Here is a 131,601-nt window from a genome sequence, read left to right on the forward strand (position 1 = left end):
TGAGCAACAATCGGGGTTTGAAGGAGATTTCTTTAAAAAAAGAAAGTGAAAGTTTAGAGAGAAAAAAGGGAGAACGTAACTTGAGTTGAAAAATGAAAGTTTCAATGCTGAAAATCTCTTAAATACCCCTCAGCTTATGCGTTTTCACGTAAGTAAGGAAATTTTTGCTTGAGCGAGGTGACTCTTGCCTAAACAAGACATATCTTGCTTGGGCAAGAATACCATACAGTAGTCATTCTAGACTTTTTCTGATTTTTTACTTGAGCAAGGGTCATTTTCACCTGAGCAAAAAGGTGTCCAGAGAGTTACTCAATTTTCTTGTGAGACCGCTTGAGTAAGCTCCATCTCGCCTAGGTGAGATCTCTTCTCGTCTGAGCGAGATCATTTCTTGCCTAAGTGAGAATACAGTTGGACCTAGTCTATCCTATCTCACCTGAGTGAGACTCATCTCACTTGAACGAAATTGCTATGAAATCATGTAGTTTTAAGCATTCAGTTTTGCGTGAGCGATACCCTCTACACCTGACCTCCATCAAACACTTGACAATTCAAATTAAAACATGTTCTAACATTACTTAATATTAAACCATTTATCAAATAGTAAATAATAATATAAAAAAAGGCGTTACATCTCTCACCCAAGATTCTAAGATATATTTATTGAGTGATAATTTCTTACCTGAATAACAAATAATACAATGTTACTAGCAAGAGTTATATAACATATAATAAATTAAAATATATTTCTATAGTCCTAACCTATTGTGTGTATTTACCCCAATTGATTTCTGAGGTAGCTTCCTAACTCACCTTGGATTCCTAGATCATGAATCATATCTTGTAAGGTAAAAACAAGCATTAGTATCAAGATAAACACACCCAACTTATGGAAAATAAACAAACATATATTAAAAAATCAAAATATTCAGTGTATGAAGATTACATTCAATTCATGGAGTTCTAACCTTTCATGGCATACATTGCAATTAAAAATGCAAGGAAAAGAGATATAAATTAGTCCCCCTAATGGTTCTTGATCACTTTCTCAAGTTCCTCCACTATTCTGCAATGTCAAATTAGGTCATTGTTACTGAAGCTTCAAAGCCTGCTCCAGCTCTCCCTTTTCAAGCTAAATCTTCTATCTTTGTATGGAGATAAGTGAATTCTACTCAAGCGAGTCAATTCTCGGTCAAGCAAAAAACAACCAGAGAGCAAGGTTTGCTACAGGATTTCTCGCTCAAATTCTTGCTTAGATGCCATTTCTTGCCTAAATTCTCGCTCAAGTGAGCTAGTTCTCGCTCAAGCAAAAAACAACCAAAGAGCAAAGTCTGTTAAAAGATTTCTCACTCAAATTCTTGCTTAGGCAGGCCAATTCTTGTTCGAGCGAAGGCCATTCTTGCTCAAGTGAAAAAACTAACAAAAAAATCTTGTATGAACTATGCTTCTCTCACTCAAGTGAGGTAATTCTCACTTAACCGAGACTTGAAAATATGGGCGACTTCAGCAAATCTGCCTCATCTTAAAAAAAAAATAGAAAACAACTTCAAATCTTGCAAACTATATATGCATTTTGAAGCCTCCGATGTGTAAAATCCAATACAACTAGAATCAGTCAAAAATAATATCTATATAAAAAGTTATGGCCAAAAGAGTTGACCGAAATCAGATTGGCTGAAAATATGAAATTATAATATTCATGCAAAACAAGCTCAAATAATTAACTTATTTTAAAAATGATATATCAATTTAGATTTTAGTTATAAGGTTTCATTACATTAATTTTTCTTTGTCCAATTTAGTGACAATGTATGCAAGAGAGTCCAAATATATAGACTAATTTATCAAATTGACATAAAATATTTTCTACTTTAAAAAATGATTTTTTCCACATAGTTAAAGAACAACATTAATGGAAAAAAAAGATTACATAACAAATGTGTTGGAAATTTGTTTGTATTGTTTAAGAACTAAATTAATGATTATTTAAGCATGTATATATATATATATATATATATATATATATATACACGTGGGAGAGGATCTTTTTACATTAGTATAAGTCTAAAAATTCTTACATTCAATCTGAGTCTTTCATTTAATATACATCTAACAATTTATAATTTATTACTTTCCTGAACCTTAAATGTAAGTTAAATGAAAAATTTAGATTGAGTAAAAGAGTTTAGACTTATAATAGTGTGAGAAGATCATTTCTCATATATATATATATATATATATATATATATATATATATATATATATATATATATATTACAATTTTATTTTTAAAGGAAAAAATTGAAGCTTATTTAAGATTTTTTATATATACAAATTTAAAACTTTAGGTTTGAATTTTTAAAAAGAGTTTACTATGGCACATTTTTTTCGTACTTCTTGAATAATGTATGGAGTTATCTTGATATATAAATTTTACTTTGCTATACGTTTCTTTGTCACAAGAGAAAAGGAAAAAGGCATTGGCCTCTGTTGTGGTTCACGTTTGTCTTCACCTCGTCCTTATAACATTGAAACAATTTTACTCTAGCACATAAAAATGTAAAAATGTTATAGAACAAGTTTTTAAATTATAAATTACAGAAACTTTGAGAATTGTTGAAAAGCATTCACAAGATATTATTAATTTGAAAAAATAAATATTATTTCAAGAATTATGCAAAATAAATTAGTTGTTATATATCAGAGGGGATGGGTGAAATTGTTTCCGGAGTGGGCAACATATTATTGGAGAAGCTTGCAACCAAAGCTTATAATGAGATTATCTCGGCATGGGGTCTCAAAGATGATGCAGAGAGGCTTCAAGAGTCTGTGAAACTCGTCAATGCCCTCCTTTTAGACGCTGAAGACAAGCAATTCAAAGACCAAAGCATCACCGCATGGTTGCAACTGCTTAAACGTGCATTCTATGATGCAAATATCATATTGGATGAAATTGAGTGTCAGGCAAATATAAGTAAAGTGATGAAAATGCATGGATGTGTTTCTCAAAAGGTGCGTCAATTTTTCTCAAGTTCTAATCCACTTGTATTTCGCGTCAAAATGGCTCACAAAATTAAGGACATAAGAGAAAAGATTGATGAGATTGCACTCAATGGAAACAAGTTCGGTCTCATTCAACGTTCTACAAATGACATGGCTCTCCATAAAATGTTACCATGGAGGGAGACCCATTCTTCTCTACCTTCACGTGTAACAGGTAGAGATGAAGAGAAGGAACATATCATAAGTTTATTGATGAGAGAACCGTCACAATCACAAAGCAAAAGTGTTGATGTCATCCCAATTGTTGCAATGGGAGGGTGCGGGAAGACCACGCTTGCCCAATTGGTGTTCAACGATTCAAGAATAGCTGATCATTATGATTTAATATTGTGGGTGCATGTGTCACAAGATTTTGATGTTAAAAGAATAATATCAAAAATTGTTACACAAGTAGATGATACAAAAGGCAGAGGCGGTGACGACGTAATCTTAGGAAGGTTGAGAACTCTTCTTCATGAGAAACTATATGAAGACATGGCCTTAGAAAGGTTGAAGACTCTTCTTCGTGAGAAACTATATGAGAAGAAATTTTTACTTGTCCTTGATGACATGTGGAATGAAAATGCTAAAAGATGGCATGACCTACGGGATCTCCTGTTGGATACAATTAGTGAAAGGAACAAAAATGATTGCAAAATCATAGTGACTACTCGTAGCGAGGGAGTTGCTGATATTGTGAAGACTGTTACTAAAATCAGCTTACAAGAACTTCCAGAAGAGGAATGTTTGCAGTTATTTTTTAAGTGTGCCTTTCAAGAAGAGGGGAAAGCAAATCAATGCCCTAGACTTCAAGAAATTGGGAAGGAAATTGTTGCAAAGTGCAAAGGGTTGCCACTAGCCATAGTGACTTTAGGGTGCATTCTTAGGTCACAAGACGATGAAAATGAGTGGAAAAGAATACGAGACAGCGAGATATGGGAAATAGATCATCAAAAAGGTGAAATCTTACCAGCATTAAGGCTAAGCTATTCTCAATTGCCATCTCCTCTGAAGCAATGTTTTTCTTACTGTGCTCTTTTCCCTAAAGGTCATGAATATAGGCCAATAGAATTGATTCCAATTTGGATGGCACAGGGACTCCTCCAACCCACGAATGAAAATGAAGATCCAGTGTGTCTTGGAGAGTTATATTTCAGGCAATTAATTTCATTGTCCTTCTTTCAATCTGAAGATTTTGAAGATGAATTCGGCTCACCTTTTAAGTACGAAGTAGGGAAAGTCTTGGGCGTTGGTCGTTACAAAATGCATGCTCTGATCCATGATCTTGCTATGTCGACGATGCATGGTGAGACTACAGTGATGAGTAGTGCATCTACACATGTCAATGAAAAAGTGCGACATATATCATTTTCAACCATCCCAGACCAATTGCTTTCGCTATCCCTCAAGAGAAACAAGGTTCAATCATTTGGAAATTGGCACACACAAGGATCTATCACCACGACAGAACCATTTGTAAAGTGGATGTTTAAGGAATTCAAGTACTTGAGGGTGTTGGATTTGCAATCTTTGGCATTTCTGTTCCTGCCTGATTGCTTCGACAAGATGAAGCATCTGAGATATCTTAATCTGAGTGAATGCTCTGAGTTGAAAAAACTCCCCAACTCCATTTCGAAGCTCTATAATCTCCAGACTTTAATTCTTGTCGGCTGTAACGCACTTGAAGAGTTACCCAAAAACTTGAGGAACCTTTTCAACCTTCGAATTTTGATGATTACTGCACAAATCACAAATCTCTGCTTTGTAGATATAAGGTTCTTCAGTTATCTTCAGATTTTAACAATTTTCAGTTGTTATAATTTAGAAGTCATGCCGTGTGATTTATCACATTTGGTTTCTTTGAAGAAGCTGGTAATCATGGATTGTGAAAAGCTAGTTCGTTTTGAAGACGAAGTTGAAAATGAAGGAAGAGGAAAGCAAAATGAAGTTGCCAAGGAAATGAATCTTCAAATATTTGCTATTGCTGGATCGCCCATGTTGATAAACTTACCCAACTGGCTTCAAAGATCTGCCAAGACTTTACAACAAATTTGTATTTGGGATACAAGTTTAACAGCATTGCCAGAATGGCTTCCAAATGCAACATCACTTAACAGTCTATACATTTTAGATTGTGAAGAGTTGTTGTCACTGCCTGAGAATATGGATCACTGTGGAAGCCTTCAAAAGTTAGGAATAAGTGGTTGCCCAAATCTGCGTGAAAGGTACAAATGGGATGTAGGCCCAGAATGGAGCAAAATAGCTCATGTCCCAAATGTCTATGTAAGTTTCTGTTAATTTTCTTCATCCATTTTATATCTTTGTTGTTTGCATATATATCTCGCTTTATTTGCTTTCTATGTAATTAAATATGTATTCTATAATTATGTTTTTTTATTTTGATAAAAAAATAATTATATTTTTCTAACCTATTTAGTGTTTGAGACATCTTAGTAGATAGCTTTTAATATGTATTGTGTTTGCATAATTGCTAAAAAGTCGTTATATTTTTTTTGTTGTTACTAGTTTCTAATAAGTAAGAATTATTGAATTTTGTATACCATGTAAGATGGACAGAGACGAGGAGTCAACAACAGAAGAAGAATTTGGTGGAAGTTCCGTTTAGTTTGTAACCTTCTTTATTTTCTTTCATATGTAAATATAAGTGTGTGCAAAATTACTTTCTTAATTATGTATTGATTAAGTCTTTATATTTAAACTTATAATTGACTCATGTTGTAAGATTTAAATGAAAATGAGTGTATTTATATTCAAAAAGTTTGTCACTAGTTACTTTTTATCAAATATCTAATAAAAAATTGAGACCATAAAATCTAAACTCTTAATGTTTATATATCTAATCGTTCTTTTTATTTAAAAAAATTATTCAATTTTTATATTAAAAATATTATAAATAAATAAATAAACAAAAACAAAGATAGATTCTTTCTTAAACATTATTGTTATTGTAATATGTTATGTTAAGAAGAAAATTTATTAAATAAAAATTGTAGATAGAAAAGCAAGAAATTTAATATATATAAACAAAATTGTCAACTAATTTCACATGTATCTGTATATAATATAGATAAAACTCATAAATAAAAGGTTCATATATTAAATTCAATTAAAAATAACTCATAAGTAATCTATACATCACAGTTTTTTTTTTTAAAAAAAAATCATAGATTAATTCAAAAGCTTTCCAATTTAATTTCAGAATTTTTAATATTAATGAAAAAATATAATTTAAATGTTACATATATTGTAAAAATATTTAAAACTAGCACTAATTTATATATATTGACCTGATTGTTACATTTTTTCTCTTAAAATACTATAACTATATATTAGTAAATACATTTTTATGGATCAAACATGATATACAAATTTGTTATACCAACTTTTCATTCTTCATAATTATTATTTTCTTCAAAAATTATATAATATATATATATATATATATAATGGTAATATTTTAACTGTTATTTCACATGAGACTCAAGTTAATAAAATTACAAGATATATATAAATTCAACTTAAAAAGTTACTCACTAAATATCTTATACATAAAATATAATTTCAACTTTAATATTTATTACATAATAGAGAGGAATTAGTATTGTAAACAATTTTTTTAACATACATCTAAAAACATATAATAAAAATTTATATATAATATATTTTTATTTAAAAAATGGATACACTGAATACTAGATTATTTAGGATTATATATCTTAAATACTAGACAAATAAAAAGAGATAACAACAAACCTTCTTATATAATTCAATCTTAAAATTACAACAAAAATAGTAATATAAGATTATGATAACAGTAGATATAAAATTATTTATTCTCTTTCCACTTTATGATTAATTATCTATTTAGTATGTATATTCACACAAATAACCGATCAATGTAGTCCATTAGTCCAGATGAATTGAACAAGTAGTTTTCTTAGCTCAAATTTAAACACAATTGTCAAAATTCATACTTCACTTACTTAAATGTGGTGTGATGTTGTCTTGCCTCAAAAGATATTCTAATTTTTAACTGTCAGTTTTTTTTTGTTGGATTCAAAATTATTGTAACGTAGAACTGTTGATTTGAGAGTTAATCACTATTAAACATATCATAACTTTGAATTTATAATTAAGGATGAATAACATACACATGTAAAAATAAAGTTTTATCTATACATTTTTACTCTATACTTGTTGCTCTTAATTATAACATATAAATAAGTTTCATTTCCTCTATCACTATCACTTCTATAGTCATACTTAGACTTATCATCCTTCAAAAATTTCCTTTCTTCTCCCCTTTTCAACTCTCTTTCTTTAATTTACAATCTAAAACTATTGATTATCTTTTTATTGGTGACTCTCTTTAGAAATTTCATTTTCCTTAAACTTGATCAGCTCCGACAAATCAAGTACAATCATAGTAAATTTATCACTACAATCACGTATAATCTAATCCACTGCAACTGTAGTGCAAATTTCACTTTTAGTTGTTGTTCCTAATCTCCACAGATTCTTTTCCTAAACTCATTTTTTGAGTCGTTGCCACTGTTGATGGAAGAACAAACAAAATCACAATTGAAGAAATCATAGAAAAGTGTTATAGCTCTCCACATTCTTACGTTGGTGAAAGCTTCGTCCTTTATTTTACTGTTTGAAAGACAATATAAAACTCTAACTCTTAACGAAGGAGCATACATAATTATAATTTCCTTTTTTAATAATTTTTTAAATAAAAAAGTCTAAGTTAAACTATTTAACACCGTTTAGACTATTTCAGTGTCACATAGATATTTCTGTTAACTAATATAACATGTTTAATAGAATGGCAGCGTAGAAATAAAATTAAACTTTAAAGATAAAAATAAATAAATAAGTTAGAGAACTAAATCAAAATATTCCCTAAAATTAGAGGAAAAAAAGATTGAATTTACCTATATTATACTGCATTTTATATAAACAAAAAAGTTAACTGTTAATTTTCATTATAAAATAGCACATAAGTAATTGGCACGTCATTTGTATATCACGATTTTAAAAAAATGCTTAGATTAATTCAAACAATGTTTCTAATTTAATATCAGAATAATTAATATTATTGAAAAACGAGTTAAATTGTTATATAATAAATTTTTATTAAAAAAATGGATATACTGAACACTAAATTGTTTAGGGTTATATATCCTAAACCCTAAACAAATGAAAAGAATAACAACAACCATTCTTGTATAATTCAATCTAACAATTAGAAGAAAAAAAAATTCAGATTATCATTACCATAAATGCAAATTTCTTTATGGTTGATTTCTAATTACTATGTATTAATTCACGCAATCAATTTACCGTGTCTTTATAATTCAGAATAAAATATCAAACATGAATGAAATTATTTGCTTCTTTCAAGATTTTGTGCTCTAGCTCCTTTGCTTTTCTCATTCATTCATCATTCAACTTAATATCTTCATTGTTATTGCAAAATGTTATGTTAAGAAGAATATTTAACAAAAAAAGAAAAAAGGTTGACTAATTTAATATCATAATTATTAATAATAATAGAAAAATATGACTAAAATTGTTACTTACATCGTAAAAATATTTAAAACCAGCACTAATTTTATATATACTGAACTGGTTGTAACACTTTTTCTTAAAATTCTATTTAACTAAACATTAGTTAATTAATACATTTTTATGAATTAAACATAAAATACAAATTGTTTATATGAATTAACTTTCAATTTTAGAGAAGAATTGTTTTCTTATAAAAAAATAAAATATTAAATAATGAAAAGAATTCATTTTGGTTTGCAACGTTTGTTTGTATATAATAATAATAATAATAATAATAATAATAATAAGTAGTAGTGTTAATATTTTAAAAAAGTAAGTTATAAAAAATTTCTAAGATTGTATGATGTAATAAAGAAACAAATGAAAAGAGATAAAAACAACCTTCCAAAGTTTCTGTCAAGCTTGATTCTTTTTTCGGCAATTTCAAATTTTCCTATATTTAGCAAGGAGACAAAGCACTCATTAGAAGGACTCTGCGCATAGCTGATCCGAATTGAACTGCAGATGCAAACCATAATGGTCTAATCCAGTTATATTCCTTGAGAATCTGATGTTGATAGTTGGGTTATGAGATTTTGGCTTTGCAATCTTGTATATGCTGATTTCACAGTGAAATTACCATGGATTGTGTGAGAGCATATAACCTGCTCTTCAGTTGGTATATTCTTGATTTTTGTCTTTCTCTGCTTGATGAAAAACACCGTTAGCTCCAAATTCCACTGCTTTTGATCTTGCAGAAGTAGATCTGCTGCTTTGGCATTTGTAGGGAGCTCATTTTGAAGTGTTAATATGTTGCCTCTTCCTACGAGCCAATTATCCATTTTGTACCTTCAACAATAATTATGAAGACAGACTGTTGCTAAAGTCAACTTACAAGTACTCCCAGAAGAGGAATGTTTGCAGTTATTTTTTAAGTGTGCCTTCCAAGAAGAGGGGGAAGCAAATCAACGCCCCAGGCATCAAGAAACTGGGAAGGAAATTGTTGCAAAGTGCAAAGGGTTGCCACTAGCCATAGTGACTTCAGGGTGCATTCTTAGGTCACAAGAAGATGAAAATGAGTGGAAAAGAATACGAGACAGCGAGATATATATAAGGTTCTTTAGATCTCTTAAAGTTTTAATAATTTCCCGTTGTGATAACTTAGTAGTCATACCGCGTGATTTATCACATTTGGTTTCTTTGAAGAAGCTGGTAATTATGGATTGTGAAAAGCTAGTTGGTTTTGAAGACGAAGTTGAAAATGAAGGAAGAGGAAAGCAAAATGAAGTTGCCAAGAACATGAATCTTCAAATATTTTTTATTGGTGGATCGCCCATGTTGATCAACTTACCCAACTGGCTTCGAAGATCTGCCAAGACTTTACAACAAATTTATATTTGTGATACAAGTTTAACAGCAATGCCAGAATGGATCACTGTCGTAGCCTTCAAAAGTTAGGAATAATTGGTTGCCCAAATCTGAGTGAAAGGTACAAAAGGGATGTAGGCCCAGAATGGAGCAAAATATCTCATGTCCCAAATGTCTATGTAAGTTTCTGTTAATTTTCTTCATCCATTTTATATCTTTGTTGTTTGCATATATATCTCTCTTTAATTGCTTTCTATGTAATTATATATATTCTATAATTATATTTTTCTATTTTGATAAAAAGAAATAATCTTATTTTTCTAACCTATTTAATGTTTGAGACATCATAGTTCATAACTTTCAATATGCATTATGTTCGGATAATTGCTAAAAAGTCTTTTATCTTTTTCTCATTGTTACTTAGTTTCTAATAAGTAAGAGTTATTGAATTTTTTATACCATGTAGGATGGACGGAAACTGGGAGTCAATGGTAGAAGATTCTATGGAAGTCCATTTTAGCTTGTGACCAGAAATTTTCTTCCGTGCGTAAATATCGGTGGTGCCAAATGACTTTTTTAATTATGCATTGATTAAGTCTTTATTTTTAAACTTATAATTGACTTATTTTATAAGATTTAAATGAGAATGTTGTGCTTATATTCCAAAAGTTTGTTACTAATTATCTTTTATTAAATATCTAATAAAAAATCGAGATCATAAATTATAAATTCTTCATGTTTATATATCTAATTGATATTTTTGTTTTTAAATTATGAAATAAGTATTTAATTAAGTTATTTATTTAATAGAATTATAAAATTAGTTTTTTGAGAGTTTTCTAATTTAAAGAATAGAGTTATTAAGAAAGTTTTGAAAACATATTCTGAAGAAAAGTATAAAAGAAATGGGCTTGTGATGTATTCCAGAATGATCTCTTTCTCAATAATGGAATTCTTCTTTTCTTCGCTGATACTTTATTCTGCTTAATTCATTTCTTTATAATTGCTTATGTTATATGTATATGAGTGGATAAAATCTTTGGTTTTGCTTTCTCTCTTCGGTATATCTTCTTGTGATCGGCTACAAAGTATAAACATATTAATCATATATTCAGGTACGTTACGTTTACATTTAGGTAAATGTTTTTCTTTTCAACTCTAAAAGAAAATAATAAGTATTAAAATAAATAATATTGTGAAAATTTGTATGTTATATATATAAACTTATAAGATCGTACACGTAGAGGGATGGGTGGAGTGTTTACTCTCTAACTGTTTTCAATTTCTTTTTCCTTATGAGTTTTTAGAGGAATTACAGTGTGAGCAGTTAGAAAGCATATATTAATTGAGTGGTTATCAAATGATAAGAAATTGTTAAATATATATTATTTGATCCTATGCGCATCTCTATACCAAATATTTTAAAAAATTATTACATAGTTTTTAAAAACATTTGAGTGTTTATTTGGTAATTATAAAAATATTTTATATAAATATAGATATTATAAAATTATTATATTAAATAGGTTTTCAAATAACACTAAAATGATTAATTTTTCAACTAATACATTAAAATAAGAATTATTATTTTATCTTTTAATATTTAAAGGACTTCATATAATAAATATAAATAAAATAAACGAATTGATATTTTAGAATACATTTAGTATATTTTAATTCTTTTTTATATATTCAAATAGGCATCGTAATAAGTTTTGTTTGGAATTTTATACTTTATAATATTATAATATCCATCGTATTATAATTTGGATTATACAAATTTTGATAATTTTTTTTAGAGTAAATCAAATTATAAAACTTTATCCATTAATAGAAATATGTGAATAAAGAATGACAGAAATAACTTCAGTTAATAAATTATTTTGTTGAATGAAATATTTGCTTTGTTTTTTTTGCAACAACTTAAAGGTGAAGATGGAATATTTGTAAATTAACTACTTCTATATATACACACACACAGAGGAATTCCGAGATCAAATTGGGGACCTAATACTATGGGTGTTATTTTAGAGTAATTTTTTTATTTAAGAATATATATCAAATTAGATTTTGACTATAAGGTTTCATTGAATTTGCTATTATTTAAAATAAATTTATTATATATAATTATTTATAAAAATATAAATTTATTTAACTTACATTTAACGATTATTATAATAAATTATAACTTGTTAGGTGTAAGTTAAATGAAAGTCTCATATCAAATATAAAAGTTTTTATACTTACAGATCTTGTCCCTATATATATATATATAATTTTATTTTTTATTTTATTTTTTTTAAAAGGAAAAAATTGAGACTTATTCAAGAATTTTTTACATATACAAATTTATAGCTTTACTCTTCCCCTTTCAAGTCTTTACTACGGCACATTTTTTTCATACTTCTTGAATAATGAATGGTGTTATCTTTAAATATAAATTTTATTTTGCTATACTTTTCTTTGTCACAAGAGAAAAGGCAAAAGGCATTGGCCTCTGTTGTGATTCACGTTTGTCTTCACCTCATCCTTATAATATTGAAACAATTTTACTTTAGCACATAGAAATGTAAAAAAGTTATAGAACAAGTTTTTAAATAAAATTTTTGACATATTTTACTGCATTTCTTTGGAACATCTTTGAAAATAATGATGTTTTTCAGTAAAATATTAATTACAATAATATGACGCATTTTTTTTTATTACTTCGTTAATACAAATTATAGAAACTTTGAGAACTGTTAAAAAGCATTCATAATATTTTATTAATTTAGAAGAAATAAATAGTATTTCAAGAATTATACAAAATAAATTAGTTGTTATTTCTCACAGGGATGGGTGACATTGCTTCTGGAGTGGGCACCATATTATTGGAGAAGCTTGCAACCAAAGCTTATAATGAGATTGTTTTGGCATGGGGTCTCAAAGATGATGTAGAAAGGCTTCAAGAGTCTCTGAAACTCGTCAATGCCCTTCTTTTAGATGCTGAAGACAAGCAATTCAAAGACCAAAGAGTCACCCCATGGTTGCAACCACTTAAACGTGCATTCTATGATGCAAATATTATATTGGATGAAATTGAGTGCGAAGCAAATACAAATAAAGCAATCAAAATGCATGGATGTGTTGCTCAAAAGGTGCGTCAATTTTTCTCATGCTCTAATCCACTTGTATTTCGTGTCAAAATGGCTCGCAAAATTAAGGACATAAGAGAAAAGATTGATGAGATTGCACTCAATGGAAAGAAGTTCGATCTCATTCCACGTTCTACAAATGACATGGCTCTCAATAAAATGTTACCAAGGAGGGAAACCCATTCTTCTCTGCCTTCACGTATGACAGGTAGATATGAAGAGAAGTCACATATCATAAGTTTATTGATGAGAGAACCATCACAATCACAAAGCAAAAATGTTGATGTCATCCCAATTGTTGCAATGGGAGGGTGTGGGAAGACCACACTTGCCCAATTGGTGTTCAACGATTCAAGAATAGCTGATCATTATGATTTAAAATTGTGGGTGCATGTGTCGCAAGATTTTGATGTTAAAAGAATAATATCAAAAATTGTTACACAAGTAGATGATACAAAAGGCAGAGGCGGTGAAGACGTGACCTTAGAAATGTTGAAAACTCTTCTTCATGACAAATTATATGAGAAGAAATTTTTACTTGTCCTTGATGACATGTGGAATGAAAATGCTAAAATATGGCATGATCTACGGGATCTCCTGTTGGATACAATTGGTGAAAGGAACAAAAATGATTGCAAAATCATAGTGACTACTCGTAGTGACAGAGTTGCTGATATTGTGAAGACTGTTACTAAAATCAACTTACAAGTACTCCCAGAAGAGGAATGTTTGCAGTTATTTTTTAAGTGTGCCTTTCAAGAAGAGGGGGAAGCAAATAAACGCCCCAGGCTTCAAGAAATTGGGAAGGAAATTGTTGCAAAGTGCAAAGGGTTGCCACTAGCCATAGTGACTTTAGGGTGCATTCTTAGGTCACAAGAAGATGAAAATGAGTGGAAAAGAATCCGAGATAGCAAGATATGGGAAATAGATAATAAAAAAGATGATGAAATATTACCAGCATTAAGGCTAAGCTATTCTCAATTGCCATCTCCTCTGAAGCAATGTTTTTCTTATTGTGCTATTTTCCCTAAAGGTCATGAATATTGTCCAATAGAATTGATTCCAATTTGGATGGCCCACGGACTCCTCCAACCCACGAATGAAAATGAAGATCCAGAGTGTCTTGGAGAGTTATATTTCAGGCAATTAATTTCAATGTCCTTCTTTCAATTTGAAGATGAATTCGGTTCACCTTTTCAGGACGAAGTACTGAAAGTTTTGGGCTATGAAGGTTACAAAATGCATGATCTGATCCATGATCTTGCTATGTCGACGATGAATGGTGAGACTACAGTGATGAGTAGTGCATCTACACATGTCAATGAAAAAGTGCGACATATATCAATTTCAATCAATTCAGATCAATTGCCTTTGTTACCCCTCAAGAAAAACAAGGTTCAATCATTTGGAAGATGGCACACACAAGGATCTATCACCACGACAGAACCATTTGTAAAGTGGATCTTTAAAGAATTCAAGTACTTAAGGGTGTTGGATTTGCAAGATTTGGAATTTCAGTTCCTGCCTGATTGCTTCGACAAGATGAAGCATTTGAGATATCTTAATCTGAGTCTTTGCTCTGAGTTGAAAAAACTCCCCAAGTCCATTTCCAAGCTCTATAATCTCCAGACTTTAATTCTTGACGGCTGTGACACACTTGAAGAGTTACCCAAAAACTTGAGGAACCTTATCAACCTTCGAATTTTTTTTATTACTGCACAAATTAGAAATCTCTGCTTTGTAGATATAAGGTTCTTTAGATCTCTTCAGATTTTAATGATTTCCAGTTGTGATAACTTAGAAGTCATACCGTGTGATTTATCACATTTAGTTTCTTTGAAGAAGCTGATAATTATGGGATGTGAAAAGCTAGTTCGTTTTGAAGACGAAGGTGAAAATGAAGGAAGAGGAAAGCAAAATGAAGTTGCCAAGGATATGAATCTTCAAACATTTGTTATTCTTGAATCGCCCGAGTTGATCAACTTACCCAACTGGCTCCGAAGATCTACCAAGACTTTACAACAAATTTGTATTTCTGAAACAAGTTTAACAGCATTGCCAGAATGGCTTCCAAATGCAACATCACTTAACAGTCTTTACATTAGAGATTGTGAAAAGTTGTTGTCACTGCCTGAGAATATGGATCACTGTCGTAGCCTTCAAAAGTTAGTAATAATTGGTTGCCGAAATCTGAGTGAAAGGTACGGAAAGTATGTAGGCCCAGAACGGAGCAAAATAGCTCATGTCCCAAACGTCTATGTAAGTTTCTGCTAATTTTCTTCATCCATTTTATATCTTTGTTGTTTGCATATATATCTCTCTTTAATTGCTTTCTATGTAATTATATATATTCTATAATTATGTTTTTCTATTTTGATAAAAAGAAATAAATATATTTTTCTAACCTATTTAGTGTTGAGACATCTTAGTTGATAGCTTTCAATATACATTATGTTTGCATAATTGCTAAAAAGTCTTCTATCATTTTTTTTCATTGTTACTTTGTTTCTAATAAGTAAGAGTTATTGAATTTTTTATACCATGCAAGATGGACGGAGTATGGGAGTGGGAGTCAGAAGAAGAATCTGATGAGAGTCCATTTTAGCTTGTGACCAGAAGTTTCCTTCTGTATGTAAATATAAGTGGTGCAAAATGACTTTCTTAATTATGTATTGATTCAGTCTTTATATTTAAACTTATAATTGACTCATTTTATAAGATTTAAATAAGAATGTTGTGCTTATACTCAAAAAGTTTGACACTAATTATCTTTCACTAAATATCTAATAAAAAAATTGAAATCATAAAATATAAATTCTTTATGTTTATATATCTAATTGTTATTTTTGTTTTTAAAAAATTATCTATTTTTATATCAAAAATATTGGAAATAAATAAATAAAAACAAAAATAAATTTTCTTTCCTAAACAAAAATAAATAAAATTTTATTTTTATTTTTATTTTTATTTTTATTTTTATTTTATATTTTATACTTTATTTTTCTCTTTCAACAATTATAACTAATAACTATAATTGTGTGATGCATGATTTTTTTTTATTAAATATGTTATAGAAAAAATTAGTTTATTCGTCTCAAGTTTTAATTCAATTTTCTAACTTTTTGTATTTATATATTTTTAAAATTTTTTTGCGTAGATTATTTTTGTGTATTCTATTATATAACTTAATAAAGGTATCTTGTATAAATTGAAAGTGACGTAAATGTTGCTAACCAGTTCTACTTAAATCGTTAAATTATAAAGTCATTGGGCATCCATTTTTTCAAATAATTTCACATGTACCTGTATATGATACAGACAAAACTCATAAATAAAAGGTTCATATATTAAATTTATTAAAATTAACTCATAAGTAATCTATATATCACAACTTGTTAAAAAAATTGTGGATTAATTAAAAAAAAAATTCTAATTTAATTTCATAATTTTTAATATTAATGAAAAAAATATAATTTAAATTGTTACACATCATAAAAATATTTAAAACTAGCACTAATTTATATATATTGACTTTATTGTTACATTTTTTTTTCTTAAAATACTATAATTGTATATTAGTAACTTAATACATTTTTATGGATCAAACATGATATATAAATTTGTTATACCAATTTTTCATTTTTGATAATTATTATTTTCTTATAAATGTCCACTTGTATGACCCCAATAAACCTGTTTTTCATTGATTTCTTCTAGTAACACTACTCCCCAATAATGATTACTAGCATGTGTTTGAAGAATAATCAAGATGTTTCGATTTCTAAATAATCCTCACAACGAGTCTTCACTCTTAGGGAAGTTCTTAACTTGGTATCAACCTATACTAGTATGGAAGAAAGATATACAAGGTGAAATGGAGCAAATTGAGATTTGGAAAGAAATAGAAGAATCAACATCCCTTTCATACTATGATCACGATAAATCTATACAACCTTCTTTAATATTTTGAGCATCTTATATGCATTTTTTTTAAAGATAGGATCAATAAACTTATCACAACCATAATAGAAAGGACCGTAGCAATTGGATCAATGGTCAGAAGTGTTCTGATACACAGGATCATCATGAAGAGGCAAGTATAGAGCATACTTGCTTCTAGTTAGAGACTAGTGAATAGGTATCACAAATAAAACTTTCAGAAGAGAGTTTTAGCAAGAACTCATATTTTATAAACACTCAGTTTATTTCAAACTCTAATGATCCATACAAACTAGGATCCCCATATATATAAGGGAAGGAAAGAGTAAAAGGTAGACAATCATTATTACATTCAGATAAGCACTTAGTACAAAGATATTTTATCTAAAGACACTTTAAACTATCAGATAAGTCTAAAGAAACTTTAAGTATATTGAGAAACAGAAGCACTTTGACACAAAAATTATTTAATCCTTAAAAAGATCGATTTATGACTACGAGAGAGATTGAGGTCTTCATCAGATTTCCATCCAAGTTTGTCTAGAATGGATTAATTCGAATCTTGAGAATCTTGCATCATATTTTGTTTGGATGACTCATCTTGTTGGCACATGAGGATTTGTTCTTTTATGTTAGTTAGGATCACTGTTCTTTCTTTTGATGCACTGACGGATGGAAGTACTTGTTCAATAGTATTCCACATATGATCTTCATCAGGAAGAGGTGGGCATATGACATCTAAAGGCTTAAGATTGTTATAGGTGAATTTTATCTTTTTTCATATCTCTATCTGTACCATTAATGGTGTGAAGAATAATCATATCAGCTTGATGAAAAGGTGGATGACCATCTTGAGTAAAGGCTCTGAGATTAGGAAATATTGAGGAAGCATATCAAGATATTGTCTTTGCCACACATGATTCTTTAGATGAAGTTTCTGAAACTACAGATGATGAAAACAATATTATTCATCTTTATTCTACACAAGAGATACAAAATATCTTTTCTACTTCTTCATAACCATGTGTATAAGTTAAAATCTTATCCACAAAATTCTCAACTTCGGTTAAAGCCATAACTTACATGGACACTAGATCTCAAAGGACTATGATGAATCTAGATATTCTTTCCAAAGATGTCTGGGAAAAAGATTCTTCTTTCTTTGTGACAGCAGATGAAAAAAAATCTTTAAGACTAATCTAGTCTTAAAAGAACAAATTGGGATCAGATTTTTCTCAAATTGTATTATATGGATGAAAGTCATAGGAAGTTATCTTTCTAACAAAGATATTCTGATTGACATAGATGTCTATTGCCTTGCTGAAAAACTCCAGGTACTTCCCAAAGGGATTAAGTTCATAAGGGATTCTAAGCCATATATTGATATCATAAAGCTTTATTCTCTAGACCAATGTCCAAAAGAATACTCTGATGTAAAAAGAAAAGCTACAACAACTTCGTGCAGAAGGACATGAAACTCTTATACATCCAAATCCCTTGTGGAAAAATTCAGAAATTTTTTATTCAATTTACTTTCAAGCTAAATGAAGATATCAATCCAACAAAAGCTACTCATCTAAGAATGAGTCACAGTGATCTTCAATTAGCCAGAGAAGAATGCACACAGCTGCTTAAATAAAAATTAATTGAGCCAACAAGATCTAAATAGGCTTGTCAAGCATTCTATGTTGAGAAGAGATTTTGAAAAATTAAAGGGAAGAAAAGGTTAGTAATTGATTTACAAACCTTTAAATCATTTTATAAAGAATGACGAGTTTCCAAACCCCAAAACTTTCACTTTTCACACTCTCATTAAAGAAGTTGTTATCTTCTCCAAGTTTGATTTAAAATCAAGATTTTGGCAACTTGGTATCAATCTGTCTGATAGATATAAAATGACATTTTGCATTCCTAATGTTCAGTACCAATGGAAAGTACTTCTTTTTAGTCTCAAAGTAGCACCTTCTTTGTTCCAAAAAGCCATGACCTGAATTTTTGAACCTATCTTAGGGAGTATTCTCATCTACATAGATGACGTTTTATTATTCTACAAAGATAAAAAATCTCACAAGATTCTCGTGAATGATTTCTTTAATCTTGCAAATAAGCATGAAATCATGTTATTAGAAAGAAAAAAAAATTAGCTAGCATAATCTTAAATAGACTTTTTGGGTATGCATTTTTCTCAAGGAAGTTATCAGCCTCAACCATACATTGTAGAAGAATTATTAAATTTTCATGTTGAAAATCTCACTGTCATACAAACTCAAGAGTTCTTAGGAATTTGGAACTACATTAGGGACTTTATTCCTAATGTTGGCAAATATACCAACCCATTCTTAAAACTCCTAAGAAAAAATGCATCACCATAGGGATCAAAACAGACAAAAGCAGTTAAGCAACTAAAGAGGATAGCTCAAAATTCACAGAGAAGAGAAAAGAATTCTTCAAACAAATGATAGTGATCATTATTGGGTAGTAGTGTTACTAGAAGAAATCAATGGAAAGAAAGCTTATTGTGGTCATGCAAGTGGATAATTTAAGGATTCTGAAAAACACTATTATACCACCTACAAAAAAGCTCTGGTGGTTAAAAATGGAAAATAAAAATTTGATTTCCATTTAAGAAGACATACTTTTGAAGTTCAAATGGATAATTCATCTTTTCTCACTTTTCAGGAATTCAAAAACAAAATGTCACGTAATCCTCAAATTCTTAAGTTAAAAAATTGATTTTTCAGGTATGATTTTATTGTAAAACACATTGAAGGAGAAAAAGATATTGTCCCTGACCTCTTGTCCAAACCAAAAAAACTCATCTCCATAATTACTTCTGTTCACACATCCACTAATTTTTCCTTTAAATCAAACACAAGTCAGTACCAGCAATCCAAATTCATATCATCATATTTTTCCACCATAATTATGTAAAGAAGAACCAATTTATCCCGGTTATCTCAAAGATTTTACCAACAATCATATGTTTCATTACTTAGCCCTATCTCTCCATAAGCATAACATCAGACCAAAACCTACTTGATTTCACCTTGATGCTCCTTTTCTGAACATCTATGCATAACTGATGGGGATGCCTTTTTATGAAGAAGATTTATGGTACTTATGGTGTGTATCATCACTCCATTATTATTCGATCCTATTTCCCACATTTAAGATGTTTGAATTTCTAAGTAATCCTCGTAATGACTCTTCACTCTTGTGAAAGTTCCTAATCTGATATCAACCTATACCAGTATAAAAGAAAAATATACAAGCTGAAATGGAGAAAATTAAGATCTGAAAAGAAATAGAAGAATCAACTAATCAATGTCCAAAGAATATTATAGTGGTAATAATTCATAGGCTATATTTCCAACATCCTCAATCAAGATTACTCTATACTCAAAATCAAGTCATAATTTAGGGAACATTTCCTAATCTTAGAACCTTTACTCAAGATGATCATCCACCTTTTCATCAAGCTGATATGATTATTTATTTTCACATTATTAATAGTACAGATAGACATAGGAAAAAGATAAAATCCACCTATAACAATCTTAAGACTTTAGATGTGATATGCCCACCTCTTCCTAATGAAGATCATATATGGAATACTATTAAACAAGTACTTCCACCTGTCAATGTATCAAAAGAAAGAACAGTGATCCTAATTGACATAGAAGGACAAATCCTCATATGCCAACAACATGAGACATTCAGACAAAATATGTTCCAAGATTCTCAAGATCCGGATGAATCCATTCTAGACAAATTCAGATTGAAATCCGATGAAGACTCCAATCTCTCTCCTAGTCATGAATCCATATTTAAGGACTAAATAATTTATGTGTTAGAGTGCTTTTGTCTTCTCAATGTACTTAAAAATTTTTTATAGTTTAAAGTATCTTTAGATAAAAACATCTTTATACTAGGTGTATATCCAAATGTAATAATCTTTTACTCTTTCCTTCCCCTTACTATATAATTTCAACTTTAATATTTATTATATAATAAAGAAGAATTAGTATTGTAAACAATTGTTTTTAATATATATCTAAAAACATATAATAAAATTTATATATATATTAAAAAAAACTAGATACACTAAATACTAGATTATTTAGGATTATATATCTTAAATACTAGACAAATAAGAAGAGATAACAACAACCCTTCTTATATAATTCAATCTTATAATTACAAAAAAATAGTAATATAAGATTACGATTATAGTAGATATAAAATTATTTATTCTGTTCCACTTTATGATTAATTATCTATTTAGTATGTATAGTCACATAGTTAACCGATCATGTAGATCCGCTAAAGCTCACTTCTCACAACGAATTAGCCCAGATGAATTCGATAAGTAGTTTTCCTAGTCTAAATTTAAATTACATAATTTTTTTATTTGATTAATTCTTTTATGTATTTCAATGAAACTAAAATCTAAATCAACAAAATAAATATTTTAACAAAAATAGAATGAAAGTCACTTAGCAATAGATAAATATCAACTTACACAAAAAATAAATTTAAAATGTATATTTTTATTTTTACTTATTTTTTATTTTTGCTTGTAAATATTTTTAATTTAAGAATGTTTAGGGTTTAGAATTTAAAATTGAGGATAATATTAATTTTCTAAAATCTGAATACATTTTAGCAGTAAGATTAGACCAAGATTGACCCAAGTAAATAAACCTCTTGCTTTTTGCTTTTTTAGAAAATAAATTTACTTATTAATATTATATTTTTAAAATAAATAATAATAAAAATAATTTATTAATAGTATTTAAATGTTTTTAAATTAAAAAACACTTCTTATTTTCTAATTTAATTTTTTAAAAAGAAAAAATATTTATTAGTTAAAAATTTAGTAGTTAAAATTATAATTAAATAATATCCATGTATGATAAATTACGTAATTATATAAGTTATAACTGTTAATTTGTTAATTGATAACTAGAACTTTACACTTTAAATAACAGATAATTTTTAATATTTTAATTTTTTTTTAAAGAAGCTAAAAAGGCATTTCTTCATTCTATAAGATTATAATAATAAATTCTTAAGTTAAATCCATTTTTAAGGTTTATATGAAATTGTATATTCTTTTAAAGTGATGATTTTATTTTATTACTTCTATGTATAATTGTTGTTCTTTAATTTATTATAATATTTATTAAAAAAGTTTAAATTATTTTTAAAGTGTTTGTTTTATTACTTTTAAAGTGTTAAATTATATTAAAAAGAGTTTATTGATAAACTTAAAGAAATTATAACTTATTTCTATAAAATTTATAAGAATGCAATAGAAAGACTCTTTAAATGAATTAATTTTATTAATCAATAAAAAATGATTATGTTTTTTCAATAAATAAATTTTCATTCTAAAAATTTTAAATAAAATTTTAATAAAAAATTATTTACTTAAAAAATTTGAATGTTAAAATTCGTTCTAAATTTTAGTTGAAGATAAGTCTGTTTTAGTTTAGAGTGTAAAATATGACTAACCATTTCAATATACTCAATCTCATATATATATATATATATATATATATATATATATATATATATATATATATATGACCATTCATAATATTTTTATTAAACAAAAAAAAATTAATATGAATTTATTTATTTATTTTTTAATTATTTTATATTATAAAAAATTAAATATTTAATTATAATTTAATAACATTTAATGACAAAAATGATTTTGAAAAGATAAATATAAAAAAAGTAGAGCAGTAAGGTTTTAAAAGTTGAAAGATTAAAACAATAAATTATTTAAAAAATGAAGACAAGAATAAAAAAAAATATTTTTAGTAATTGAAAAGTAGTGTATACTTTAAAGCCACACAAGTAATACTATAAAATTAACTAAAAAAAATATGACACTAAATTTGTGTGAGAATAAATTCTTACAGTTAATTTCAAAGTTAATAAGTGGATGCACTGTATAATACCCTAATAAATTCAAAATCATTAATTTTTTACCAATTTAACCCGATAATACATATCTTTAAGATTTTATTTCTATATATATGCACTAATTTTGACCTGATTTCGAGTACTTCCCAATTAAAAAAATCTGGTCCGTTAGATGGGTTGACTTAGTATGCAAAACGAAGGGGGAAACATTGTCACTTCGTGGACCCAAAAACGTGGCCTACCAATTTGAATTCAAAATGAGAGGTAACGTTACGATTCCGTGGCTGAGGTTCGGAGCCCGAAGGGAACCCATTCACTGTTATCCGAACCAAAGCTAAAGACCGTACCAACACTGTCTCATTGTAACTCCAGAGAACCACTGCTCCTCTCCTCTCTCAGTTTCTTCGACTCCTTTGCAGAAGACCCACATAACAAAAGACACTTTTTTTGTTCTCTTCTCTTTTTCTTCAACTTGGGTATGTGAAGAAAACCCACATAAAAATTTTTTGCTTTTTTCTTGGGTATGTACTTCGTTTTCTTGATCAAAGATCCTTCTTGGGTTTTTTCTTGTCTTGTTTTGTGTGATCATTTTCCTTTTCACTCTCATTTCTGACAACTCTGCAGGAACCAAGTCTTGGGTTTGTTTCGTTAATCATGGATCATTGTTCAAGAGGTGGGGTTCATGAATTCAACTTGGCTTCGAGAAAAGCAGAAGAAGCGGGTCAGTTTCTGTTGTTTTTTGTGTTCATAAGATGCATGCTTGTTAATTGTTATGCATAATGATGATAAATAAGTATTTTTAAAAAATAAAAAATCTACAATTAGATGTTCCTTTACTAATAGTATTGATGTTTTGTCTGAGAGAATGTTACATAAATTGTGTAGCTTGGAGACGCTATGAGGCAACTCAGTGGCTGGAAAGCCAAGTGGGTCCTCTTGGTATATCTAATCACCCTTCAGAGAGAGAACTTATTTCTTGCTTGAGAAATGGTCTCATTCTTTGCAATGCCATTAACAAGATTCATCCAGGAGCAGTGCCTAAGGTATATCTGATTCATCGTTCATGTCTACTTGACCATCAAAGAGAAGTTCATGGTTCAAATTTTGCATTTTTATTCTCCTACTCGACCATAAATGCTTATACCTTTTTTTGATGATAACATTTAAAGGTTGTGGATAGTCAAATAGCTTCACAGTCACTTACTTGGGATTCCCAGCCTTTGCCTGCCTATCAGTATTTTGAAAATGTCCGCAACTTTCTTGTTGCAGTGGAAGAATTAAAGCTTCCAGCTTTCGAAGCCTCTGATCTTGAAAGGGTATGTTATTTATAGTTTCCACATCTTCCAAATGCTTTGCCCAACGTTGCTTGTTTCGATGTATGTGCACTTGATGTAATCTAAGAAAGTGGTGTTTCCATCAGTAAATTTGCATAGTGCTCGAGCCTGTGATTATAGATGAGCATGTGCGAATAAGTATGTTGGTTGTTTATTTTCAGGATACACTAGAGATTGGATCAGCAGCAAAAGTGGTTGACTGCATTCTAGCGCTCAAGTCATTTCAAGAGTTGAAGCAGATGAACAATCAGAATGGATCCAATTACAAACACATAAAATCTCCTTTACTTATGCTGTCGGCCAGTAGAATGCATTCAAGAGCTGCAGCTGCATTACCCTCTGATGCCTGTAGGCGCTTGGATTTGTCTGCCACACTGGAAAAAATGCCTCCCGTAGAGAGTGATTTTCCGAAACGAGAAGGTTTAATCCCTCAATCTTGCTAATATATTTGTATGATATGGTTTCCGAAACAGGATAATGTGAGTACCGGAGTTTGAAATGATGAGAATCTTAATATGGTCTTTTCTCAAAATTGTAAATTTTCACTCTAACTGTTATAAATTATTCATATTGTAACAGTACATAACAACTGTTGGAAAAAGAAACTGATTATGTGAAAGAGTGAATTGTTTTTGCTTGTGTGCATCTTTTGCGATAATTTACTTTAAATCTTGAGTAAGAGCACTGTAAAACTCCAGCATATCATCATTCATATATTACTATTGGCAAAGAAAGAAAATGTCATTCTACTTGATGACTAAAGAACATATATTTTGGTTTGATTGCATGTGATCAATCAATTGTTGTTAGTAATTCATTTAGACCTTGATAAACTGTCCCAATATTCTCATATGCGCTTAAATAATTGTATTTTTTCTTGCTTCTACCTTTTTTGGATACAGCAGAAATTGTGGAATCACTTGTCAAGCTACTGGTTGACCGTATGTTTGATGCCAAAGAAAATATTGATGGAAACATTATTGCTTCTCTTCGAAATGAACACCTGGTAGCGGTAAGTTTGTAATCATACAATAAGTTTAGTTCTAAATGAGTTCCTAATGACCCTCATCAAGAAATAAAAAATGAAAAGTATTAAAAGTATGACATTTAATACATTAAAATTTTCAAGGGTTTTACTTTTTCAATTAATATTTTCTATTTTTGAATCCTTAGCAAGTGAACTGGTTAGTATTTTCCTTAAAACTAACATGTTTAAATATATTGTTTGACAATTGAGTTATATCTCCCACCTAACTATTTTGTCTTTACAGCAGGATCCAATAAAGGTATTTAATCAGATAATGGCATGTTGTAATGCGGAGCAGACTCCTACAAGGTTCCACGAGGTTAGTTTGAGATGATCAAATATATGCTAATTTTTAACAAGTTATATTGTCATAAATAATCGCAAAAAGTCATTCTTGGTTTTTATTTTTTTGATGAACAATACTATTGACAATTGAAGTGATAAACTCTTGAACTTGATGTATGTTGAGTCATCTTAAACCCAAGAGCTAATATTTTGGTCCGATAAAATTGATACTACACAAGGTTATTAGCTTATTTCATTATTCATATTTGTCTTGATAGCTTGCTTATTCTGTTATGATGAAACTTTTAAAGATTTTGAAAAGGATGATTTCATGTATTATGTGTCTATATTTTCTTTCTTTGCCTAAGCTTTTGCTATGATATTTAACATAAGACTTATTGACCTAACACAGTTGCTGTTGATGCCAAAGGATTTTGTGAAAGAAAAGAGTAGCTTACCACCTCATCCCACTTTCACATCTACACAATTCGATGCTTTATCTGCACCTGAAAGTTCCAAGGTACCTTTTTTTTCTCTGTAATATTACTTTTTAGGATGGTTAAAATATAGAGAATTGCGAATAACTTTTTTGTTTACAAAAAAGAATTAAACTGATCTTCGTAATTTGACTTGTGCTTTCCTTAATACTTCCTCACCCTAAAAATTTATTATATTTTTGTATCTCCAATGTAATAAATGTCTTATTTTCCAATAAAAATTTACTACTTTTGGATGTTTAAACTTAGTCTTAAGGGCTAAAGGTTTACAAAACAGTTATTATTACTGTTATGGTTTTGATATAATTTATCTCAGATTTGGGTTTTAATTTTCTCAATGTGCATCTATTCAGTGTTTGCGAGCTTGTCCTGCAAAATGCAAGTGCAATCAAGAGCATCTTTTAGACATGCAGGAAAAAGAGCTTATGGTAGGCATTTGTGCAACTTTGTATGCTTTACTGCTTTTAACCAATGCATTACACATGGTTTAATTAGAAATTAGAAGTTAGAACTTATGTTCAACTTGAGATGCTACAGAGGTCTACTGCATTTATTGAGATATTTTTGTAAAATTGTATTTTATTTTTTTAGGATCTCAAGGCTTTGAAGTTGAAAGTTAAGAAAGAGTTTGAAGAGATGCAGTCAGAGTTTCAGAGGTTTTTTAATGATATTGGTATGAATGACTCTTAATACTGCAAGTTTCTTGATTTTTAGTATATCATTGTTTAAGTTAATGAGACACGCATTCAATTCATCCACTATATATCCCAACGATTTTAAATTTCATGTTTCTTTTATTGATCTTTTGATGTGGGTGGATGTCTCTTTAGAAGATAAAAATTAATAACATAATGATAAAGAAATGTACTGTTGTTTTGAAGGGATGAATTTCTTTTGCTGAACTGTTAATATAAAATGACATTTGCCTCTAAAAACACGGTTGAATGTTGATAATCTGGTGTTGTGTTGCTTCATGACTTCAGGAAGTCAAATACAGGAGATGTCAACTAAATCTCTCGGATATCACAGAGTGGTAGAAGAGAATAGGAAACTGTACAACATGGTCCAAGATTTGAAAGGTTGATGTACTTCTAGTTTTGATTACATTTATATTTAAATGTTCACTTGCTTTCTGTTTATTCTTGACCATAAGTTAATTTTGTCAACCTTTTCAAATTCAAAACTCAGGTAATATTCGAGTTTACTGCAGAATCAGGCCCTCATTCAAGGCTGAATCCAAGAATGTTGTTGATTTCATTGGGGAAGATGGTTCTCTATTCATTTTAGATCCAACGAAAACACTAAAAGATGGAAGGAAACTTTTCCAGTTTAATCGGGTTTTTGGTCTAACAGCTGGTCAAGGTAGAGTTCCCTGAGCTAATAGTTCAGACTTTGTGCACCAATTTGACTGACTTCTTCTCTTTCTTTCCATCTCTTTGTTGAAATTTTCTATTTTGGACTCAGATGAGGTTTATAGGGATACTCAACCATTAATTAGATCTGTGATGGATGGGTACAATGTTTGTATTTTCGCTTACGGTCAAACTGGATCAGGGAAGACTCACACTATGGTAAGATACTTGATATCATTCTGCTTCAGTTGCACAATGATTGTTTTATTTAAATTGATTCTGAAAGAAGAATAGTTAAGATGAAAATCGCAATTCTGATAGGAAAGATACTACTATTCATTGTTATCTTGGCTACTGGCCAATGCAAGAACCAACAATGACTGTTTATTATATTTGCAAACAGAAAGCCAGGATGTTTTCATTTAATATTTCTTCCTTGCTGCAGAGTGGTCCTTCAGGTGGTAGTGGAACATCTAAGGATATGGGAATCAATTATCTGGCTCTTAATGATCTGTTTCAAATGTCTAATGAAAGGAGGGACATCATAAACTATGAGATTTATGTTCAAATGGTTGAGATTTACAATGAACAAGTTAGAGACCTACTTGCAGAGGACAAAACAGACAACAAATATCCTTTTCATTTTCATTATTCCATTGAGTTGGAAACATTTTCACACTGTTCTAAATAGATAAGGAAGAGAAAGCTTTATTTCTAGCCTTTTGATGCTATTATTTGGAAGTAATCTGCTACTTAACTAACCTCAAATTAGAAATCCGGAGCTGCAATGATGATGGGTTGAGCCTTCCTGATGCTAGATTGCGTTCAGTGAATTCCACAATTGACGTCATCACCCTCATGAAACTTGGTGAGGTTAATCGTGCTGTCAGTTCAACTGCAATCAACAATAGGAGTAGTCGCTCCCACAGGTGAGTTTTCACTTTTCAGGAGTTTTGGTAAATGGTAACTGCATTTTCTTATATAAAAGTAGTTGAGTTTATTTTTGGCACTGATAAGGTTGTTCAACATGTCTCAGTGTACTTACTGTACATGTTCATGGCAAAGATACATCTGGGAGCTCCATTCGGAGTTGCCTGCACTTAGTTGACCTTGCTGGAAGTGAACGAGTAGACAAGTCTGAAGTTACAGGGGAAAGACTAAAGGAAGCACAATTTATTAACAAATCTCTTTCCTGTTTAGGAGATGTGATCACAGCCTTGGCTCAAAAGAATTCTCACATCCCTTACAGGAACAGCAAGCTCACACTTCTTTTGCAGGACTCGTTAGGTGGACATGCTAAAACGTTGATGTTTGCTCATGTAAGTCCAGAAGCAGATTCATTTGGTGAAACAGTGAGTACTTTGAAGTTTGCTCAGCGGGTTTCCACTGTTGAACTGGGGGCAGCCCGTTTGAACAAAGAAGGCAGTGAGGTTATGCAGCTTAAAGAACAGGTAAAAGAATGTCTACTTTAAGTCACAACATTTGGCTACTTGCATTCATGCTGAGTTAACTTTTTCTTGAGCCATAGAATTGGACAATCACTCAGTATCATAGCCATATGTAAGAATTCACCTCTAATCAAGTTAAAGTGATTCGGTTTTCCTCTATTTTATATGAATATTAGGTTGAGAACCTTAAGCTTGCATTGGCAAACAAGGAAGCTCAGAGAGCAATGTTCAATAGAATCAAGGAACCACACACTCCATTAGAGAAACCAACACTGGTGTCTGAGAAAACTCCATTGCCCCCTCGAAGACTTAGCATTGAGAATTGCAGCGCTGTAAAGACTGACAAATCTGTGAATCCTGAGGATAAAAGTGGAGTCAAATCACCTTTGTTACCTCGTTCAAGAAGATTAAGCTTGGAAGGTTCAAAAAATATCAAGAAAGACAGTCTACAAACAAAAGCATCAGCTGATATAAACAAAGCTTTACAGTATGAGTCAGCATATCTGCAGAAACATCGTTCACTGCAAGATCCAGAAGCCGTGTCAAAGCTAAATAGCCATTTCAGCAATGGCAACTCCAGGTCAGAGTTGCATGCCAAAACTCCTCGAAGTCCTATAAGCATTTCCAATCAGAAGAGATTGATAAAAGATGGTGGAATGCAAATTCACCCTCTTAAACTACCTCAGACACCTGAACCACCAATGCTGGATAGAAATGATGCACATTTTGCTGATTCCCAGACAACTAAGGCAATCAGTGGAACAAATGGAAAGGGATCTCAGATAAGAAGATCATTGAGAACAATTAGCAAACTTATCAATGGTCCTGATAAGAGGTGTGTTTTTTAACCATAGTGTTTTATGCTTGACTTTGATGGTGACACAATGTGTCTTACTCGTTAGTCCACTACGAAAACTTTGCAGGAGCCAACCAATTTTGGTTGAAGTGAAGTCACCCATCAAGGGATCTGGCCATAAAAATCATGTAAAATCCCCACTAACAGCTGTTGAGAAGACTAAAAGAAGGCAATCTCTAACGGGAATTCAAGCACCAGGGCCAAACAACTCTCGTAGATCTTCTCTTGGAGGGAAGCCAATAGTATCATGTAAGTTAAACCTGTAGAACTTCCATTCCCATTTCTCAAATGATATATGAAAGATAGGTATATCCATCATGCTGTTATAATGCAATATATACCAAGTCCATAGTTTTGTGTTGTTATTCAACATACTAAGTCCATAGTTTTGTGTCACATATCTGTAGATGACAAGGACAAAAATGCTAGAACTCCTCCAATTCATTCAGAGACTGCAAAAAGGTGGCTATAGATCAGTGCCAGTGGTGCTTTGACTCGAAGCACGCCCATGACTTGACTTCAGTTTAGTACAAAGCTCCATTTTAGTGGGAGTTTTTTGTTTTATCAAGGAACATTGCATTATATAAAAATGGCCACAAAAGCACATGTAGATACTAGATATTTATTATATTTCAATGAGGCTATATCTCTTTTTTTCCAAAGGGGTATTCTTGTAATTATGAAATCAAGATCATAGAACAAAAGTTAAAATTTTCAAGTTCTTGCATGTAGCTTCAAGTTCATCCTTTTATCCTCTTGCAACTTCCAAGATTTTTTAACGACCAGAGACTCAAACAATGCTTATCAATTGTAAGGGATGGCTAAATTCACAAATTCATAGATTTGTATAGAATTTGAACCACATTGCATGGTGGGCAAGTTTTGTACAAAATTCGGAGCCCAGTTCCAGTTGCCCACATGCTTGGGTTTTGGCCTAATGGTTTTTCCCTGAACTAAGAACCAAATCACATGATTGTTGCAGTTGAGTCATTTTCCCTCTGGAATTTGTCAAAGTCTATAGTAAAATAAAGACCGGAAGATTATCAATTATTTTCAAAATTGATTTTATTTATCATACATCATTAGTCATCACAATAATTCAATAATTTGCATTGATAAATACCACATATAGTAAAACATAAGGGAAATGTCCTGAGCTATAAATATTTGTTAGTAAATTAATTTTCTTCTTTCATAAATATTGAGAAAAAAAATACAAAATTCATTTGTATTGTACCTAATCATTCAATTTAAAAGATAAGATATCGAAATGAACATTCAAACACAAGATAATGAGTAGATAAACGTGCGATTTTGGTAAACGTATAATGCTTACAGTTTGTTGAGAAGCACCTAATAATCAACGATACTTAAGAAAGTAGTGAATCTCAAAAATTGTTTATTTTAAGCAAATGTTAAATAGTGCTTAAGAATTGAAAAAGAAAATGTTATAAAGAATGCTAACATATTTTAAGCAAAAGTTGTCAAGAATGTTCAATATTTGTTTGTGTCACGCAAAAGCTAACTAGCACCTAAGAATTACCATGATTTTTAATAAATAATATTTTTTTTATTTTTCAATTAAAAAACCTAAAACAACATGAGTCCCTTCATAAGACCCGTTGTTTTAATATCAACTATAAATAACATACCGTAAAAAAAAACCCTTAAGAATAGACTTTAAAATCGCAGGAAAGGTGCATTTTAATTCCTTAGATTTAAAAATTTCCTGTTAGTTATTGATTTTATATAAAATTATTTATTTCGTTTTTTACTGTCAATTTACATTAAAAATAAAATAAATATAAATTTATAAAACTAGAAATTAATAAAAAAATTAAAATTTAAGGAACAAATACTCAACATACACGATCTCGATAGTACTGGATTTTTATGGTAATGTAGTTTGGCAACACTACATGTATCATACCATCCCTTCATAGTTGATGACCGTTAGTGGTCCCCATTAAATCTGCCTAACATGTCACATGTTCACAATGGACTCGCCATACTGAGTTCCAATAATGTCTGCACTGAACACTGAAGTATCATCACATGCACAACACAAGTACACGACCCTCGAGGATAACGTTGCCACAAGACAGAAATGTTATATATGTTGTTGCATCTAGGTTAAATTATTATTAGGTGTTTTTAAAATATGTTGAAAACATAATTTTAATGTAAAAAATTACATTATGCAGTTGTTAAATACATGAGCAAAGCACTATAATAAATCTTCAACTTCGTATAATTAGACAGAAATTGTTGTATATTCTCCACGTAAATGAACATGTTAATTAGATAATTTGGGAGAATTTTAAAATTTTTGCCAGTTCATCTCTAATGTAAATGATGAACCAAAGCAGCCTTTTCATTTTGTTTTTGGGTCGACCCACTTTAGCAAACATGGCAGGGTAAGTTTTTAGGTGCATATCAAATTGGAGGCAGCTTTGCACTGCTGTGATGTGCTTTTTCTGGATTTCCCTATGCCCTTTTATTTATTTTAATTTAGAAAATGGAAATAACTTAATATGCATATATAAATCACTCTAAATCTTCAACATTATTTGGCCAGAGCCTAGTAGCATATCTGAATCTGAAAGAAACTTGCTGGTCACGGCGTTAATAGCATATTTAAGTCCAAAAGGAACATGCATAGGCTTACCCAAATACACCTCCAAGAATAAATTTTAAATAAGTACCTTGACTTTGTTCAAAAACATTGTTAAGTAGATATAGCTCACATTAATTGATTGAATTCAAAACGAAAAGGAAAGATTTGCTCTTTTCAATCAACACCACACTAGTAGTTTAGCAAACTTCAACTTTAACCTCTCAAAATTTTCGAAACCGCCAACATTGGAGGATTGAATCAAAAGTGAACAATGTAACACAAACTGTTTTTCACAACAAAAATGAGGGAATAAGTAAATTACAAGTTGCTGCTTTTACTTACACATCCTAGTATATATTTCTAAATGTTTGCTGTACACAACATATCGCACTAAGAACTTTCCACATTATCTTGATATATGCATAAGTATGATTAAGACTTGAAATATACTTTATTCACAATAAAGAATGAAACCATTGAAATTCACATTGGTTGGTGTTGAAGATTCAGCTTTGATTTGGAGACTGTGTACTCATAAGCTCGATGCAACCTTTTTCTGAATCTTCTAAGGTCTAGATTGACATTTTGGCTGTCAAGATAGATCTTCTTTGTGTATTCCCACCCTTTCTTGTTAATGCTTGCAGGGTCTCTTAGAATAGGATCATTTTTATCATATTTCCCATATAAAGTGCTCTCTCTAGGATGAATGTCATAGCCAATGTACTTCAAGCCAAGCTTCCTCGCAGGTTCTCCATAATAAGTTTGTGCTGCCCATGTAGTACCGAGAGGAACCACTTGAATAAACACAGAACCAGGTCTCAAGAAAAGAAAATGTGTCATAGCTGCTCCATGAACCCCTATCATGACATCACTTGCATTAAGTGCCTTGTAAATTTTTGCCAATTCTGTGGTTCTGTCAGGTTTTAACACTTGCACCAAAAACCCAATGTCTTTTGCCATCTTCACCAGCAAATTCTCATTAGTAATAGCTCTTGACCCACTTCTAGAGAGAATAACCAACATTGGTTTCTTCCATGGATTCTCTTGCACATGTTGCTTAATAATATAACCTTCTTGTGAGGTTTCTGATGATGGAGATGAAGAGGCTTGTTCTCTCAGTTTCTCTTGTGCTTTCCTTTCCTCATCTTGAATCAGACCCTTAATCCTAGGCCTATAAGCTTGATCCAAGAGGTTTCTAAAATCAACAATACCCTTGTTACCCTTCATCAATGAAGAATCCACAGTGAGTTCATCATGGATTCTAAGACCAACAATGGCTTCTGGGAAGCAATGTGTTCTGTTGTCTTCTTTAAAATCAATTGCTGGAAAATCTGATAGATGAGAGAGGATGTCTGCATACTTCATCATCCACCACTTATGATATTCAAGAATTACAAATACAACCCTCTTGTTGAAATGCTGGGAAGTGATGTATAAGGGTATGATTCCATCATTGAATTCATGATAAACATTCCCAGTGTAGCCCCCATTAGAGAAGAACACTGCAGGAACATCATGTTGGACATCACAACCACCAACATCACCCAAATTCACTTTCTTTGAGATGAGATTTAATTCATCAATAGTGTCCATAACACTTGTCTCCCATTTTCGAGTATAAGGTTTGATCTTTTCATGTTTGGAAACATTATTAATGCTCCCTGAATTGTAAAGAAAGACTGAAGAGGAAGCTGAATGAGTTCTTATATCACCTTTCATCACACAAACATCAGAACGGTAACCACTTCTATCACAACATATAGTTCCTGCATTACCAACAAAGCAAAAAAGATTATTTGGAGAAAATAAGGAACCAAAAAAAAAAAACTTAATTTCTGAAAAAAAAAAAAAATCAACACACGAGAATTATTTTGGTAAAAGATAATTTTTTGTTAGCTATAAACTGAAGCAGTGAAAATCCATTGAATCTACCCCTTTTGAATCATTATGTTGATTAATCATGTAAAATAACACCACACATGCAGACCAAAGACAAGAACAACTAGCTAGAAGGTAAAAAAAGGAATAGGAATATAAATATTAGTTACCAGTAGAAACTGAAGAGCATGTAGAAGCATTTGCATCAACCCCATCTTGGTTCCCATCATTTTCAGTTCCGGGAGAGTCTGAAATGATAGAAATGAACATCAACACAAAGTGGAATATAGAAAAATAGAAGGGTAAGAAAAACAAGGACTTTAGTCGTTAGATGCTTACATAATAGAGATAAAGTGAAAGAAGGGGGAAAGAAAAAGGGTGCGAAAACATAGCAACAAGAGAGGAAGGTGATGAGGAAGAGAAAAGACAACAACTTGGGTCTAGTTCTCTTGTAGTAACTAGAGCTTGAGCAATCCAAGACAAGGTTTTGTGACTCTTCATCTTTGGTGGACTCTGTTGCAGCTTTTCTGGGTTGATGGGAGCGGTGATAGTGGACCATTTTCTCGTCCAAAAGTAACAATATTTGTCACGTTTCACGATGTCAGGTTCAAAGAGAGAGGAAGAAGAAAATGAAAAAAGTGCAAATGGGGGTGTGTTAAGATGTTGTTTGTGAAAGCAAAACTCTGTTTAGTGGCTCAAGAGATAAAGGGTTTTTCTTTGCTTGTTGGGTTGAGAGAGAAGCATGAAAAGGAGGTAGAAAAATGTGATGGTTTTAATTGGTTTATTTGATGGAGGGAGAGAGAGAGAGAACTAAAGGAAGGAATAAAGGAAGAGAAGGGAGGGAACAAAAGAAGGCGTCAAAAGGAGGCTTTCATTTGATTGTATTGAAGTTAAGGTGGCGAGGTATTTGATTTTGTTGGGAAACTTTGATTTGTTTTCTCTGTTTTGATGTGTGCCATCTGCCACAGTCAACAACACCAGCCGCGTGTGAATCAAATTTGACAGAGAATGTTACATTCTGGATTCTGGTTGGCTATAAGCTCTTACGCGCACTGAGTAAAAATTAATATATCTTCTTTTATTTTAGGAATCTTATATTTTCACATCCAATAAATATGTATGAATTTGGTATATATATGTATATAAAAATATGTGATACAAGCATATATTGTTGAACAAGTAATAAAAGGTAAAAAGAGCATTATTTCATGAGAATTTAAAGTCTTAAGTATTATTTCATTATTTTACTTTTATTTGAATGATTGTAAAATATAGAATTAAAAAAAATCTACTAAAATATTAAAAAAATAATAAATATTTAACAATCACAAGCACCTTGAGCTGTAATGATGGATGAGAGAAATGGAATATAAGTTCACATAAGACTTTCTTTGTAACATAGTGTTAGTTCACTGTCATGATATTTATGGTTGAGTTTCTTAATCAACGAGTGATTAATTACTTAGTTTGCTAGTCTACTTGAAATCTTAACAAAATGTCAATTTCTTGATGAAATGATGCGAAATCCACTAACTCAAATAAATCCACAAAACCTATCGCACTATTCTTAAGGCAATAGAATCAACGAATCTATGTTTAGATCAAATTCATACATCAATTTTTTTAAGCAATATACGAACCACAAATTCAATCAAAATGTGACCGATTCAAAAAAACATAAAGACAAGATATATAAAACTATAAATAATAAAAATAAAAAACTATATTATATTCATTCATACAAGTTTAGACCCAAACTACATCAACATCTTCCATCTCATTTTATGTAATACTTATACTAATATATTCATCTTTAAAAAAATGTAACTTTTACTAATTATTATAATAAAATAAAATTATTTTACTAAAATGTCCATTTTAAAAGTGGTGAAACTATTGGAGCAGTTGATAAGATTTATTACTAAAGTAATACTCCCTCCTCCATTTCATTTTTAATGCCGCATAGTATTAATACATATTTTAAATAATAATTAATTTTACTAATTGCATTAATTAAATACTGCTGAACATTGGATGATTTCGATTTCTAATGAATACAATTTTACTATAAATACTTTAAAAGATTATCAAAGAAAAAATGTATTTCTATGTATCTATTCAAATGATTGTTTAAAATAAAATTAAAGTAGTATTAGAATTTTATATTAGTTAATTGGAAAAAATTTATCTCTAATAAATAAATATATTAATAAAAAATAGTAAATTTTTTAATATTTTAAAGTGGCAAATATTCGAGATATATAAAAAAATTTACAAGTAACACTTAGAATTTGATAGTAGTTAATTGGAAAAAAATCATTTCTAATAAAAAAATATATTAATAAGAAATAATTAAATCTTTCTTAATATTTTAAAGTGACAAACACTTTAAAATAAATAAAAAAATATACAAGTAACATATAATACGAGGTGGAAAAAGTATTAACATTATTATAATGGTTAGTTAGTCAAAACTATCTCTAATAAATAAGAGTATTATTAAAATATGATTAATATTTTTATTTTTAAAGTCAAAAATAATTTAAGATTAAGGAATTAAATTTTTTTAAAAAATACTATTAAACTCATCGTAATTTTAATATATTTTTACTTTAGTTGTTAATAGAAATTTTTATTTTTTTCACTCTTTAATCAAGCTACTTGTTAACAAGATTTCCATAAAAAATATTTAAATGATACTTAATATAAAATAGAAAGTGCATAATTATGGTAAATTTCTGTGGGAGAACATTTCGAACTTTCCATAATGGGATCCCCAAATTCCTTTCTTCTTGAAAATGATTTCTCTGCGTGCGCGTCGCATAGATGTGTAGAACCAAAATAGACTCACGCGCCTTCGGGGCGTGAGAAGCAAATCAATATCCGCGTGATTTTTCATTTGTTTTTTCAAATTTAAGATAGGTGAAATTTATAATCAATATTTTCTTTTCTATCTTAATTATTTATCGTCAATCCAATCATTATTATCGATTGCTTTGCTTGCATAGCAAATTCAACCATATTCAAAGGTTTACATATTAAAGAATTGCATTGAATATCCATTAAAAATACAATAAAAAAGATAAATATATTTGGTATAACGAAAATAACACGCACACGTAAACAGCTAACAATGAAATTGAAAGAAGCATTAAATTGTGCTAAGAATAAAAAGAGTAAGAAAGACGATAAAATAATGGCAATAAGAAAGTTAGGGGCGGCACCAGAAAGAACAACGTTAGGCTGATAGCAACTGAGGGATTGTTTCCAAAGCCACCATCTTTGAAGGATAACACTCATTTTGGTCTAAACAATTCATTACAGATTCACTTCAATACGTGTATTTTTAGGATTAATATTAATTTTTATATTTGATATTTATTAAAAATTAATTTAATTAAAAGTAATAATAAGTATTAAAGAAATATATTTTTTATAAGAAGATCACGTGCTTTGTGGGCTCATAAATAGTTGGCGAGAAACTTGGAAAGTGATGTAAATGACGCGCAAATTGAGGTATGGAGGACTGCATTAGCATTTAGCGTTGAAATGCGGTGACTACGAGACAATTGTATCATCCTTTTCTTGCAAACTTTATCTTCTAATTAATTAACTAATAAATGAAAATTAATATTAATTAATAAATTTTAATCTTTTTTATTAACTGTATCTATTTTTTTAATATGTATTTTATTTTAATTTATAGAATAAACGGTGAAGTTAAGTAATTAAGTAAATGAATAAACTTCCATTCATAGATAATTTCCTGTTATTATAAAAGAAAAATGGAAAACAAATTGTGTCTGATGGGAACGATATTTTATTAGAGCGGATAAACTTTATTTTGACAATTACTACGCTTTTAAAAAGAATTATTCGTTTTTTAATTACTTAAGAAATATTATTGGCCCATATCAATGTTATGTTTAAAAGTAAAATTCTGAAAAAATATATATATGGAAGAAATATATTTATTTTGAAAATAATTTGTAAAAATTGTTTTATTTAATAAATTTTTATAAATGTTGAATTTTATTAATTTAATCATTAAACTAAAACTTCATATTAAATACATGAAAATAAAATTTGTAAATTTTATTCAATATAGACATTATTTAATATTTTACTAATAATTTTTTTAACATGTAATATATTATTCAAAATATATAATTATTATTAAGTTTAAATTATTTAAATTGAACATACATAATTACTAAGATAATATTAAATTATTTAATTGCTATATTCTTCGAATTTAAAATTTAAAATTCAACATTAGATTAAAAAAATATCAAGATCGAATAAATTCAAATTGATATTTTGCAGTTTAAATTGGTTTTTTTTTTTTTTTATTAATTTTTTATTTTTAAAAACATAGATTTATTTTCAGTTAAAAATAAATAAAATGTTACTAATTAGAATATAAATATAGTTTTAATTGGATAAATTATTTAAGGAATTAATTTTTTATTTGAAAAAACACTTATTAAATTAAAAATAGATGCATAGTAATTTTAAAAAAATCAATTAAAAGTATAGGATTTCATAATAATTCATAACTTAATTTAAATAATAAACTATAAGTCCTAATAATTTTAAAATAGAGATAAAAATGAAAGATAAAATATAAAAAATGTTACAATAAATTTTCTGTAAAACAATTTTTTAAAGTATTAGTTAGATGATCAATAGCTAAATATTTTACTTTCTTAAGCTGAGAATAGTTTGACCGATTATTCGCCACCGCTCACAGAGGCAAGATCAGGCGATGATGGCGGCGAGCGTTGGCCTGCTTCTCTTTCTTCCATTGTTTTGTCTTTTTGACCATTTTTGAAAGTTGATATACTAATGCCACATTTCTTTTGACCCCATATGCTCATGTTTCAATAAATTAATCCAAAAAATATAAGATATCAAGATCTATTCTTCAAAGTTTATCATTATATTAATTGAACTCTTTACAAATATGTGCAAGATGTCCCCACTATCCTAAACATTTAAAACTAATTTGTGATCACTCAATCAATTGTTGATCCTTAGCAAGGCTAGCCAAAATGTTGGTATAGCCTCTCAAACCAAAAAAATAAACAAGTATAAACTATAATTTTATGATATAAATCTTGTGCCATATTTAAAACTTAATGAAAAACAAATGAATTACTAGTTTTTTTAAAGAAACTAAACAAATATTTTATTTGAAATATGTCTATTTTGATCAAATAAGTTATAGGTCAATCAATCTAAAAGACATGAACTAAAAAAATAAGACCATGGAGTAAAATAAAATAATTCCACACACGATTTATATAAAAACAGTTTCAAAGAACATGCAAAATAATTTTAGGAGAATTTCATTGTATTTGGAGTAAAGGTTAGCATTAGACATATTTCTTTTAAACCTCTTATCATTTGTAAATGATTCACCATAAGCTACTTTTAAGAGAGAGTTTGATTTTAAATTGCACTTTCTATTTCTAAAACAGGTTGAAAATAGTTGTATTAAGAGAGAATTTAAAAAAATTATCAATTAAATCATACATAAGTTTAATAGAAAAAAACAGCATTGTTTGATAGATTCTAGAATGCAACATCTTGGACATGTGAAGTATATGAGGGCTTCATGCTAGCAATCAAATTACATATCTTTTTCAAGTTCAAGCAATCATAAGAAACAAACACAGCCACAAACATATATTTGTCAATATCAAGGATAGGTTAGAGAGAATAATTACAAAGAAAAATAACCTTTGAAACTCAATTATAAACCCGAAACCTCATAAATAGACTATCTCCAATAGATTAGTCCAGCTCTTGAGTTAAAATGGTCAAACTGAAACAAGACCTCTCCAAATAAGAGAAATGTGTAGGAAATTTCTAGTAATAGAGTTTTAACTCACTCTAAATTTATACTTAAATATGAGAACTTAAGCCTATATATTATTAGGAGAATTAATAAGCTCTAATCAAACTTTAACATAAATATCAAGTTTAACTTACAAAGGTATCTAAAACTTAATCTTCGTTTCTGACTTAAGTCTACAAATTATCTACCTTCTAATCATATGTTTTTTAGTTTCAAGAGACTTCCAAATAAAGTGCTAACATATAATATTTATTTCATTGTGAACATTAATATTAATTAACTGAGTTTGCATTATATAATTAAGAATACTTATAAAATAAGACTAAAGGTAACTCTATCAACTAAAGAAAGAGAATTCATTTTTCAAAAAAACAACTTTCTTTTCTAATCTTACCAATAATGAAGGAAAAATTTCCTAGAAAAATTCAGATGCTGAATAAAAATATCATACCAAAAGATTAGACAAGCTTAATCCCCAATGACTCATTACCAAAACTCTTGAAAGCATTATTAGTATTCCTAGAAAAAAACAATAAAGAAGACTTGTCTTTGTATTTGTCCCAAAGCAACACAAAGTTAATGGAATACTTTTTTAACAACATCAACTTTGTATAAACTAGCTTGGGTCACTAAAATAATGTTATCAACTAAGAATAAATGGAAATTTTAGGTCCAAGGGAACAAAAAAAAAAGTATTCAGTTACTAATCGAAACCCGGTCTCTATAAGTGGGTTAACCTTTCTATACACATGATAAAAAGAAGGCCTAAAAGGTTTAGTGAACTTGTTCTGAGTAAATGAAAAAAAAAATACATTTATAAATAATATTAACAAAATCATATTTGAGACTATTTTTAAAGAGTATCAATAATAAATTTTATCTTAAATTATCGTAAGTTTATTAAAATTTAGTTTCATTTTTGTATAACAATATTTTTTTATTAAACGAATTAACTAATTCTTAAAAAATAATAGTACTAATGAAACTTGCTATAGATAAAACTACATTAGTTTTTTTAAATAAAAAATAATTAGTTTTTATTTTTATCAGTCAAAATTTTTGTAACCACTTTATAACTAACATTATACAAACAATAAGTGAAATTATTAACAGTTTTAGAATTTTCTAATTTAAAAATAAGAATAATTCCTATTTCATTACCTATGATACTTCTTTAATAATAATTAAATATTTTCATAAAATTAAACAAAAAGGAGAATAAAAGTTTCCAATGAAATTTAAAAAAAGCGTGCATAAAAAGACTTTGACAGCCTCTAAAGTAGTACGCCTATCTTATTTAAATAAAAAATAATTTTTAATATTTTAATTATAAAAAATAAGCTTATTTTAAATATATTTATAATTAATTTTTAAAATTTTCATTTAATGTAAGCGATGTATGAACCAGATAGTTTACTTATTATTCATATAAGTGAAAATACTCAATCATTCAATATAATAAATAACATATGTATCTTCAATATATATTTTGTGTATATTTATAAAAACTTTTATGTATAAAAACTTCAATAATTATATATCCTTTTGAGTTTGTCTCAAAATATTTGTCCATTTAGACATAGCAATTTTTTTTTATAATACCCTCGTTATTGGTATTTCACCTAAATACTCTTAAATGCATTTAACTGTAAATTTTAACTCTTTTAATAAGTGTATTCTTGTAAAAAAAATTCATTTTATCGTAGTAATTTGTATAATTAGTATTTTTTTTTTCAAAACATACATTACCTTAAAAGATAAATAATATAAAAATAAAGGTAGTAAAAAAATTTATAAAAAAAAAAAAGATTTAGCAAAATTCTGGAGCTAACAATGAAGGTGTTTAAAACTTTATTTCATTTTCTAAAATCTTAAAATAAATATTGAAGTATCTAAAATTAGTTCTCAATGACACTTAAAATTACGATGAAAAGAAAGCAAATATCTTATAATATTTCCAATTCATTCATTTATAATGAAATGGATTTAAGTATTCGCAGAGAGGCAAAGACATATCTTTCTCCATTTCTTGTATTTTAACTCTTTAATTAAACCACTATAATGGCCTTTTGATCCAATACACATTTATCTTGTTTATTCTCCATTATGGAAATTTTCTTTTCACGCCCCTTATTTTTTTCTATTTACGTTCCCTTAGGCATTTTATTTTTTTATTTTAAACATTAAATTCTAACAAATTTGAATACATTCTAAAAAGTTTAATTCTAAAGAGATAGTTTATAAATCCCTTATAGAAATTATTTTCGTAATCGTACGAGTTTATAAAAATCTAATGCTTTATTTTTATATTATTAACTTTTTAAAATATATTTGTAATATTACTAAATAATTGCTTTGTTTTTATTTTACTTTATTTTACCATAAATTATTATATCTTCCTTATAAAACATATATTGAGATATTTATTTAGTATTTTAAATCATGCCGAGGACTGTATTTATTTAGTATGTATTTAATATTGATCCATGTACCAAAGCAAAAGTCCGCAACCGCTTTGACCCAAAAAAAAAAAAATGGTCCACAACTCCCTTCCTTCATTGAGTTAGAACTCTCTCTCTCTTTTTAGTGTTATTCCTTAATTAAAATTAAATCTTTATGTCAACAGTTGACACAATAAAAGTTAACAATTAAGGTTATTAATTATTATCAAAATAAAACTTTAATACTGATTAAATAATACCATTAAAAATCACCTAAAACAACTATACTTAAAATATATCCTAATTACAACTAAGAACCTATCAACCATATCCCCTTTTCATTAGAAGACGATAAGCCTTCCTTTACTTAGAAGTTGAGTAATTTGACAACTCACCTATTGCTTCAATGTTAAAAAAAACAAATTATAGGCTTAAAAAAGATTTGAACTTTCTAAAAATTCACAAATTTTCTATTTAGTCTCTTTTAATTTCTTTAAATTTAATCTCTCAAACATTATTTTTATTTTTTATTTAATTCTTCTAAATAATTTGTCAACTTGTTTACTTATTTTTTTACATAATGCTTGAATTATCTCATATTATTTGACTAAAACTTAATATGAATATGATTGTCATTTATGTCACATCTTTCATATTTTCAAATGATATTTAAAATTATAAAATTATGATTTAAAAATATGAAGAAAAACAAAGTGTAAATATCATGTTACCATCTACATTAATTTTAAGTTATATTATATAAGTAAAGTAAAATGTTGACTGAAAAAATAAAATTATTAAGAGAAAGATCGTAGGAAAAATAGTAATAATTTTTGGAAGGCTAATTAGGAAAAAATTAAAAAAAAAATGAGGAATCAAATAATAGAATCGTGAATTTTTAAGAAGACCAAAATTGTATTTACAACGGCTGATTAGCCATCCTACAACCTGTATTTTAAAGGATAATTGGCATATAATGTATGTTCTTTATATCAGCAAAATCATCAAACTTTATTTATAACAGTTTATTGGTATAATAGAGAAGAAATTCATTTTTATCAACGATGAATTGACATGCGATCAACCTTTGAAGGTTAGGAATGTGAATAAAAGTGGCCATACAAATAATTACTTTTGCATCTATAAAGTTATCAAGGAAACACACAACATATTCCAGAGTCCAAAAGACAAAAATGCGTTTAGAAAATCCTCAACTAAACCATATATCTCTTTCTAACTTATGTGGACAAGCAGTTGTTAGCTGTGTAGCACAAGAAGCATAGCTCAAAAATAAAAATGCATCACCATTTCATTCACTGTGAATTTTGATGACATTAACAGATTTATATTTACATACTCAAGTCTGTAGCAGGCAAAATAGTTCACAATCCCAAACAAGCACTAAACTCTGAAAAATAAGAGTATATCTATGAAAAAGTAGCTCACAATCACATGCAAAAGTGGGTCACTGATAAGTGTCAGGTGGAAATCCTAGGTTGCTTGCATCCGTGCTCTGGTAAAAGGTTATCAGATGCAGCTCTTTTTGGTTTCAACTGCAATGAAAATGGACATGTGCAGCTATTAGATCCCTGTGTGGTAATTGTGCACAAGCATGTGCAGACCTAACTGTACCAAAACATAGGAGTTTCAATCTTTCAAGAGTCACTAACCTTCTCCTCAGCATGCTGATAAATATGTCTCAGGAGGATATTTTTGGCTTCAGTGCTTATCACTGTGAGAACAATTTTCCACTGGTTAGCAAACCATCATTACAAAACACCAGTGAGTCTACCCTAAGTCCCTAATAAAAGAACACAAGAGTGAGCCTGACAACAAATGATGTACATCTATGTAACAAAAACAAGAATAAGAAAGTAACTGCAATAAATGTTTCATGTTTCCTCAATTTTTGTCACAAACAAAATAAATATCTTAAGTACTATGTTCAATGCATCCAGTTTGGACCCTCCTCCAAAAATATGATTAAGGAAATAATCCAAAGATACTTTTTCAAACAGATTATCGATCAAATAAAAATGTTGCAAAGTATTACTACAGAAGTAGAAGAAAGTTCTCCAGAGTCCAGACTACCTTGATCAGGTGGTGGAAGGGTCCTGCTATGAGTAGGATGGTAAGTGGCTGGTGTCATTTTCTGCATGAAAATAGAAATCTCTTCAGAAAGCAAATGAAAATATACCATCAGGTGATCCATAATACACTTTAGAACAAAAAGAGTAGCACTGCATAAAAAAAAAGTTGGCCCTAAAAATGCTCGACCACATACTTGGTTTACCCATGGCTTGGCCACGAAAAAGGTAAGGAATAAAAGTGGAACATTTAGTATGTTTATCTTCAGATCACATCTGTCATACTCATATTTAATGTAATTTGATTAGAGGAGCATCTTCCTCATTGATAACATTATACAAGAATTATGTAGAACCGTTTAAGCATACTTATAATGCAATTATGTATTTGCTAGTAATTTCCTGGTTTAGCAATTAGATAGTCTATAGAAAAGATAAGAACTATTCATCAAAAGGTACAGTGAAAAAGTGAAAATAACTAAATTTGTGTCAGGGTATCATGGAAATTGATATGGCTGAAAGCTAGAAACGTATAATTTATAATATAAAGGAAATACTATGCATAACTCCAGTTTTTTGCAACTAATCAGATATAAAAGCAAAACTCTTCTGTAACTGAAGAATTAATGATCACTACAATATTGAACAAGAAAGCTAAGTTTTACGGTATTATTTTTAGAGTAAAGAATGAAAAGAAACAAAAGGAAAAAGAAATCATCCCATGCTTGAAAAGTTTCAAATTTCAAATCCCTTATGGTTTTACTTTGACAGAATAGCAAAAATATAAAGAGGAGAAAGCAAAAGACCAACAGTCATTGAGATTAAATGGATATGTTCCCTCAACCAATGCTCTGCACATAACATCGATGGTTAAGACTTCAACCTCAGGCAGTTAGTCTACCACGAATTCCAATTATCCAAGTTAAAATAACAATCAAAATGTCACGAAACAATCCACCATGTCATAAAAAGAAACAAACTTAAAATAAAATGAATGCAAATAAGGTTTTTCTAATCCACAACTGCTCCACACCAACTTAAAAACATTTAAGAAATATTCTTAAACTTGTATAATGGGATTCCAATACGCAAGTGCTTTCAAGTAGAACAAGAATAAGGTCTTATCTTGATGGTTGACAACCAAATTTTGTCCTAAAGGGAGAAGAGGGCTGTGGAAAAAAGGTAATTCTCTTTTCACTAAACATTCAATCGAATAAGTGTAAATACATGGTACTGAAGCAAAAACTCAGGATCACACACAATCATATTTTTCAATAATTGACAAAACATAAAAGCATAAATCTAAACGCTCAAATGAGTTATCAAATCATCAAAAGTTACATTTACTTGGGGAGAAAATAAAAACAAAAACAACTTACAGAAGAACTAGAAGGATCCGAAGGTCGGAGCTGACTGAAGTTGTGAGGGTCGTAGGATGGCCAATTACCAAGTACTGATTCCATAGAATGCTATCTATTGCTCCAAATTTCAGAGACAAATTAAGGCGTGAAGAAAAGAGGAAAAGGACGAACAAGGCGATAACACACAAAACCCCACTCTCGAAACACCTGTTGTGGACTCAACTTCACATGTGTGCACTCATTACACTCGACACCACACCACTTTTCCTTGCCCTAACTACAAACTTCAAACCCAATTCTCCATTCCCACTTGCAGAAAGATTATATTTTTGGCACAATGATCTGCAATTTATGAAAAAGGGTACGTGAATTTCATTTAAAGAATGGAGAAAATTTCCTATATAAACAATGTATGAAAAGCCATAAATTTCTCAACAATAAAATTATCAATAAAGATTATTTGGTTCTAATATGGCACCACGAAATAATCAAAATGAAAAAAAAAAAAAAGATAAAAATTGAAAACCCATTATTGGTTGAATGAAGTAAAATAAAAAATCAAATTGTTTGGGCCGAACAACCTTGTAGAGTGGTTTCGAAAACACTAGTAGAACAGCATGTTAAAACTTCAGAAATAATCGAAGTCCAAACACAGTACACAAATGTAGTACAAGTACAACAGTTGGTGCAAAACTTGAAAAAAGTGGTAACAGTATACATTACCGTGTCAAATCCTCAGCATCGAAGATTTCAGATCTCTCAGGAACGTCCTCAAGTTAAAGGGTGGAACCTAAAAAGCAGCCAGCCATTACCAAATCACTAATCACTGTCATTGAGTCTAATCGAAGACTTGACCATGCCACCTATGGACTAAAATATCCAATGCAGCACCGATAATGCCAAGATTGTCCTAAAGTATATACCACTACAATTCCTCTCTGATTTTTTTTTTAATAAAAAGGAATGTATAAAAATTAATATAATACTACTTATTAATATAAATATTAGTAAATATTTCCTGCAAAGTACGAGTATGTTTGTAAAAATATAATATAAATTAAAATATTAGATACAATTAATTTAATTATAAATATTTATTTTATTGATGATAATGTGAAAATTTAAATATTTAAAACAATAAAAATTATAAAAAGTTAATAAAAATCATTTTAATGATAATTTATAAAAATTTCATTATATATATCTATTATTGATTAAAAAATTTGAATTATTTCTTAATGAAATTATAAAAAAAATTAATATTAATTTAATTTAATGTGAAAATTGATGACGCATAACATAATATAAGAAAAACACACATCTTGACAAGAAAACAAAAACTATCTTTGACTTCATAAGATTTAAAAGTAAAATCCCAAATTCAACAAAGATGTGTGAATTTATACATTTATCAAGTCAACTTTATTATTTAAATATAAAAAAATGACATCATATGTAATATTTTGTATAATTGTTTTATATTTTTTAATATACATGTAGAAAATTTTATCACAAAAGCAGAAAACTATTTTTATTATCCTAATTTTATGTTCAAGAAATGTTATTTTCGTCAAATCACATCTTTACAAATTTGATTATTATAGTTGGTGTAACTTGCTTTCTCTGTATTATATCGATAATTTGATTGATTTGATCTTCCATATATTTCATATGCAAATTATGTGAGGTAAAAAATGTGCAATCATTCTCAATATTTCATCTTGAGAGTGAAGTTGTTTTTAAAAATAGAAGATAAATTAAGTAACAAGATGAATGTTAAATGATAGGGTATCAAGTTTTTCTTACTCGAGAAGTGCGAGTTTCTCTTCCAAATGCACTTCTCTGTTTCATCAACGTAACTCTCAGCCGATCGACATCTGCCATTTATAATTTCTTCCACTACCAAAGAATTTATCCTTTTTCACGTATTTGCATTTTTTAAATTGAAGCTTACTTATATAAGTTTTTTGTTAATTTTACTTTTTCAGATGGAACTGAAGTGTTTAAAAATAATAATTTTTGTTAACAAAATTATTTATTATTCTTTTATATTATTAAAATAAAAATAATTTTAATAAAAGATCATTACTTTTAAATATTTAAACAACTTAATTATATTTTATTATATATACATATTAAATTTAAGTTTTCTAATTTAACATTGCTAATCATTTATAAAGTAAAATACTATAAAATTCATTCATAAAAAACTAAAGTTTAAGGTAGTTTCACTTTATTGATAACTTTTTCTTTGTAGTTATAAGTAGTTTTTTTTTTCTCAAATATAACTAAGTGTACTAGGTTGTTGTTTCCACTAACGGTTATATAGTTTTATCATAGTTTCTCCAAAAAATATTTATATAACAAAAATCTGTTTTTACACAAATTAAATTTATTTTTAATAATAAAGATTTCAATGTATACGTCTCAGGATTAATTATCATCAAATAAAATTAAAACAATCACTTTTTTTACACTTTTGTACATAAATTCATGCAATTAAACAAATTATACATTTTAATAAACTTTCACATGATCAATAAATAAATTTATGACTTATTTTTTTCAAGTTAATAATTTTATGATAATAATAACAATAAATATTTAAAATAATAATTAAAAATAAGTGATTATGATTATTATCCTTCATAAACAATAAAGATTAATTAACTTACTTAATATGACTACTCTAAAATTGAGAGAAAAGTGCAAGTCTACAGTCTAGAATAATAATAACATTAAATTAGAATTCAAAATTAACTTCAATAATAAGATTTTTAAATCTATATTCAGAACTAAAAATATATTTTCTCTAAGCATAAGAATTTACTAAAATTCAATATTTTTATGTATTTGAGTTTTCGATATATAATAGAAATTTAAATTAAAAAAATTTCTTAAATTGGTAACACCTCTTTTTCCTCGTAATATTATCTCTAACTTCAAAAATTCACTCAAAGTTATTTATGTGAAAAGGAAAAATAAATAGGTTACAAGGATATTTTTAGAATCTCAAAAGAATAAGTTAAAGCAAAAGAATGAATACTCATAAATAAATAAATGAGAAGACTTGCCAAGAACTAAATCAAGTTAGATTAATGAAAGGATATATTGGTAATTTCATGTTTCTATTCGTTGTTCGTGTTTTGTACCTCTTCTTCTTATTGGTCATGTTATTATTTTAATTTTTCGCATCGCAACATAACTATGGAACTGGGTCGCATTATGTCCCATTTGGTTTCCCAGCAAATGTGGAACTGTATCAGAATTATCTCTTGAGGCTTACATTTAACAGTGATATATTTTATTTTAATTACACTTTTATCTTTCATCTGTGAAAGACATATAATATTTGATGGTGTTTGTGGTGAAATGCAGACACATTTTCTGCTATATCAACCTTTAAGATACAGATTGTAGATGGAATGATGGAAGTGATAAAATAATTCAATTTGAAATTATAGGCAATATTACAGTAAATTAAACATGACCATCAGTTTGTGCCATAACCCAGATATAGAAGAACCTATGTTTATTAGTGTGATAAGAAGAATTTGTTTACCATTTTTGTTGTGAAAATAAAAATGAAGATTATATACGTGAAACAAATAGAAGCGGGAGCTTAATGGGGCTTTACATTTGCATCAGTTGTGTTATAAAACCAATATCATTAGGTGACGATCATAATGTTTGCACATGGATTCAATTTGCATCGGTTTTGTGGCAAGTCCGATATCATCAGGCAACCACTTTATAGATTATATTCATGGACTGTATTTGCATCGGTTGTGTTGGGTTGATGTGGCCACTTTTTACATCTGTTATATGAGAGAACCCATGTAGATATACTTTGTGAAGGCTCAATTTGCATCGGTTTTGTGGCAAGTCCGATGTCATCAGGCAACCACTTTATAGATTATGTTCATGGACTGTATTTACACCGGTTATGTTGGATTGATGTGGCCACTTTTTACATATATTATATGAGAAAACCCATATAGATATACTTTGTGAAGTATTATTGCATTGGTCATCCAATTCAACCGATGTAGAAGTGACAACCCATTTTAAAATTTGAAATAATGGCGTCAACCTGCAATGTCGACGGTAGTTGTGTATTATACGTCTGTTTAGTCCACGAATGTCATTATCTGAGTATCATATATATTATATTTAATTATTTTGTATGATAGAACCGATTTGATATATGTATTAATGTTGTATTCAATTAAAATCATCTCAGGTATAATTTATTATCCTCAATTTGTATTTGATATAACGAAAATAAAATTATAGTCTATTATAGTATTATTGATTTAAAAATTTCAATTTGATATAATTAATATAAAAATATATCTTTATATATTTGATTTAAAATATATAAATTATGTGCATATTTTACATTCATATTGTATTAAAATAAAATTAAAATATTTTTACTTTGCATTTATAATTTAGTAGACAAAGTAATTATAGTTATTAAATATTAGACAATGTTTTATGTTAACTTAGTTGTAAATTTAGTGTTAAGTAAAATAAATTTAATTTAAATCTAAAATTAAAATAGTAGAAAAAATAATTTACTTTTGATACATTCATAAAATAAATTTATAATGTGAAGTTAATTTATTTGATTGCATCACTATTGTAATAAATTAGTGTATTTTCATAAACATTATAGTATTATTAATTAATTAGTTGATACTTTATAGAAGCCTTTAAGAAATTTGTTTTTTAATTTAGTATTAGTAAACAAAATGTATGATAAAAGTTTAATATAAAGTGTATAAAAAAAATAACAATATTTTTTAGCATGATAAAAAAATAATGTTAAAGTATTTGAAATTTTTAAAAGCAGAAATAAACAAAACTTAATATTTGATGGTGTATAGCGGTTTGTGGTGCAATGCAGACACATCTTGTGTTGTATCAACCTTTTTGTTGCAAATTGCATACATGAAATGATGGAACATATTTATTAATTCAATAACGTAATATTTGTACTTGTAGGCAATATTAGAGTAAGTTAACTTCTACATCGGTTTGTACCATAACCTAGTTATAAAATAACCAATGTCTAAATATCTTCTTTAACAAGGAAATGTTGAGCATTTGTGTTGTGAAAATGAACAATATACAATATATACATGAAACCTTGACGTGAAATGTCATGTTGTTATGAACGAAAGCATGGGCTTAATGGGCATTTGGGCCTTTAAGCGTCAATATATACCGATAATATAAAAAATAAATTTTGAAAGGTGAAGAACAATGGGCCTGAGCAAGGAGCAGAAACATCTTCTATTGCGTTACAATCATGTTTTTTAGACAGTAAAAGGAAGTTATGAACAAAGTGACGTGTCATGTGGGTCACCAAGTCGATTTTTAGTGATGAAAGGAGTAGTTTGTTCGGGTCCTACACACGCCTGATAGACTCTATAACAGTGTCAGTCCATATTAGGATTTAAAAGAAGGTATCTCTCCGAATATCCACATGTCAAATAATATTGAATGCATTAAAATTTACAAGTACAAGAACTCATATTCGTAAGTAAATCTCTTCACCTCTTCTCTTCATGGGCAGTACAAAGTTGACGATTGTTGTAATTTAGTATCAGATTGGAGGTACTCATCGTTTGATTATAAACAACCATGAAATTTTATTCTTACATCCAGCAAGGTAATAATCTTGACAGCGATGAATTCTGATGTCAACTGAAGTGTGATCGGGTACGTAATCTTGTCATCAATTTATTGGATATTGAACATATTGTATTTTTCTAATTATTGGTCAATGAAATTGTCATTATTTGTTTATTATGTTTTTCAATTTGTAAAAGAATAATATATATATATATATATATATATATATATATATATATATGATCTGTTGTTTTGTATTGATGCAGAATGATATAACTATCAATGGTGGCTTTTATAGAAAATGGCGTTTTAATATTATGGAAAAACATTTTCACCTAAAAGATCCTTTGGGTAATGTTATTAATGTGACAATATATGAAAATGGAATAACATCTCCAAGATGTCATAATCAATTTGACTCATACTATCACACTAGAATATATGCAACAACTTCCCATTACAATCAACCTTGTGACCCCAATACAGTTTGGGATCTTTTAAGCGCAACCTTATTAAGAATTTTTCTACCTCCTTAACATCCCCATCATGTCCTCTTCTATCTCTCTCAATTTGATTATACATATCTTTTTTGCAAAATCCAACCATGTCATAACTTCCTCTTTGGCTAACAAAAGAGTCATATATTTTGCAGGTTAGAATACCACTTTTCCTCATTCGACGCATCTGTTCAACATCACCATCATCCATTTTGCGATGTGACCTTAACATTCCAAAATAATTCTCATCAACTAAATTATGATTATGATCATCAAAGAATCGACAAACTACCCAACACCCTCTATATACATCGAAACGTATCTTCATCTCTGCCTCACAGTCAAACCTAGTAATTGCTCTGTGCTCCCGAAGTCGATTAGGGTTACATCTGTAAATTTCTCGTCGAAAACCTTGGCTTGAACAAACAAATTGCTGCCACACAACATCTCCATTCTTATTTTACCCCGTTTATTTTTCCTCACACTAAACCCATTAATTTTGCCATATTCATTATAAAATTTATAACCTTCCTCAACACTCAAAAATTTCATTCTCTTAATCTCAGTACTACATAAATCACTCAAATTGACGTATTCATCCTTCTGCATATCAACTTCATTTGAACTTCTCATTTCCTCATCCACATTGCATTCCTCAACAACAACCTGTAACATATATAAATAATACACAGGTTACTTCGATTATAACAACTATGGTTATTCACTCAAATACACATAGTCTACACAAACCTTGTCGTTTCCTTCATCATTTCGAGAAAAATCCATGTTAAACTAATTTATATAATGGGTATTTTTTGCCTTCTACACTCCTTCTGTCGTCCTATTCTCCTTTATCTTTGCACTGCAAATTCGTTTTGCCCTTCTTCTCTAACTAAGTATTCCACCTCTTCATACGAAAAACGCTACCACTCTACCACCCCTCAGTCCCCTCTCACCAAGGCTTTGTTTAGGCTAATACAATTTCTTCCTATGATTCAACACTGGAATTCACCATTTTGCCCAATAGCTTTACCAAGGCTTTCGCTTTTTTGTTGGTCACTAACGTAAAAACTTATAAATATGGATAGTACAATTGCCACACATTTGCATCGATTGCGTGATAAAACCAATGTCATTACGTGACCACCTATTACATTTGCACATGGACCTGATTTTGAATCGGTTGTCTGGCATAACAGATGTCATTAGCCAACTACCTTTTACGTTGTCTACATTTGCATCGGTTGTGTAGTCAAAATGACGTCATTATGCGGCCACATTTTACATATTGCGCATGCCCTTATTTTGTATCGGTTGTGTAGTCAAACTGATGTCATTTCACAAGCACCTTTTACATATTGCGCATGCACTCTATTTGCATCGGTTCTATGTTAAAACGGATGTCATTTCACCACAACCTTTTTCACATTGCGCATCTACTGTATTTAGATTAATTGTATTATAAGGTAATGTCTCTCTTTTACAATTACTTCGTTACTGTCTCGTGTTAACCATATCTACATTGGGTGTATGGAGCGTATGATGTTAATAAAATTTCATGCACAACTTGTCACATTTACATTATTAACCCTCTTCATCCTACTCACTATTTATTCATATCCATATTTGTTTACCTTTTCAATATTTAATCTTAGCCATCCAATTTTAAATTACAACGATCAACAGCTCACTTTCAATTATTAATCACTTATACAAAAGCAATGCTTTCAGAAAAAATATACTTTTTACAAAAAAAGTGAGAATATTAGAATCACCCAAATAATCTTATTATTTTTCAAAACACAAGAAATCAATCATTTTGGCCAAGATATGATAAAACAAATTTTCAAATGTTTGGACTAGAGTTTGCCCAATAGCTCAACAAGCATCATAGTAACCCAAGAGACACATGAGAAGTATGAAAAGTGACACTCAGAACAAGCATAAGACAAAATAAACGAAGATCGAACCAGTGAAGATACAAACAATTATTCATAGGTATTGTGTTAACTTCGCATATTCTCCACAAAGATGGAGGGTCATTTCAACTATTACCTATAAAAGAGGTGCTCTTGAACTCAGGCTAGAGCGAAGCAAGGGTGCCCCACCTTTTGTAGAAGAATGATGTCTTTTTCAAAAAGATTACACCAAAATGGATTATTTATATAACAAAGAAGTGTGCACACTTTTTTGAAACATGTAAATGATTAAAATAATATTCACTGTGGCTTATCACTTCCAATCTATTGAAGTCCCACTTTACTTGACTAATACAATGAATTTGTAATTAGATGTATCTAGGTTATTTTAGCTTTAAATACATGGCCTAAGCATATAAACAATCAATTGATTCAAACAAACATTTTCCATTTAATTACGTTGCATTGTTTTAAATCTCTTTCTTTTCCTTTGTCTACACTTTGTAATTTACAATTTTCTGAATGGGTGAAGCTATTAAATAAAGGGGTCATAAATACTTGTTTCTCGTAGTTAGTTTATAGACAACAAAACATGAATTTTTTTTTTTTTCCAAATACAATATCTAGGGATTATGAATCGAGAAAGTTAAACCAACAAAATGACAATTAAAAATGTGCAAAAACTTGGATTCAGATCCTCCCTTATTACGGCAGAGATTGGATTATCCAGTCTATTTTTGCTTAAACGAATTTAAAAGCAAATATTAAGAAAAATGACAAAAAAATCATGTAAGCTTAAGCAATTAGAGAAATAAGAGATGCATGCAGCATAACTGATACCCATTGCCCAGGACCAAAAGTTATAAAATTGATGAGAAGATGAGACAATGTTGCTTCATGGGTGATGAACTTGTAACTAAAACCGAGACGACAACAAATAGAAAACACTTATCTCCTCCTGCTCCTATTCTCTATTCTTGTTGGATTCTCTACTCTTTTATGACTCATACATGATTTTGTTGAGTCCATGTTGTTCAAGTTCAATTTCATCATATCCTTTACCTCTTCATCCCCACTCCAAGTTATCCTTTGTTTTGTACCGGAAAAAGGTGCACTGTATGAAGAGCTAATTCTTTATGACCTGACATGGTCTTGGCAAAAAGACATTGTCAAGAAAAAGAAGTCACAAATTGAAATCCTTTTGTTTATTTATTAGGAACAGCAAGTATCCTGATCAACCTCAACTTAGACAAAAAAACCTTTCCTTTTTATGTTTATCTAGAACAATCCATTCAAGTTAAGGTCTTGGCAAAGATTATTACAAGCTTCCTTTTTTTTGGCAAATAATCGGCTGTCATAAATTTAAGCAAATTTTACGTGATTTCTTATCTTAATATTCATTTAAACAAATTTAAATTCGTTACTGAACAGTCTAGTTCAAACCATAATAAAAAATATCTTGTCCTAAAATTTAAGAAATTTTGTCTAGCAGTTTTATTTAATGTAAATGGTCATATATTATTTTTAAGTCGGTAATATAATTTTTTTAATCCTTCCTATTATCATTTAATGCATTAAAGTAAAAATAATTAATATTTTTAATTACTTAAAAATATTTTATAGAGTATATTAAATATTTCTTAAAGCTAACTAGAAACTTATTATTGCATATATTTTTTATACAATTTTTAATATAAACATTACTAAATTTATGTAAGATTATCAGATATGACAGTAGATATTTCTCCACATTTTACAAAATTTACACAAAACATATTATTAACAACAATTATGTTAACTTGTTATGAAAGATCACTGGCATGCAAATCACAGCGTAAGGAAACAGAGAATGTGCAATGAGGAAGCCAAAACCAATTGAGAAGGAAAAATCTGAAAAATAAATAAGAAACGTCGGAACAGTACGAAACGGTCCAACGCAACACGAATACCACGTGACTTTCTAAACCACAGACACAACAACTCAACCCACTTATTTAATTAAAATATTGTTAATATATTTAAATATTAGTTTTTAATAATTATTTCAGCATATCCATAATATTTTAATATTCTTTGATATTTCAACACATCACGTCCTATGTTACAATGTATAAGCTCCCAACAAACACGGGCTTGGTTGAATTTGAACACAGAATTCAATTCAACTCTTTCCCGCAAAGAAACTCGCGCAAAATCTTAACACTCTAATCAATTCTAAACATTAAATTAAACTACAAATCAAGTTCAATTCAATTTCACTTCTCTTTTTCCAAAAACCCTAGAGAGAGAGAGAGAGAGAGAGAGGAACCATGTCTGATGCGTTCTGCACCGATTGCAAGCGCCAAACGGAGGTGGTGTTCGACCACTCGGCGGGGGACACGGTGTGTTCCGAGTGCGGCCTCGTACTCGAATCTCACTCCATCGACGAAACCTCGGAGTGGAGAACCTTTGCCAACGAGTCCGGCGACAACGACCCTGTCCGTGTCGGCGGTCCCACCAACCCGCTCCTCACTGACGGCGGTCTCTCTACCGTCATCGCCAAGCCTAACGGCGCCTCCGGCGAGTTCCTCTCCTCCTCCCTCGGCCGCTGGCAGAACCGTGGCTCCAACCCTGATCGCAGCTTGATCCTCGCCTTCAAAACCATTGCCACCATGTCCGATAGGTAAGCTAGGGTTTCCAATGAAAATTCCTTTTTCGGTTGTTACATTACTTTCGGTTTCACTGTTATTTTTAAGCATTGTGAAGTGGAAGTTATTGTATTTAAAGTGTTATACTGTTGTCATTTTCGTTTTTTGTTTTTTGGGTTTTAAAATGAGATTAGTTGTTATCTTTCGGTTGAACTAGATAATTGAGAAATTAGCTGACGTGGTTGATGAATTTCAGGTTGGGACTCGTTGCAACCATCAAGGTATTGCATATTTTCATCTATGGTGCCCTTTCAACGGGACACGTTTCATGAACGTGCATTTATGTGTGTGCACTGCATATGTAGCATTTGTTATATGAGAAAGCTAGGATTATTTCAACAGTCTCTGTTATTGTCTGAAATTTATTGAGAATCCGAAAATTAAGTGAGTCTAACTCCTAATTTAACGAGTTTCATTCATAATTTTGTAGTTCCCAATAAATTTCAACCAATAGTAAAATACTAGAGAGTGTGTTAGGAAGAATTCTTAAAGAGTTTGTTGTCAGCGGTTTTCTTTGTTATTAGATGGTATTGGGCTACAGTGGTTTGGTAAGAAACTGTAATGACACTTACTTGTTGATTTGTATCATTTGGTCTTTGAAATTATATGAGAAATTCACGTGCATGGTGCTGAAGTGCTAGGCGGTACACATTAAAGGTTTCTTTTGGAAATTTGTATGAAAGGTTTAAAGTTTGTCCATGAAGTTGACAATGCTAGAAGTTGGTGAAACTTGTTTTGGCATGCCGTTTAAAACATGGAAGTTCATTAAGGAAGTAATGATGAGTAATGATTGGAGGCTAACTGACAGAGAAAGGATCCAACAATGTTTTTTAATGCCCTTCTGTTATGTCAAACTTGCTAGAGCAATGTTTATATAGTTTGCATTGCATGTGCCAATTGCACCCCCAAAGCAGTTATTCTATTTTGTCTTGTATTCAGCTTTGAATTTATTGTAAAGTTATTACTTTTGCAATTGATTTGAAGGATCGGGCTAATGAGATATATAAACGGGTTGAAGATCAGAAGTCTAGTAGAGGAAGAAATCAGGATGCTTTATTGGCTGCTTGCCTCTACATTGCTTGTCGACAAGAAGACAAGCCACGCACTGTAAAGGGTACAACAGCTTATGATTCTTGTAACATTTAGATGCTTCCTAATGTATATATTCCTATATAAATGAGCTTCCCTGAATCTATGGATTTCAAATAGAAATTTGTTCTGTTGCCAATGGAGCCACTAAGAAGGAAATTGGCCGAGCAAAAGAATACATAGTGAAACAACTGGGTTTGGAGAAAGGTCAATCTGTTGAGATGGGGACAATACATGCTGGGGACTTTATGGTGAGATTTCTTAATTGTTGTGTACTTTTGTAGAATGGCTTTACTAATTTAACCAATGTCTTAGCTTACTCCTTAATCTTATTATGGTGCACTGACATTATTTTCACCCCTATCATCACAGAGACGTTTTTGTTCTAATCTTGGTATGAATAATCAAGCTGTTAAAGCTGCTCAGGAAGCTGTTCAGAAATCAGAAGAATTTGATATAAGGTAAAATTTAGTTTGTCTTGTACTTTTTTGGAATTTAGAGAATGAAATAGATATTCACTGCTAAAGTTTGGCTTGCCATATTGTTTACTTTTTAATACTAATACATTATACATGTTTACAGTTATTATTCAATATGAATTGAATTAAAGCCTACTTTTACTTCTAAAGAGGAAAATTACTTACGTGGCAGTCTTTCTGTGATAAAATGAACCAACCTTATCAGCTTCAGATTAGGGCTTTATAATTATATAAGTATAAAAATTGTGCATATTAGCTTTTAGATTTAACCTTGTTTCCCTTTGAGTACTACGTGAAGGGAGTCATTATGGATCAGAAAACCTTTGGATTTCTTGAGATGGATGCTGCACCTGTGGGAGAATTGAAAACTATGAGGAGTGTGAGGCATGTTTGTGAGAAGGGGAACCTGTAAGGAGTGTGTGGCATGTTGGAGAAAGTGGAAACACAGAGAAGCGTGTGTGATTAGTGAAGGCTCTGAGGTGGTACATGAGGATATGGTTAAGAGTTGTATAGAATAGCTTTGGATTTGAGCTCTTTTTCCATTAACTAACAACTAGGCAAGAGATGAGTGATGGGTTCAGAACTTCTGTTAGACATGCATATGTAAGTATTATTGAGTTACACAATTAATTGTGTGACTCCTAAATTCCCAATAACGACTTTTGAAGGATATAAATTATTTGCATTGTCCTCCATGTGAACCCATGCTCACGTTTATAGTTTCCTCACTGTCTATTTCATTGCACCTTAATTTTGCATGAATCCATTTCTTGCTTTTTTTTGGGCGTGTTTGGTTAATCTTTCTAATCTGTTGTACGTGCGTTTTGACCTACTGCTACTCTTTGTGGCGTTGAGGATAAACATGAGTTTAGTTGCATTTAGACACGAAACCAGACATCCACTTCATAATTTTCAGATGGATGCCATTAATTTCTTATGATTGATACTCATAACAATTTTTTATCTTCCAGGAGGAGTCCCATATCAATTGCGGCAGCAGTTATATACATAATAACTCAACTTTCTGATGATAAAAAACCTCTTAAAGGTCTGTGCCTCTTCTTTAAGGGAAACATGAAGGCATGAAAGCACGAAATACATACATATTGATTGGTTTAATTGATTTGGCTAATTTTGAATTTGTAATTAAATTTGATTGCAAATAAGATTCTATGCAGCTCTTTATTATCATAGGAGTTAACTCTAAGCTGTTTCATATATGTATCTGACCCATTTTGCTGGTGTAGATATATCAGTTGCCACAGGAGTTGCAGAAGGAACCATTAGGAACTCGTACAAAGATCTCTTTCCCCATGTTTCAAAAATAATACCAAACTGGTATGCAAAGGAAGAGGATTTGAAGAACCTATGCAGCCCTTAAAACAAAGTAATAGAGGCGACATTTAACAACTTAGATGCCATTGGGACGTGCTGTTCTGTATGTACTGAACTGTTTTATACTTTTGTTCAAAATGAAAATGCCTCCTTCATTATTATTTATTTTCTGTTTGGCATTTTCCTTGTAGTTAACTGTACCATTCATTTTGGTTCACCCTCCCAATGTGAGAATTCCTGGGAGAGGGACCGTTCATGTAGAAAATTTGCTCAACCTTAATGAAAGTAAGCTTATTTTGCATACTTGCGTTAAAATCACCGGGTCATCTATTATTATCCATTTAATTTTCCTTGACACTCTTTATCAGTTTGGTTATTTGTATATGGATTACACAAGCTATTGAATACGACACTGGCTGGAGACTAAGTAAGCTTGGAACTGCTTTATTGTTTACTTTTATTCTAGGCTTGTCCACAAAAATAAAATGTTCCTCCCTAAGGCCATTTAAAATTATAGGTTATTATTTATACGTTCTCAGCCCCTTCTTACGGTCTTCTAAAATGTTTGGGGTGTCTTTTATTTTGTGAATTTTTTAAGGAGGTTTCATTTTTATTGATAATTATAAGTGACATTTTTTTCTTAATTTTAATAATTTATACAGGAAATAATGAACATTTTCGGATCATCTACAACCTTCCAATTTCTTTTTTGTCTAGTTCTTTTGGGTCTTTCGTTGTGCCTTTTCTTTTCAGTTTGAAAGCAGGGCGTAATAGCAATAGTTCTGGGCTTTCAAGAAGCCCTACTGATCATAGAAGACTATATAATCTGCCTATTTCTTGGATTTATCGTGCTTCTTAAATGTTAACAGTGGAGCTCTGCTCTTTGTACGAAATGTTTGCATACGGATTTTGGGGAAATTACGTGGTCTTTTATTGTTGGTCTATTGTTAAATTAAAAAAATAATAAACAGTAATCGTTTGAGGGGAATCAAGGTCAGATCTTTTTATACAATTTTTGATACCATGTATCTAATTATTCTTCTAAGATTTTGTATAAGATTTAATTTTATGTAATTATGTGCGTCTTTAAAAAAATGAATTATATTTATTTTCCGTCAGGGATAACCTTTTATGATCATTTTTTTACCCTTTCAAAATGAGTTTATATGATATATAGATAAAAATCTCCGTTGTAATGGAGAAATATCAGGAGGATAATTTTTTTATTCTTGTATAATTCCGTTAGAGAAAAAACCCAAACAGGCTATTAAGTTTAAGAATTGAAGTGGTTTCTACGGGTGCAGAATTATTACTGATTTAGTGGAAACAAGTTGTTCTCCATTGCTATATATCCGTGTTCTGCTGTGCTGTTGCTAATATAAAGTGAGAAAATTTATCATGGTGGAAAGTGAGAACAAGTCATATTTACCATTGAATTAAATTAAAAAATTAGTTTTTAATTTAAAAAAATCACGTCGCCATATTCTCATTATGTTTTTCTAACATCACTGCCAAATGCCAACAATACCAATAGAAGAAAAACCACTGGTTCTGGTCGGAGAAATAAACAACAGTGGCTCACTCAATGTTCTTTAACGCTAAATAAGGACAAATAAACACCCATTTCTCTCTCGAAATCATATATTGACTCATCAACTAGACCATTGATACTCCCATTTCTTGGTGCTAATTAAATAGACATAGTTGACTCTTTTATTAGTCCATGCCAAAATAAGTATAGGCAAGGTCAAAATGATGGCAGATTCTTTTGCATCAATCCTAGTAGACACGATCAAAATATAAAAGCATAACATTAACTAGGAAATTGTTATCAATTTCAATTTGTCCTTGAAGAATTAAAGCAAGTTATCACAGTGAATGCAATCGATTCAATAGCATTTCTCTTTCCATCACGTGGCTTGTGGGTTTGGAAATTGGAAGCAAACCCAAACTCTAAGCTTGTCTAAAATCAAGCAAATTTGTTAATCCTATATACCTATTTTTTCCTATGTTCTTCCAATTTATTCAGGAAAAAAAAAATAGAAAGCAACCCGAAAAAACTTCCCCTTTATTATCAAACCACTCTTCAGGAGGAACCTATAAGAGATAAAACAATATCTTTCTTTCTTGCTGTGAAGCGTTTCTAAGGAAAATTTGTCACTTGGTGCTCTCCTAGCAAAAATAGCCTTTTAATATTATAATTTTCTTACGAGGCATAAATAATAAAAGCAAACTCAGAAAAAGAAACACAGTGGAACAATAATTGTGAAGTTATCATTCCGGAGAGGGATGTCTTAATATTTGGTAGTTGCCATAAATTATTATAACTTGGTCACAGTTTTCACATAATGATATGAGATCTACTAAGATTATGGATTCAAATAAAACAAAATTAACAACATCTATGAAGTAAGCATTAACTACATAAAGAAAAAAAAAAGTTATTTCTCAATTTGTTCAACTTGAATAATTCAAAAATCAAAACAAATGATATACGTAATTATCAGATTGATCTCAAATGACAAATGGAGAATTAAACTAGTGACAAGTTGATTGTATCTAATTTAATCTTCATCCAAAAAGTCTTCACGTTGACATAGTTATCATTGATGTCAACAAACCTTGTCTTTTTATGCTATAAAATTTAATATGTTCTTACAATTTTTTAAATAAAGTGATTGGATAATAAAATAAGGTCAAATATATGGTTCTCTTTAAAGGAGAAAGTTAGGTATTTTTTTAATACACGAATCAATTGTAACTGTTAATTTTATATTAATAGATAATAAATTTAGTAATTTAATTAAAAAATTAATATTTTCTAATTTTTAAGATAATAAAAAAATTATAATTATTAATTTAACATGGTATAAAATAAGTCTCTCAAGTCTATAGATGCCGTAATAATTACCTAAAATAAATTTTATATAATCAAAAGAATACAGCTATAATATAAATATAGGATGTATTTAATTAAAATATTTTTTATTTTAAAATTGTAGTGAATTTAAATTTAAATCATATAATCAATCTCTATTAAATAATTTTTTATTTTTCTTTCATTACTCTCAAATAAATTGTTAAAAAACTTATAATTTATTTTTTACTTTATATATATATATATATATATATATATATATAATTAAAAGTTAATAATCACATGGTTACTTAAAAAAAGTTATATGTATTTTAAAAAATTTTCCCTTTTATATAAAATAAAGTTATGCATTTTCATTGTTTTAATTTTTATAATATCATTTTGTCACAACTTTTTACCAAATCTATAGTTTTTTAAATCATCCATTCATAATATCAAGATATGAAAATCTTACTCCCAAGTAAAGCCTTAAAAAGCTTATAATTTATACATTAAAGAAGGTGTCCACGTCTATCTTCCTTCAAATTTTCAATCTTATTTTATTTTGATTAGCACACACTTATACCAACTAGTGACCCATTTTAATAGAAAACCAATTTTATAGTACCGCATCATAAAACTACGTTGACGCGTGTACTCTAAGAATCATGTGTTTATCGCGCAGCACACGAGGAATGGATGAAGATCTGAACCATTATTTGGAATCCACGTAGCAATCCATTACCCATATTCTATGTATTGTCTAACATGGAATCTGAAAGTATCATTTTCACGTTATTATTATTTTGAAGCAAAATTGGATTTGGATCCATTTTCTCCACTGATCATAGTACTAATGCCATCACTCAAATAGCATTTAGGCATGTGTCAATTCATTAGAGATCATCTTATGATCTTTATTACAAAATTTAATATCTTTTCTTATATGATATTTCATTATTGAATAATAATATAAAACATATATTGTTAATGCAATTAACTTTTTTATCATAACATTTTATAAAATAACATATAACTTTTAAAATATAATCAATATTAGCATTTATATTAGAATTATATTTACTTTTTTATTATGACCCCTACAATTATTTATTTGTTATTTATGATACATGCATAAAATAAGAATCAGGTACAAAAAGATAATTAAAAATAATATTTAATATCATCTTAAAATTTTAAATAAATAAACAAATAAAAATAAAGTAAAAAAGAAAACAGAATAAAAGGACTAGTCAAGTAAATACTTTAAGAATATCACGACTTTATACTTTCACTAACAATTTTTTTATGCAATTAACGGATATATCTTTTTAATTCAAGTGAAATTTTTGACAAAAATTAATTAAACCATAATAAAGATTTTATTTTTGAAATATAAATTAGAGAGGTAAAATTTAAAATTATATACAATTAAAAAGGTGAATTATTTAAATTAAGATATATTTAATAATTCAAAATTCAAAAATTAAATTTAAAATTACACAAGATGATCGTGCTCATTTCTATATTTTCTTGGAACTTGAAGGAATAATTTTAAATTATTATTTAATTTTAAAATATGTATATATAATAATATATTTGATATTAATTTTAAATTTTAAAATATAAAAAATGATGCGGTTAATTTCTCCCAAGGTGGGGAATAGCCACGTGGAGATGTCTGCCGTCACTGCAAATCAAAAGCAACAAACCACTTTCAATCTCTGCCTTTTTTTTTTTCTCATACTTTTACTCATCAATACAAATATAATTGTACTTGCTTTCATTCAAAACCATTAATATATATATTTTTTAAATAAACAGGAAAATATATTAATATTTATAATTATTAGTATATTTTGTTTTTATTTTATAGATAACTTGTATTAAAAAGTCATAATTCTTTTAAATCCCATCTGATATATTTGTTTTCTGAAAAATTTTAATATAGAGTTCATAAATAAAGCATTCAATCTACTTGTAATTGAAGATCTAAATAAAGAGAGAATTACAATAATGTATAATAATTATAAAAAAATTAAATACACATTTTTGGATATATATATATATATATATAATATTTTTGAATAAACATTTATATAATTTAATAGTTTTAAAAGTTTCACATTTCAATAAAAAAAAAATAAACTTACAATCTTCTTTATTAAAGACCTTTAAAAGAGTTATGAAAAGTATTTTTTTTATTCATCTATATTAGCAATTTGAGTGGTGAGGAGGCTTTTCTCCCTCCCTTTTTTCTGATCAAGACAACAGTAAAAATAAGTTTGAACACCAAAGATTTAACAATAAGAGAAATAGCTTAAATGATGTGACATGATAGGGCTCTCACAGCAAAATTATAGTTCTAACAATGTTTGAGTTTGAATAAATTTATAAAAAATGAATAAAATATTTTTTATAAAATAAAAATAATTTATATTTTAAAGAAATTTTATTTAAATTTTTTAAAATTTAAAAAGATAAATTATTTTGAGTTATTTGAGAAGTTTTATTTATTTTTATACTGATTTTTTTTATAAAGACCTGTGTAAATGTTTACTTAAACTAGACTTAAGTTTAATTACAAAGATAAAAAGTGACAAATAAATAAATAAAGAGACGATGAAGATAATAAAACTAAAAAATTTATTTAATTATACTTTAAATAATTTTTTTAATAAATACTTGTAAGAGTAAAAAAAAATTATTTTTTTATAAATCAAAATTAACTTATGTTTTTTTAAAATTTTGAAAAATATAAATATTTTTAATTTATGATAGAATTATATTTAATTTTTAAAAAAATACTTATTTAGAAGCTTATTTCAAACTGCTTGATAAGAAAATAATTATAAAAAAAATCCATCAATATGAATAAATAGTCTCCATAAGAAAAATGAGAGAAACTTGCCCAAATAACCTTAAATTTATTTTGTGTGTGCTTCAGTACTAAAAAAGTTTAAATTTATTTATTTTGGTATGATTTAAATTTATCTTATTTTTGGGTCCACATAATTTAAATTTACTTAAGTTAAGAAATCTACATGCCCACGTGTTGAAATTGAGGGTAGCTCACTCACCACATCTTGAAGCAAAGATGTCTATCACAAAATTAGAATATATATACAAAAAGTTAAAAGGGTCCTATTCTCTTTCATTTTCTTTAATATTATTATAAAATAATGTAAAATCTCTATTAATATATTTTTAGGAAATAAAATTATAATTGTTAACAATTTCTAATATAATGAACACAACAAAAAAATTTAATTTTGAATGAAATTGACAACTCTAGTTACATTTGTTCATGAAAATATTTATAAATTAACAAATTGGAAGGATCTCAAATTGTTGGTAAATTGAGATAGAAACTAATTTATAAATGTACATTTTAAAAGACTAAAGTAAAAGAAATCATTACTTTTAAGGAATAAATTGTATATTATTTCTAATGTAAATGAATTTATGAACAATGATAAATATAAATAACTTTTTAATAATTTTACCACTTTCTATAATTTAGAATTCTTTTTAAAAACTAATTTTAAATATTTTTTTGATTAATTTATAATTTTAAAAACAAAATTTTATATGAACTTTGGAATTTATTTTATTTTTTATGCTTTATGATTAACTATGAGCGTTTAAAAATATTTATTCTTAACTTTAACAGTATTAATGCAAAAGTTATTTTAAGAAATTTGTATCTGCTAAATAGATAAAAGTGACTTGTACTTCATAACAATAATTTTGTTTTGTTTTATTTTATTCTGTGAGATCAAATATATAAATTATACAATACTATTAAGATCATTTAAAAATTAAAGTATTTAGCATATAATTTACTATATTTTTTAATAATTTTATTTAAGGTTATTATAATTATTATTTTATCCTTTTTTATTATAGTAAAAATTATATTATTCACTTTTTTTATTTTTGTTTTTAGCGATTTGTAAACGTATCTAAACTATTCTAGTTAGTTTTTTGTCATCTATTTTTAGACAGTTATTATTTTAAAATGTTTCACATAATGAAGATATATTTTTTTAAAAATGATTATAATTTAAATATCTCATAAAAATTAATTTATCCGTAGATAATTTTCTAATGAAAGTCACAAAAGGATAAATATTAAAAGCTAAAAATTAAAATTTAATAATGAAACAAGTAACTTTTATGCAAATAAACTTACTTATCAATAGTTTTTCTTTTTCTCGCATGAAAGATTGTGCATAAGTTGCATAAATTAATACAATATGTAGGTACAATATTTAGTAACATAGGCATATAGTTTATAATTTATTCTTTAAGTTAAAATTAGCATATGAAAAGTTACTAGTAACATTTGATTTATTGAAAATAAACTTTTAATAAAAATGTTCCACTTCTAGATAATTACTCACACGAAATAACACTTTTTTAATTATTTTATACATTTTAATTAGTTATTAATTAGACTTAATAAATAAATTTAACTCAATCAATTAATTATAAATTATAAAATTTCAGTCAATTATAAATATTTAGCTAATTTTACAAAATAAAATTGTAAATTCAATGTTGAGCTTACATGATCAAATCAGGTTAACAACTAGTAATTTGATTAAAATATATTAATAGTATAAACATTAAAATTGTGATATAATAAAAAATGATTATTTTTATAATAAAAAATTATAAATATGTAAATTATTGATTCATGTGAGCATTATAAAGATGGATTGAAACATGAAATGATGGATGCGATGGGACAGGAGAAAAGCTAACGTTGGACCATGACAGTGTACTTCTTGCATGGTGGGATGGAATGAAGCAAGAGATGAGATGGGTCATAGCATCCCCTTTACACATCCTCTGCATCAAAAGTAAGCTGAACCTGTGCCCAACATTTCCTGCAATTCATTTCTCTTTTTCCTTTTCTAATCATTTCAACACCAAAGTAGAAGATGGAATATCATCCCCAAATGGCCTAAGCAGTTATTGCAGATATTAGGGACTGTACTCACTCAAGTTTAGTTTCAGTTTTTTTTTCAATAAATAATTTTGACTTGTTCAAATTAAGTTAGAGAACAAAACTACTGATTGCTAAATAACTAAATCTTATTCTAATGAAATGTAATTTGTTAAATAATTAAATTATAATTTAGAAACTAAAATTTCAGCTGCTAGAATTTAGATATCAAAGTTTTAGTTGTTAATTAAAATATATTTTTAATATTAAAAAATTAGTTGCTACAAGTTAATTCAAGTGTAATTTTGAAATTTAGAAACTGAATTTTCCATCTCTGGTTGAAGTATATTTGAATGACGGAAATATCAGTTCGCATGCATTTATTGAATATACGCATGTATATTCATGGATATTAGATTTAAAACTTATATTATTTAATTTTTATAAAATAAAAAATATTAATTTAATTGTTAAATTGTTTTATATTATTTATTAATTATATATCAAATTTTATAATATTTGAATATTTATAGGTGTACATGTTATCTAAAATTTAATATTTATTTATATTTTAAAAATATATTATTCGTTGAGATTAAATAATGTGATAAAATACTAAATAGTTTATATTGATAGTGTAAATACTAAATTTGTTGTTTACTGTTTAAGAATTTTGTCATAGTATAAAAAAATGAATACATGATCACGTGCCTATGTTTCTTTGTCCTTACGGATTAACATTTTGTTCTATAAAACGTGTTTATCCCTTTCAAACGATAAAACTTATTTGTCTCAATCCCAAAGATCCCTATCAAATTCATATCGATTCAACCATTTTTTCAACTTCAATTTGTTTCATTTTTTTAATTGATGCCTTATCACCTCACCGAAGGTTAACAATAAAAATAAAATAAAATATTCACCCACGTAAAATAATAGCAACAAGTTCAAAAATAATTAAAAAATGACTTTAATTTAATTAATTACTTTTTCATGTTTTCTGTATTAATAGGATGTTTAGATTTAGTGTAAGATTACATCAGTGTAAGAAAATTCTATATATATAAATAAAAGTTATATAAATCATGAAATTATTCTTTAAAAATAAAAATAGTTAGAAAGCACATGACATGGTTGGGAGTCACAGAGATGTGTAAAGGCATCTTTCCATGTGAGTGAATACTAAGAGTGAAAATAATATTATAATAAATGTAAATTTCCTAAAACGAGGTGGGGTTCCTTCAGAAGTACAACCACCACTTGGCACATTAAATAATTTAGGGATGACTCATTACAACCTTAGCTTTCATGCCAACGTGATTTTTTATTTTTTATTTTAAATTAGAAGTAAAAATTATTTTTTTATAAATATTAAATCTTATTAAATTTTGTTAATGAGTTAACTAAAGTAAATATAAAATATTATAAGAATTTTTTAAAAATTATAAAGTTGAACTAAAAATATTTATTATGACATGTGGATAGTGGGCATAATAATAAATAGCAGTATCTTGCAGCTATGCTACATAGAGAGTAGGCACCTCACATTCCTTTCATCAACTGTATCAACTGCATACACTCATTCTCTGCTTCCTCAAAACATAATTTCTCTCCTTTTATTTCCATTGTCAATTCCATGCACACACATCACTTCTGTAACATATATAAAATCTACACTTGGATAAATTATTAATTTCTAAATTTATTTATTTTTTATAAATAAAATTAAATAAAATATTTAAAGATTAATAACATCTTTAAACTTAAAATCTATAATATTTGGCTATTAATTTCAAGTATGTAAATTTTTTTATTTAGATCTCAAATATTTTTGTAAGAAAAATAAGCTAATTTAAATAATATAAAATTATTATAAGTAACCAATTTTTAAAATATTTGATATAAATATATATTCAAAATTTGAATTTAAATTTATTAATTAATTTTTTTTTCATATTAATTGATATTTTGGGATACCGATAAGGCTTAATTTAAATGCGATGACTTTTAAATCTCTTTATTTCAACAGCTAAGGTTCTGAATACACTGTACAATGAAGCACATTACACGGCCACATGATTAGTTATTCCAAAGAATTAAAAGGATAATTCGGCAAATTTGTTATTGGTACTGATTAAGTTATTTATAATTTTTTTCTTGATCCTTGTGAAAAAAATCTTAAAGGACAATCAATTTTAAAATGAAAGAAATAACAATTAAGATAATTTGTAAACACAAAATATTAAAAAAATACAGTTATCTTTATTAAAATTAATTCATTAAATAATAAATTATATAGTTTTGGAAATTCGAATAAAATTTGGTTTTGGAGATAAAAACGTGGGCGAAGTGATGTCCCAACATTGATTTCCTTTCTATAAATACCGAACATACCTACCTAACTAGCATTACACACAACAATTACCTACCTCAGCCACAAGAAACAATTGTTGAATGGCTTCTTCTAGCTATGAAAGTTCACCAATGGCTTCTAATTTTTGCAGCCATGAAAAAGTGCTTAGCAATGGAACGTTCCATCCAACACCAGTGGTAGTTGTTGTTGTGCCTTTCCCAGCACAAGGGCATCTGAACCAGCTTCTTCATCTCTCACGCCTCATCATAGCATATAACATACCTGTTCATTTTGTAGGCACACCCACACACAATCGCCAAGCCATAGTTCGTGCACAAGGTTGGGACCCAACTTCTATTTCAAACATTCATATTCATGACTTGAAGGTTCCTCCTTTTGTTTCCCCTTCTCCTAATCCATATGCTCAAACAAAGTTCCCTTCACATCTTTTCCCTTCTTTTGAGGCCTCAACAAGACTTCGTGAACCCGTGGCTTCACTTTTGCAATCTCTTTCATCTAGGGCTAGAAGGGTTGTTGTCATCCATGACTCCCTTATGGCTTATGTGGTGCAAGATGCTATTCGTATACCCAATTGTGAGAGCTACACTTTCCATAGTGTCTCTGCCTTCACCATGTTTTTGTACTTTTGGGATGCAATGGGGAGACCCCAAATAGAAAGTTCTCACATCCCTGAGGTTCCATCTCTTGAAGGGTGTTTCACAACCCAATTCATAGATTTCATCACTTCACAATATGAGTTCCATAAGTTTAGCAATGGAACCATTTACAACACCACAAGGGCAATTGAAAGCCCTTATATGGAGTTAATAGAGAGGATCATTGGTAGCAAGACTCATTGGGCTTTGGGGCCCTTTAACCCTTTGTCCATTGAAAAGGGTGTGTGTGAAGGTAAAAGGCACTTTAGTGTTGAATGGCTTGATAAGCAAGAGCCAAGATCAGTTATGTATGTGTCTTTTGGGACAACCACATGCTTCACTGAGGAACAAATAAAGGAACTTGCAAGTGGGTTGGAACAAAGCAAGCAAAAGTTCATATGGGTAGTGAGAGATGCTGACAAAGGAGATGTGTTCAATGAGGAACATGGAGTGAGAAGTGTTGAACTTCCAAAAGGGTTTGAAGAGAGAGTTGAAGGCATTGGGTTAGTTGTGAGAGATTGGGCGCCCCAATTGGAAATTCTAAGTCACATTTCAACTGGGGGGTTTATGAGTCACTGTGGTTGGAACTCTTGCATGGAAAGCATCACTATGGGAGTGCCAATAGCAGCATGGCCTATGCATTCTGATCAACCTAGGAACAGAGTTTTGGTGACTGAAGTGCTTAAGGTTGGTTTGGTTGTGAAGGATTGGGCCCACAGGGATGAGTTGGTGACAGCATCAGATGTTGAGAATGCTGTGAAGAGGTTGATGGCAACAAAGGAAGGTGGTGAAATGAGACAAAAGGCAAGGAACCTGAAAAATGCCATTCTCAAGTCCGTGGATGAAGGAGGTGTTTCTCGTGTGGAATTGGATTCATTCATTGCCCACGTCACTAGATAGTTTGGTTTTGGTCCAATTAATGTCAATCACAAGCTAGGCGTGTTGATAATAATAATATATAATAATAATAGTAATATATAAATATATGTATACTTGTAGTGGATATGGTATATACCATTCACACTACATTAAGTGTATGCAAAGATAAGGTTCTTAATCTGGTATTTTTTAAACTAGTATTTTTGTCGTGTCAATATTTGTAAAGACACTCAAGTTAGATTTATATGAACATGATGTTTTTCATTTTAATAATCAATTATTTTTGCCTTTGAACACTTAAATGATTGTACCAACTTTTTATTGTTAATTATTTGTTTGTTTGATTTGTCCAAAGAAAAATTAGAACGCACCAGCTATTGTATTTCTTGTACACTTTCTTTGTTACAGAGTGAATTTCACGTCAATCACACGACAAAATAAGTACAAAATTGTTTAGTAAAAAATCATATGAATTGGACTTAATGATAATGTTTATGAAAGACTGTATTACTAATAATAAAGATAATTTATCTCCGACCTAATTGTTGTCAACATCACAGATTCTGAACCATGACATCTTAATTTGTTGTATCTGATCTGTTTGAAGTCTATCTTATTCTGCTTTTTGTTTGACTTAGTCATATCTTATTTTTGGTGTAATTTTGAATTCAAATGTGATACTTTATCCTTATCAAGAATCAAGATAGTTGACTATTCTCTATTCTATGTACAACTGGATAGCTCAGAAACGTGAGTTAAACCCACTTTTATTCCAAATCTTCATATGGTATCGAATATGAAGGTCATCGTAACTTCGTAAAATTTTTAATAAAATTTTATTATTTAATATGATGAGAGAGCACTACTTACTAAAACTAATTGTTTCAGTATATATTGTATAGATATAGATTAAATTAATCTTAATATAAATACTTTTACTACGTTCTGCTCTCACGATATTTTTTTTTCTTACCATTCCTGCCGTCTCACTTATAGAACCCTTAATATTAGAGCTGTCAAAATAGATCAAAGTCCTGAGTTTTACCTTATTAACCCTTAATATAACCCTATATTTCTTAAAGTTATATGGTTAGTGGGTTTATATTAGCCCTAAATCCTAAAATAAAAAAAAAAAAAGTAGACTAAGATTGAGATTAGAGCTGAGCTATCTCACTTATTTTGCAAAGTAAATAATAACTATTATATCATTTTTTATAATATTTATTAAATTATTTTATTTAAATAAATTAAAAATTATATTTAAAATATAAAAAATAATTTTAAAAATAAATTTTTTTATTCAATATATTAAAATTTTATCATAAAAATAATATAAAATATAATTATATTATAAAATTAAATTAAATTTAACTTTTGCATTTGTTTAGTTTTATTAATTAAATTTAATATAGTATGTTAGTAATTTATAATTTTAATTAAGAATAAAATATTCTATATCTAACGGGATTTAATTATTTGTTCGAACGTAATTTTTATAATATTAACGAATGGCTCGAGGATGATTTTTTTCCTGTCTTTTGGTACTTACGCTAGGACATTTTCTCTTGGATACGATGTCGTTTTTATTGAATGAGATTTTCCTTTCGTCATTGACGAGGCGATAGCTTTGTTTACAATTGGACAGCTGTCATTTCATTTTATAATTATATGTTAACTTATTACTTATAATATATTATATTAATAGTATATTTAAGACTTATTGATTTGAGCACAGTTTAATTTCAGTCAAGTTACCATTTGAATAACTAAAACATTGAATTATAAAATAAATTATCTCTTTGTTATCAAGGGAAATTAAGAAAGTGAAAGAAAGAAACATGTCACCAAGCTTTTAGGCTATTATATTTATGTATGGTTTGCAATATGCTAATAAGGTTCCAGAGTGGTTAAAAGCTTGTACGCAATTGAACCTCAGGGTACATATCTATAGTTTATATAATTTTATAAATAAATATTTTAAAATTTATTTATAAAATTATATAAAAAATTATTAAAATTATATAATAATCATTATTTTTATTAATTTTATTTAATAACAACAATCATTATAAATATTTAATATTATATAATTTTTTTAAAGTAATTTTATTGGACTACAAGTTTATTATAAAAAATATTATATAAAATAAATACTTTTACTAAATATTCTAATAATTATTGTAATTCATATCAAATTTTCTTAAATTTAATTTTTTAAGAGCATATAAATTTTTTTGGCCCACAAAACTCTCACCCTAACCCTAGTATTGTAGGCTTTTTGGTCCTATAGACTTATAAATTAGTGAGCTTTTTAGTCCGCAGGACTTTTTTGCCCTAACCCATGTGGGTTAAGGCTAGGAATAAGATTGAGTCAAATAGATTTTTTGACAACTCTACTTAATATAGATTAATTTCAAAAATTTTACAGTCATTTTTTTTTATTCACTCAATTATGTGTATCTGTAACGTAATATTTTATTGTTATTTATTTGTTTTGTTTTTTTTTATTCGTAGGAAAAATTAGAACAAAAATATTAATAACCTATTATTTTATGTTTTCCTTTTAATATTTTTTTATGTTAAATATATATATATATATATATATATATATATAAACTTACATATAACAATTAATGAAATAATAAATTATAACATGTTAGATATAAGTTAAATAAAAGACTTATATTAAATATAAAAGTATGGAGAAGAATGATTTAGATTGGATGTAAAAATTTTTAGACTTACACTAGTGTAAAAAAATCCTCTCTTTAAAAGTATATATATATATATTCTTTATATAAATATTTTTAACACACTTCTTACTTTCTTTTTTACAATTTCTGCCATCTCACTTATAGAAGTTTTTCTAAAGATCAATCACATAAATTTATGTAGGAATTTTATTTATTCACAAAGTCGTGTGTTTGTGACCTACTCTAATTTCTTTTAGCTGAATTTTTAAATAAGTAAATGTAATGGAGAAGTTTTAAAGTTCCAACAACTTATAACACAATGCTATTTAGATTATTACAAACATGGATTAACCGAATTTTTTACCAACAAGAACTTAATAAAAAATTGAACTGACATCATTAAAACCTTTTCAACTATAAAATTGTCATATAAAATTTCAGTAAGATTGTAGGATTCTTGAAAGAAATTTAACTTACCTTCTTATCTGATGTCGTACTCCACTCTTAGGAAAAGCTAAAATGTTCGTGCACGAAGTTAAATCATATGTACAAAACTACATTCAGGATCGTATTTTTAGAATTAGCACATTGTTCAGTGGTGTGTCTTTTTTTTGCAATTAATTCTTGAAGTTCTCACCAAGAGTTAAACAATTTTTAATTATAAAAAAAAAAAAAAAAAAACCTTTATCTTAAAATCTCACCTTCACAAAGGTATAAAAAGGTCATTTAACGGTAAAGAACCCAAAACAAGTGTCGTACGTGTTTGTGGACTAATATTGTCGACTGAGCAGAAAGCACTCGCACCGTCGCATGTCACAACTGCAAATTGCGAGTACCCTTGCTCACACCTCATGCATCTATGTTTCACCAATTTCTTTTACAGATGGTACATAACAAACCAAAGAACATTAGGGATATGGAATTTGAATTTTCTAAAACTGCTGTACGAAAAGTAGGTCAGATTATTTTAAATTAACATAAAATCTTATGGATTCCACTTTTACAAAGTGAAAGATCCAGGTTACAAAGTAAAGTGACGACTTAAAGACAATGATTAAAAATTAAACGTTCGAGATTTCAACAAATATATAATTTATTACATACGTTCTTGTATTAAATTTAAAAAACTATAAATCTTTACTTTACTCTCTAAAGATAATATCTCAAGCAAAATCGAAAATTTTTAATAGTTAATTACATTATACTTTAAGTTACTCTCTAACCACAAGTTCTCCAGTGATGTACATCATCAATCAAACAGAATATTTTTCTTGTTCTGTGTCTATAACACTAACCCAGCATGTATTGCTACATCATTGCCTTCAGCTTCTGGTTATGGTCAACAATGACATGCTGCTGCATCAGAATCATGATCAATTTGACCAAAGTCAAGCTTCAGATGTTATCACCACGGCCCTTTGCTGGACAAGGTCATCTTAACCACAGCTTCTGCAGCTTTCTCACAACATCATTGGATCCTACAAGCTACAACATCCAATTCTCAAGTTACAATCCTTAGTTTCTTTTTCCCCCAAGTCCCAGAGTGGAAATGAAGGATTGTCACCAATATTTCAGGGGAGAACAGGAACCTCCACCTTGTCAAAGGAAAAGAAGCTGACCCTTCCCTCTGCGACCAGGCAGATTTTCAAAGGAATGTTACCACATTGTCTCTGAAGGGCTTGAATTTCTGCCCTAGATGGTGGATGACCCCTAATAGAAGATAGATGGTATAACTGATTAAATAATTTCCATAACCAGATGAAAAAAAAAGGATGAAAACAAATAAAGAAGATTAGAGCTAAGGAAAATTTTGCATAGTTATTAATTGATAAGGATTGAATAATCGGTGTGGTTTTTTTCAGGTCATTTTTTGAAACGAATAACATACTGTGTGCCTAAATGATCCTAATAGATAAATAACTTCATTAGCTAGTTCCTCACTCTTGTTCCCCGAAGAAGTAGCATCATTCCAACAAATGGCGACAAATTTCTCAAAGAATGTTATGAAGCACATTTAACTGACAACATAAAATTGAATTTTCCTCTTGTCATTGCCTTTATCAATTCTGAAAGTTTCATGTGAGACATAAAATTGCAACATTGCATCCCATCTGCACTTTGCAACCCCTGCCCCCAAAAACACACATGCATGCACACAATGAAGTAGCATGTCAGTGCCCGCACACAAGGGCTTCTATCAGTGAGTGCAAAATTGTAAGTGATGATATGCTCAAATTCCAGAGTCACATTCTCACTTACTCCATAATTTTTTGGATAACAATGTAAATATCACTTATCAATTAAATTTCTGAATCTCAACAATCATACTGATACAATCAGGGATGTAGTGGTTACCTAGACAAGTGCAGTAGAAAACTTGGATCACCTGGAGAAGATTTTCTAAACCTGCTGTTTGGAAGATAAACATCAAAATCTGGCCTCATTTCATTAATCTGCAACTGACCAAAAAAATTTTTGATGGAAAGCTCAACTTCAGAACCCATGTCTACTACTTGTTTTCTTTCTTCTGTGACTTCAAGAGTGACAGATTTATCAGAACTTCTAATACTCTTCAAACTCCAAGCAGCACCATGCCGCCCAATTATGAATCCAAGAGACTTGAGGTGCCTGTAAACCTCAAACAGCTCCCAAGAACATCCACTCTTCCTGCCAGCTACCTTTTCATATATTTCTGTTAATGACATGCTTCTACCACCATTATCTAAGAGATCTAAGGCTCCTAGTTCCATAAGATACCTGCACAATCATACTTTACATGAACACAATTTTTCAAAACATATTACAAAATTTAATATATACTTTTACTCACAAACAATATAAGCTAATAACATAATTTATTATTCAGAGAAAGTTACAGCTTTAAGAATTATGTGACTCTTTCCTACTTCTGAATGGCACAACAAAGAACATATATAAAGATGGCATATCACCTACAAAGTCTCCTCAATTGAAGAATAAATCTTGCCGTTGCGAACAATTCCAGTTGTTACCCACATTTTCCCATTCTTCTCAGTGACTTCAGCCATTCCCATCTCTTCATTCCAAGTGCTTTTGGATTTCACATTCCTGGCAAGTGAAATGCAAAAGCTTCACTTTGAAAACTATACTTAAGCGGGGGAATCATAGATATCATACCAGTAAGTAACTAATTTACAGTATAAAAAATACTTGACCTGAACTGCAACTTTGGCATAGAACCAGATGAAAATTGAAGGTCCTCATCCTCACTTGCATTTTGCAAATAGACCTCATCATCACTATCTTCACTTGAAGAACAACCCCTTGTCTTGCCTTCCATAGGTCAAAAGCTGTAACTTAAAATATAACCAATTAATAGGGGGACCAAAAATCAAGAAACATTTTGTTAGCATTGTAGGCAGAGGTCAGGCTAGTAATACTAATACAAAAGAACTCAAATGTGAGAAGCAGAACAAGTGCTGGACTAGCCTTACCTAGTGGAGCTTGCCTTCAAAACATCTATATTAATATATTACAAGCTTTCCAAATTTACATAACCACAATATACTTTCACAATATGGTTAGTGATAAACAATATATGTGTTCAACCACCATACATACATATCATGATACGTTAAAACAGTTTATTTATGAAGAAAATTAAAGTATTGGAGTGTACCAATACATGATACAGTCTCCTATGATTATTTAATACAAACCAACTTGATCACTAATTAAAACATATCTCTGATGCTAGAGAGTACAGTATCAATCAAAGGTGCTTGGTACTGATCTTATGTTTGACAAAGGGGAGTCATGGCAGCTCCCCCAAAACTTGTCAAGATTTTTAGAGATAAACGAAAGAAAATAATATTGGCTCCATGAAATGTAAGTTACAAAAAAATAATAGTGATGCTAGCCGTCTAGCCCATTATTTTTCTTTGTAAGTTTTACATATTACAGTTCTGATACAAACTAACACAATTTAGCAAATAATTTCATAACTACCAAACTAGCAACAAGCAATTGATCTTGTGTTGAAGAAACACAGCTTTATCAAGCTCAGAGGAAAAACATCAATTCCAATTGTCCAAAGTAAGAACTCAAGGGAACACAACTAACTAAGTTTCTAAAACTTAACATTGTGACAGCCAGCAGCAGAGTACAACAAAATTTGTTAAAGTAATGGCTAACATAGAAATCAAGCAGGATCTAATAAATAACAAGAAAAATTTCACAACAAATCAAAGACCATATAAAAATGGCATAGTTAAATCTGACAAATATTATACTTTTATACTTTTGCTTGTTTATTTTCTTGGAGGTACTGCACCATTGTTAATTGATTTTAGTGACTGCCTATATTTAGAATAGATAAAAATATCTAAAAATATTATCTTACCATTTCTAATTTTCTAGGATTAATTTATTTATATTATAATTATCTCTTAGGATTTGGAATCCTGTGTTTTACGTGTTCCATTAGTATCCAAATGCAGCAATAAAATTATAACAAATGACCTAGATTCCAATATGTAGAAAACCTGTAGTTAATTGAAAGCCATGGATATCCTTGGAAATTGGAATGGGATTCATAGCTGAAAATCTCCTCCTTTCTTTGATAGGCATAATAAATTTGACTAACAAGTCATCAATTCTCCAAAACTTGATTAAAACATTTCGTATTATCTTAACAGGGGTATAATTATATCATAGTATAATTAGGGTCAACACAGATAAGGCCAAGAATAAGAATTTGTACAAATAAATACTAATTAAGGTTTTGTTTTTCTCATGTTAAAGTTAATGGTGTCCATAAACATCTAATCCCATCTGAGAGAAGTAATCTGGTAACCATAATATCAGTCCCATATGGTATAGATGATGTGAGTGGGGGAACTTCTGAAACCCTTTAATAAGTTGCTTGTTACAAGCACTCGATTATACTAGCTAGAAGATATCAAATTCAAATAATATACAAGCAATTTTGTAAAAGAAAATAAATGAAGAACAAAAATGGTCTTGACCAAAAACAGAATTTAAATGACGTATAGAAGTTGTCCCAGAGCATCATCTTAAAGATCACATTCAAGCAATTACACAAAACCGATATTTAAACAATATCCGCTACACACTAAAAAAGGAATGCAGCGATAACAATGACTAAAAACATACAATTTAAGCCCAAATCACGGAAGACCATTTATTTAAATTATAAAATGAAGAACTACGAGGGACACATTAAAAGATAGATTCAAGTTCAGATGAAGTCACGAGAGACCAAACAGTTTCATTAAATGATGAATAAAATGCATAAATGAGAACAAGGCATTACCTGTGCTTAGTAACTGTCACCACCTTTCTGCAATCCCAAAACAAACACAAGGCATAAACACAAACACCTCACAGGCAAAAATGAAACCAAAACGCAAGGGAAAGCGGTAGAAAACCAAAAGAGAAACGCACCTTAGTTTGGTTGCTGCAAGCGAAGCCAGTGTTCAGCGACTCTAAACCCTTACAGGCTTACACGACACAAGACAAATAAAACAGGGAAAGTAAGAAAAATTACTGCTGCGTGAGATACAAGTAATATTTTATATCAAGTTTCTTCAAATTTGTTGACGAGAAAATTGTCTATTCTTGATTACTATCATTTAGTGCTCTAAGAATTAAGCCTAATCCTATCGGGTGGGCTATTTTTAAATTTAAAAAATTGAAAAAAATTATATTATAAATAATTTATGTTTAAATTAAGTAAAAATTTAGAAAAAATATACAAAAACTAAAAATCAATTTTCATTATTTTATAAAGATTTCAAATATATTTAACTTATTAAAATATATATAAAAAGTGTATTAAAAATATGTTGCTATTAATCTTTTCACTACTGTACCACCACCACTGTTAATATAAAGTAAATTCTTAAATTAGTTTTTAAAATTATTAAAGTCAAATGTTTTAATTGCTTAAATTTTAAAATATTTTTTATTGTTCATCATTTTAATCTTCGATAAAACAATGACAAAATTTTAAAAATTAAAATATGTGACCATAACAATCCTAAGGACCAATTTAAAACTTTACTCGTTAATATTACTGGCAGCACTTTAATCACTATTTGATTCAATACTTCTCTTTTGCTTCAAATATATTTCTATGAATAGTTAATTTCATCCAAATATGTTTTTCATGGTAAGAGTAAATATTTATTCTCAAGAAAATTAAGTATTAGCTACATTATCTACAAGGTTGGTTTAATTAATAATGAAAAATTTGTTCTACAAAACAATTTCGATCGCAAAAGGAGGGTAAAAAAGAATGCACCATGAAAATCACTAACCTGTGCAAGGGAGAGAGCGTGATCGGTGGTTTAACGGCGGCGATGGCGATGATTAGAGAGCTAAGGAGGGGTTTAAAAACCCTTCAAGATCTCGAATTGCTCAAGCTCTTCAAGTCTGAGATTAATTTTGAACTTTCTTCTAATCACTTTCAGGTTCTCTCTCTCAATCTCTTCATTACTTGCTTGCTTCATCTTCCACTCGTTCACATTCTCATTTAGTTACACGTGCATTTTCGTCCGTGCAGAATGCCCCACGTGGTTCCTTAGGGGATTTTGTACTGGACACGGATTCACCACGTTCAAAAGATGTGATTTTGCGAAGAAATTTTGATTCGGGTGAGGAAGTTGCGATTTCTGCTATGTTGGGTCCTCCTAATTATGAGAAAGACCTCGTTTTTCCAAGGGATGTTTTCATGAAAGTGTGTGTGAAAAAGCCAGCTTTGAGTTCCATCTTGCAATTTGACTGTGATGTTTATGAAGAAGCTGATAAAGGCTCTGAATTTGATATTTACAATGCTTATTATCTTAAATCACCTACGTGTCTTGGCCCTTCCGTTTACCGAGGGCCCTTGTTCAGGTAAAAGACTCAGAAATTCTTATTCTTGTGTGTTGTCAAATTATCATGTGCATAGTGGAAATTTGGAAATGGAGGAGTGTTTTTCTCGTTCTTTTTTTTCCTCTCAATCTGCATATTGATGCTGTTTATGTTCCACAAAAGTTAGCTTTATAACACTGCCATTTCAAAAATCTGCAGTTTGATATGAGCTATTTAATGAGATAGTAATCCTGTGTCTGCACATTACTTCCACCGTTGAAAGAGGGAATTTAAGATACTTTACTATTTTGAAGACTGCGTCCATTTACTATGTAATTCAATTTCCAAGTAATAGGTCATACTTAATTTGCATTTGTAAAGGGCTAAAGGCTATGGCCCTTTCCTTAAAATATATGATCTAATATTTGATATTCCAGTTTGAGCGGAAGTTGATTTGTTTTGGGTTTTCAATGATGTTGATACTTTCAGTGCTGGTTGATCTGCTTAATGACAAAGATTGGATTGATGTTATAGACTATAGCTGTATAATTTATCTAGGAGCCTACCCATTTCTTTATGGATTTGATTTGCTTGGTTTTGATCATATGGCGTGCTCAAAATCTGAAAGATACTTGAACCTTTCCCCTCCTCCTTTTATTTGCGTATCATGTCACCATGCTACATTTTTCTAGTTCATTTATTCTTCAAGTGTTAATGCCATATAGTCATGGTACCCTAATGGCTTAAACACTCAGAACTTCTGCCTAACTATCCATCCATCTTTTGTATACCTCAGCTTTGTAATAACTGAGACCTCTGCCTAACTATAAATTTAGCCATCTATCCTTTCTGGACCTTTGAGTGTTGAAATAGCATGTTATGTACTTGTATTGCTTTTATATTAAGATGACATGCTGCAAGCAATAATCCTGTAGGCATAGCTATTGAAAGTACATTTCCAGAGGATTACTCATTTTGTTCCAGTTCTTGCTGGTAACATTGAAGAAACTAAGCAAGGCATTCAACTGTTCTTCTTAATTAAAGCTGGATTCGAAAAAGATTGATTTTTTAATGAAAAATTGAAAATTGCAACTTTTTAACTGTTACTGTAGGTACTTTAGTTACTTCTCTTCTGAACTGGTAGGCTTGTAGTTCTAAGCCTGTAAGAATTTAACCTATATGCTAAAATGAAGAACACTTTTTCACTTTGGAAAGTTGAATGGACTAGAACAGCAGACATGCATTTCCTTGTTTCCTGTATGGCTTCATGAAATCAACACGCATAAGCTGGTTTTAACAATATCATACTTTCGAGTTATGTAAACCATTCATAAATCATATGGATTTTTTCACTAATACTTATCTTGTTCATTGTATTGTCTATATCCATGCGAAGCGGATTGGATTTTGAGTTGCAAGATGCACTCAAGGAATACCTGAAAGCCAGGGGCATTGGGGTAAGCCTCACCAATTTCCTTCTCCACTACCTACACAAAAGAGAGCAAGAGCAATACGTGAACTGGTTGAAGAAAGGTGAAGCATTTGTGGCAAAAAATGGGTCATTGAGTCAATTTTCAGGGACACATTCTACATAAACAGGGTTGCAATATTGTCAATTTTGGCACTTGTCAAGGGTGAGGGAATTCTGGATCAATTTTTACTGATATTTTAACAAATGTTGAGTTAGGATGATGATCAGGTTGCCAAATAATTAAACTGTAATATGCAATGTTGAATTATGTCTCTATAGTAAATGTTATTTCTTGTTAATCACTCACTCCAAACAAAGTAGTTTTGGATTTTCATACAAGTACTTAAATAAAAATATATCAAAATTAAACTTTAATTCTTTTGTAACAAGTTTACTTTTGGCAAAGAGAGATGTGTGACATTAAAAGATTAAAGTTTATCAAAAGAAATTAAGTTAATAAAAATACAATGAAATAAATGTTGATTTAGCCAGAAGTAATTTAAAGTTTATATTATAAACTTTAATCCCGCTTAAGTTTATTGACACTTACGCAACTTGAGTTTTTTCTATCAAAAAATATGCCTGTGATTTTAGTTAAATATATATATTAAAATTGATATATACGCTTCTTAATTCTCCAGCTTTGTTATTTTCAACAATTAATGTAAAAGTAACAAATATTATAAACTTATAACAGTTTCAATTTTATAATATTTGTAAATTTCTTTATCTATTTTTTTTTGTCGTGTAATTGTTTCTTAAAGTTGTTGTAGGCCCAATGACCTCTCAATGTGAGTTGTTACCCATCTCATATTTGGCGGGCTTACTGTGATTGAGTTTAAGGAGACGTGAGCTAGGGCTCATATCATTTGTAATCTCTTTTCCTTTTCTCGATTTCAGAAAATAATATACAAATTAAGAAATATAATAATATTTTTATTTTCATTAAAAATATTTTAAAATTTACAAAATTTTATTTTTTTCATTTACTATAAATTAATAAAATATATAAATTTAAGTATCATTAACACATTGATTAATAAAAAAAATTATGAGAGTCTTATTAACTGGCCTCACTATTATTGATATACCCCTACCATAATTTATAATAAAAACTTATTGATTAATTTTTAATTAATACCTTTAGACACTGGTTAGTAAGAGTTTATAAAATATTTTAAGAATTAAACGAAGACAATAGTATATTTATAAAGATAATAAAAAATTATATTAAATTTTTAGAAGAATATATAAATAGGAACAATGTTTTTAAGATTGAATATGTTTAGTCTTTAAAATTTTTATAAAGTTCTATTTTAGTTCATTTAAACTTTTTCTAGACTTTTTATTCTTGTATTTGTGTAACTTAAATATTGTTAATGCTTGTTCCTAACATGTTTACACTTATAATTAATATGTGATAGCCTTTTTGTTAATTACGTTGTTATTTGTCCAGAAGAGCTAAAGGTGTTGATTTTAAAAAATGAGAATTAAAATTATAAAAGAAATTAAAGAACCAAAACTTTTGTATATACAAAAATACAGAGAACAAATAAATTAACACATAAAAAACTGAATGTAGCAAATTTCCCATCACATGTGTTTTAAACTTTCAGGTTTAGGATAAATGTATTTTTTAACTTTTATATTATAATCTTAAACGAGTATTTTTTTAGAAAGTGTAAATAATTTTTAAACTCCACAGTTTTTTTATACACCTTTGAGGTCTGAGAAAATTGTAGGCACCATAATATACTGCTCGCATAATATACGCATGCTATATTTCTAGGGCTGTTTGTTAAAGCATTGTAGTATTTTTATTTTTATTTTTATTTTTTTGGTAAATTTTAAATGTTTTTGGGTATTTTGAGAGATTAATCTTTATCATATTTGACAAAACAACAAAAGAGAAAATTAATGTAAAAATGGAAATAATGATGTACTTTTTATTTAATTAGTTTCCCTTTCTTCAATTTAAACTTTTCTCTGAGACTCAAACAAACAAAGACTACACTTGAAAAAAGTATATTTGCACACAATAAGGTTTTTGAGAAGTTGTTTTAATAACTTCTGAAAAATAATATAATTATATTTTAAAATTAAAATGTTTTTAAGTTATAATCAAACAACAAGTATTTTTTATTAAAATTATAAACTTAGGCGCAAATCTTTAAAATTTTATGAAAAAATTTAAGGTAGTTATAACCACTATTAATTCATATTAACGTTTGTTAGCTTTTTAAGTTTAATATTATTTTATTAGGAAAAATATTTTTTAAAAATAATTAAAAATTAATATTTGAATTCAAGACTATTAAGTTGAAACAATCTCGTGGTACTTAATCCACACGCTTCACATTAAAAACTCTCCTCTTTAATAAATAAATAAATAAATTCTTGAATTAAATATTTGTAATTTAAAAAATCTTTTTATTTTTTTAACAAGAAAGAAAAGAAGTTTTGGGTAGAAACATTTGTAGGAGATATTTTTTATACATTTAGGTATGCTTTCTTTTTAAGATTTTATCTTTGTAATAATTTTAAAAAGTTGCGTTTTTTATTTCATGATATATTATTCTTTCCTATACTTTAACTTGTTTCGAAAAAGATATCTAATTAACATGAATTTTAAAACATATGTTTACTTTTAAGAAATTGATTTGATGCAACAACAAATATATATAAGTGTAATAAAAATAAATGATGAATTTTTATTTCAAAACATGTCTATTTTTATTAAAAATACAACAAATATTTTATTTTAATACAAATTGTAATTTTAAGTATCTAAAAATTAACGTTTAAGAACTAAAGCTAACAATTTTTCTAATTTAAAACATTTAAAAACATCCCAACCTCATCTCTTTGGTCAGTTCGTGATGGAAGAAAGAATGAACACTATATTCTTAAATACACCTTATTTGTGCTTCTCTTGACATTAGACGTACATATGAATTGAGGAATTCATTGCTCTGAGGCAACGTTAAGAAAGGATATATCCATTGCTTTCAACCAATTCATCATCAATGTCAATGGCCATAAAAGACTCTTTGAAAAATAACAAAGAAACATGTGTAAGCTTCATTTGTGTTATTACGGGATTAGAATTTTCTTGAATAACTAAACGGCAGTCAGTATATTTTATAATTTTATTTAATAAAATATTTATTATTTTTATATATTTATTGTTATTTCTAATTTGAAAAATATTTAAATGTTCCTACAATAAATTTAATTAACCAAAACAAGTTTTTAAATTAACAATACATTTTAGAGTGTGATAAACTCGTCTTATAATTAAAATAGTACCAAAAAAACAATGTTGGAAGATACGAACAATGCCAAACATCTGGTTGTTCATCTGGTTAATCCTTAATGGAGCCATTAAGTGGTTGTCTTAACTAGTTTACTTGTTTTTTTTTTTTTTATGTACCAACCAAAATAAAATAAAATAAAAATTAAGTACCCCTACCCTTAAAAAAGGTAGATGAACTTTCCGACAAAAGAAGGGACATAACATGCGCGTTTATAAAATGCAACCAAATTGACTAATTAATCAACTTAAAATAAATCAAATTATGATTCAGTTTAATTAATTTATTGTCTTAGATTACAGTCTTTCTTTATTTCGAATATTTAATATTTAATACAGTTACATTTATTTTAAGTTGTTGGGTTTAAATTAAAACATGTACATATTATTTATTTAATTTATTACATATATTCAATATTAAAATTAAGTTCTATAAAAAACGTTGACTTGATTATTTTTCATTAAATTACTCTAACACATTATTTATTTTTTATAATGACCATATCTATAGATAACTTCCTCCGATTATTTCGATTATTAAAATTTAAAAAACTAGATTATTAGTAAAAACAAATGGAGAAAAGGGTATTTTTCAACATGAGGGGAAAGAGTATGTACAGTTGTCCCACATTTCTCAGTCAACTAGACAAGGTAGCTTTTAAAATTCTATTACCGTAGTTAGAATGAAGTGTACTTTAAAAAAAGAAAATAAAATCCATCGAATAACATGATAAACGCGAAGATGGTGGAGAGGTTTGGTAAGCATTATTGGCTTAGTTCAGACTCTGCATATTATAGCTACCTTAAATAGAAATATCTATTGCCTTCACATGGTGAGCTTAAATTCTTCAACATTTTACTTATATTTATAAATAATTAAATATTTTTATCATTTATAATTTCTAATCAAATAAAATTATTAAATTATTTTATATATAAATTTAAAACAAACATAAAGTGTCGAAATAAGAAAACATGCTAAATGATGTAGAAAAATAAAAGTTAATACAAGCTTGATTTTGGCTTTAGAAAATTTCATATCATAATTTGAACAGAAATTTTCCTCTTATAAATTCTAAGCAGAGATGGTAATTTGAGACTTCCAAAGCTAGAACAGAATACATTATTAAAATAACAGTTGAAGTTTTAAAAAGTCAAATTTGTAATATAATAATGGGGTTGTATAAAAAAGTATATTTGATAACAATTTCTAGGCTGCTTTTTACCAAAACAAGAAAGCCATCAGATTTTTTTATACTTTTAATTTTATGTTAAATTACATATTTTTATAATACAATGTTCTTTTTTTTATATTGACTATTTATATAAAAAAATCCCATTGATCAACCTCTATATGCATATAAGTTTTTACTGTAGCCGAGCATTATCACTGCAAAAGTTCTTCCACCCACCTCCTATTTAACAATATAGTTTTATCTATAAGAAAACTAATTTAAAGTATATAAAAGCAATCATTTTACTTTATATTATTGATAAAATATTTTTTTAGTAAAATTTATCATTTTTAAGAAAAGGAGAAATTCACATATTTTTAATAAATTTAAACTAAAAATTAAGAGTATTTGAATTTTCTTATTTTTGAACTTATAGCCACGGAATAGGGATAGAAAAGGAGGCTAAGGAGAAAAACCTATTGTTGAGATTCGTGAAAATTGAGGAGCAACATCTTACGATTTCATTGGTTTTTGTTTCAAACTTTGTGTACCCACTGAGATAATGGGAACAAGGGTAGGACTTCCTGAGCCTATTGTTGAACTAAATCAGAATCATAACCCTACCTGTGTTTTTCCATGATCATTCAATGCTCAAGTTTACAAAATTCACAACAAAAATATTTGTAATAATCTTTAATATCATTCACCTTTTTTTTTTTATAAAGACAAAATACTTTATTTTTATAGTCATCTGTTGACATCACATTTAAATATATAAAACGTAAAGTTAATTAATAAAATTTTTAAATTATTTTATATTATCTTTAAATTTTTTTAACACGTTTTGACAACATAATAAACAAATTTTTATAACTAATTAGCAAGACCTTTAATTTCTTTTGTGCAACTTCTTATTCCCTTTCTAATGGGTATACTTTTCTATGGTCTTGCCCTCCCACCGCTGAATTCTCACGTAACACGAAAAGTTATTATGGCATCTACTTTACAAATTAATCAGTAATCCTTATGAACTTATGAATATTCTATTTTAATTTTTTATTTAGTATGTGATATAATATTAAATTGTTTATATTTAATTTTTGTTAATTAATTATGATTAAACCTCTGAATTTTGTATAAATGAATTTTTTATGAGAAATTTTTTGTTCGAGGCTTTCAAGATTAGCAGCTGATAATTTTAAAATTTTAATATTAATTTTAGAATTTTAAAAAGTAAAATAAAAGGTTAGGATGAAGTTTCAAAGCCAATGCTATTAGTTATTCTAAACTTCGTTTTAGGTTTTAAAAAATTAAAATTAGTTAGCTACATCTATTAAAGTCACATAAAAGGAAAATTTTTCATGGTAGGCTTGCAGCTCGTTTATAATTGTTCATTATTATTAATAAGTTTCTTTACATTAAAAAGAATTAAAAGCATAATACATATTTATCTTCAATAGAGAAAGTGTTTACACAATTAGTGTATGTTTAAAAACACATTAAAAACTTTTTAAATGTGATTTTAATATAAAAATTATAATTAATAATATTAAAACAAATGTAATTCGATCCTGCATGGGGTTAAGATAAAGGGACATTAATTTATTTTAATTTATTTGAATTAAATATGGCCATTAAGATAAAAATATAAAATAAAAAAATAAAGTAATATTAATATAAAATAGCATAAAGGGACATGATTAATTATTTGGCCTTAATTTAAAAATTCACAACTATATACACTCCAAACAATTATTACTTTTTATCTTTATCTTTAAATGTATTTAAAGTTTTTTATCCCGTTAAGAATTAAAACATTATTTTTTTATATTGTTTTTAAAATATTTTATGATAAAATGATATATAATAAGTAGATTTATGTTATAATTTTGATAATTGTGCACTATAAAGAAAATTAAAAATGAAATAAAAAGATATGCGAACAAGAATTTTCAAAATGAAAAAAAAGAGAGGAACTATAATAAAATAGTAAAGATAAAACATTGGTAAAAAGCTTATTAGCTGAAACAATTTATAAAACACCGTTTCAGAAAATATTACAAAAATATTATTTATTATTAAAATAATTTTTACTAAACAACTATAAAAATAATATCCATCATAGTCCAATGATTAAAAAGTAACTTGTTTATCTTGTGATTCTTGTCCAAGTCATTCCTAAGATATAGATGGTATAAGTAAACTTTATTTCAGATTAACATGGAGTGACCGGTCCATTATTTCAAATCCCACCTCATTTCATTGTTAACATTTTTTTTTAATATTACCCGTTTTCATCTTTTACAGACCTTGGTCTTTAAGAAAAATACTTGACATACACTTTCGTATTTAAAGAGGTATAAGATTAAAATGATAGAAAAATTATAAGTAATATAAATTTTTAATATATAATAAAATTTTAATAAATTATAATTTATCATTAAATTTATAATTTTTGTAAAAATATATATAAATATTTATTATGCATTCAAATATACTTATAAAAAATATAAATAATGTATAATTTTTTAACATATATACAAGAATACATATTAAGAATAAAGAAATAATAACTTTTCATTAAAAAGCAGAATATTTAATAATATTAATATATTAAATTTATAACATTTATTTTTAATAAAAAAATATTATAATTTGTATAATGTATTATTGCGTATATATTAAAAAAATAAAAAATACACGGAAAAAAGAAAAATAAAATGTTAAAACTAATTAAATGACTAAAATTGAGAATCGTCGTCTATAAATCTCCAATCGTGCTGCCCAATTGCTCCTCGCGTGGGGTTGCAAAATAATAATAAAAAGCCCTTTATATATACGACCACCGTAACTCAAAATCCTTCACGCTTCCGTTGCCGTTTCCCTCGCTGGCCTCTAACACTCTTAACTTAATAAATTCTCCGTTTTACCCTTTCCGATTTCAAATAATGGAGAATCTCCTAAAAGACTTCGAGCTCGAACACAAGAATCCCTCCGTCGAAGCTCTCCGGCGATGGAGATCCGCCGTCAGCTTCGTCAAAAACCGCCGTAGACGCTTCCGCATGGTCGCCGATCTTGATCAGCGCTCCAGAGCTGAGCAAATTCAGAAGGGAATCAAGGTTCATATTCATCTCTTTTCATTCCTTTATTTGCAATCTCTTTGTTTTTAAGATTATCGTGAACTTTAACCGCCATAGGAAAAAACCGCCTAGTAGTAGAAACTTTCAAAAAAGAAAAAGCAGAAAAAAAAAAACCACTCCTGCGATAAAGAGGGCAAAAGACACAAAAAAAGTATGAAAATTATGAGAGTTTTAAAAACTTCAAATTAATATTATTGTTTTTTATTTGTGTCTTCCGTTATAAAAGTCCGCACTCAGATGCTCCGAGTGAAAAAGTAGAGGAAGAAATGTGCGGTGATAACTGATAAAGTAGCGATAAGAAATGGAGTAAATTTTTTTTTCCCCTTCCTTTTTTCTTTTTAAGTTTTGAAAATAATTATTCTGTTAAATGAGATGACAAAAATGTGTTTGGCATTTGCAAAATAAAAAATGTTGCCCGAAATAAAAATAAATGTTTTTATTAAAAATAAAAAATTATTAAAAAGTTAATAATTATTTATAGAAAAAAATAATTTTTAAATATATTTATTATTACTTTTTTTATATTCTTATTTATTTTGATATTTGTGTTAATAGAATAGTTAATTATTATTCATATAAATAAATATGTTTATTTATTTAAGTATATAAGACACTAATTTAATTATTTATGTATAAATTTATAATTTGTAATCATTTTTATTAATTTTATTGGATTTAATATTCATTTTTTATAACTAAAATCAATAATAGTATTTTCTTATAATTTTAATGTAATTCTTCTATTTTTATACATGTTTTTATTATCTTTTTTTTTTAATCACATTATCAATTTCATCTCACTTTATCGATTAACTCCAGTTGGAACCTGTGGGCAATGGGAAAAAGTTAAACCCAATTACACTAGGAGCTTTATTGGATCATAGTTCGACAGTTTGAAATCGATTTTAGCGATTTTTAAAGCTAAGATCAACTAAACCAATAAATGCTTGACGACTTGATAACTGCGTTAAATAATCGTGGTAATTTTTTTATTCTTTCAAAACTGATTCGGGCCATTCTTCTAATAAGCACAAACTTTATTGACAAAAGACACTTTTTGAAAGAGAAAAGTAGCTTGTTTTTTTTCTGGAAAGTAAAATCCTCTCTTGACTTCTTATTTATCTCTTGTGGAGAACAAGAGTGTTATTATTTATCTGATTATTTACAAGTCTATTATTAAAAAGATTAAATGTAAAATAAATAAAAGATATAATGTGTTTTTTTTTTTTACATGTGCATCTTTTTAATAGGAGATTTTGGACCAAATGAAATTTTAAAAAGTTATTGTTTCTTTATTTTGAAAAAATGTTGATTTTTTTCCCTTCTTTCTTTAGTCTCTTCCCCAAACACATTTACTTCCTATTCAAATACGAGTCCATTATGGGTAACGTCATTCTCATTCGCCACTCACGATAGTGTAAGTTAGGGCCTATCGTGCGTGCTGTCTGTGGAGTGTCCTATTTGCTTGGTTGTGTAAATTTACTGTCACCATTGATTATTTCTTGAAAAATCTATTCTATTCATGAAAACGTTAAAATAAACAGAGCCCAAATATTATTACCCCCTTGAAATAGGCTAATTAATGATGCATTATTAGTGTGTGTTGAATTTTCAATTTTAATCTTTAAAACACGGTTCATGCAAAGTTATCAATCAATTTTTTTATACCAATCATAACATTAGACTTTCTAAATAAAAAATCAAACAAGCACTGAATGCTTTGCTTTGTGGTAAATGTGCTTTTGTCATGTTGGTTGGTTGGTGTCATGATATGACTTGTGACCATAACGACACTAAGAAAAAAGTTTGTGCTAATAATTCACATTGGATGGACGGCAAACGATGTTACTTTAAATTTGACATCTGCCGTGCCAATGTATCCTGCAGGGATTTGGAAATTTTACTTAATTTTATTTATTTCTTCAAATTTGGAGTGAGATGGGAAGATAATCAGTTTGAGAATGATAATTTGATATAACTTGACTGGTTTAGATCAATCCTTTTTATAAAGGGTATTTAATAGTGATGTTAATTGATCCTAATTCAAAGAAAAAATTGTTTTCTTAAATGTTTCTTAAACATGCGATTAGTCATTGTGGGAAGTATATTTCTCAGCAATAATCTCGTCCAATATTTGTTCTGTTCTTTCGTTTGCCCGATAGTATTGCTATTCGGTTGCCTTCTAATTTTGTCAGCAGTTTATGCGGTAGAGGGATTGCGTTTTTCTTTTACTTTGTGGTTCGTCTATTTTTTCTTTTCATTTTCTAGCCTAGTGCAGTAGCTTGTTAGCTTCTAACTATTCTTTTCTAGGTCTATAAGCCTGTTAATGTATTTAAATGTAAGTCAATGTCCTAATATGAAATTTTATATTAAAAAAGGTCCTAATATGAAATAAACCTTGAAATTGACTTTTAAACAAGGTATAATGTAATCAAACTTAGAAAATGGCCTATACTAAAGCCTTATATTTCAAAAACAACTTGTGTTCATTTATCATTCTATTTTTGTCAACTGTTTTCGAAGTTTGGTTAATCAGTTATTTTGAATCATTATTTTTAAAAAATCATTTTATTCTGCACTCATGTTAAATATTTAGTTCATTTTAAAGTGATTTTTATATACTAAAATTAAGGAAGTCGTTATTAACTTATAATTTTAAGAAAATATAAGCTTATTTACTTATATTTCTCAATTTATTAATACTTTCTTTTCGACATAATAAAGATATTAAAAAACAATGACGAAGTTTTAAAAAAGTATTTACTATTTTTTTTAATATTTTACAATAACAAATAAGTTGGAACAAACAATACTTTTTTTAAAGCTGCTACACACACACATTTAAATGAACATATTGACATTGAGTGAGATTTGAAATAATACATAAAATTAAATGTCTACGTTTATTTGTATTTTTTTCTGGTCTATATTAACGTAGAGTACATCTAGGATGTTTCTTTATAATTGTAATACTTTGGAAATCGGATATTATTTATATAATGTGTAATGATTTACAAGTCTTAGAAAAAGTAGTAAGATTTGTGCATTTTACTAAATATTTTGTGGTTAATACATTTTATAAATAAATGAAATCCATAAACTGGCGCTGTCTGAAAAACTTTTGTTATCACTTTACAGAATTCAAATGATTGTTTGGACATGAAAATGTTAGAAATATAATATAAAAATAATTTGCTATATCAGAAAATTTTTATTTTGTGGCTCTTAAACTTGCACGAGGTGCGCAGAATAAACAAAATGATCATTTCTGAGAAACATAAAAGGTTAATTTGTCAGTAAAAAAGATTAATGTAAATATTTTATATTAATATGATTAAGTAAATTTTTGGATACTCATGTAGCTTTGATGTTTACCGACATGTAAAGCTTGGACTATTTTATGATACCTCAGTAATAATTTAATAATAATAATATTTAATTTAATATTTAAAAATTATAATATTTGTTGTCCAATCTTGCAGTTAGGTCTTAATTCTTGAAACGATTTTATTAATTGTTGTCCTAACTTATATATAATATTTATTGCATATGTTTTGGCCATGGATAGCAAAACTTGTAATAGTTAGTGTAATTAAATGTTGATACTTGGAGCATATTTAATTTCTTTTTTAAAAATAATTTTCTGTTTTTAAGAATAAAATCAAATATAAATTTATTTCTTCTCATGAAGTTTTATTTAGGGCGTACTAAAGTTGGCTTCAACTATAGATGTAAACTTTTTAGTGTGTAAATTTATCTATCATTAGCGATAGGAAACTTCCTCGAAATTTCCGTTGCAAAAGCGATATGTGAACGTTGATTGTCAAAGACAATATTCCCTTCCGTCATTTTTATGCGTCTCTTTTAAATATTTTCGTGACATTTAATATATATATATATATAAAAGAAATATTTATTATTATTTATTTTTTTGTATGTTGAAATTTTAATTATTAATAGAATAACAGTTTCTTAATATGCAGTTAAAGATACATAATTATAAAATTAAGAGATAATATAAATTTCTTAAAATTATAACATTTAATAATATTATGTGATTTTTAATACATTAAATCTTATAAAATTGTATATAAATTTTTATTATATATCTTTGCATATATATTAAAAATTTAGTAAAATAATAAAATTTAACTTTAAATAAATAAAGATAAACATAAAATGTTATAATTTATTTTTGAATATAAGTTTTATATATAGTACCGAATAGACTCAGATTTGATAGATATCAACAGGTCTAAAATTAGTGAGAAACAAAAATATGGAAGCAGTTAGCATCCCTTGAAATTGACACCAATGTCCTGTATCAGTCTAAAATTATGGGCCCCTCTGATTGAGTTTTTGTCTTATGTAAATAATACAGATATTAAAAAAAATCTCTAGCAGAATAACCTAAGTTTTTCGATAAGATGACAATATCAGGAGAATTAATTTAGTTTTAGTGTTGAAAGAAAAAATTAGTTGCCCATAATGTAAATATTAAATATTAAATTGTTAGTTTTATTAAATAATTTGAATCTACTGGGATACTTAATTAGGAAAATAATGTGAATTTTTTTAATGATAAAAAAAATAAAAGTGGGGTGGCAAAAATGACCTCATAGCGTATCTGGGACGGCACGAAACGTATCTACCCTTGACTTGTCTTTTGCTGTTGAATTGAGAATGACTTAAAACGCGGCTTGAACGCGTTAAATTGAGTTTTCGATTAGGTCAACGACGCAGCAACATTTGGAAATTAACGTTCGTTTAATTTGCGCGTAAATTGGTGCCGCAAGTTCTGCTGCCGTATTGATGTCAACAATGGCGGATGTTAGTTGATGAAAGTAAATATTTACTGTAAAAGGGTCTCAGACCACAGGGAGACAAGGGTTTAGTCTGATTCCTAATCTCTCTCATCGATTAACAGTGAATTAGTCAGGAACTTATTCAATCAATTCTTATCTAATTTTTAATTATTTTAGGATTTTATTTGGACTGAGTTTAAATATTAACAAAATTTTTTTTTTTATAAAAAAAGTATACAATTATTATATTAAAGTTATAAAAATATAATAAATACTTTTTTAATAATATTTTACTATTATTAACAAAATCTTTCATTTAATAAATTTTTATAAAATGATAATTTATTTATATGATTAATTGTAAATTTTATCGAAATATATTATAATTGATAGCTTAAAAAAAAGCCATGCTTTTGTGAGCTTAAATGATTTTTTTTTGTCCAAATTCTTGCTAAACTTAATTCATTCTTACATATGAAAAGGGCCAGACACACTCTTTAGCATAATATTTTTTTATAATATTTATAGTTAATTAACAATTTTAAAAGTATGATAGAAAATTATTAAATCAGTAGTAGAAATCATTGAATTTGATGTAATATTTATATAATTTTTATGATTTTTAATAAATTTTAGTCAATAATTATAGTTTTATTTGATAAAATTAGTTATAAGCTTGAAAGCTTGTTACTTATATAATTTTTAAGCTAATTGAAAGCCTAAAACTTATAACTTAAAGCTTATTATAGTTTTACAAGTAGTTAATTAAAATAGAGTTTTTTTTTGGGGGTAAAATTAGCTTACATGTATTAAATAACTAAAATGAATATGTATATTATTGCATAATATTTTAATTACGTCAGGAGAGAGAAATTTAAGGTTTATACGTATTTGTACTTTGTTCAAATGGGTAAGGGTAAAAATGAGATAAAATTATTGATAGTAAGTTATAAGCTCAACTTTACTTTAACATGATTTTTAAAAGTTAGCTTTTATAAGTTATAAGCTCTGTGTTAGCAAACATTTAAAAAAGAGTATTTTAGAGAGTGTGTATATATTGTGTGTTAAAAGAGTATTTTAGAGTGTAACAGCAATCTGGGTGTGATAGTAACACTCAAACAATCTTAGCTCCTACCAGTGTAAGATAGCTTAAATAAAAAGAAAATGAAAGGATTAAATTTTATTGCAATACAGTTCTGTTGAATCAACTTTTTTAGTGAATCTAAATTTAGGGTGCGTTTAGATTATTATTTTTTGAATTTTCTTGAAAAACATAAGAGAACATGTTATTTCTTTGAAACAAATATGTCTTTGTGTAAATTTTGTTCATATCATCATTCGTTATATGTTGGCCCATTATTAAAGGAGTTTTTCCTCGAGTCTTGCCTACCTTAGCAATGACCTCTCTGCATTATGATTAACCATTCCTTGTGATATTTGAGTGAAAAATGCAACTAGCAATATATCTTTTGATGGTCATGTAACTCAGTTCCAGAAAAAAAAAAAAAAACACTTATGATGAAATGGGAAATACTAACATATTTGTTGTTGAATTTTAGACTGAGGTTTCTGGAAAGAATTGTCCATAACGTTCTTAAAGTTTAATTTTAGCACTAATTTCATGAAATACCAATTCATGTGCCGGGATACTGTTTCTTACTTAAATTAAGGATATCGTTGCCTATCATTATGTATATTGTCAATTTGTCATTACCAATTTTACTGTATTATCTTTGGTTTACCCCATCAGGAAAAAATTCGAATTGCTCTCTATGTTCAAAAGGCTGCATTACAATTTATTGATGGTATGATGCTTCAATTTCAATAGTCAAAGTTCTTATCATTGCTTTAGGAGTAATCATTTTCTCATTTTCTTTCCATATGTTTCTAAGCTAGTCTGGTTTTCTTATGCAGCTGGTAATCGAGTTGAATATAAGCTATCGGGTGAGGCAAGGGAAGCTGGTTTTGGCATTCATCCAGATGAGATTGCTTCTATTGTTCATGGCCATGATTATAAGAACTTGAATGATATTGGTGGAGTTGAAGGCATTGCAAGGAAACTGTCAGTTTCTGTGGATGGAGGTGTCAGCGAAGAGAGTATACATAGCAGACAACAGATTTATGGGGTCAATCGTTATACAGAAAAACCTGCTAGAACGTTCTTTATGTTTGTATGGGACGCACTGCAGGACTTAACTCTGATCATTCTCCTGGTTTGTGCCGTAGTTTCTGTAGGCGTCGGGATTGCCACTGAAGGGTTGCCACAAGGAATGTATGATGGTGTGGGAATCCTACTCAGTATATTCTTGGTAGTCATTGTTACAGCTGTCAGTGACTACAAGCAATCCCTGCAATTCAGGGATTTGGACAAAGAGAAGAAAAAGATATTTGTTCAGGTCACCAGGGATGGGAAAAGACAGAAGATCTTAATTTTTGATATAGTAGTTGGTGATGTTGTTCATTTGTCAACTGGGGATCAAGTTCCAGCTGATGGGATTTTTATTTCAGGATACTCTTTGCTTATTGATGAATCGAGTTTGTCAGGTGAGAGCGAACCTGTATATGTGAATGAAGAAAAACCTTTTCTTCTTTCAGGAACCAAAGTGCAAGATGGTCAGGGGAAGATGTTAGTTACAACTGTTGGCATGAGGACTGAATGGGGAAAATTGATGGAGGCTGTAAATGAGGGAGGAGAGGATGAGACTCCATTGCAGGTCAAACTAAATGGTGTTGCAACCATTATTGGTAAAATTGGTTTGACATTTGCTGTTCTGACATTTGTGGTATTGGCAGTAAGGTTTCTGGTTGAAAAAGCACTTCATGGTAAGTTTGCTAGTTGGTCTTCGGATGATGCAATGAAGCTGCTGGACTACTTTGCTATTTCCGTAACCATAATAGTTGTTGCAGTTCCTGAAGGATTACCACTGGCTGTGACACTCAGTCTTGCTTTTGCAATGAAAAAATTAATGAATGACAAGGCACTTGTAAGGCATCTTTCTGCTTGTGAGACTATGGGTTCAGCTAGTTGCATTTGCACAGATAAGACAGGTACATTGACTACTAACCGAATGGTGGTTAATAAAGTATGGATATGTGAAAAAGCCATTCAGATGAAAGGTAATGAGAGTGCAGACGAACTGAAAACATATTTATCTGAAGGAGTTCTAAACATCCTTTTGCAGGCTATATTTGAAAATACTTCTGCTGAGGTAGTTAAGGGTAAAGATGGAAAGAACAAAATATTGGGAACCCCAACAGAATCAGCACTATTGGAATTTGGCTTGCTTTTGGGGGCAGATTTTGATTCCTATGCTCCGCGCAGAGGGTATAAGATACTCAAAGTTGAGCCATTCAATTCAGTCCGAAAGAAGATGTCTGTGCTTGTGGGTGTTCCTAATGGTGGGGTCCGAGCTTTCTGCAAAGGTGCATCAGAAATAATATTAAAAATGTGTGACAAAATTATTGATTGCAATGGGAAAGTTGTTGATCTTCCTGAAGATCGGGCAAATGATGTATCTGATGTTATAAATGGCTTTGCTTCGGATGCTTTGAGAACTCTTTGTTTGGCTGTCAAAGAGATAAACGAAACTCATGGGGAAGACTACATTCCTGATAGTGGCTATACTCTAATAGCCTTAGTAGGAATAAAGGATCCAGTACGCCCCGAGGTTAAGGAAGCTGTTGAAACTTGTATAGCTGCTGGAATAACTGTCCGCATGATCACTGGTGATAACATACATACAGCTAGGGCAATAGCTAAAGAATGTGGTTTACTTACTGAGGGTGGTGTAGCCATTGAAGGTCCAGATTTTCGTAACATGTCTCCTGAGCAAATGAAGGATGTCATACCAACAATCCAGGTTCTGATCTCATCATAAAAACTGTCACTTTCAGTTCTCTTGAGGAAAAGGAAAAGGGATAGGTGATTTGTATCCTATCTTGAGATGCTTGACTTTTCTTTTGTACTTAATGTGGTTTCAGGTGATGGCACGATCCTCACCGCTCGACAAGCATAAGTTAGTAACCAATTTGAGGAATATGTTTGGTGAGGTTGTTGCTGTTACTGGCGATGGAACTAATGATGCTCCTGCACTGCGTGAAGCAGACATCGGACTTGCAATGGGCATAGCAGGAACAGAGGTCTGTATGTTGAAGATATTAAGTGTTGTCATCTATTCTAGTTACATCAAATATTTCTCGATTCTTTAATTTTTCATTTGCTCTCGTGCTTCCTCCCCTCTAGACTTGTACTATTTGTCGAGGTATCTATTTGTTCTCTTCTCTGTATTATATACTAATCCTTTCTGATGCCATCAATATCTAACAACATTTTCTGTCTTTGGAAATTGATAACATTTACAGGTTGCTAAAGAAAAGGCGGATGTCATTGTAATGGATGATAACTTCACGACTATTGTCAATGTGGTCAGATGGGGACGTGCAGTATATATAAACATTCAAAAATTTGTGCAGTTTCAATTGACAGTTAATGTTGTTGCTCTGGTTATCAACTTTTTGTCTGCATGCATCACTGGTTTGTTGGTTAAGAGAATTTGTTTTCCCTTTTATATTCTGTTGAATTTGCTTCAAGGAACATCAGTGGTATTTTTCTTTTCTTTCAGGATCTGCTCCACTCACAGCTGTTCAGTTGCTTTGGGTTAACTTGATCATGGATACTCTTGGTGCATTGGCCCTCGCAACCGAACCTCCTAACGATGCACTTTTGGAAAGACCACCAGTTCCTAGGGGAGCAAGCTTTATCACCAAACCTATGTGGAGGAATATCATTGGTCAAAGTATATATCAATTAATTATTCTCATTATTCTGAATTTTGACGGGAAGAGGCTACTCAGAATCGGTGGTTCAGATGCAACAAAAGTACTCAACACATTGATATTCAACTCCTTTGTATTTTGCCAGGTACACTTTATAATACATTTCCTTATTGTTATATATACTTAATAAACTCCAAACATGATAGATTCTGAGAATGAACACAAAAATAAAAGTTCAAACCTAGTAAAAAAATGATACAGTACATAGTTTTCCGTTTATTTAGCTTGCTGTTTTCCCTTTGTTATTTTTCCAGGTGTTTAATGAGATAAACAGCAGAGATATTGTAAACATAAACGTCTTCAGAGGCATATTTGACAGCTGGATATTTCTGTTAATAATTTTCGTCACTGTGACATTTCAAGTGGTGATAGTTGAATTCCTTGGAGCGTTTGCCAGCACTGTGCCTCTAAACTGGCAATTCTGGTTACTTAGCGTGTTAATAGGAGCAGTTAGCATGCCTATAGCTGCTATCCTAAAGTGCATCCCTGTTGAAAGAAATACTAATAAGCACCATGATGGTTATGAGTCACTGCCATCTGGTCCTGAACTGGCATAAAATTTTAGAAGAGTATGGTTCCGTCTTCCTTTCCTTTGCTTTTGGTTCATGAACATTTCTTTTCTTTTCTTTTTTTATATATTTTTGGGAAACTAATCTTAGGAAAAACAACTGGATGAACATTGAGAAGAACGTCTAACCAAGCTACTTTTTGACACGAGGGAAATGCTTGGGTTCCTTTGCTGATTTCTCCTACTAGTTGCTTTTAGTGCTTTTATTTGTTGCATTGTAATTTTGCGTAATTTTGTGAAGCTTTGATAACATGAGGGATTTCCAGGCATGACGAAATGTGCACTTGGAACGTGTACATGGTTGTTGAAAAAGAAATGATTGAAGGCAAATTCCAGTAACACTTCTTTCTTTGCAGACACATAAAGTTCTGTAAATCTGTTTTGTCATAGAACCAGCTGTTTGAGGAGGAGGATTTTCATTTGAGAAAAGTTCCTAACTTTTGCAACTTGTATAGTTCACATAATTGTTGTGAGAACTCATTAAACGAATCTTATTATGCCAAACTCTTAGAACTTATCTTGCACCCTTGCTTTACCTGTATGATTACAAAGCTCATGCTCTAATAGACTCATACCAAGCAAGCTAGTTGGGAGCCTCCATATTATGCACCCCTGCATTTGAGCAGAGTTGGGACCGTTTGCTTGTAAAACAGAGATCTCAGCACGTGCTAATACAGATAACGACGCTCGAATTAATTGAACTGAAAGTTGGAATTCCTTAAACATTATAGTTGGCAAGTGCAGGAGTGCATTTTTGTAATGTGCATTATACTCTTACATATTTAATATCTTCTGTGCTTAGGGTAGATAGCTAAGTTATATTGAATATCAAACTCAACATGATTTTAATTATATAGTTTTGAAACAATTGCTTCAGACGCCTTCCTAAACATAATGTCTTGAGCTTCAACTCATCGCATAAAAAAAATTGGCATGTTTGCATAGGACAAAAGGTGCGAGTGATAATGTTGGTGGTAGTTACAACATAATAGCATTATAAAATCACTTCCCTCTACTCCTAGTCACATTACAAAGAATACTGTTCATATAAATAAACTACAATAGAATACACGAATAAGACAATAGGTGAGTGTGAGACATTGTTCATCTAAACCTCCTTTTTGTCTCTCCATATGCTGCTACTCCCATTACGGTAATCGAATAGCCAGCCATGCCAATAAAAGTGACAGGATTTCTGAATAGGAGTATTGAGATTACAACGGCTACAGCACCTTTTGCATTGCCTAATACCTGGTTAACATAATTTTAGAGGGATTTCAGTGTATGAATTGTGTAAAATAACGAAGCAAGTTTGCAATAAGCATACCTTAAAATAAATTGTTAATGTGATTTTGGGTCTGGTTACCCAAGGAAGCAACTTGCATAATCAAATAATTAAAAGGACTGGGTGGAATCTTGATTATGACAACATCGGTAGAACTGTCTAAGGTATACTTTTTCCAAAAAGAAAACAACTAAAAGAAAAACAATGTATTTGCAGAAGCTAAAGGAAGTTTTATCTAGTGATTAATGTTTTAGCATCAAGTGCTTGTTTGGCTCCTTCAAGAAACAATACATATAAACATGTGCATTGCACAGAAATATTGCAGAGCAAACTTGTAACGATTATAAATTTTTGCAAAAATCACGCATAAAATTCTGAAAAACATTTGAAAGAAAATGTGTGAATCAAGATTTTATCAAAAATCCTAAAATCTTACTTTGTTAATCTTTCATAGTGTCAAGACATTTGAAAGCTCAAACATCTAATATGCCAAATAAAGTATAGATAAAAGTCATGTTTAGTTTTCCACTGATGGTTCTCATGATTAAAAAAAAATGGTTTTGAATTATTCCATTAGCTTTTAACTAAATATGTTCTCATAATTTCTACTAGTGATGAAAAGAGACAAACCTGGAGAGTAAGAGCACTAGTATGTTTAGTCACCAAGAAATTTGTTAAGTTTGCTGCATATGCTGTGACTGAGTTAAGCAAAAGAAGTAGCCACATAGATTTATGTTCCTTTCCAAGTGATATAGTGACATCAACAACATTAGGCTCCATGATAAGCGCTGCAGGTAACAAAACTAGGATAGCAATTGGAGACATATAGAGGAGCAAATTCATTGAGTTCAGCTTCTCCCTGTTAAGTTGAAGTGGATGCAATATGATAAGTATTTTGTAACAGCATAAAAAAATAAAAGGCTAAACCAATTTTGTTTTACTGAAGTCCAAGAGATTATGGGGAGGGAGGAACCTCAAGTGCTGGTAATTGTCTTACTAATATTGATAAGTTGGAGGAACATAAAAGTTTTCAATACTTATTGCAAAAGAAAAGAAGAAAATGATAAAGGTATCTTATGTTGTGTTTTTAGTACAGACAATTTAACCAAAGTTTCAATGTTAGAAAAGAGAGAGAGTCTAAAATGTGCAACCCAGTTACCCTGTTGTACTACAACACTGCATAAATACATAAGAGTGTGTCTTTAAAATAAAGTTGGGGATTGATGGTACTTTCAGAAACCTATATCAATTCATTTGGATCACGCATGAGAAATGTCATAAAAGGCATGAACAAAATTAAATTTAGTTTCTAAACAAGGTTTTAATCATACCATAAGTTTGTTCAAAACTACTCCTTTCCTATTTTATATATTTTAAAACAACCGCACACCAAGATGAAAATAGTATAGGAGCTTCATTGGTTAATTAGTTATTTGTTGGATTGGAAAAGTGAAGTGGTACAGACGATTGACACAACCTGCTTGACAACAAAGACAGCTCAAATCTAAAACAACCCAAGATTTCAATCATAACGAAGAAAAAAGATTGACATTTGAGAACTATTACCATGTATTGACTGCCTCCACTCAAGTTAAGTAATACTTCAGCCTCTCAAAATATTTGGGACTGCTTGGTTTGAGAAGATGTTTTCTATATATTTTTTTCTTTTTTCACTATTAATTGCAAAATTGTCACATTGTTTTTAGCTTGTTTCCTGTTTTCAAATATTTATACAGAAAAAAATGAAGTTTATTTTTATTTTTACTGTTTTCTACACAAATATTTGCAAATAAGAAATAAATAAAAACAAAGTGACAATTTTGTAATTGAAAGTGAAAATAGAAAACGCTTTCTAAAACCAAACAACTCTTGAGGCTTTGTTTGGAAATTAGAAAAAGACTTATGTGATGGTTATCCTTGTTTGAGAGTTTTTAGACGAGATAGAGAAGATTTATAAACCCTCCAAAATCCTCCTAATCACATTTTTAAGTTCTCCCAATTTGAGAGGTTTCATATTAACCCTCATTTTTCCTTCCTAACCTTTCAAACTATTTTTTTCTCTATCCCTCCAAACTCCCAAACAAAGCCTAAGTTTCTAGAGAACCACCTTCAAATCAAATCTCATTAAGATGCTGACTATTTAGATATATTATAATAAAGAAGGGCATTCAATACTCATTTACAGTATTACTTAAACTAACAGACTCCATACAATTAAGGGTTCTTGCTCAAGAATATTTCAATCGGCATCCAATATTAATTTTAAAAGGAAACTTACCGAAATGTATTAAATGTAAATAATTAGAAAGCATAAAAATGATGAAAAGTTTTAAGCAAGAAACATGAGGGTATTAGTACTTCCATTTTTCTTTATCAATCGTATAAGAACCACTGGGAGGGAAAAAGAGGAGAAAAACATGCTCCTCTGGTAGCAGTGTTCTGCCAACCCATCTTTCATGTATGGAGTAATTATGATATATCAACTGGCTTAATTACACAAGCTGGAAAAATATATCTTTTATTTTGCAAATGATATTTGCTTCCTAATGTTTAACGTAAGCAAGCAACATCAGCAACACAACTTTCAATTCAACATTTACAATCCAATAATACCAATAAAGAGCTGAAGACTAAATACTGCCAATTAAAGCAATATTATAAGATTTCATAACATACGTTCTTGCATCCACAGTTCATAATAACTAATTATTTTCAGCAAATACAATTTAGTCATCTAGTCACTCCGCAACCTGTGCTACCAATCAATTCAATTGCAGCAGACCACATGAAAAATTTCAATAGTTGCAAATCCAAATACCTTGTTTGAAGAATGTCTAACCTATGACAACACTGATAACACTTTCAAGATTTGTCACTCAAAAAAATCTACTAACGTCTCATGAATTGTGAGTTCATTGCATGGTATCTCTTTCAGACAGTAGAGGTAGTAAATTCCTGAAACAACCTTCAATGGTTGTTTCCAAGAAAAGTAAGTCTAGCAGCTTGTTCCCAATCAATGCACAAGTTCAATTTTCAAATAACCACTAACAAAATGAGGTGAGGGGATTCATACTGGATATCAAGCAGATTAGTTTTCAAAGTTAGAAGACAAAGAGGAAGCGTGGAATCATAGATATAGTGTGAAATATTTTACCCTTCAGAAGAAAGCAAAATGCCTTGGAGGACAGACTTGAAAGCCCTTGCAGCGGTTGCACTTAGGCACATAATGAATCCAAACAAGTGAAATCCTGGCTCACCCTGCCATCACCAAGAAAATCTTGTTGGTCTAAACAGGGAACATAGAAAGGAAAATAAGCACCATGCTTTCGAAAGGAACTACTATTTCTTGTCAGTGATATAACAAATTAATAAATTATTTCTGGCGTGCAAATACACAGAATGCCACAACAGTTGATAGTAATTACAAACAGCCAAATTCATGACAAGCTTTAGGGGAGGTATTATATATATAGTTATATGACATGATAAGATGAAATAACATAATTAGTTATGTAGCCTCAATGCTAGTTGATTAAAACAAGACCCAAAAATATAGCTATCCAATCTGAACTAATAAACTAGAATGGTGCAGATCCAAAACAAGAAGAAGAAAACTCCAATTGTCACAGATCCAAAACAAGGTTGCGCTACACATAGATGCTCATCAAAAGCAAATTGCTCATACTTTTCAAGCAAGAACAGATCAGAAAAACCGCACAAACACCCACCACCACCGTCTAATCTGTCCAACAGCACTCCAGATCTGGAGTGGCACATGAACACAATGCAGCATTGACATATTAATCAAAACCATATATGTCTCCATAATTACATAAACACCATTCACACATCAATATGAATCAATCAAGAACCCCATATTTCCATCTCAAAAAGTAACACAACAGGCATCCATGATCATTGACAACACGGCAAACACAAATCAACTGAATAAACTGAGATCATAGATAATGAAACATACCCCACTTGCAATGACAACCCCAGCAACAACAGGGACAAGTGCAGCATAGGTAACCCAAGCCTCTCTCTTAAGGGTAGCCAAATAGGCAAACACAGCAGTGAAAAAGGGTGTGGTTGCACCCACCGCTTGGTTGAATGACACAGCCAGGTACCTGAGGGAGATGTTGCCACCCACCACAGACCCACAAAAGACAAGGCTCAAAGTTGCAATCTTTATGAACTGAGACCTTGATTTGATCATCTGCTGAGGCACCACCTTGAAGAACACAATGGACACATAGCTGAGAACAGCACAAGCTGACATGTGACACATTGTGAGAAAGATTGGGAACTTGAAACCATAGTTTGAAAGCAGGTACTTATTCAGAAGGATCACACCAATGTTTGAAGAGTACCAAAGTGTCACCAGAAAACATATGAACAGGTTCTCCTTGCTGTTGGAAGTCATCACCTTCCCAACCTTACCTCCACTCCCTCCCTGCATTTCCATTTTTCACATCAACCCCTCATCATTACATTTTGAATATTAAGTAAAAAGTTGGTTTTTTTTTTCTTTTTGTTTCTTTCTTTGTTTAATTTATAGATCTGGATTGTCTTTAATCAATAAATAGTGCAATTGATGTAGTTTAATGTATAATACTAGTATTATTCTACAATTGTTTATACCAAAATATAGTTTAATATGAACCATTAGATGGAAGATTTAAATGATTCATGTTCTATGATTACACCAAGTGCATCATTTTTTACATGAGAGAATCTAACTAGGACTTACCGCACTTTCTTTCACATTGGCCTTGGTTTCATTTTCAAAGGATGCTTTGGATCTCATGCTGTAAGAACCATGTGTACTCATTGAAACTTTTTGGTTGGTGTGTGGGTAGATGGGGGGAGACCCTTGTTTTGTTTGTGTTAAAAAAAATTTAACTGTTATCTATCATAGCATTTAGTTATGAATATCGTTTGAAAGGTTGTGGAGAGGAATTGGGTCGGGTTTTGTTGATGTTATTATTGCTAATCTAATGAAGTAGCACCAAATTAGAGAAAGGGCTATCTATAGAAAATTTTTTGGTTGACATATTCAAGGAACCACCAAAAAGTGTTATGCTTCAAGGGCCACTACGATTCACTCTTAACCGATCATTGTGCTCACAATTTAGCCACTAATAATACCATGGAAATGCTTTTTGCACATTTTAAAGATATTTTGGATAAAATTGTATTGTTTTTGTAATAATATACATTTGTTGCTTTTTTTGTATGTGTACAGGTCGGGAAAATTTTCTCATGTAACATGGTAAATTATGTATAAGTTTTATATTTATCTTTTTAATTAACTTTTATAGTGTCTCACTCAATATTTGTCAAGGAAAAAAGAAATGTAAAACTTACAATTCATATATAAAATTTTAACATGGAAAATTTTATTATCGCAAATTAGAGTAATTTTTTATAATCAATACCTTTAAGACATTAGTTAAGAAATTAAAATTAATTTTTTTAATAAAAATTATAGTGAACTGTTTTAATTTTTTTTTAAAAAATATGCTTATTACTTTTTTGGAAAAAGTATTTTTAATTACTTAAACAATATCTTAAAATTGTTTATTAATATTTTATTTTCATAATCACTTGAATAATAGGGGAAAATATAATGAAATTGAGTTTGATATGATCGAAAGAAAAAAGGCAAGTTAGTATTATTTTGAGAGAGGTAATTTAGAAATCAGTGGTCCTTCCACCACCCAACTACGCCCCTCCCCCCAAAAAAAAATATTGAAAGGATAGGAGTAAAGTATTCCTGATTTTTGGGGTGTTTTACTTTGTATTTTTTTGGGTAATAAATTAATAATTAGAGATTTAATCTTAACAATTAAATAAAACGAACTATAATTAATGGGAAATGAGACCTGTTTGCGTTGCGAATGAAAAAAAGCGGTGCAAGGCGACACGTTGGGAACAAAACGACAAAGAGTTGGACGCTTGTCGTATAATCCCATCTTTCTCTGAACTGTGATCCAAACGGCATCCCTCGTCACCACCGACACCTTCCATTCCAAACCATTCACAAAGCCCTTTTTTGAGGTTATTATTTTATTTTATTTAACTCAAACTTAGCACTGTTTTTAAGCATTTAAATATAATAATTTTTTGTTAAAAATATAGCATTGATTATATAATTTTTAAAGTAATAAAATTTGTTAAAGAAAATTATCTTATTTAATCATTATTTTAATTTGAGACTGAAATTGATCTTTTCAACGTTCATTTTATCTAAAAAAATTATCTTTTGTACACAATAAATACAATACTAAAAATATGCAAAAAACAAATGTCTGGACAGATTATTTTGGCTTTGACAAAGAATTTTTATGGCAAAATATGTGAGATTAAGTAGTACTAGTTAAATAGTCTTCCACGCATTAATAATTTCAATATAGGAATCTTATGTCGTAAATAAAATTTCCTAAAATCAAATTTATTTTCATCATCATTAATCAGTGTTGACATCATGACATATATATAGTCTTTTCAATGGTCATTATGTCATGGATATAAGATTTAATTATGTTGATATTTAGAAAGAAAAAATTGCAATATAACTTAGATTTTTTTTGCCGTAGAAAATTAAAGTCCCTAAAATAAAATTTATTGATTTAAAAATGCTTAATTATTGATCTCTTAGTGTTCTTAAATAGTATATTATCTTATAAACTAATATGTATTGTTAAAAGATGAAATAAACAAGTAGGTTATTTCCTTCAGAAAGAGACGCGAAATATAGATGATGCTTGCAGAGGCAAGAAGATGCAGATAGAAGAAGCATGTCAATGTCACTAATCAATGAAAATGAAAATATGGTGAAGCCCTCATATTTATTTGGGACCGTTTTCAAGAAGCTCGCTGTTTTTCTGTAAAGAGTTTATTGTATATATATATATATGTGTGTCTTTTCTTCTTCTTCTTTTTTCCATGTTCATTGCCAGCTTTCTTTATAATTGATAGAACATGTTCTACAATCCTAAGTTTTATTTCACGTTGAACTAACAAACTGTGCAATTTATATACCTTTAATTTTGACTTAATTATACTTTTAGTCTTCTAATTGTAGTGTTTATTTAACTTTAATCTCTCAATTTTTAATTCCTTGTTTTTTAATTTAACAAATTTGCCTCTCCATTAAATATCATTAACTTGGGACGATCCTTAACCATCTTATGATAATGAGCTTCAACTTACTCATAAAATAATAGTTTTTTTTGTCATTTATAGCATCAAATTATGAGTAATTGAAACAAATGTTAATAAAATCTTTAAGTGATAGGATTATTAGAGAATTATGACATTAAATTAAGTATAAAGTCAGAAACAAATAACAATATAATTTAATTTTAAGGACAAAAAAATTAACAATTTTTTTAAATAAAAATTCATTTAATAACTTAAATAAACAATAAATAAAATTGATTGAAAATATAAATTTATATATTTTTTAAATGTTAACCTCAATTCTTAGCACTAAAAAAATTAATAATATAATAATAAAATTTTATTAAAAAATATTTATTATATTTTATAACTTTAATATGATAAATATATATTTTTTATAATTTATTTATTTATAAATACTTAAACTCAACCTTAAAAGAATGAATATAACAAAAACTTTTTTTTCGTTAAGTATAAATATAAAATTTTAACAAAAGACCTTTAAGTACCCAAAAACCTTAAGAAGCAAATGTCTAGTTTTTGAAGCCTTACACGACCTTGAATCATTCAAAGTTCAAACCTTATCATGATAATCCATTCCATGTCTTGATGCAGGTGCTCACTTGAATAATATGTTTTTCTATGAAAGGAATGTAGTCTAACTTTAATAGTAATAGAGTTAAAACAAAGGTTGGAATTGGAAAAGCAATATATAGCAAGAAACATAGAAATGGTTAACAGGAAAGAATGAGCAATATTAGCATATATGCATGAAATAAAAAAGCATGTGTTGTAGTGAAGCACCAAAACAAGAGAAGAATTGCATGTGACATATTGCAGAGTGGTTATGGGGTTCCTTTCCTTGTCCTTCCATAATGTTTGCAGTGTGGACTGCCAACATCAGACATGTTTTGTACTTTAAATGATAAGGGAATGCTGAAAAAGAAGAAGAATCAAAGCTCTCGTACTTCAATATAACAAATAATCCAAATATTTAGTTTATGTGTACTTTGTGCTGTTATATTGTACTCTTTTTTCTTTTTAATCAAAGTTAAGATTTAAATATATTCTTAGTCTTCATATTTTTGTGAAATCTTAATTTTTTTTAGTTTTAGTTTTTTTTTAATTCAACGATCTTTATCTTTATTAATGACATAGTTCAATAAAAAAAATTTAATATATGGTGACATTTTAGTTTGTTACATTATAAGTGTAAGATTTTAAAAAAAAAACTAAATGTTTAAGTAAAAAACTAGTTGGTATCACTATAATAACAATGAATCTTATTGTTTGCACTGTCTAAAAATTAGAATAATGAAAGAAAAGGAATTATAAATGTAATTAATGGAAACTCTTTAAAGTCATCGAAATTGAAAGTGGTTTGAAATATTAATTTAATTATTAAAAAATATTGTAATATCAAATTGGCTAACTGAGCAATAAATTGTTGGTATCTAATATTGGTTAAATTATTACGTGTAGTTGAAAAGGAAGAAAGGAGAAAGAAACAATTTTAACAGAGCTGAGAGAAGAGGAGAAAAGAAAAGTAAAATTGAAAAGGTCTCTTTGTTTAGTTTAATTGAGTTTTGAAAAGGAAGGGGAAGGGGAGTTTTCTTGTTTGATTAGTTAGAGAGAAAATAAAATAATAGTAATATATCATTACCTTTTTATAAATATTAATAAAAAAATAAAAATAAAATTTTAAAATTAATTTTGTTGGTATATTTTGAAAATTATAAATTAGTGTTTTTTTCTTTTATATCTTGCAATATTAAACTAGAGGATAAAAATAGGAAAAACTATAATAACTTTTTTTTTCTCAAAATTTGAACTAAGTTATATTATATTTTTTTAAAAAAATTTCCCCTATTTCTCTTCTATATCCATTACTTAAATAAGATGTTTACGTAAAAAAAAATTTAATCTTAATAAAATTTTATATAAATAAATATATATTATGCTAGATTATTGAAAGAAAAAGAGGGTTTAAGAATAACTTAATATATAGATTTTGATAAAATAAATATAATAGAATGTAAATCTTTGGTACAATAATTTTCTTCAATTAAATTATTGTATTCTTCTAATAAGACTTGATGTCTTACCTTTTAGACCGGAGAAGAGTAGATTTTGTTTGATTTATTATATTTGAAATTATGACTTTTTTTATTTTAAATCTATTATATTTTTATTATTTCCAATGGATTTAAAATTTTTTACTTATTAAGTCTATATTATTTTTTATTAATAATCTAAAAAATTTACTAAAATTAGATAACTTATATTAAATTTATAAAAAAATGTAAATAATTCATATAAATATAATAAGTAACGTGTAGTCTATCTTATTTTATTAGAAATATAAACTTTTTAATAATTTTCTACTTGAATAGCATATTTATTTTGACATTTATATCACAAAAATTTTAGGCATACAATTGTGTATTATTTACTTTTAGACTCCACTTAAATAATTTGGTCCATCTCATATAAAAATAAGGAATTATTGCAGGTTTTATCAAATCTAAGTGTAATTAAACTACAATAATTACCACAGTTACATGTATTTCAATGATATAAATTAAATATGGATAAGCAGTGTATAAATTATATATAATGTGATATTAATCATGTTTATTTTTAACTAGTGTAAACTTTAATCTTTATATAGATCAATTCAAAATTACAATATAATTATTGCATAAAATAATTTTAGAATAAAAACACATTTAATTTATTCTGTATCAAACAAAAATATATGAAATATAAACAAGACTTTCACTATTAAGGAATAATTAATAATTACACCCATATAAGCGGTGTGCTCATAAAAAAATTTATACACTAAGCCTTTAGTAAGTAGATAAGATAGTATAAAGTTAATCCCTATATGTTCTATATAAATTTACTTATTCTAAACTCTTTCCTTAAAAATTAGAAACTTGATATCAATAAATTTTAACTTGGTTGTACTTTTATTGTTATTGGAATAAAGAACTTATTAGTTATTTTCACAATATATTTTTAATGACCGTTAAATATTGTTGACCACACGTAAATTAGTAATAAAGTTTTGCAGTCATATCCCATGGTTGAACATGCCTCAAAACATGTAATAGACTCCACAATCATAATTGAAGAAGGTATAAGAGTCTGTTTGATAGGCTTATGCAAAGAATAATGACTATGACAAAGAATGACTAATCAAACTCTTCACCATGTCCTCAAGAGTTTTGTTTTTTCATTTTGCTACATTATTCATCCTAGATTTTCCCGCGTAGAACAAATTCACACTCTTTGAGAAATAGCACTAAAGGTCATGACCATTATTCTCCTGATTTGTCATAGTAATCACTACCATAGTTAGATTTGACACCTTTAAATTTTTTTCTAAGTTGAAGTTCAACTTCAACTAAAAGACTTAAAAACATCCAAAGATTGAGACTTCTCATATATCAAAAATAGATAACCGTATTTGAAGTAGTCATCTATGAACATAATAAAATATTGTTGTCCATTCTAAGAAGTCATAGGGAAAGGATCACTAGTTTCTGTATGTATTAGGTCTAAGACATCCTTAGCTCTTTTGACATATAATTTTCTTATATTTGTTCTTTTTTCCTAGATGCATTCAACACAAACTTTAAAATCCAATAAATCTAAATGATCAAGAATTTTATCTAACCTAAGTCTTTGAATTCTCTCTTTAGATATATGGCTTAAGTGCTTATGCCATAAGGTGACTAAATTTTTGTTTGATTTTTGCTATGTTCCTTGTGAACTTATTTGCAGTATTTCATTATGGGAGCTAGCAACATCAAACATATATAGCTAATTAGAGAATTGAAACCAACAACATTTGAATTTTGGTAGAAACTAAATTTATTATTTCTAAATGAACAAATTTTTTTTTTGTCTAAACCAGAAATAGAAATCAAATTGCATCTAAAAGATGACACAACAAAAGTTTCATACAAATCTAAATCAAATCCAATGTTTAATTGGAATCTAAATATTTTAATAGTCTCTACTATAACTTTATTGTCATCGCCCACAAAGATCAATCTTTCATCATTACTTGGTAGCTGGCTCCACAGGCAACCTTGCATATTCATACTTATGTACTATCTTTAGGAAAAAAAGGTTAAATTAACTTCAGAACAAACGAGAGTAAGAAATTTATCTTTCTCTACACATTATGCGGCGTACTTGAGACTTTCTTTTTGTTATGTGTCTCGTGTTTTTACAAAAGAAGCAAGTAATTTTCCATTATTCTTTTGTTTCTTTTGCTGAGAAGACCTTTTTACAACATTTTTAGTCACCTTCTTTTTCTTATTTTGAGAGCTAGAAGTTAAATGAGCACTCTCTGTCTTCTTTCTTTGCTGCCTTTCATTTTCTTGCACACAATGAGATAATAACTCATTTATTGATCATTTGTCCTTTTGAGTATTATAGCTCACTTTAATTTTTTCAAATTATGCAGGAAGAGAAATCAAAATCAAATGCAGGAGTAAGCCATTAGACAATTCTAACTTTAGTACCTTTTGTTTTGAAGTAACATTTGACATTTTCACATTTGCCTTTGTACCTTATAAAGACAAGTTTAGATAACAAACCGTTTACATCAACTTTCTCATTCTTGGCAAAGTTTTGTTTTGTTTAATGGCTTCTAAGAAATTCTAAACACTTACACTTTTAAAAATGAAACTTTGAAATGTTTTTAGAATAGATTGCTGCATGATCATTAAACACATTCAATTAGAGTGTTTTTATTTTTCAATTTTTGTTACTTTAAAATTTTTCAGAGTAGAAGTATATTTCTCAGTTTGAAGTTCAAGACATCTAAATCCATATAATCCATAATTATTTTCACAGTTCCATTCTAGACTTTAAAATTAGTCTCATTCAACATTTGAGACTCTATTTACTTGAACAAAAATATTTACAGCACTAACAATATATACTAGAAGAGAGTAAAATAAATTAATTACATGTTTACAATATAAAAATTAAATTTAAACAAACAATTTACATAATCAACTCATTATAAGATAATAAGCACAATTATTATTTTTTAGTTTTTGAACAAATAAATTAATTTGTAAGTGATACTTTCAACACAATGATCAAATATTGATAATAAATTCATTTAAATAATAATGTTTCTTTAGATTGATAATTATTCAGGTAAAAAATTACTTCGTAATTATCACATATTTATCATTACAAGTATATTATTATTTAACCAAATTCTATTTTTTGGGACTTATTTTATTGTTAAAATAACAAAATTAAATTTAAATATATAATTTTTTTTCTTATTATTATTCTTTTAACTTTATGAAAAAATGTAAGATTTTTTTAACGTGGACTATGCCTAACAATTGACGAATTTCTGTATATAAAAGTAAACAAGTTTAAAAGTTTTTTTTAATCCAACTTAAGGGTATTTTTATAATTTATATTTTAATTAATACTCCAATTAATTATATTGATTGATTTTTTTATTATTATAATTACTTAGTACCATACTTCAATATTTCTTAATTTTTAACTCATCATAATATTCTAAATTTATAATAATATAATTATAAATCTTATTATTTTTCTTTACTTTTTAAATGCATTTATAATTTATAAGTAAAGCATTACACGAGAGAAGATTTTATTTCACGTGAGAGTGGAAGAAATAAATATTGGTTATTACGTCAAAGTTAAATTATGTGTATTTTTAAAATTTTTAAAATTTTTTTTAAGTAATTATATGAATTTTAAAATTATTTAATTTTAATTACTTATATATAATTATACCATTCAAACTTACTTCTCTTAGTATATTAAAAAACTTCTTTAATCAACTGCATCTCGGATATTATATATAAAAGTAAGATTGTCAATGAACATTATTTCATTCGAATAAAAAAATATTTTTATTTATATTAATTGATTTTTATTTATCATAGTTACCTAATATTTTTCTTTAACATTTTTAAATTATCATAATTTTTAAATTATAATTATTGTAAAACTATTTTATTCTAAGTGTTAATTTTTTTTAGTATTATCACATAAAAAAAACATAAATAATAATATACATATCTTTATATTTTAATAATTTAATTAAAAGATGCCAAAACTATATATTTTTATTATAAATGTATCATAGAATTTACTTATTTAAAAATACTTTCAAAGCTTAAATGTTAAACATAATGACCGGAACAAACACAACAAATGTCAAATGCTTAAAATAAATAATAATGATTATATGAGACAGTGTTGTAACTTAAAAAAAAAATATATGGGCAATTTAATCTTGATTTATTGATTTTTGAAAAATTCTTTTATTTTAAAAAAAGTAATTATTATTAAAGAAAACTTTCAAGATAATATCTACTGGATGTTTTTTACATTAATTTTAATGCATTTAATATATCATGTGCAGTTTTAGTACAGAAAAATTTAATCAAACATAAATTGACAATTTTTTTTTTGTAAGCTTGTATGATATAAGATGAATACATATTATATATCTTTTTATGTTACAATATTCATGTTGACGCTTAATAAAATGTTAGTGTTTAAAAAAAAAATTATCAATGTCATTATTATTATTAAATTTTTTTATTTATTATAGTTATAATAGAAAAATAATAATTATTTTTATAAAAAATAAAAAGGACACCTTTAAATATACATTAAAATGACACTCTCAATTTTTTTTATCTAATCCTATAATAATTTTATTTTTTATTTTATATAATAAATAATTAATAATTAATGCTTATTTAGTATATGAATAAATAAGCAGATTATTAATTAATACACGTGGATAATATACTAAAAACTTAAAAAAAAAATTTTTGTTAAATTAAAATTAATGATTTTACTAATATTTTGAATAAAACCTTGAACAACAAAAGGAAAAATAGATGAAGTACATAAAATTTTTTTGAATAATTTTTTTTCTTTGTGTAATGAATCTAATTTCTAGTTTTATAGCATTAAAATTTTTTAATGAGTTCTGTTATATCATTTCAATACTTTTTTACTATTTTATTAAATAAGCATCAAATAAAAAATATTTAATCATCTTAAAAATATTTAATAATTTATTTATTTAATAATTAAATGAATTTATAGATATAAGAAGTAAGGATATTCAGAATTAACATTTTGAATTTTGTATAAATGTATGAGAAAAGAGATATTAAATAAAATTTTTGTAAAATATTTTTATATTATTTAAAATAAACATACGTTAAAAATATATTCTTAATATAATAAACAATTAGTTTTTAATCAAGTATAAAATAAAAAAAGCAATTAAAATAAAATGATTTAACTCTTTTAGTATTTTATTTTTTACACAGCCTTTATTTATTTAATTATTATTTATTAATTTATAATCTTAAGAATTAAGCATTCTAAAATAATAATTTTTTATAGGACAAAATATTTATTATATTTAATATATAAAAATATAATAACTATTATTTTAATGAACTTTTATTTTTTAAAGTACTTAATCTTATCATAAAATAATTTTTTTGATATTTTTAAGATGTCGCGTAATTGATATATTTAATTTTGCTTATTAAAATAAAACATAGTTGTTCTAGAATAAATTTAGTTGCTGTAATATATATATATATATATATATATATATATATATATTAATCACATCTCTTTATTTGTATTTGTATTTAGTAATTTTTTTTTTTACAATTTAAATTTTTTATAAAGAAAAGCTATACATATTATAGGAAGACATTTACATTTAGGAGGATGAAAATTTTATCCAAACATGAAATAAAGAAAAAAAATAAAATAAAACAGGAAACATTTGAAAGAGAAGGGTGAAGAGTGTGGACCCCATGAGGCACCGAATCGCCGATAAAAAGAGCACCTGAAGGCTGAAAACGATCAACGGCCCACAAAAAGCCCAGTCAAATCGGGGCCCACATCACAGTGAGTTGAAAATTGACGACATTATCCTCGCCCTTGTCGCTCTCATTTTCAATTGCAGCCTTTTCGCTGCACAACACAAACACTCTCTACTCTGCATACTTCCCTTTCCCTCTCCCTCTCTTCTTTTCCTTGGCTCTGAATTCCGTGACATCCCGAAACCCTAGGCACTCGCATTTCCTGGACTCATTTTCAGGTGAAATCAAATTCAACTCATTTCCCCGCTTTAAACGTCTTTCTATTTGCATTTCAATTTTCCATAAATTTATAGCTGTTTCAATGTAATTTCATTTACGTTTATTACCTTTTTTTTTTTTAATTTTTATCTGAGCTATTTTAGGCATGTTTGTGTAAGAAACAGTGCATTTATGAGTGTTCCTTATTTAATGGTTACGGTTGATGCGAGAGAGAGGAGTGAGTGATGTGACCATCATTCTTAATGCTTCATTAATTAATGCTCGCGTGTTAGTGTGGTTGGTGCGCACTAATTTCACCCCTTTTAACTTCAAATTTATTCAACGCACTTATTTTGTTTTGTTTTTCTTGTCTTTTAAGCCTTGTTATTCGCAGCACTGTAGCCACCTAAGAACAAAAATGTTCGTTTCTTCCTTCATTCTTCATCTTTTCTCAGTTCACTGCATTTATTCCTTTATTCCATTTTTCACCGATTTTTTATTGCATTTCTCAATGCTGTTTTCCTCTTTCTTCCTTGCTTTGCTTGCATGTTGTTAGTGTATTATATTATTAGTATTTTTACTTTGCTTAATTTCAGGATATAGTTACTTGCAGTTCATGGCTTGGGATCTGTGGAGTTCGTCCTGTGATCAAGGTTTCTGGTCTCTCTTGTGATTAATTTATAGGATGTTTGCAGGTGCTGATTAAAGAATAATTTTTTTTTGAAGATTTTATTTAAAATCACGTTAGGAATGATCATATGAAAATGTATTAATAATATTTTTAATAAATAATTTCATTTTTATTTCCTAACCAGTATCTGAAAAACACTGCTAAGCATTTGTCTAATTTTGATCTGTATCAGTAGTGATATTGTGTGAAGTAATTTATTGTTTAGTGGGGTGCTTGAAATTCTTCTTTTTCTTGATTTTTTTTTCTCTGGTTATGTAATTTATTTACTTTTCTCAGCTGCCAGTGGTGGTGGTAACTACTCCCAGCATAATGTGTGGCAATGTGACTTCTACTTTGGTTGTGGACATGGTATTCATTTTACTCCGTCACACTGAATTTGTCTATGTCTCCTCTGTGATGGGGTGTTTACTCTAGCTTTCTGTTAAACTTGTAGATGCCATAGAGGAGGATGCTTTGAATGAGGAATCCTGTGTTCGGGTTTTGAGAATTTTGATCACCAAGGCAGATAGTGAGATTGAAGAGCTTGAAAAGGATCTTTTGTCCCTTCAGAATGAATTGGCCTGGGCCGAGCATGAAAAATGGCCTGATATATGCTGTAGTGCTCTGATTGAAAGAATCAACCGGCTTGATGTTGCGGTCAGCACTTTGAAGAATTATCATGCCGGTGATGCAGAGATGCAGCTATTGTTACGTGGTGAACCTGCGGAGACACTGCATGAAATAGTGAAGGCTTTACGGAGGGATCACTGTCAAGATACACTTGGCCAGGTTTGATTTTTAACACCCCCTTTCCTCTCCCCAAGTTTATGAAATGTGATTTTTCATGTTTGAAGATTGAAAAGAAGCTGCTACATTTCCCAAATTTGAAGATTGAAAATCCGAACTTTGTTTGTTGTTAACCATTTTAAGTACTTCTTCTGTCTTTGATTCACACACTCTTTTTATCTTCCCCAAAAAACTGATGAAATTCTCTATGATATTGTGTTTCTTTTGATGACAAAAAGCTGTATTGTGACAAGTTTTTTGTTTTAAAATTTTGTAGCTGAGAATGCGACGAGAGAGAGTTAAGAGTCCCGTTGAAACTGGGTGTAAACACGACATTATAATCCAAAGAGATACCCTCCTAATAAATAAGAGGCTTAATTGTACGGTAATCTTTATGGAATCTAAATGGTCTATCAAAGGAATTCAGTGCGGAGCAATTTAGTCCCTGCACTTTTTATTTTCAATAATCAGAGAAGTTCAGTCCCAATAGTTAATAATCGGTTTTTTTTTTTTTTCCTCTTTTACACAAATAAGCTTCTGAATGTTTTTGTTATCGGACTTAGCCAAGATGTAAGTCTAAGATGATGCAGAAATCTAATTGGTCTTTCGGATTCCAATCAAAGACAGCTGCTACAAAATAATTACTAAGTAGAGGAAATTGAAGAGTATACAAATCTTCTATCACCTCCTAAACAAACACACTTCTTAACTTCTTTTAGGAGCTGCAAGAGAAGATAGAAGAAAGATTGAAAATAGTTGGCTTTCAGGAAGCACGAGACACTGGCATATATTCCTTAATTTTTATTCTTCAAATATTTATGCAGGGTAACTAACTGTTATGCTACTATGGATTATAGTTTATACTACTGTAGTAACAATGGCTTATGGATTGTGCAATTGTATTATTATTATTATTATTATCATTACTTTTTTAAATTTAAGGGTTAACCTATGGATCTTCTGTCTTGCATGTGCAGGACAATGACAGTAATATGTATTAAGCTATCCTTATGGTAGTATTGGTTCTGACATGCAGTATTTAACTGTTGATACTTGGTTTAGAATGTAACTGGTATGTCCTCTTTTTCCCTTTCATTTTGAAGCAGCATCTAGATATGAGCATCTTGAATCCATTTGGGGGTGTTACTGAACATGATCTAGACAAAGATTCTAGCTCCATTGATTCAAATATAATCATTAAGGAGGAAGCAAAAGAATTCTGTGGAACCTCAGAAAACTCTGGAAGCTCAGAACTTCTTTCGGAGCTTCATGAAAAGAGATCAGACAATCCTAAAATGATTGAGGTTGAGAAATCTCTGTTACTGTATGCTTTTAATTTAAATATGCACTTATTTTTCCTTCTTGCGTGTCTTAGTGTACTAAGAATTTTTAAGCTTGAGGTGAACACTCTTTTTCTCTTTCTTTTTGCATAAAATAGTTGCTTGCTACACCAATCTTTGTTTTCAATTTTTTTAGCCTCTGGAATCTGTAATGTATGACATGTTTAAGACTCCTGCTTTGTGTTTGTGTGATGATTGCTTGAGACATGTCTACTTACTGCATATGTAGTTGCCTTAAATCATACTAATTTAACGTAAGTATGTGGTAATTCTCTGCTCTCTCCAACCCACTTAATTCCCTGACTGCACTGAATATGAAATGTCCTGAGACACATGTAGTGGAGATTTGTCAATAATAATAGCATTTAAGATTGAGGTTGGCTATATTCCGTTGAAGATTTGGCATATACCTTAAACTTGTAAGCAATTTTCATATAAGCCTACAAAGAGTTAGATATGCATGTCATTTTGTGCTTGCACAAATCTTGATCTTGTTATTATTTTCAGTTCAAAGTCCAACCAATCATCCTAAACTGATTTTTGGCCAATTTTGACACTCAAGTTTAACAACAAGCAGACTGCAAAGAATATCAAAGTTTCCGCCCCCAATTTCTTGACCTTGTTGCTGGCCATCCATAAGGGAGAGAACATTGGTAATCTTAATTCAGATGGATTTAGAGGAAGAAATTCAAAAACAAGTCATTTGCTTAGTTGCACTGAGTTATGCCTGTCAACTATCAACCATCAACCATCAAATATCTATATCAATACTCATTTAAAGATGCCTCAAAAATTGCTATGATCACGTCCATCGAGAAGAAATAGTCAAAGTATTCCTGATCTAACAGTTGAGTTTGAAGTTTAAGAAAGGATTCCCACACTTGTTCCTGACAGTATGAACCTCTGTTTGACATTGAAACCTAAGGAAAAGAGAGTGGATCCCAGTAAAAGGGCCAAGGTGGTAGCAGGTCTCTAACTTGGCGTTGAGCTTGCAATAGCGACGTGTATTATTATTATTTTTCCGATTTTGCTTTTTTTTGTGAGCTTGCCAACCATGAAAGGTCCTTGCTTACCATTTTTATGCATGATAATTTGATCATGTCCTTGCTTTAATCTTGTATGTAATGCCTTATAAATCCCTTGTCAAACTTGTCTCAGCTAGTGGACCTGCTACAGATCCTGACTAGATTTTGTTTTAAAGGAATTTCATGAAGAGTCTCTTGCAAGAAGTCCTGATTTGGGGGCTATCAGCTGTGCACCTGATCAATCTGATGGGGTGGAATTATCAGAAACATCAGATAATATACTTAATGGAAACGAGGAAATTACAAGAAGCCAACTCATTACTACAGATACAGGTCAAATCTTGAATTTGTTTTCTGCCAAAGGCAATGGAAATATTCCAAGTGAAGCCAAGGTGCAAGAAGTGCTGTTATTCTCCTTTTAATCAATTTAAACTTCGTGGATGTAGTTGTTACTCTCTTAATTATTCTAAACTAGGTTTTTGATGCATTAATATTTCATAAACTGTGCAGGAAAATGAAATTGTCAAAGAAAAAGATTTTACCTCAGATGATTTAAGACTTGAAACTGATGTCAAGGGGAGGAAAAAGAATCTTCATTCCAGATTAGGTACTTCAAAACATCGAAAAAGTGGAAATTCTGATTTAGACAAAAAGCTATGCGATTTTGCTCCAAAAAGCGCACGAAGAGCTAGCAAGAAAGAATCCAAGGTTGCTCTGGAGGAAGATTTGGACCCTGTGAATTTACCTCTACAAGTTGTTTATCCTCGAAAATGGTGTATTGCTGATACTGAATTCTGCTCCTTGAAAGGAAGTAATGGTAATAGTTCTGGACAAGTGATAAACATTGAAAATGCCACCCTTATTCATGCTGAAAATTCTGCATTGGTTTCTCTGCTAGGGATGCAAACCAAGAGTGCCGTATATGGGTTACAACTGACAGATGAAGAGAAACCCCAAGCACAAGGCCTTGAATCTGAAATAACTGCTAACCTCAGCAAGTCCAATATGAGTTTCCCTACAAAGCTAAAAGCTCAGGGAAAGCAGAAACCTGAATTAAACACATTAGCTGCTGGAGAACCACGGGAAAGTTGTACAGAAGTTCTTCCAAGTTCATCCATTGTTGTATCAACCAAGAGGCAGCGAAAATCTAAACCCAGTACTGATGATGCCATTTTAAATGAGTCCATGAACAGGAAGATTACGAAAAGAGCAGTGCAACCTGGCCAGCATGAAACTGAAGGTCGTTCTATTGTTCTTTATGACAGCAAATTTTCTGAGTTACAGAAGAAAAGAAGAGTTTCAAAGCTGCCGATCACAGTGGAAATACAAAATTCAACTGTTAACATGGACGTACCAAATTCAGATAGGAGTTCTATGGACAACGCAAGCCAGGTAGATCTTCATATTAGCAAGTCATATTCCTTGGTGGATTCCCATAATGGCACCTCATCTTTGCTGCCTATTACTTTGAAGAGCTTGACATTGAGTGATTTGAGGGCCATGGCTAAGCAACACAATGTAAGAAAGTACTACAAGCTTGCAAAAGGAGCTTTGGTTGAGCAATTAGTTGAGCGACTCAGTAGCTGCTGAACTTACTTACGATCCGGCTTGCTGGTGATATCCCATTTCTGCTATGCTTTTTTGGTTATCTTTATTGGTTATGTCCAGTGCTTCCATGGAATTTGGTATAGGATTCTGACATAGTTATGAATGATAAATAGGCAAACCTAAATGGATTTTGTGACAGGATATTGTACAGCCCATAGATAGAATGAATACTTGGAGTACTTTGTAAATGAAAGGAAGTATAGGTTTTCTTCCTTGCAGCTGGTTAGGCATTATGACCTCATAGGAGACTTCGATTGGTTACATTCTGAGTATTTTTCCCCTTAAAATTGATCAAAACCTGTTCTTACCTGGATTCTGCCATATGGGATTTGGGCCACTTCTCCTGTCGTTGCTCCAAGGCTCCCTGTTGTTTCCAAAGAAAAAGAGGAAATATATTTTCAAATACACTCCGATGCTTGGGTAAGAGGCTTCACAGGTGGAATTGGGTGATCTTACCTGGAAAATTTACTTCCTCTATATGATGGTTGGAGACAACGAAAATATAGAAGGTTGTGTCCCAATTAAATTGAATACCTCTTAATGAAATAAGATAAGTGTAGAAACTTGGTAACCATATCACTGATAGGATCATGAATCAAGATCTTCTAAGATCATGATTCAAATGAGGGAAATAATTAATCCGTGATCCTTGTATGCGACCATCTTAAATTTTTGTTATGCCAGCCAAGCACACATTTTTTCCGCGTACCTGGGTACCTACTTTCAGCTTAACCAAAAAATAAATAGAAAAAATAGAGAGAAGCAAGCATTAAGAAAGAAGACAAGATAAATGAAGAACAGATAACTGGTAAGAAACAGCTTTTTAAAATGAGACCTGAGAATGGGGAGCGAAATATCTTATTAATTTGTAATGTGTGTTTAGATAACGGTTGAAGTTATACCTTTCATCTTAAAATACACTTCGACATAATTTTAGTTTACAAACACTCACTGCATGTGAGATTCATTAGAATTATTTGTTATTTCAATTCTTTTTAGATGAATACATAAGTTATAATATGGCCGGCCCAACCCTAAAGCAGGTAAAGCCCCTACTTTAGGCTTCTATTTTTTATTTTTTGTTTATTATTAAATATAAAAAGGTAATATTTTAATAATAATATTATTCTACTGAGAGTAATTATTTTTTCAAAAACCCTTCATTTTATTTAACTTCTCTTTTCCTTAAAACAATATATTGTTTTAAAAAATAATTATATAAAAATTATAAATAAATAAATAACTTTCTTTTTAAGAAGAATATGCGCTCGTGCACACAACTAAAATTTTAAGAAGAAAACACACTCACAAATTTTAACATAAAAAAATTCAACTTTTAACTTTAAAAAATTATAAAATTATCAAACAATTTTAGTTTAAAATTTATTTCTCTTATTTTAATTTTAACTTTAAATTAAATTTAGTTAATGATTTTTTCCTTAAATGCACCAAAGATATGACTAGCTAAAATATTTTAACTGAAAAATAAGTGGCTATATATTAACACCCATAGTTGCTAAGGTAGACCTACTTACTTTCTAGGAGTATGTTAAGCAGATTATACTTTTGATCTTATTAAACTACGCCCAACGTGTAACTTGCTAAAATATTCCTTTTTATTTTAAAAGTTGATGGATGTTAGCAGATCCTTGTAAACATATACTCTTGAGTTTCTAATCGTAATGATTATAATCAGGTCCGTTTTTAACCTTTTTGGAACCTTAGGAAAAATAAAAAATTAAACTCATTTAAAAAAAAATATATAAAATATAATAAAACAAAATAAAAATATATGCCAATAATTTTATTAAAATAATATAATTTTTTTTAATAAAATTACAAAAAAAAATGTTCTTTCATTCAAATAATTCATATGTTATAATTAACTATTAAAACACAAAAACTTATAAAAAATAGATTTTATGAGCATTTTAAAATATAAAATTATTAATGATAATATTAACATCAATATTTTTTAAAAATTCCTTCTTAATCAATAAAATAAAATTACAAGATCATTCAATTGTTTTTATGACATTAATGATCTTAGATAAATTTTGATCAACTTTAACTTTGAAAAACTTCTTTTAGCTGATGCTACAGTCTCTAGGACTGTAAAAAAGAATATATAAGTGATTAAAATATTTGAATAACAATTTGAGAATTAAATAAAGTTTTGAGTTTAGAGTAGTTAAGGAGTTAACTACTTTTATAACAAATGAGATGCAAAAAATTGAAGGGTCTTTTTTGTTTTTCTATTTTTTTTCAACTGCAAATTGCAATTAAAAGTTAGAATTATTTTTTCATGTAAAAGCAAAATACGATTTTTATTTTGGACCCCTTTCAAGCTTAACCCTGGACAATCACACTTCTAAACTACTCTCATGGCCGAACCTGATTATAATTCCGTACTTCGATAGTTGAAGAGACAAGAAAGATAATAAGTGAGGTTTTTGCCGCTACTTGTGGAGCTGTTTAGCCTTAACGGTGGAAACAGGAAATAGACTCCTATTGCTTGAAAATGATCAAGGTGGTCCTAACTCTTATCACCGTTGTTAAGGTTACTGTCACGGATTTGTTGTTAGTTAGTCAGAAATAATAATTAAAAAAAAATATTGCAAGGGTTACAAAGAAAACTATTGTGAGTAAATGTAGATAAGACAATAATTATTTAGTTAAAAGTAATGATTTTCTTTTGTTTATAATCACTTAACGTTTAATAATATAATGAGGCAAGTATTTGATATAAATTAAGGGCATTATACTACTATTATAAATAATAGATTATACTAATATATTATATGGCAAATAATAAAATTCTATTATATTATTCTTTCTCTTTCTACTTCTAACAACTATTACTATTATATTGGGAAATACTAGTTCAATACACTCATCAGAAACAGTGGTTTATGACACAGACTTGATTTATCAATGTTGCCGAAGTTAACAATTTCAGATTCGCACACACAGGTGATAAGGGAAAGCAATTCAAGGCCCCTTTTTTTCTCCTCAAATACATTCCTTTGTTCTCCAAAATTGAGGTGGAATTGTAGGAGATAAACTTTGTTCAAATGTAAGCATATTACATTCCATTTCAAACCTTTATAATTTAACTTCCAAAAAACATAATTGAGTTCCTTTCCCTCATTAATCTTCCAAACAAGAAGAAATAAAGGTTGCTTTGTTTCGGTCCTTCCCCTCCCCTTGTATCCCATCCTCACTTATTCCATTCCATTCCATTAATGAAGAAAGAGAGTCCAAAAACAGTTTTACTTCCATTTTGGCCACAACGAGGTGGTGTCTGTGAGGCAGTGACTTCTCAGCTGTTGCAGTATATCTGGGAGTTAAAATTCCAATTGATCTAGTAACTTATATTTTGACATATATACATACAACAATGTAATACAAAGTCCATCACAAAATAATACATTCATGCTCATTAAAATATTCCCTTTGACAAACGCTTCCGATATATGGTTGCATCCACATTGGTTTTTGCCAAGAGAAAACAATCATGGTTGTCCAAGAAGTGAAGGCCTGTAGAAAACATGGCTTTGTGCAATTTCAATGCGCTCACGAGGATCATTCAGATTTTCATCTCTCAGAGCTTTCAGAATAGCTTGTGATGACTGTTCCCTGAGAAATCCAGCATGCAGCAGAGGCATGGGAAACTTATTAAGTGCATTCACAAGATCCATATATAAGACTTGAAAAATGTAGTACTTGGAGTTGGAATGAAAGTGTTCAAGCACAACATGTATAAACCAATACTCAAGTAAAGTATTGCAGGAGATTACCTGGATATCAATATTTTGTATAGTGTCTTCAAGATAGGGCATAGCTCTACAGGAGCAACAGGCTTGTTTTCTTCAGGATGTAACACATTCAGGCTAGATTGGCTCAGAAGTTCAAAGAATGCCTCCACTGCAGACACACCCTTGAAATAAATGGCAGGGATAGCATTTTTGTTTAGTCAATGGAATTTGAATTAAGGAAAGAAATTGACTCTATAAGGAGAAATCCATGAGGAAGATTTCTCTATCTCATGTGAATGATATTAATTCCATCTTTGGTGTGGCAAGTGCATCTATGAGGGCCAAAAGTCCACTACATTTTTCGGTTGCATGCAAATGTTATGCGCTAATCTTTTAGTTTTGGGAAATGAAATCACTCGTTATTTATTTTGTTTTCACATTCAAAGCATGAAATGTTGATTGGTTGTCCTTATTTACTAAATGATTGGCATATGTCAAGTAAAAAATGTAGCATTTTATTATTTATCAACCAGAATGCCTTGGACCTTATAAAGCTAACATAAGCATACATAAATTACCAGCAAAATGTACATACCATCACCATCATATTTTCTTCATTTAAAAAACAGATAAAAGTCCTACTAAAGTCATGAAAAAGAGTGCTTCCTGCTACAGGATACTGCTAGATTTTTTGTGAAGCCCCATCACATCTTAAAGATGCAATTGACACATCTCAGGAGCATAGCATGAGTTTGGAAGAAACTAGTGCAAGGAAAGTCAAAAAACATACCTGAATCATTCCCTTGCCACTAATGCTATCACCCATGTCTGGTCTTAATTGACCCTTAGCTAACATCTGGCCATACCATGCATTACGGCCTTTTAACAAGGTCACATAAGTGTCAGCCAGTAATGGCCCTGCAAGTTTCTCAGGTTCTTCAGCCAACAAGTGAGTGATAAATATCATTTCTGATGTACAGTGTGCAAAGTATACAGATTTGCTGGTAGCACTCTCATTGGTAAGGGCAGCTACCATTCCTGACAGCATTAAAAAGAAAAATAAAAAATATGCATTGTAAATCGAAAGCAAGTTTAAGACAAAATAATGTTTTTTTATAAAATTGGAGGTATGTTGAACCCTTGCTTTTCCAAGTTAAAGGCAACTTGTATGTTTCTTTAGCAGTGAAGACACACAGAATCCTTAATTCAATTTACAATAATATGCATAATCAATCATGAAATTTTTATCTATATATATTGATATGTACTGTGACAGGAAGAAATTTATGGCTGGGTTTTACATGCTTGTATTTTTCTTTAAATTGTGGAATCTTTATGGGAGATAATTATCTAAATTAGGGAGTGAATCAACACATAGAATGTTGCTGCAAGTTTGACATTAGATGTAAAGTGATGATAACTAATATGAAGCTTACCAGCTCCAATTGCATAGACATTCTTCAAGCCACCCATGACCTCATGTGTGACAAGGTCACTGTTGTCCCAGACAATAAAGTGTGGTTGTCTTAAAAACTTTGCCAGATGTTTCCTCCATTTCTCAGCTCCACATATTCTAGCATTGGCATACTCCTTGTTGTAGATTTCTGAGGCAATGTTTGGACCCCCAAGATAGAGTATGTTCTCCATAGGCACTCCAGCTGTCAAGTTTACATTGCAAAGAATAGAGAATCAGGGAAGGAGTAAATATGTTGCAAAGTAAGTAGGTTATGATAACACAAATCAGATAAAATAAGTAAGAGAGTAATCACTAGTAAACAAAGATGTCCCAGCACTAACTTCAGCATGAAAATTTTCCATTGCTTGGTATCAAACAAATTCTTCTAGGAAACAATTAACAAAATAAGACATCAATGAGATCCTGACAGATATAAAGGTATTGCTGAATGTTGTTTACGGTTTTCCTTTCACTCATCTTCATCTTGATATGAAATAATTGTTTCTGGTTCTACTCTCCTTTGTACTACTCCTACCAAACTAACTACAGAAATATTGCCAGAATGACATCAACTTCAATTACTAAACATGGAAGATTCCGAGCATCTTTCAGTTGTAGGCTTAAAAGGAAAATGAAATATTGTAGTTATTCATTCCACATCAAGATTTTACCAGATGATTCATTCTCATAATTTGCAAAAAAGGACAAGAGACAAGATTATAATCATCACACTTGTTTGCTTATCTCCTATCCTGACTAAGGCATTCAAAAGATATTTATACTTATCTATTAGAAAGAAGCTAAAAATGCATTGAGAAAAGATACCAAATAAATAGAGATGAAGAAAAACTCTTACTTGCTTGGTTAATCATTTTTGTGGGAGTTATAATATGAGGAACAGGCTCCAATGCAGCCTCTATACCCTTTGACAAAGAGATAATTATAGGCACAGTGATCCTTTCCTTCCAATATTTACTTATCTCTTCAAAAATCTCACGTGTTTCAGTTGAAGGCAAACCATTAACTACAATATCAGCATCCCAAACAGCTTCTTGCAAGTTTGTCACAACCTTCAAAGGACAAAGAGGGGTATCAATCATATTCAAGCAAAACCCATCTTTCAGAATCTCATCAGCAAAGAGGGTCCTATCACCAAGCCTTGCCTCAACATATTTAAGATAAGCACAACGCCGAATCAACCTCCTCAACACATCCTCTCTTGAGTTGATAACTTCAAAGAGATGTTCTGCAGTGCCTCTATCAACTGCTCTTCCTGCTCTTCTCCATATCCTGATTTGTATCTTATCCCTGAATTGACCATAAGTATCTTGTAGCAATGCTGCAAAAACACTTCCCCAAGCACCAGCTCCAACACTCACAATTCTCAAAGGATCACCATCACCCTTACCAACAAGCCTCCTCAAACCATCAAGCTTCTCCTCTACCCCATTACAATTTTGAACAGAAACAGACCCATTTGAGTATGGATTATGATCCATTCCCATAATGCTTCCCACCATGCTCTAAAAGCTAAGAATGGTTAAAAAAACTCTTAAAAAAGAAACCAACGAAAGCTTATATTTTTCAATGATTGAGGCCTATATGAACTTCAATAGAATTGTCTATGAACTAAACTTAGACTCCTATATAACCTGCCTCAATCTTATGCTTCTCACTTTCTCCTCACTCAACTACCATTTTTTCTTTCTTTTTACCATAAGAATAAGATTGCCTTCACGAAATGTGAAGCATTGGAAAATCAGATCTTCTTGGTAGATATTGCTTGACCAAAGCTGAACATTATTTAATTTGGTTCTATCCAGAAGTTCTGACCAAAAAATGAAGCCTATCCCTCTCTAAATTTAATTGAAACATGCAATGCATGAACCATGATATATATATATACACACATACCCATAAAATCTCCCATTTTTCTTTTAGTTTCTAAGCAGGGCACGTGCCAAGCCAAAAGAATAGATAAGGATAATGTGTAAAAAACCAAAACCAAAACCAAACACAAACACAGCAAAAACTTTGTTTTCTCCGTCTCTTGTTAGTTGATCTACCCAACTGTAAGACACGGCTAGTGCCAATAGAAAAACCAAACTTTCGTGCTGGGAACTACAAAGTTATGCTTCTTCAATGAAGGGGTTGATTTACTTTAACTCCATCAACTCATGACCCCACTATATATATATATATATATATATATATAATTCAATTTGGATCTTAGGAGCATACATTATTGGAGGGAAAGCTAAATAGTTAAAACAAACAAAAAAATAAAAATAAATTTTTTTATAAGCAATATAGATTTTATTTAAAAACTAACATCATATGTGAAGCTAAAAATAATTAATTAGTTGTTTATTTTTTTACATACACATATATAAAATATTCCCTAAAACAAAAAAAAAATTTAAATTTTTTTTCAATTTAAATAAAAAAAAAAGACATTTCCAAAATTTACTGGATTGGAACCAGAATCTTCTACCCTTGTAATTTTTGGTATGCCACATGGATGAAGGTGTTGATGAGAGTGCCACCTATCAATCTATATGCATTAAAAGTTTTCGGGTGTGCCCAACTTCCCCAACGGTCATTAATATTGTATGACTTTGCCCATATTTTCATGTGATGTGCCCTCTCAACTTTGGCAGATACAGTCACATTTCTTCAATAATATGTCCTTTTATTTGGTTGATGGACACATATTAATTCTTGTGCTTCTCATGTTCTGCGTATTAGACCTTGTCGTATATGCAATATTAATGCCAAAGTACTTGTTAGATGGAACGTTTTCAGCTAATGTAATCGAATTCAGCTATCATTCACTAAGTTCTAATCAAATCTTTTGGAAGACTACAGATGAATTTAGGTGATTGAATCAGTTCATTTTAATTGCAATCAATTACACGTGATTCATGCATGCATCTTGACGCTAATGTTTTTTTTTTTTTAATTAGTTTATCCAAACACTCTTACTAATTTTAACTGAAAAAGATTTTGTTGATTTTGCTTTCAACCAGAGAAGAGGTTGGGAATTAGTTAAGTGTCTTATGAAGGCTTTTATTATTAAAAAAGTTAGGTTAATATTTTTTTTAAAGCAAATTTAATTGAGAAAGTCAAGTTTTACCTCATCCTAAAAGCTTTTTAATGTAATAAGTAAGTCATTTAAGTTGTTATCATTGTTGTTATATCAGAAAACATAAAACAAAATCAATTCGAACACTACTTAAATACTAATGGGTAAGGTTCCAAAATGTATTTGGCCCACTCTACACCGACTAATCCTAATAAAATTTATGCAAAAGAATTATGAGTGTTTTTATTATCTACATAGGCCAAGTTGGTTAAGGACCAATTCATTAAATAAACTACCGACATAATTTAAAATAAATTAAATGAGCTAAATTAATATTTAAATACGCCCTAGTCACTCAGGTTAAAGTATGGTTACCAGACTATGAACAATTCAACCATTTTAATATGGTTTAGTAATAAAAGTGTAACATAAAAAAATACAATGTGAAAAATAAATTGACAGTTTTTCCAACTTTCACATAATCCTTGCCGTTGAACATCCTTTTCGTAATAGATAAGCAACGAAGGATGAATATTACTAAGGAAATTATAAATTGTAATATCATATTAATTTATTTGAAAAATTAATTACATAATGTAATTGAAATGTATCGAAATTTTCATTGTTGGACAAATCTTTTTCAAGAGGAAATAAAAACCTTCCTTGACCAAAATTGATATTTAGCTTTCTTCGGCGGAAAAATTTAAATAACTTATTTACTTTCTTTTTGAATTCAGAATATCTTAGTCAAGTAAAGAGTACAAATCTTGAGGGCGGCACCAGCGAACTGTTTTGTGAGGTCAATAAATAAGAATGAATTTTTTTTTCCCTTTTGGGTCAACAATTAGATTCTTAGCTTGAAGGATCGCATTCACAAGGGTTCTTAATATGATAGAATAATCTTTTATTTTTTCATTATTTGTTAATACAATTTTTCTTTTATCAATGTCAAATACAATCAAACAATCCAAAATAACATATGATCTTGTGTTTGTTGTCGCCCAAAGATTGTTCT

General features: G+C 29.2%; 13 protein-coding genes across 28 annotated transcripts; 8 read left to right on the top strand and 5 right to left on the bottom strand.

Moving 5' to 3' along the window:
• The first annotated feature begins 2,706 nt into the window (after positions 1 to 2,706).
• Positions 2,707 to 5,337, top strand: LOC113862174 (putative disease resistance protein RGA4). Its single transcript, XM_027495296.1, has one exon. It carries the CDS (start codon positions 2,707 to 2,709, stop codon positions 5,335 to 5,337), a length of 2,631 nt encoding a protein of 876 aa, XP_027351097.1.
• A 7,478-nt stretch (positions 5,338 to 12,815) lies between these two features.
• On the top strand, positions 12,816 to 15,389 carry LOC113862175 (putative disease resistance protein RGA3). The gene has a single exon (XM_027495297.1). It carries the CDS (start codon positions 12,816 to 12,818, stop codon positions 15,387 to 15,389), a length of 2,574 nt encoding a protein of 857 aa, XP_027351098.1.
• Positions 15,390 to 23,414: 8,025 nt separating this feature from the next.
• LOC113861457 (kinesin-like protein KIN-14L) lies at positions 23,415 to 30,362 on the top strand. Of its 5 annotated transcripts, none has more exons than XM_027494275.1 (20): positions 23,415 to 23,467; positions 23,616 to 23,712; positions 23,877 to 24,034; positions 24,161 to 24,307; positions 24,487 to 24,745; positions 25,228 to 25,337; positions 25,597 to 25,671; positions 26,050 to 26,102; positions 26,139 to 26,157; positions 26,488 to 26,562; positions 26,726 to 26,807; positions 27,118 to 27,213; positions 27,323 to 27,496; positions 27,599 to 27,705; positions 27,932 to 28,116; positions 28,254 to 28,415; positions 28,523 to 28,937; positions 29,111 to 29,769; positions 29,858 to 30,039; positions 30,198 to 30,362. In XM_027494275.1, the coding sequence occupies exons 2-20, from the start codon at positions 23,646 to 23,648 to the stop codon at positions 30,260 to 30,262; spliced, it is 3,090 nt and encodes a 1,029-aa protein (XP_027350076.1). In that variant the 5' UTR covers positions 23,415 to 23,467; positions 23,616 to 23,645; the 3' UTR covers positions 30,263 to 30,362. The 5 variants fall into 5 exon arrangements, with proteins under 5 accessions (XP_027350076.1, XP_027350078.1, XP_027350077.1 ...); XM_027494277.1 differs by having other exon boundaries at positions 25,600 to 25,671; XM_027494276.1 differs by having other exon boundaries at positions 25,231 to 25,337.
• A 2,147-nt stretch (positions 30,363 to 32,509) lies between these two features.
• LOC113862962 (beta-1,2-xylosyltransferase XYXT1-like) lies at positions 32,510 to 35,171 on the bottom strand. Its single transcript, XM_027496295.1, has 3 exons — positions 34,625 to 35,171; positions 34,456 to 34,533; positions 32,510 to 34,173 (listed from the first exon to the last, which is right to left on the bottom strand). Exons 1-3 carry the CDS (start codon positions 34,842 to 34,844, stop codon positions 32,891 to 32,893), a joined length of 1,581 nt encoding a protein of 526 aa, XP_027352096.1. The 5' UTR covers positions 34,845 to 35,171; the 3' UTR covers positions 32,510 to 32,890.
• An 8,792-nt stretch (positions 35,172 to 43,963) lies between these two features.
• Positions 43,964 to 46,859, bottom strand: LOC113860881 (DET1- and DDB1-associated protein 1). 3 transcript variants are annotated; one of them, XM_027493427.1, is made up of 6 exons: positions 46,761 to 46,859; positions 46,245 to 46,379; positions 46,056 to 46,149; positions 44,681 to 44,741; positions 44,260 to 44,321; positions 43,964 to 44,142 (listed from the first exon to the last, which is right to left on the bottom strand). In XM_027493427.1, exons 3-6 carry the CDS (start codon positions 46,137 to 46,139, stop codon positions 44,068 to 44,070), a joined length of 282 nt encoding a protein of 93 aa, XP_027349228.1. In that variant the 5' UTR covers positions 46,140 to 46,149; positions 46,245 to 46,379; positions 46,761 to 46,859; the 3' UTR covers positions 43,964 to 44,067. The 3 variants fall into 3 exon arrangements, with proteins under 3 accessions (XP_027349228.1, XP_027349227.1, XP_027349229.1); XM_027493426.1 differs by having other exon boundaries at positions 46,056 to 46,379; XM_027493428.1 differs by lacking the exon at positions 46,245 to 46,379 and having other exon boundaries at positions 46,761 to 46,826.
• Positions 46,860 to 56,184: 9,325 nt separating this feature from the next.
• On the top strand, positions 56,185 to 59,996 carry LOC113860877 (transcription initiation factor IIB-like). The gene is made up of 7 exons (XM_027493421.1): positions 56,185 to 56,758; positions 56,980 to 57,004; positions 57,768 to 57,897; positions 57,993 to 58,123; positions 58,245 to 58,333; positions 59,323 to 59,399; positions 59,599 to 59,996. Exons 1-7 carry the CDS (start codon positions 56,406 to 56,408, stop codon positions 59,730 to 59,732), a joined length of 939 nt encoding a protein of 312 aa, XP_027349222.1. The 5' UTR covers positions 56,185 to 56,405; the 3' UTR covers positions 59,733 to 59,996.
• Positions 59,997 to 69,475: 9,479 nt separating this feature from the next.
• On the top strand, positions 69,476 to 71,406 carry LOC113860875 (zeatin O-glucosyltransferase-like). Its single transcript, XM_027493419.1, has one exon. The coding sequence runs from the start codon at positions 69,952 to 69,954 to the stop codon at positions 71,404 to 71,406; it is 1,455 nt and encodes a 484-aa protein (XP_027349220.1). The 5' UTR covers positions 69,476 to 69,951.
• A 3,951-nt stretch (positions 71,407 to 75,357) lies between these two features.
• LOC113860878 (tRNA-splicing endonuclease subunit Sen54) lies at positions 75,358 to 79,465 on the bottom strand. 3 transcript variants are annotated; one of them, XM_027493423.1, is made up of 6 exons: positions 79,393 to 79,465; positions 77,273 to 77,407; positions 77,034 to 77,165; positions 76,571 to 76,835; positions 76,434 to 76,537; positions 75,358 to 75,788 (listed from the first exon to the last, which is right to left on the bottom strand). In XM_027493423.1, exons 2-6 carry the CDS (start codon positions 77,395 to 77,397, stop codon positions 75,650 to 75,652), a joined length of 765 nt encoding a protein of 254 aa, XP_027349224.1. In that variant the 5' UTR covers positions 77,398 to 77,407; positions 79,393 to 79,465; the 3' UTR covers positions 75,358 to 75,649. The 3 variants fall into 3 exon arrangements, with proteins under 3 accessions (XP_027349224.1, XP_027349225.1, XP_027349223.1); XM_027493424.1 differs by having other exon boundaries at positions 76,465 to 76,835; XM_027493422.1 differs by having other exon boundaries at positions 76,434 to 76,835.
• A 923-nt stretch (positions 79,466 to 80,388) lies between these two features.
• Positions 80,389 to 82,657, top strand: LOC113860879 (uncharacterized protein At2g39795, mitochondrial). The gene is given in 4 exon segments (XM_027493425.1): positions 80,389 to 80,551; positions 80,644 to 80,975; positions 82,330 to 82,487; positions 82,490 to 82,657. Coding segments are annotated over 4 exon segments (717 nt in total). The 5' UTR covers positions 80,389 to 80,440; the 3' UTR covers positions 82,606 to 82,657.
• Positions 82,658 to 89,645: 6,988 nt separating this feature from the next.
• Positions 89,646 to 101,127, top strand: LOC113860873 (calcium-transporting ATPase 4, plasma membrane-type-like). 7 transcript variants are annotated; one of them, XM_027493417.1, is made up of 9 exons: positions 89,695 to 90,011; positions 96,588 to 96,664; positions 96,734 to 96,737; positions 96,775 to 98,417; positions 98,637 to 98,697; positions 98,819 to 98,977; positions 99,200 to 99,371; positions 99,460 to 99,758; positions 99,928 to 101,127. In XM_027493417.1, exons 1-9 carry the CDS (start codon positions 89,841 to 89,843, stop codon positions 100,228 to 100,230), a joined length of 2,889 nt encoding a protein of 962 aa, XP_027349218.1. In that variant the 5' UTR covers positions 89,695 to 89,840; the 3' UTR covers positions 100,231 to 101,127. The 7 variants fall into 7 exon arrangements, with proteins under 7 accessions (XP_027349213.1, XP_027349216.1, XP_027349215.1 ...); XM_027493415.1 differs by lacking the exon at positions 96,734 to 96,737 and having other exon boundaries at positions 89,687 to 90,011; positions 96,588 to 96,642; positions 96,752 to 98,697; positions 99,928 to 100,242; positions 100,483 to 101,115; XM_027493414.1 differs by lacking the exon at positions 96,734 to 96,737 and having other exon boundaries at positions 89,687 to 90,011; positions 96,588 to 96,642; positions 96,752 to 98,697; positions 99,928 to 100,242; positions 100,508 to 101,101.
• A 218-nt stretch (positions 101,128 to 101,345) lies between these two features.
• Positions 101,346 to 106,590, bottom strand: LOC113860876 (UDP-URONIC ACID TRANSPORTER 1-like). The gene is made up of 5 exons (XM_027493420.1): positions 106,280 to 106,590; positions 105,506 to 105,982; positions 104,681 to 104,784; positions 102,157 to 102,385; positions 101,346 to 101,492 (listed from the first exon to the last, which is right to left on the bottom strand). The coding sequence occupies exons 1-5, from the start codon at positions 106,358 to 106,360 to the stop codon at positions 101,346 to 101,348; spliced, it is 1,038 nt and encodes a 345-aa protein (XP_027349221.1). The 5' UTR covers positions 106,361 to 106,590.
• A 10,234-nt stretch (positions 106,591 to 116,824) lies between these two features.
• LOC113861911 lies at positions 116,825 to 122,497 on the top strand. Its single transcript, XM_027495015.1, has 8 exons — positions 116,825 to 116,878; positions 117,455 to 117,511; positions 117,826 to 117,897; positions 117,983 to 118,317; positions 118,592 to 118,699; positions 119,421 to 119,618; positions 120,856 to 121,071; positions 121,190 to 122,497. The coding sequence occupies exons 2-8, from the start codon at positions 117,475 to 117,477 to the stop codon at positions 122,267 to 122,269; spliced, it is 2,046 nt and encodes a 681-aa protein (XP_027350816.1). The 5' UTR covers positions 116,825 to 116,878; positions 117,455 to 117,474; the 3' UTR covers positions 122,270 to 122,497.
• A 2,682-nt stretch (positions 122,498 to 125,179) lies between these two features.
• On the bottom strand, positions 125,180 to 129,614 carry LOC113861921 (glycerol-3-phosphate dehydrogenase [NAD(+)] GPDHC1, cytosolic). Of its 2 annotated transcripts, none has more exons than XM_027495028.1 (5): positions 128,358 to 129,614; positions 127,487 to 127,703; positions 126,836 to 127,118; positions 126,088 to 126,227; positions 125,180 to 125,926 (listed from the first exon to the last, which is right to left on the bottom strand). In XM_027495028.1, the coding sequence occupies exons 1-5, from the start codon at positions 129,019 to 129,021 to the stop codon at positions 125,803 to 125,805; spliced, it is 1,428 nt and encodes a 475-aa protein (XP_027350829.1). In that variant the 5' UTR covers positions 129,022 to 129,614; the 3' UTR covers positions 125,180 to 125,802. The 2 variants fall into 2 exon arrangements, with proteins under 2 accessions (XP_027350829.1, XP_027350830.1); XM_027495029.1 differs by having other exon boundaries at positions 126,836 to 127,083; positions 127,482 to 127,703.
• Positions 129,615 to 131,601: the final 1,987 nt, after the last annotated feature.

The sequence above is a fragment of the Abrus precatorius genome, unplaced genomic scaffold (genome assembly GCF_003935025.1).
Source record: "Abrus precatorius isolate BTA unplaced genomic scaffold, Abrus_2018 Scaffold3, whole genome shotgun sequence".
Taxonomy (NCBI): domain Eukaryota; kingdom Viridiplantae; phylum Streptophyta; class Magnoliopsida; order Fabales; family Fabaceae; genus Abrus; species Abrus precatorius.

Bases quoted from the DNA above. Each gene is read 5' to 3' on its own strand.
- LOC113861921 (XM_027495028.1), bottom strand. From the start codon at position 129,021: ATGGTGGGAAGCATTATGGGAATGGATCATAATCCATACTCAAATGGG. The intron at 127,704-128,357 runs GTAAGAGTTTTT...TAAACTTGACAG, and splicing joins AAAAATGATTAACCAAGCAA to CTGGAGTGCCTATGGAGAAC. The intron at 125,927-126,087 runs GTAATCTCCTGC...TGGATTTCTCAG, and splicing joins TACAAAATATTGATATCCAG to GGAACAGTCATCACAAGCTA.
- LOC113862174 (XM_027495296.1), top strand. From the start codon at position 2,707: ATGGGTGAAATTGTTTCCGGAGTGGGCAACATATTATTGGAGAAGCTT.
- LOC113860881 (XM_027493427.1), bottom strand. From the start codon at position 46,139: ATGGAATCAGTACTTGGTAATTGGCCATCCTACGACCCTCACAACTTC. The intron at 44,742-46,055 runs GTAAGTTGTTTT...ATTTTCATGCAG, and splicing joins CGGATCCTTCTAGTTCTTCT to AAAATGACACCAGCCACTTA. The intron at 44,143-44,259 runs GTTAGTGACTCT...TTTTCATTGCAG, and splicing joins ATCAGCATGCTGAGGAGAAG to TTGAAACCAAAAAGAGCTGC.
- LOC113861911 (XM_027495015.1), top strand. From the start codon at position 117,475: ATGGCTTGGGATCTGTGGAGTTCGTCCTGTGATCAAG. The intron at 117,512-117,825 runs GTTTCTGGTCTC...TACTTTTCTCAG, and splicing joins GAGTTCGTCCTGTGATCAAG to CTGCCAGTGGTGGTGGTAAC. The intron at 118,700-119,420 runs GTAATCTTTATG...ATTTTGAAGCAG, and splicing joins ATAAGAGGCTTAATTGTACG to CATCTAGATATGAGCATCTT.
- LOC113860873 (XM_027493416.1), top strand. From the start codon at position 89,841: ATGGAGAATCTCCTAAAAGACTTCGAGCTCGAACACAAGAATCCCTCC. The intron at 90,012-96,587 runs GTTCATATTCAT...TTACCCCATCAG, and splicing joins AAATTCAGAAGGGAATCAAG to GAAAAAATTCGAATTGCTCT. The intron at 99,372-99,459 runs GTTTGTTGGTTA...CTTTTCTTTCAG, and splicing joins TTTGTCTGCATGCATCACTG to GATCTGCTCCACTCACAGCT.
- LOC113860877 (XM_027493421.1), top strand. From the start codon at position 56,406: ATGTCTGATGCGTTCTGCACCGATTGCAAGCGCCAAACGGAGGTGGTG. The intron at 56,759-56,979 runs GTAAGCTAGGGT...GATGAATTTCAG, and splicing joins ATTGCCACCATGTCCGATAG to GTTGGGACTCGTTGCAACCA. The intron at 57,005-57,767 runs GTATTGCATATT...ATTGATTTGAAG, and splicing joins GACTCGTTGCAACCATCAAG to GATCGGGCTAATGAGATATA.
- LOC113862175 (XM_027495297.1), top strand. From the start codon at position 12,816: ATGGGTGACATTGCTTCTGGAGTGGGCACCATATTATTGGAGAAGCTT.
- LOC113860876 (XM_027493420.1), bottom strand. From the start codon at position 106,360: ATGAGTACACATGGTTCTTACAGCATGAGATCCAAAGCATCCTTTGAA. The intron at 102,386-104,680 runs GTAAAATATTTC...TCAACTTAACAG, and splicing joins ATTTTGCTTTCTTCTGAAGG to GGAGAAGCTGAACTCAATGA. The intron at 101,493-102,156 runs GTTTGTCTCTTT...TATGTTAACCAG, and splicing joins CTAGTGCTCTTACTCTCCAG to GTATTAGGCAATGCAAAAGG.
- LOC113861457 (XM_027494275.1), top strand. From the start codon at position 23,646: ATGGATCATTGTTCAAGAGGTGGGGTTCATGAATTCAACTTGGCTTCG. The intron at 26,808-27,117 runs GTATGAATGACT...TCATGACTTCAG, and splicing joins GAGGTTTTTTAATGATATTG to GAAGTCAAATACAGGAGATG. The intron at 28,117-28,253 runs ATATCCTTTTCA...AACTAACCTCAA, and splicing joins GAGGACAAAACAGACAACAA to ATTAGAAATCCGGAGCTGCA.
- LOC113860878 (XM_027493422.1), bottom strand. From the start codon at position 77,397: ATGGAAGGCAAGACAAGGGGTTGTTCTTCAAGTGAAGATAGTGATGAT. The intron at 77,166-77,272 runs GTCAAGTATTTT...TTCACTTGCCAG, and splicing joins ATGCCAAAGTTGCAGTTCAG to GAATGTGAAATCCAAAAGCA. The intron at 75,789-76,433 runs GTAACCACTACA...ATCTTCTATTAG, and splicing joins TTTCTACTGCACTTGTCTAG to GGGTCATCCACCATCTAGGG.
- LOC113860875 (XM_027493419.1), top strand. From the start codon at position 69,952: ATGGCTTCTTCTAGCTATGAAAGTTCACCAATGGCTTCTAATTTTTGC.
- LOC113862962 (XM_027496295.1), bottom strand. From the start codon at position 34,844: ATGGTCCACTATCACCGCTCCCATCAACCCAGAAAAGCTGCAACAGAG. The intron at 34,534-34,624 runs GTAAGCATCTAA...CTATCATTTCAG, and splicing joins TTTCACTTTATCTCTATTAT to ACTCTCCCGGAACTGAAAAT. The intron at 34,174-34,455 runs GTAACTAATATT...TTGGTAATGCAG, and splicing joins ATGCTCTTCAGTTTCTACTG to GAACTATATGTTGTGATAGA.